The sequence below is a fragment of the Rutidosis leptorrhynchoides genome, chromosome 4 (assembly GCF_046630445.1).
Source record: "Rutidosis leptorrhynchoides isolate AG116_Rl617_1_P2 chromosome 4, CSIRO_AGI_Rlap_v1, whole genome shotgun sequence".
Taxonomy (NCBI): Eukaryota; Viridiplantae; Streptophyta; class Magnoliopsida; order Asterales; family Asteraceae; genus Rutidosis; species Rutidosis leptorrhynchoides.
Genome location: NC_092336.1, coordinates 517134890 through 517279068, shown reverse-complemented (window position 1 = coordinate 517279068; position 144179 = coordinate 517134890). Strand labels below are relative to the sequence as shown.

At 34.2% G+C, this 144179-nt stretch overlaps 7 protein-coding genes and 1 pseudogene across 7 annotated transcripts; 3 read left to right on the top strand and 5 right to left on the bottom strand.

The window, feature by feature from the left end:
* Positions 1-29178: 29178 nt before the first annotated feature.
* LOC139842509 (secreted RxLR effector protein 161-like) lies at positions 29179-29514 on the bottom strand. Its single transcript, XM_071832640.1, has one exon. The coding sequence runs from the start codon at positions 29512-29514 to the stop codon at positions 29179-29181; it is 336 nt and encodes a 111-aa protein (XP_071688741.1).
* A 2889-nt stretch (positions 29515-32403) lies between these two features.
* Positions 32404-32931, bottom strand: LOC139842507 (uncharacterized). The gene has a single exon (XM_071832639.1). The coding sequence runs from the start codon at positions 32929-32931 to the stop codon at positions 32404-32406; it is 528 nt and encodes a 175-aa protein (XP_071688740.1).
* A 34064-nt stretch (positions 32932-66995) lies between these two features.
* Positions 66996-95381, top strand: LOC139844872 (beta-galactosidase 10-like; annotated as a pseudogene).
* Positions 95382-95519: 138 nt separating this feature from the next.
* On the bottom strand, positions 95520-97758 carry LOC139844871 (beta-1,3-galactosyltransferase 7-like). Its single transcript, XM_071835093.1, has 11 exons — positions 97670-97758; positions 97493-97583; positions 97354-97400; positions 97041-97252; positions 96822-96885; positions 96645-96717; positions 96443-96563; positions 96269-96356; positions 96027-96152; positions 95775-95884; positions 95520-95677 (listed from the first exon to the last, which is right to left on the bottom strand). Exons 1-11 carry the CDS (start codon positions 97756-97758, stop codon positions 95520-95522), a joined length of 1179 nt encoding a protein of 392 aa, XP_071691194.1.
* Positions 97759-98434: 676 nt separating this feature from the next.
* Positions 98435-101085, bottom strand: LOC139844870 (pentatricopeptide repeat-containing protein At2g13420, mitochondrial-like). Its single transcript, XM_071835092.1, has 3 exons — positions 100911-101085; positions 98774-100525; positions 98435-98675 (listed from the first exon to the last, which is right to left on the bottom strand). The coding sequence occupies exon 2, from the start codon at positions 100490-100492 to the stop codon at positions 98861-98863; it is 1632 nt and encodes a 543-aa protein (XP_071691193.1). The 5' UTR covers positions 100493-100525; positions 100911-101085; the 3' UTR covers positions 98435-98675; positions 98774-98860.
* A 3075-nt stretch (positions 101086-104160) lies between these two features.
* Positions 104161-108335, top strand: LOC139844869 (ras-related protein RABD2c-like). The gene is made up of 8 exons (XM_071835091.1): positions 104161-104396; positions 106282-106354; positions 106545-106592; positions 106681-106728; positions 106890-106961; positions 107059-107214; positions 107294-107397; positions 108050-108335. The coding sequence occupies exons 1-8, from the start codon at positions 104383-104385 to the stop codon at positions 108141-108143; spliced, it is 609 nt and encodes a 202-aa protein (XP_071691192.1). The 5' UTR covers positions 104161-104382; the 3' UTR covers positions 108144-108335.
* Positions 108336-119616: 11281 nt separating this feature from the next.
* LOC139842506 (secreted RxLR effector protein 161-like) lies at positions 119617-120087 on the top strand. Its single transcript, XM_071832638.1, has one exon. It carries the CDS (start codon positions 119617-119619, stop codon positions 120085-120087), a length of 471 nt encoding a protein of 156 aa, XP_071688739.1.
* Positions 120088-121945: 1858 nt separating this feature from the next.
* LOC139904188 (phospholipase A(1) DAD1, chloroplastic) lies at positions 121946-123055 on the bottom strand. The gene has a single exon (XM_071886120.1). It carries the CDS (start codon positions 123038-123040, stop codon positions 121946-121948), a length of 1095 nt encoding a protein of 364 aa, XP_071742221.1. The 5' UTR covers positions 123041-123055.
* Between the last annotated feature and the right edge of the window lie 21124 nt (positions 123056-144179).

Sequence of the window (144179 nt, the reverse complement as noted above, 5' to 3'; positions counted from 1 at the left end):
AATTTATAGTGAAATATCCGATAGAGCAATTGAAACAAATTATTGCATATAATCAAAGAAGATCCTGATTTCCTTAATCACCAAAGAACCAAATCTTATTACGTAAGATTCTCTTTAAATCCCGGAAATCAATCATAACTACGTCATCGGTTAAGACGAATATATTTTACTCATCTCACTCTTTGACGATAGTCTCATTTATATTCTTCACATAATCGAATCGTTTTATCTACATTACTCAATGATGATAAAACTCCATTATCACCTTATATTTGTCATGAAAACCTTCTTATTGTTATCCATTACAACCTCTATCAAATTTCGGGGACGAAATTTCTTTAACGGGTAGGTACTGTAATGACCCGGAATTTTCTGACCAAATTATACTTATGAGCTTAATATTTACATAAATTAAACCATACCAACATGATAAGCAATCCAAATTGTTGAGACTTGTGTTTTTGAAAAGAGTTTTACACAACGTTTGACCGTCCAATATGACCGATGATATCACGAACAATATAACATACGATAATTATACATTTGTGTATATATATGTATTCATATATATTTAACATGATCTAAGGATGGTTTAACATCTCATTGTGTACTAATGACAATAAGTTATAAGTATATTTTGAAACTACTAACTTAAGTTTTCAAAACGATAACTATACGTAACATTCTTTGATATATATACTTATAATCTATAATGATTATACATGTATCGTATATATAATGTATTTAATCACTTTTTAAGGACTTAAATACATAAAATAATATAAGTATATTCACAAAAGATAGCTATATTTGAATTCTCGTTCCGTTTCCTCAATATTTCTATACGTATATCTAGGGTATATGTACCCGTATCATACCCAGCTTCTATACATATTTACTATTGGTATATACACATCAAATCAACATCCTAATCAACATTATTACTGCCCTAGATATGAGGTAACTAGAATTTGTCAAGTAGTATGAATTATTAGTAAGAAAACAAAATTAGGAATCCTTTTCTTTCTTTATAAACTAAAAATGTTTTTATAAATGAACACCATTTCTTCACTCCATTTTCTCATACCTACACCCTCATTCCTCTCTCAAAATACTCCTAACTTCATACTTGATCATCTCCAAGTATTTTCCCCATCATTTAGCTTCAATTACAAGCCTTAAACACCATAAGAAAACTCTTTCAAGAACATATCAAAATAACCACCCATTTGAAGAAGTTTACTTCCAACCTTTTGATCTAACTCCACCACTCTTTGATTCCAAGATTATTTCTTATCTTTTGCAGTAACTTTATCCAAGTAACTTGAGGTAGTAACCTTGTTCATAATCTTATTCAATTCATATTCATATAGCTATCTTATTTTGTGGTATAAAATTTTAACAACAAGAACATAGTTTGAATGATTTCAAACTTGTTCGCAAACTAAATAGATCCTTATAACTTGACTTTTAAAACACTTCAAGACCTGTAATATATCATAATGATATGCTAACCTAACAAGATATAACTTGATTTTACAAAGAACATCTTAAAAACTGAATCTACGTCATCGGAGTGCAACCGGGGGCTGTTTTGGGTTGGATAATTAAAAACCATCTTGAACTTTGAATTGGAAGTTCATGTTCTGAAAAAAATGATATTTCTTATGAATATGTTAACACATAAAAATTTCATGGTTTAACTCAAAGTGTAAGTATTTTTAGAAAAATGATCATTAAATGTTGTTTTTATGATGGAAAATGATCACTTTCATAAGTTTCACCAAAATTTGACCTATAACCTATGATTTTGAATACAAACTAAGGTATTTTCAGTTCATATTCTTAAAATTTGACTCAATCCAAGGAAGTGGCAAGTTTAACCAACAAAAACGGAGTTGTAATGAAGAAACTACGACTAAAACAAGATTGGGTATCCGAAGCTAGTTTAGCTACGAAAATATTTGGAGAAAAAGTAAATTAATCATATCTTTTCTAATTAATATGATATTTTATATATAATTACTTATGATTTGATTTTATATATTTCAGGACCACCCGTAAACAACACGAGAAGATTAATCATAAGACCTCATGATTGTACGCAACACGTCATTTGACAACACGGTACTTTATGTACGCAACACGTCATTTGACAACATGGTACCATGGGTCGAGATTAATTTTGATCAATACGAATACGGTGGGGTCTTTATTTATTTTATTTAAGCAACTAATTGTGGACCACTAACATCGGACTGCTAACTACGGACTAAGAAAATATTAAAAGTATTAAAAGTATATATATATGTAACGATTACTTAAAAAGAAAATATGTTGATATATTATATATATGGTTAGGTTCGTGATATCTATCGGAGACCAAGTCGAATTAAATACGTTCAAGGCAAAAGTGAGTTTCATTTGCTCCCTTTTTAATTGCTTTTGCAATATATATTTTTGGGCTGAGAATACATGCGTTGCTTTTATAAATATTTACAAAATAGACACAAGTACTTAAAAATATATTCTACGTTGAGTTGTACCACTGGCATATTTCCCTGTAGCTTGGTAACTATTATTTACATGGGTATTGTAAACGCGAATCCTGTTGATAGATCTATCGGGCCTGACAACCCGAACCGGACTGGACGACCAGTATTCAACGGTTGCACAGTACTTCGTTTTGGTGACTACACTTGGTACGGTGTAGTGAGATTTCATAATAAAGGGAATATGCAATGTTGATTAAATGTTAAGTATGGTTACCAAGTGCTCAACCACTTAGAATGCTTTACATACACTTGCGAGTGTATTATGTTTATGATTATGAAATCTTGTGGTCTATTAACATATTGAAATGATTGTTATGATAAACCTATGAACTCACCAACCTTTTGGTTGACACTTTAAAGCATGTTTATTCTCAGGTACGAATTAAGTCTTCCGCTGTGCATTTGCTCAATATAAGGACATTACTTGGAGCCGATCATCGCAATGGGACCAAATGTTGATGACTTCGTCCAGGTAGATTAGGACGGGTCCTTTCAAAAGATTTCTACAAGACCTTGGGTTTAAGCAATCACCATATGTGGTTCTTTGTGATAATGAGAGTGCGATTCATTTGGCTAGAAATTCTATGTATCATAAGCGGACAAAACATATAGATGTGCTGTATCATTGGATTAGAGAACGTCTTGAAGATGGTTCGTTTGAACTTGATAAAGTTCATACCGATGATAATGGTTCCGACATGTTCACAAAGGCTTTAGCAAGTGAGAAGCTCAAGGAATGTTGCTTGATCGCCGGGATGGCGAACTCTTCCTCATAATTGGAAAGGGGGAGATTTGTTGGGTTTTAATTGTTTCCATTTATGTGGAAGTTATCCAAGCCCAAGCCCAACAAAATTAGGCCCAATGGTTGTTTGACTTGGTCAACCATAAGAGGCATCTTAATTCAAATCAAGTGCAGCTATATTCAATTGATACGAGAGAGAGAGATCATATAGAGATCAAGAAAAAGAGTGAAAAACACATTTCCCGTCTACAGTGACACCAGGACAGAAAAGAGACGATCCCCGGAGATCCGACCGTTGAATCTTCACGATATTTGGGCTGTGTCTTCCTGACATCAGTACCAACATTTTAAACCATTGAATTCGTCTAAAAAGGCCTGTAGCTCGTGATTTTGCTGCTGGAACAGAGGGCAGTTTATTGGTAGTGTTGTTCATCTTTTGTCTTTAATTTCTTCATATACTTGTTGATTATTGTTGTTCAAGAGTATGATGATGTTGTATACCTCTAGTTGAGCTAGAGAAGGATTATTGTATTGCTCTCTTGTTGATGATAGTGGAATTTAAGTGGCTTACGAGTCACGTGGTTTTTACTCTCGATTTTGAGAGGTTTTCCACGTAAAAAGTCTCGTGTGTATTGTGTGTGCTTAATTATTTCGTATTTGCTGAATTGGGACAGAATTGGGGCTGATTTGTGGTGATTGTGGTATACCTTATTTGTTAGTTTCCTCACGGGTTCATACGGGTCGAGAAATGCTTGTCAAACGGGTTTGTTTCCGCTTTGTAGTTTGCCCGTTGTGATTATTTTCCCATCAAATTGGTATCAGAGCTTAAGGTTATTTGATTAACTTGTGTGAAATATGGAAGCTAATACAAGTAAGATGGTTAGTTTAAATGGTTCAAATTATCATGTTTGGAAAGGTAAAATGGAGGATCTTCTTTATGTGAAAGATTATTATTTACCTGTTTTTACTAAGAGTATGCCTGAGGGTAAGTCTGAAGCTCAATGGAAAATTTTTCATAGACAGGTATGTGGGTATATTCGGCAGTGGGTTGATGATAATGTAGTGAACCATATTACTGGGGAGACTGATGCTAAAGCCTTATGAAAAAAGCTTGAACAGTTATATGAATGAAAGACTGGGAATAACAAGTTGTTCTTAATTAAACAATTGATGGGTTTAAAGTATCATGATGGGACTCCTATTACAGATCACCTAAATGCATATCAGGGTATTATTAATCAGCTTGCAGGAATGGGTATCAAGTTTGAGGATGAGGTTCAAGGTCTCTGGTTACTTGGTACGTTACCGGACTCTTGGGAGATTTTTAGGACATCTTTGTCCAACTCTGCACCAAATGGTATTATCACCATGGAATTGGCTAAGGGTAGTATTTTGAATGAAGAGATGAGAAGAAAGTCACAAGGTTCCTCTTCACAGTCAGATATCTTGGTCACAGAAATGCGAGGGAGAAGTCATAGTAGAGGTCATGGTAAAAGAGGCAAGAATCGTAGTAGCTCAAGAAAAGAAAAGTTTTCTAATGTTGAGTGCTATCATTGTCGTGAAAAAGGGCACACAAAGTGGTATTGTCCACAGTTAAAAAATGAGAAGAAAAAGGCATATGACAAGAATAAACAAAAGAAAAGTGATGGTGGTGATGATGATAAGGTTGAAGTTAACGCTATCACGGATGAGTTCTTTGTTTGTATTGATTATGATATGATCAATCTTACTCATGATGACATGAGTTGGATTGTTGATAGTGGTGCTACATGTCATGTTGCAATATGTAGAGATCACTTCTCATCTTACACTCCAGGTGACTATGGATTTGCTAGGATGGGTAATTCTGGGTTATCAAAGATCGTTGGTATTGGAGATGTTTGTTTGAAATTTGACACAGGAATGGAGTTAGTTTTGCATAATGTAAAACATGTTCCGGATATGAGACTTAATGTTATTTCAACAGGCATTCTTGATGATGATGGTTATTATAACGGTTTTGATAATGGTATTTGGAAACTAACTCTTGGTTCTATGATAGTGGGAAGAGGCAAGAAAGACTCAAGAGTATACATAACGAGTCTGAAGATCATCCAGAACATTGTTAACGCAGTGGACAATGTTGATTCTACCGAGTTGTGGCATAAAAGACTTGGCCACATGAGTGAGAAAGAGATGTCTATCTTATTTAAGAAGAATGTGTTGTCGGGTGTTAGTGATATTAATTTGAGTAAGTGTTCTCACTGTTTGGCAGGGAAACAGACCAGAGTTGTGTTTAAGAGTCATTCTCCTTTTCGAATGGAGAACGTACTTGATCTAGTACATTCGGATATGTGTGGGCCTATGAAGACTAGGACACTTGGTGGATGTTCCTACTTTGTTACATTCATCGATGATCATTCCAGGAAGGTGTGGGTTTATACCTTAAACTCAAAGGATGAAGTATTTGAAAAGTTTAAGGAATTTCATGCACTAGTTGAAAGGCAAACGGGAAAGAAACTCAAGTGTATTCGGACTGATAATGGTGGAGAATACATTAGCAGATTTGATGCTTATTGTAAGGAGAATGGTATTCGGCATCAAAAGACTCCACCAAAGACACCTCAGTTGAATGGCTTAGCAGAGAGGATGAACAAAACTTTGGTTGAGAGAGTTAGATGTTTGCTTTCACATGAAGGGTTGTACGATTCCTTTTGGGGTGAGGCTTTAAATACGGCAGTTCATATTATTAATCTAACCCCTTGTGTACCTTTGCGTTTTGATGTTCCTAACAGGGTTTGGAGCGGCAAAGATGTTTCTTACTGTCATTTACGAGTCTTTGGATGTAAAGCATTTGTTCATGTTTCCAAAGATGAAAGGTCAAAGCTTGATATGAAGAATAAGCCATGTGTATTCCTAGGTTATGGTGAAGATGATTTTGGGTACAGGTTATATGATCCAGTTCAGAAGAAACTCGTACGAAGCCGAGATGTTGTGTTTACAGAAGATCAGATGTTAAAAGATGTTGATAAGACAGATTCAGTTCCTCAACCTAGTGCTGATCTTGTTGATTTGGATCCAGTTACTCCACAACATGTTGGAGATGATGTTTATATTGATGAACATGGTACTGATGATGATTATGCTCCGGAGCAGGTAGAGATTCCAGTACCAGATGTGCCCCCATTTGTCCCACTTAGGCGGTCTACCCAAGACCGTCATCCTTCTGTTAGATATTCTGCTGATGAGTATGTATTACTCACTGATGGGGGAGAGCCAGAGTGTTATGCAAAAGTTATGAAAGATGAGCATAAGAAGGAGTGGGGTGAAGCCATGCAAGATGAGATGAATTCCTTACAAGAGAATAATACTTATGACCTGGTGAAGTTACCTAAAGGTAAGAGAGCTTTGAGAAACAAATTGGTATTCAAAGTGAAGACCGATGAGCTTACTTCACAACCAAGGTACAAAGCTAGGTTAGTCGTCAAAGGATTCAGCCAGAAAAAGGGTATTGATTTTGATGAGATTTTCTCACGTTGTGAGATGGGATCTATTCGAGTGGTTCTTGGGGTAGCTGCTAGTCTTGATCTTGAGGTTGAACAGATGGATGTCAAGACTGCTTTTCTTCACAGTGATTTGGATAAGGAAATCTATATGATGCAACCTGAAGGTTTTCGGGTTAAGGGTAAAGAAGATTATGTTTGTAGACTTCAGAAAAGTCTATATGGGTTGAAGCAAGCACCTAGACAGTGGTATAAGAAGTCTGAGTCGGTTATAGGAAAGCAAGGCTACCGAAAGACAACTTCAGATCATTGTGTCTTCTTTCAGAGGTTTGGTGATGATGATTTCATCATATTGTTGTTATATGTTGATGATATGTTAATTGTTGGTAAAAATATTAAAAGAATTGCGCAGTTGAAGCGAGAATTGAGCAAGTCTTTTGCTATGAAAGACTTAGGGCCAGCAAAACAGATTCTTGGCATTCGTATTTCTAGAGATAGAGGTGCTAAGACGTTACATATATCACAAGAGCAATACATTGAAAAGGTGCTTAGTAGATTCAACATGGAGAATGCTAAAGTGGTTAGTTCCCATCTTACTAACAACTTTAAGCTAACAGATAGAGATTGCCCTACTTCAAAGGAGGATGTTGAGGAGATGGATAAAGTTCCATATGCTTCAGCAGTTGGTAGCTTGATGTATGCTATGGTGTGTACTAGGCCTGATATAGCTCATGCGGTAGGTGTTGTTAGTCGGTTTATGTCAAATCCGGGTAAGAAGCATTGGGAAGCAGTTAAATGGATTATGAGATACTTACGAGGTACTTTAAAGTTAGGTATCACATTCAGAAATGGAGAGCCGGTGCTTGTTGGTTATGCAGACTCAGATATGGCAGGAAACAAAGATAACATGAAATCCACTTCTGGATATTTGATGACTTTCGCAGGGGGAGCAGTTTCATGGCAATCAAGGTTACAAAAGTGTGTTGCATTGTCTACGACCAAGGCTGAGTATATGGCAGCAACAAAAGCGTGCAAAGAACTATTGTGGATGAAAAGATTTCTACAAGACCTTGGGTTTAAGCAATCACCATATGTGGTTCTTTGTGATAATGAGAGTGCGATTCATTTGGCTAGAAATTCTATGTATCATAAGCGGACAAAACATATAGATGTGCTGTATCATTGGATTAGAGAACGTCTTGAAGATGGTTCGTTTGAACTTGATAAAGTTCATATCGATGATAATGGTTCCGACATGTTCACAAAGGCTTTAGCAAGTGAGAAGCTCAAGGTATGTGATGTTATGCGAGGTGTATATAAAATAGCTTTATATTTTTACTAGGAAAAGCGATACAAATTACACAAGTTTAATTATTTATTTACAAATGAGATATACCTAAACCTTGCTACAACACTATAGGCAGTGTACCTAATCGTAGAGTAGTGTAGTTTTTAGTAAGTCCGGTTCGTTCCACAGGGAAAATCTTTAAACAAAGCTTAACGCTATATTAGTTTACTTTTATAAAAATACAAATATATATATATATAAGTAATATTATTATTATAAAAGGGGGGTTTTTATCGTTTAATGACCGGTTTGTCGATTTTAAAACTTTAGTCGCAGTTAAAACCAAATGTAAAATAATAAATAAATACAAGACTTAATTTAAAGCGTAAAGTAAATAACGATAATGAAATTGCGAATAATAAAAGTGCGATAAAATAAACTTGCGATAATTAAAAAGTACGATAATTAAAAGTGTAATTAAATACAATAACAATAAAAATGCGATAATTAGAAGTGCAATTAAATATAAAATAAAGGAAATTAAATATGAAATAAAAGAATTATGCTTATTCAAACTTCCGTAATCATGATGTTTGACGTGTTGATTTTAGTTTTATGCCCATGGGTTAATTGTCCTTTGTCCTGGATTATTTAATATGTCCGTCTGGTTTTTGTCCATAACAGTCCATCAGTCATAAATATAAAGTGCGAGTGTCCTCGTCAAATTATCCTTATACTCGAAGTTAAATATTCCAACTAATTGGAGACTTAAACTGTAACAAGATTTTAATGCTTTGTTTAATAATTACACCAGGATGTCGACTGAGTGTAACCCAAGGTTTTAATACTTTGTTAACAATTATGCCAAGTGTCCTTGTACATAATTTCACCCCTGTTTTAATAATTCTAGTGGCTATTAATCCATTCCCGTTTCCGGTTAAATGAACGATTATTCGTACATATAAATATCCCGCCCATCGTGTCCGATCGAGTGTAAATGGTTATTTATAGGGACGCCCAATTGTAAATCTTTATATTAAAATTAACAAACTATCATTTAGTTAAACAAATATAAAGCCCATTAATAGTCCATAGTCTAATTTCCACAAGTGTCGTTCTTTTGTCCAAACCCCAATTATGGTACAAAGCCCAATTACCCAATTTTAGTAATTAGCCCAACATCATGATTACTTCGGATTAAATAAGCATAATAATAACTTAGCTACGAGACATTAATGTAAAAAGGTTGAACATAACTTACAATGATTAAAAATAGCGTAGCGTTACACGGACAGAATTTCGACTTACACCCTTACAACCTTCGCTAACATACCCTTATTATTAGGATTAAAATTAAAATATAAATTATAAATAAATATTACGTATAGATAGATGGATGGATATATATTCGATAAAAATGATCAGAATTCGTTGGGTTTTATAGGGACTTTCGTATTTGGCTGCTCCGCGAGTCGAGGCATTTTTGGCCTCCATACTCCGCAACTCGCGGAGTTCGTAATTCCAGCTCACAAAGGTTTGGAGCCTTTCTTGCCGACGGTTTATAATATATTATATAATATATAAATAATTATAAGAATTATTTAAATATTATATTATATTTATGTGCATAGTTGACTTGTAATTTTTAGTCCGTTGCGTCGAGCGTTGAGAGTTGGCTCTGGTCCCGGTTCCGGATTTTCGAACGTCCTTGCGAATAATTTAATATCTTGTACTTTGCGTTTTGAATCTTGTACTCTTGTAATTTCGAGACGTTTCTTATCAATAATTGGAACCACTTTGATTGTATTTTGTACTTTTGAGCTTTTTGGTCGTTTGCGTCTTCAATTCATCGAATCTGTCTTTTGTCTTCACCTTTTAATATTTAAACGAATATCACTTGTAAATAGAACAATTGCAACTAAAAGCTTGTCTTTCTTGGGGAATAATGCTATGAAATATATGTTCGTTTTTAGCATTATCAAAAATTCCCACACTTGAGCGTTGCTTGTCCTCAAGCAATATAGTCTTGAAATACTAGAATCACTTCTTTATTCTTCACACTTTGTACATCAGTGATTTCTATACGGCGGTATAAACAATGGTAGTAACGATATGGTTTACAGTCCCACATGACTATAAAAATTTAGATCCATTAAGGAAATTGGATCTTTATGAAAACATTTGATCTTTTGAAAATTAAATCTAGTTTTTACCCTAGATAAGTTTTCCGGAATAACCCTTCACCGGTGTTTGCAAATTATTTTTGTGGGTTTGGTGGGTTTCAGATTTGAAAATTTTAGCTCAAAACTTATGGTTTTGTGTCACCCACTTACTAACCTTGTATTTGGAAAGCAACACGTCCAGTATACTTGCTCCATATTTTACCTTTCGGTAAACTACCGTCCGGTTGTAAAGGAAAGCGTTGAACAAGCAACTGTTAAGGCAATGTCGCCTGACATGCTTTTAATTATGGTCTATAACGTGTCGGATGCAATTACTATCCTTTGTAGGAGCAATAGTAAAGCTCATCCTTATAATTTTTCGGTCTGGCACAAGGTCCTGTCTTTGACCATGTTATGCAACCACCGTTCTTACGGTTGACACCCGATTTGGTTCAGGTGACCTAATGAATTCCAGGTGAATTCCTAGGATTTTACGTTCAATGGTAATGAACGTATTGAAAATGGGTTTTCAGAAAACATATCGGTTTATAATTTGATCAAAATATTTTCTCGTTCAAGCTCGAGTTTAGATATCATTGAATTCCATGAGTTTGTAATTCTCAATCTTTAAGGTCAATCTCAAGGATTGAGTAATATCAGGCTTAAAAGCTGATTTTTAATCTTTAAGGAGATTATCCTTTCTAGGGATCTGATTCATTAGTCTTATCAAGCTAATTTGCACGGTGCCCCCCATTGTACGAGATAAATCCTTCTCATGGTTAGGATAAATCTGACCACCTGGCGACCCTGTTTGATGCTGAGGTCCGTGGATTTCCTGCTGATTTTAGTGATGACTTTTCTAGATTTTTCGTCACCCTACAGCTGGTCTGGACGACAACTTCCTGACCTAAATCAAGAAGCGCGTTTCTTTTTCGGAAGACTTTACTTCCTTTTAATGATGGAATTGATTCATCGTGTAGATCCATATCTTCTTTTCTTTCATCGGGTAAAACAGTTTAGTTTAGTCCAAAGCAAAAGTATTTTCAGTTATTTGTTACAGAAATATGTGACATATGTTTAAAATATCTTGGTAAATTTTCCCACACTTGGCTTTTATTTTCCTTTTTATTGTCCTCTATTCCATTTTAAATGAATTTTAACATTTTGGTTTGTTTCTCAATTTATGTCCTTTCCGAGGTAACAATAATTTCGGTGTTAAAACCTAGTTTTATCATTCATAAATATGTATAAACATGATTTTGAGTTCATTTAATTGAAAATTTTGAAAAATTTTACTAGAATTGGGTAGTCAGTATATAAGACTAGGGCTGTTCTTTATTATCAGAGAGCACTAGATTCTAATACAACTACTGCTTTACTAGTATTTTTAATGGTAACCAAGTGTTTAAGATAAAAATTTTAAAAATTCGAAAGAATTTAACCCCTTTCCACACTTAAGATCTTGCAATGCCCTCATTTGCAAGAAATCAGTAACAATTTAAATTATTGAGGGTGATTTGTGTGAAAATGATTAAATTTTACCAAATTTTCCAAACATATTTGTGTTTGTGTTGAATGATAAATGGTGCACATCATTTGTTCATTCTGTCTTGTTGTTATATCACATTTATTTTGCATCTTGTCGTCAAAATTAGTTGCTTTTGCTGAACTTAATGCTAGTCTTTGAAAATGCGTTGTTTTACCCTGTTGTGTACATAAGATAAACTGCAAACATATATACATATTTTTGAAGTTTGGTATATTACCCCACATTCAAACATTATTAAAATCTAATAATAAAAGTTAGAAAATTATAAAAACTATTACAATATTAACATAAGTATTAAATGTATCAACATTATAAATTATAAAATAAATAAAACTAAGTAGACTAGGGATGATACTGATACCAGTAGGGGTTCCATGCATAACCATATGTGTTATAAAATGCTTCGGCTGGGTTATACGTAGGATACGGTGGTTGAATCTCTATAGACCAGGGAGGGAATATGGGCGATGGAGTAGGAATATAGTTTCTACCTATATGTTGGCAATAAGCTATGATTTGGTTTTGATGAACTTGCCAATCTTCAAATGCTCTATGTCTAGCATTTTCATACTCTTGTGAAGCTATAAACCTTTGCATTTCTGCCATTTCATTTCCCCCTCCTACATTACCTTGCTGTTGGTTTCTCTCAATCTATGGATGTCTACCATTATATCGTACTGTGGCGTTATTTCGCCTCTTCAAAACTTTCGCACCATGGTATACATTTAAACCTATTGTATCTCGGGGTTCTGGTTCTTCGATTAGTAATCCCCCCCGACTTATATCCACACCGAGATATTCAGCAATCAAAGTAATAAATATACCACCTCCTATTATGCTATGCGGTCTCATCCCCCTAACCATAGCTGATAAATAATAACCCACACAATAAGGTATACTTACAGCGCTTTGTGGGTCTCGAATACACATGTGGTAAAATAAATCCTGTTCATTTACCTTTTCCTTGTTCTTACCTCGTTGTGTAATCGAATTGGCTAAAAATCTATGAATTACTCTTAACTCTGCTCTATCTATATCCAAATAAGAGTAATTTCCCCCTTTGAATCGGTGATGGCTAGTCATTTGACTCCATACACCATGCGTATCAAAATTTTTGTCTATCTTTCTACCGTTCAATATCAACCCTCTACAATCGGCAGATGCTAACTCCTCAAGCGTATATATACGTAAAGCCTGAGCCATGTCTAGTAAAGACATGTGACGCATCGAACCTCCTAACAAAAATCTAATAAAAGATCGATCGGTTAAACTAGCTACCCGATCATTTAATTCTATACTACACAACAATTCTTCACAACATACTTTATATACAGGTCTACGCATGTTGAATAACCGTACCCAATCGTTAAAAGTAGAATTACCATACCTCTGTGCATGTAATTCCCTAATTGGCCCGGCCAATTCTACAGCTTCTAATGGTCCCCATTATATGACCCTAGGTACTTCAACAGCTTTAGAATGAAGAGTATGCAAACCCCTTTGGTATTTAGGATAATCTATCCAAAGTCTGTCAAATCTCAGGTTCGGGTGCAAATCTTTCAAGTGCATATTAGAAAATGTCATGACTGGATGAGGTATATCTTGTTTGTAGTAGTTATCCACCTCCTGTTGTTCCGTATTCTCAGCAGGAGCATTGCGAGCTTGCGATGAAGATTCACCCCTTTCAGTCTGCAAAACACATCAAACACAATTTTTGTGCATCCAAATATGCATTAGTGTCAGCAAAATTATCAATCAAAATAATTACAATGACATGTCCAATTTATATCAAACTTAAGCTCATTTTCATATTTTTATCAAATCTACACTTTTTCAAATAAGCATATACGAAAATGATCATCAAGTTCATAAGCATTCAACTCAAATAACATGTCAAAATAATCATCACTAGCAATTAAACAAGTTTCAAATGGCATTATCTCTCAAAAATCAAGTTCATGAATTTTTAGACTTGAAAAAGTCCACTTTAATTCTCAAAATCATGTTTAGGCTCAAAGTTTGGATCATTTAACTACCTAAACATGTTACACTACTTAATTTAGCAACAATTCATGACAAAAATCGGCCATAACCTGTTTATATCAAAAAGCCCCAAATTGCTCAAGAACACAAACCCTAGATTACTCAAAATTTGAAGTTTAAGGCTCCTAATCATGTTAAATAGCATCAATCTAGGTTATACAAGCATAATACATAAGCAATTTAAGCATAATTACACTAAAAAGCATCAAAATCGAATTGGGTATAAAATTGCTCAAGAACACTAATTTTTGGATTAAATGGTGTTTAGGTGTAGAAATTTACCGTTTTTCTTGAGTAATTCCTTGATAGCATCCTTCTCAACATGATTTTAGTAAAAGATTTGATGATTATCGGTCAAAAATTGCGAATTTGGTGTGTATTTTTCAGGTTTTTTCGGGTTATTTTCTCAGTTTTTGTGGTGTTAGGATGTTCAACTGATCAGTTTTGGCATTTTATTTTTTTCTGTATTTTGGTCCCTCCACGAGTCGCGGTGTTTGACCCTTCAAACTCCGCGAGTCGCGGAGTTTGTATTTTTTTTTTATTTTTTTTATAAAAACCTTAACTTATAAAACAATTAATTAATTAATTTTAAAATTTTGTTTCCCTTGTTATTTAGGACGAGGTCGTTTCGGATCGATGTCCTAGTCCGTCCTTCCACAAAATTTTAAAATTTGTCTTTTTGTAGCGATTGTTTTAAAAGCTAAGATTTTTGAGTTTTTTTTTTAAATGTTTTTGGCATACTTTAATTCAATAAGATTAAAAATAATGATAATAAAAGTTCTCGTCCATCCCTCGGGTAAAGCAATTTCGGTTCAATGACCTAGTCTTCAACTTACGACAAATTTTAAAAATCATATTTTTAACTTAATGAGATAAAGTAAATTTTTGTTTTTAAATTCACACCAAACTTAAAATAAAAATACATAAAATTCAAAATTAATATTAAAAATTCACACCAAACTTAATTTAAAAATTCATATTATAAAATCACACCAAACTTATATTATATTTTTCAAATATTTACAATTTTAAATATATTTTTTTACAAAGTTTACAATATTAATTTAAGATTTATATATTAATTTTTAAAAACATGGTAAAAATAAAATTAAAAATCTTTTTGGCTTTTTATCCCACTTTAATCAATCAAATATTATCAAAAATATGCGCCCCTCTTTTCGGTAAAGTAATTTCGGTTCCATGACCTAATTTAACTCATGACGAATTTTTGAAATATTTTGGGTTGATTGATTAAAGATAATTATACCTTAAGAATAAACGTTAAATTTCGCAGTGATGTAATAAATTTTTGTATGATATCAATAATTTCGGTCGCCAAACCTAATTTTATTCAATACCAATTTAATACTTTATAGCGAACAAATTAGCGTTTATTATCAAAAGGTTAAAAATAAAAATAAAAACAAAAAACTGTACAGACTTACCTGTGAGATAGTATTCTTAGTTATATGATCTATCCCATTCATAAGATAGTCGGTTTAATTGGTTTTCCATGGCTACATAGGCGTAACCTCGAGCATTCAGTGTTTTTTCTTCTAAACATATGAACAGTCCGTCTTTGCATAAAGTAACAAATTCGGTATTTGAATAGGTTTGATTATTTGAACATTTACCTCCATGTGACCATTTTCCGCATTTGTGACATCTTTCAAGGTGTCGTGCTCTTCTTTTCGCTGCGGATTTTGATTTTCCTTTACCAAATTATAACTTATTATCTTCGCATCTGGATTCTTTTCTTACTCCGTCCAATCTTTCTCTGATTACTGATACTATTTCACTCGGTAGTGTGTCATTATTACGTTTAGTGATCAAAGCGTGTAGCATTAGACCATGGTTTAGTTCACAGGCAGTCTTCATTTAGTAAAAACCTAAAAAAATAAAAATTCAGAATGGGGGGAGAAGACTAGTTCTTTAGGGTCTGCTAGGGAAAGACCATTCGGGTTCCATTTTCGAGAACTACACGAAAACAGAAAATCTAACTCTAACAGAAATACATATTATCCTTTAAAGACTTGATTCTCCCCATACTTAGTTAGCTGTGGTATCGAAATTGTGATTAGCTTCGTTGTTGATTTCCATTGGACTATCTATGTAATGTTTAACTCTGTGACCATTAACTTTAAATTCAATTCCATTTGAATTTATTAATTCTACTGTTCCGTATGGGAAAACTCTTTTGACTATGAATGGTCCAGACCATCTTGATTTCAATTTTTCAGGAAATAGCTTGAATCGTGAATTGAAAAGAAGAACTCTGGCTCCTTCTTTAAATTCTTTTAAACTTCTGATTCTTTTATCATGCCATTTCTTCGTTCTTTCTTTATAGATTAACGAATTTTCGTATGCTTCATGTCTTAATTCTTCTAATTCGTTTAGTTGACTTAATCGTAGACGTCCAGCTTCATGTAAATCAAGATTACATGTCTTCAAAGCCCAAAATGCTTTGTGTTCAATTTCTACTGGAAGATGACATGCTTTTCCATAAACAAGTCTAAAAGGTGTGGTTCCAATTGGAGTTTTGTAGGCTGTTCTAAAAGCCCAGAGTGCATCCTCCAATTTAATGGACCATTCCTTCGGATTTGATCCTACGGTTTTCTCTAGAATACGTTTTAAAGCTCGGTTGGTATTTTCAACTTGTCCACTTGTTTGTGGATGATATGCGGTGGAGATTTTATGAGTTACTCCATATCTTTTAAGAACTTTCTCAAGTTGATTATTACAGAAATGAGTTCCCCGATCACTTATTAAAGTTTTCGGTGTTCCAAACCTTGCAAAAAGACGTTTTAAAAAGTTGACTACAACTCGTGCATCATTAGTTGGGAGAGCTTGTGCTTCCGCCCATTTAGATACATAATCAATGGCTACGAGAATATAGAGGTTATTATGAGATTTTGAAAATGGACCCATAAAGTCAATACCCCAAATGTCAAATACTTCGCATACTTGAATGACATTTTGTGGCATTTCATTACGTTGACTTATTTTTCTGGCCCTTTGACATGTATCACAGGATTTGCAAAGAAGGTGTGCGTCTTTGTAAATTGTAGGCCAATAGAATCCAGTATCATAAACTTTTCTTGCTGTTAGTTGAGGCCCATAATGCCCTCTTGTTGGTCCTGTGTGACAATGGTTTAAAATTTTACTAGCTTCATCTTCGAATACACATCGGCGTATTATTCCATCGGGACAACTTTTAAACAGATGTGGATCTTCCCAGAAATAGTGTTTTATATCACTGAAGAATTTCTTTCGTTTTTGGTACGACAATCCTTTTTCAAGGAATCCGCAAACTAAGTAGTTTGCATAGTCTGCAAACCATGGGATTTCATTATAATCTATCTTCAATAGATATTCATCAGGAAAGTTGTCTTGTATGGCCGATTCATTTAGAACTTCTAATTCGGGATTTTCAAGACGAGAAAGATGATCAGCGGCGAGATTTTCTGCTCCTTTTTTATCTCGGATTTCAATATCGAACTCTTGTAAGAGTAAGATCCAACGGATTAATCTTGGTTTAGCATCTTGTTTCGAAAATAGGTATCTAAGAGCCGAATGGTCGGTATAGACCACCGTTTTAGCTAGAACGAGATATGATCGAAATTTGTCAAAAGCAAAGACAATAGCAAGGAGTTCTTTTTCAGTAGTTGTATAATTTGTTTGTGCTCCTTGTAACGTCTTACTAGCATAATATATAGGTTGAAATCGTTTTTCAATCCTTTGTCCTAAAACGGCTCCCATTGCAAAATCACTTGCATCGCACATTAGTTCAAATGGTAGATTCCAATTTGGTGTTATCATGATAGGCGCATTAGTGAGTTTCTCTTTAAGAATATTAAAAGATTTGATACATTCATCTGAAAAGATGAATGGAGCATCCTTTTCTAGAAGTTTATTCATAGGAGTGGCAATTTTAGAAAAATCTTTTATGAAACGTCGGTAAAAACCGGCATGCCCTAGAAAACTCCTAACTCCTCTAACATTGGTGGGATGTGGAAGTTTAGCAATTACATCTACTTTAGCTCTATCCACTTCAATTCCTTCCTTTGAAATTTTATGTCCAAGAACGATGTCTTCTTTAACCATAAAATGGCATTTCTCCCAATTAAGAACTAGATTTGATTGTTCGCATCTAATAAGCATTCGTTCCAGATTAACTAGACATGATTCAAATGTATCACCGAAGACTGAAAAGTCATCCATGAAAACTTCCATGCATTCTTCTATCATGTCGTGAAAAATCGCCATCATACACCTTTGAAAGGTTGCAGGGGCGTTGCAAAGTCCAAATGGCATGCGTTTGTAAGCAAAAGTACCATAAGGGCACGTGAATGTGGTTTTCTCTTGATCTTCGGGTGCTATTGGAATTTGAAAATATCCGGAAAATCCATCTAGAAAACAATAGTAACTATTTCCGGCTAATCTTTCCAACATTTGATCAATGAAAGGTAAGGGAAAGTGATCTTTTCTGGTGGCGTCATTTAATTTTCTATAATCAATACATACACGCCATGCTGTTACAGTCCTAGTAGGAATAAGCTCATTTTTTCATTTGTAATGACAGTCATGCCACCCTTCTTAGGCACGCATTGAACTGGGCTTACCCATGGACTATCAGAGATTGGATAAATTAGACCTGCGTCTAGCAGTTTAATAATCTCTTTCTTAACTACATCTTGCATATTAGGATTTAGTCTTCGTTGGCGTTGCACATACGTTTTATGACCTTCTTCCATAAGGATTTTATGTGTGCAATACGAAGGACTTATTCCTTTAATATCATGAATTTTCCATGCAATGGCTGGTTTATGAGCTTTCAACACAGAAATGAGTTGTGATTTCTCATTTTCAGTAAGAGAAGATGATATTATTACAGGTAATTCAGATTCACCATGTAAATAAGCGTATTCTAAATGGTTTGGAAGTGGCTTTAACTCTAATTTCGGAGGTTCTCCTATCGATGATTTATATCGATATCTGTCTTCTTCTTTTAGCATTTGAATTTCTTCTGTTGTTGGTTCATATCCATTAGCTATAAGTGTAGCTAACATTTCAGCTTCATCAATTGGTTCATTACCTTCTCCTAAAGAACATTCTCCTGTTCCTTGTAATTCTGGAAATTCTTCTAACAATTCTGCATGTGAATCTATAGTTTGAATATAATAACATGTATCATCTGCAGATTGCGGTTGTTGCATTGCTCTATCAACTGAAAAGGTAACACTCTCATCCTCTATACTTAGGGTCAGTTTCTTACCAAACACGTCTATCATTGCTTTAGCCGTGTTTAAGAATGGTCTTCCTAATATGAGAGGAACTTGAGAATCTTCTTCCATGTCCAGAACAACAAAATCTACTGGAAATACTAAAGTACCAACTTTAACTAGCATATTCTCCATTATCCCTCTAGGATATTTTATTGATCGATCGGCTAGTTGTATACTTATTCTAGTTGGTTTCAATTCTCCAAGGTCTAGTTTAGCGTATAGTGAATACGGCATTAAATTTATACTAGCACCTAAGTCTGCCAATGCTTCTATTGAACTAAGACTACCCAGAAAACATGGAATTGTGAAACTTCCTGGATCAGATAGTTTTTCTGGTATCTTATTCAACAGCACTGCTGAACAATTAGCATTCATAGTAACAGCCGAGAGTTCTTCCATTTTCTTTCTATTCGTGATCAGATCTTTCAAGAATTTAGCATATCTAGGCATTCCTGAAATCACATCAATGAAAGGAAGATTTACATTTATCTGTTTAAACATATCCAAGAATTTGGATTGCTCGACTTCAAGTTTCTCTTTCTTCATTTTACTCGGGTAAGGAAGTGGTGGTTGGTATGGTTTAACATAAGGTTTAGCCTTAACCGTGTTATCTTCATTAACCTTCTCAACTACCGGTTCTTTTTCCTTATCTTGATCAGGTTGTGGTTCTTGTGGAGTAGGAATAGCTTCATCAGAAGTTACAGGTATTTCAGGTGGTTTAAGTGTTGTACCACTTCTTGTGGTAATGGCTTTAGCTGTTTCATTTCGGGGGTTAGCATTTGTATCACTAGGTAGACTTCCCGGTTTTCTTTCACCTATTAACCTTGCTAGGTTACTTACTTCTTGTTCCAAGTTTTGAATAGAAGCTTATTGATTTCTAAATGCTTGAGCATTTTGTTCATTGGTTTGTTTTTGAGATGTGAAAAACTGCGTTTGAGTTTCAACTAGCTTCGTCATCATATCTTCTAAATTCGGCTTTTTATCATCGGGTTGTGGTGGTTTGTTTTGAAAATTAAGTCTTTGCTGATTGTAATTATTGTTGGACACTTGTTGATTGCTAGGACCTTGTTGGTTGTTGTATGGAACATTTCTGTTATAATTCTGGTTTTGATTGTAGATCGGTCTTGGCGGTTGATAATTATTCTGATAATTATTTCCAGGCCTTTGGTTTATGTATGAAATATTCTCTCTTTGTTCCATTGTTAATTCAATACTGAGACAATCTTTTGTCAAATGTGGTCCTCCACACTGCTCACAACTAATTCGTATTGAGTGAATATCCTTAGTCATCTTTTCCATTCGTCTCTCGACAGCATCTATCTTTGCGGAAATGGAATCTAAGTCATGGCTAGAATCGGCTCTAGCTGCTTTAGATGATCTAACGATATCTTTTTCTTGGTGCCACTCATGTGAGTGGGAAGCAGTGTTATCAATAATTTTGTAAGCATCAGTTTCGGTTTTCTTCATAATGGAACCACCAGCTGCTATATCTATGTCTTTCCTTGTGGTGATGTCGCATCCTTGGTAGAATATTTGTACTATTTGACAGGTGTCTAAACCATGTTGCGGACATCCTCTTAATAACTTTCCAAATCTTGTCCACGCCTCATATAGAGTTTCATTTGGCTTCTGTGTGAACGTAACAATTTCTCCTTGAAGTCTTACGGCTTTAGATGCCGGAAAGAATTGTTTAAGAAATTTTTCAACTAAAACGTCCCATGTATCAATCGCCCCTTCAGGTAACGATTCCAGCCAATCTTTGGCTTCTCCCTTTAAAGTCCAGGGAAATAACATGAGATATATCTGTTCATCCTCAACTTCTCTTATTTTAAATAGTGTGCAGATCCTATTAAAGGTACGAAGATGTTCATTTGGATTTTCCTTCGGTGCACCACTAAATTGGCATTGATTAGTCACCATGTGTAGAATTTGTCCTTTGATTTCATAATCTGGCGCATTAATGTCTGGATGAGTAATTGCGTGACCTTGGCCAGTGCGTTTAGCTCTCATTCGGTCTTCCATACTTAAAGGTTCCAGATTCTCCATAATTGAATTTGTTGAATCGGAATCACTAGAGAATTCTGATTTAATGGTTCGTTCCTCAACAATCTCTGTTTGAATGATTGGTGGTTCCGGAGGAAAGTTTAGTGGTTCAGGATCTATGAATCGTCCCTGAATATTCTCCGGATTCTCAATTGTGAGGTCGGGTTCAAAAAATGGATTATCGGAAATTTGAACTGGAGTACTTGGTCGACTGGATGACGATTCTAAAGAAAAATCAACGGCGGTAATATTTGCTAAATGTCTTGATCGAGTTACAGGTGGTGAACGTACAAAAGGTGGTGAACGTCTTGCTCGGTGCATTCACTGAATATCCTATTAGTTTTTAAAAGGAAAGAAAAATTATATAAGTTATCCAATTAATAGACTTTTCTGATTTTGCCCACGTTTCGAATAGCCAAAAGATGCAGCAGAGGGGCAGGATTCGTTTGGTCTCAATATAATTGAGGACTGTTTGGCTCCAATAACCTGGTCCACGTACAAATCCAACTATTACTACGAACCAGAAAATTTTGATGTCTATCAATTTAACCACTTAAAATAAATTTTCGTAATTTTAAGAAATTTAGATAAGAAGTAGAATAAAAATCTATGTCCTAAAACTAGAATAGCGAGAAATAAGAAAGAAAAAGAGTGCGTCGGAAAAAGGTCGAAAAATAAAAATAAGAAAGAAAAAAAAATGACTTATAGAACTTAAAAACACTCGACTAACCCAACCTTATTACTATCACTAACTTAAAATTATAATCGCAAATTGAGATTACTAATTGGAATGATAATTGATACATAGGTAAAAGGCGTCTAAAAATATTAAAGCTTACAAGTAAAACTATATCCCAAATGAAAATATCTTAAAAAGAGGTACTAAAACTTAAAAAGGCGTCACAAAATTCTAAGCACCTAAATCTTAGTCTAAAGAAAAAGCACTTAAGGAATTTTACGGCAAAGCCTAAAAATCTAGAAGTAAAAAAATAACTATGGCAAAAACTATATCTTAAAACTAAATACGAGCGAAAAATACAAATATTACGCTAAAATAATTAAAAAGGGACAAAATATAAAAATATACAAAAAGTTGTAAAAAGTACAATTTTTATAAAAATATTATTTTTATATTATTTATTTTATTAAACTATTAATTTTATATTTTAATTAAACTAATTTAACTAAATATATAAATTAAATAAAAAGAAACTTAAAACTAATTATAATAATAAGTAATTTAGGGTTAATAATAATAATAATTAATAATTACTCCGTAATTAATGCTGATTAGGGTTCCTGTGTGGCCCGTGTCAGACGGCTCCGCGAGTTGCGGTATTCGAAGCTGCAAAACTTCGCGAGTCGCGGGGTTCTTAAATTCAACTCTGGTACAGGATTTAATTCGACGTTTTTTTTATGTTTTTTTTCTGTTTTAAAAACTAAATAAAATACTTATATAAAAAAAACTTATATTTAAAAACTAAAATAAAAATAGAACTACTAAATAATTTTATAAATAAAAATCTTAAAACTAGATTTATATATATATATATATATATATATATATATATATATTTTTTTTTTTCGGTTTTTGATTTTATATTTTAAATAAACACAAACTATTTAAATAAAACTTATAATTTTTATAAAATAAAAATAAAGAAACTTTATAAAACTTAAATATTTAACAAAATCTTAAAAATATTTATATTTTTGTTTTTCTTTTTATATTTTCGAATAATTAAAAACGTATTTTTACAAAAGCGAATTTTAATAAAAGTAAACTAAAAATAAAAATCTTTTTTTTTTAAATTTAGCGTTACGCTTCCGGCTTTTAAGTTTGATTGTCCCCGGCAGTGGCGCCAAAAACTATACTTGATGTTATGCGAGGTGTATATAAAATAGCTTTATATTTTTACTAGGAAAAGCGATACAAATTACACAAGTTTAATTATTTATTTACAAATGGGATATACTTAAACCTTGCTACAACACTATAGGCAGTGTACCTAATCGTAGAGTAGTGTAGTTTTTAGTAAGTCCGGTTCGTTTCACAGAGAAAATCTTTAAACAAAGCTTAACGCTATATTAGTTTACTTTTATAAAAATACAAATATATATATATAAGTAATATTATTATTATAAAAGGGAGGTTTTACCGTTTAATGACCGGTTTGTCGATTTTAAAACTTTAGTCGCAGTTAAAACCAAATGTAAAATAATAAATAAATACAAGACTTGCGATTAAAATAAACTTGCGATAAAATAAACTTGCGATAATGAAATTGCGAATAATAAAAGTGCGATAAAATAAACTTGCGATAATTAAAAAGTACGATAATTAAAAATGCAATTAAATACAATAACAATAAAAATGCGATAATTAGAAGTGCAATTAAATATAAAATAAAGAAAATTAAATATGAAATAAAAGAATTATGCTTATTTAAACTTCCGTAATCATGATGTTTGACGTGTTGATTTTAGTTTTATGCCCATGGGTTAATTGTCCTTTGTCCTGGATTATTTAATATGTCCGTCTGGTTTTTGTCCATAACAGTCCATCAGTCATAAATATAAAGTGCGAGTGTCCTCGTCAAATTATCCTTATACCCGAAGTTAAATATTCCAACTAATTGGGGACTTAAACTGTAACAAGATTTTAATACTTTGTTTAATAATTACACCAGGATGTCGACTGAGTGTAACCCAAGGTTTTAATACTTTGTTAACAATTATGCCAAGTGTCATTGTACATAATTTCACCCCTGTTTTAATAATTCTAGTGGCTATTAATCCATTCCCGTGTCCGGTTAAATGAACGATTATTCGTACATATAAATATCCCGCCCATCGTGTCCGATCGAGTGTAAATGGTTATTTATAGGGACGCCCAATTGTAAATCTTTATATTAAAATTAACAAACTATTATTTAGTTAAACAAATATAAAGCCCATTAATAGCCCATAGTCTAATTTCCACAAGTGTCGTTCTTTTGTCCAAACCCCAATTATGGTACAAAGCCCAATTACCCAATTTTAGTAATTAGCCCAACATCATGATTACTTTGGATTAAATAAGCATAATAATAACTTAGCTACGAGACATTAATGTAAAAAGGTTGAACATAACTTACAATGATTAAAAATAGCGTAGCGTTACACGGACAGAATTTCGACTTACACCCTTACAACCTTCGCTAACATACCCTTATTATTAGGATTAAAATTAAAATTAAAATTAAAATATAAATTATAAATAAATATTACGTATAGATAGATGGATGGATATATATTCGATAAAAATGATCAGAATTCGTTGGGTTTTATAGGGACTTTCGTATTTGGCTGCTCCGCGAGTCGCGGCATTTTTGGCCTCCATACTCCGCAACTCGCGGAGTTCGTAATTCTAGCTCACAAAGGTTTGGAGCCTTTCTTGCCGACGGTTTATAATATATTATATAATATATAAATAATTATAAGAATTATTTAAATATTATATTATATTTATGTGCATAGTTGACTTGTAATTTTTAGTCCGTTGCGTCGAGCGTTGAGAGTTGGCTCTGGTCCCGGTTCCGGATTTTCGAACGTCCTTGCGAATAATTTAATATCTTGTACTTTGCGTTTTGAATCTTGTACTCTTGTAATTTCGAGACGTTTCTTATCAATAATTGGAACCACTTTGATTGTATTTTGTACTTTTGAGCTTTTTGGTCGTTTGCGTCTTCAATTCGTCGAATCTGTCTTTTGTCTTCACCTTTTAATATTTAAACGAATATCACTTGTAAATAGAACAATTGCAACTAAAAGCTTGTCTTTCTTGGGGAATAATGCTATGAAATATATGTTCGTTTTTAGCATTATCAGTATGTTGCTTGATCGCCGGGATGGCGAACTCTTCCTAATAATTGGAAAGGGGGAGATTTGTTGGGTTTTAATTGTTTCCATTTATGTGGAAGTTATCCAAGCCCAAGCCCAACAAAATTAGGCCCAATGGTTGTTTGACTTGGTCAACCATCAGAGGCATCTTAATTCAAATCAAGTGCAGCTGTATTCAATTGATATGAGAGAGAGAGATCAGATAGAGATCAAGAAAAAGAGTGAAAAACACATTTCCCGTCTACAGTGACAGCAGGCCAGAAAAGAGACGATCCCCGGAGATCCGACCGTTGAATCTTCACGATATTTGGGCTGTGTCTTCCTGACATCAGTGCCAACATTTTAAACCGTTGAAATCGTAAAAAAAATTCCTGTAGCTCGAGATTTTGCTGCTGGAACAGAGGGCAGTTTATTGGTAGTGTTGTTCATCTTTTGTCTTTAATTTCTTCATATACTTGTTGATTATTGTTGTTCAAGAGTATGATGATGTTGTATACCTCTAGTTGAGCTAGAGAAGGATTATTGTATTGCTCTCTTGTTGATGATAGTAGAATTTAAGTGGCTTACGAGTCCCGTGGTTTTTACTCTCGATTTTGAGAGGTTTTCCACGTAAAAAGTCTCGTGTGTATTGTGTGTGCTTAGTTATTTTGTATTTTCTGAATTAGGACAGAATTGGGGCTGATTTGTGGTGATTGTGGTATACCTTATTTGTTAGTTTCCTCACGGGTTCATACGGGTCGGGAAATGCTTGTCAAACGGGTTTGTTTCCGCTTTGTAGTTTGCCCGTTGTGATTATTTTCCCATCAGTTTGTAGGCTCGGTTGTTTAGTTTTTCTTCATAGTTGTGGTTGTTATTTAGTGTTTTGGGCGTTCTTTTTGTTGTTGTTGGTCCCTTGTTCCCCGTTTGTTTGGTATGCTTGATGGCGCAGCTTGCCTTTTGTTTGTTTCGTCTAGGTTGTTTTGTTTTTATGTGTATTATCTAAGTGTGATGTTGGTCCACAATCAACAACCTAGAACGTTTATATAAGATCAATTGAATAGAATAACAAAAAGTTATAAAGTACGGAATCAATTGAACTTCATCAATTAAATTGACACAAAGAGAATGAAACAATAGAGAATAAAATTGTTATTGAATTGACGAATTGGAATGAATTACGTATTCCCTATTTATAGATTTGAGAAACAAGCTTCTCAAATCTTATCGAATCTATTCCAAAACAAACGTGGCAAAATAAAAGGAAACTAAATAATTCATATCTTTTCAATTATCTTCTCCTAGAAATCAGAGATATTCGTTTTGATGAAATCTCTTCAATCTTATCTTCATTTATTTCACACGTATTTGATTTGATCTTAATCTATGTTCAGCACCAATAGAATCTTTATTTCTTGTTGAGCAGAGTCTGTGTTCTTCAATCTTCCAGACTCTAAATATTACAGACTTTAAATTTACAGATTCAAATAATACAGACTCAAAATACTTTTTAGCTAAAGACTTCTTTGACTCATCAGATAAAATTCCTAACATGTGAGCTATGTTGGTTGTTGTCCATGGTTGCAAAAAACGAAATTGAGAGGTAATTGAGTTTCGTAGTTCATTGAGCAAGTCTGAAAACGCAATTTGTGAGGGTTAAAGTGTGATTGCCGGTTGGTCTATATTCCCGCCCCAACTTTGTATTTCACTTTCTCAGATCAACACACGTGTCTTTCAATCCATTTATCCGTTTTTATGGTTTTACTGTATCTAGCAAGAAAACAAAAATGTTAAAACAAGATAGAAAATTACATGTAACAAATCTTTGGATTAGATAAAAGAAAACCCATTTATAAAGTCTTCAAAAATAACAGCTAGAAGAAAAGGCTCATATTTCAACCCAATTTCCGTTTCTTTATTCTGATTTATCTAATTAAATGAGGAAAGATTATTAAAAAAGATAGGACAATTACATGTAACAAATCTTTGGATTACATAAAAAAAACCCAAATATAAATTTACTAACTTTCTGCAAAATAACAAGTAGATGAAAGAGTTAGTTTTCGATTCAACTTCATTCCTAACACTGAAATTTATCTTACTGAATGAAGAAATTGTAGGGGTTTGTATGATTTTTCATAAAACTATTTATCAGCGGAAGCATGTACAACAATTTTAAACCTTTCAAAAACTCTCCACCAAGAATCCAATTGCATGTTGTTAATAAAACTAAATAATAAATAGTGAGTTTAAAGACTACAACCTTTGAAGACTTTGAACTTGAGAAGTTATGGATGCTAAGAACACCAAGAAGCCAATGTAGCCTTCCTCTATCGGTAATCCACATGAAAACAAACTTCCAATATCAACCAGATGCTAGTCCTTTATACCCTTGAAAACAAGTATAAGAAACAATCTTTCTTATTTCTTATTTTCTAAAACTATCTTGTTTTAGTAACTCTTTCAACTTGAAAGAAAACTTAGAATCTTTTGTAAGTAACTAAAAGAACATGTTTGATAATACTTGCAAAAAATGTTCTCATACAAAAAATGAACAAGTATACGTATGTTTTTCTTTTATTTTAAAGAAAACCACAACCAAGCCATCATGATTCATCATTTCACTTTTTCTTTTCTTCCACCAATTAGTGTAAGTTCATAATGACTTCCATTATAAGTCTATAATGCACATTTATTTATTAAACAAATTGAATAAAACAATGTGTATGGATAGCTTTTAATAATATCTCTTTGATAATGTATACTTGTACATTTTATATAAATTACAAGATAGAAACAAGTAACAAAGTTTACTTGCTATCCTACACATAGACATCTCTATACATATGTATGTATATTAGTTTTATACACTTGTGATATTATTTATCCAATCAAATAACAATGTCACAATATGTATAATAGGGATGAAAATATTCAAATCATATTCAAATATGTAATTGATAGTTATTTGCTAATTGTGTGTGACCCTATAGGTTCAAATGTTATTAGTAGTGTAGACATAAGTTGTACCTTGGGCATTAATAACCAACAATCTCCCACTTGCACAAGATTCAACATATGTCAACACAGACAGTGGTAAAGGTCTAGCAACATGCCACTGCCCCTAACAACACATGAAAAATGTCATTCCGAGCATCTATTGATATTTAAGTTAAAACTTCAAATCAATATATAGGTAAGGTATCAGTTATCCCTTTGTTACTGACATCACGTTGAGCATGAGACATGGATAGCAATCAATCTCATATTTAGCTCATACATTATGTTACTCGATCAAGATTGAAAATGATAAAACAAACACCATTGAATACATCAATATAGTTTGAGCGTGGCCACGCATCTTAATCAATTTAAATCATCGAGGGGCCTATAGATGTCAATCTCTCATCCAGATGAGAGGAACAAATCCCGTCTAGACTACACACGTCTCTCATGTGTCTCATATTATACTTAACAATAGCTTTTATGATTGATTGGCTAAAGAACAATGTTTGACTATGTCAAAGTATAACAATACTCACACTTAAGACCCAATATGTATCTACAGTCTAAGGATATAAAGATATTACCATTTTCAAGAATCACTTATGACATCGATCCATGAAGTGATCTTGAAAGCGGGTCATGTCCAATGTTTATTCTCTAATAAACATATGTGAATTTGGTTGCAACTCCCTTGCTCTACTTTCATCTTCATGAAAGTCAATCAACTTATTCACATTAGTCTTAAATCACAACTATTCCCATAGTTGTGATCGACTATGGACGTTTTTGAATAACGGGGTTATTCAAGGATTTAAACATACAAATAAAGAACACAACAATTATCAATGAGTATGATTATCTCCAAATACATCATATCATTTAATATAAATGTTGCATAAATGTTCCAAAATATCATAATACTAAATTACAAATCATTCCAATCATTAACATTACGAAGCCCTATGCACCGAGCATGACCCTCGTGTTTTGATTGTGCCAAAGCCTTTGTAAAAGGATCAGCAAGGTTTTGATCTGTGTGAACTTTGCGAATACAAACATCTCCGTCTCCCACTATGTGTCGTATATAGTGGAATCTCCTAAGGATATGTTTGGTGCTGTGATGCGATCTAGGTTCTTTTGCTTGAGCAATAGCACCATTGTTGTCTCAAAATATTTCTATGGGGTCTTCTATGCTTGGCATCACCCCTAAATCAGCAATGAACTTTTTCATCCATGCAGCCTTTTGTGATGCCTCCAATGCAGCAATGTATTCAGCTTCTGTAGTAGATTTTGCAACTACTTTCTGCTTAGAACTTTTCCAAGTTATAGCTCCTCCATTCAAGATAAAGACATATCCAGATTGTGATCGTGAATCATCTCTATCAGTTTGGAAGCTAGCATATGTGTAGCACTTTACAGTAAGATCTTCTTCCACACCACCATAAATCAAGAACATATCTTTAGTCCTTCTCAAGTACTTTAGGATGTTCTTGACAGCCATCCAGTGGCTTTCACCTGGATTTTATTGGTATCTACTCGTCATGCTCAAAGCATACGATACATCTGGTCTTGTGCATAACATGGCATACATAATGGATCCAATTGCAGAAGCATATGAAGTTCCATTCATTCGTCTAAGCTCATCATTTGTGCTAGGACTTTGAGACTTGCTCAATATTGTACCATGTGACATTGGCAAAAATCCGCGTTTGGAATTTTGCATCTTGAATCTTTTTAGAATCTTTACAATATATGCACTTTGGCTCAAACCGATTAGCCGCTTTGATCTATCTCTATGAATTTTTATTCCTAGAATATAAGCAGCATCGCTAAGGTCATTCATTTGAAAACACTTTCCAAGCCAAGACTTTACCTTTTGTAAAGTTGGAATGTTATTTCCAATAAGTAGTATATCATCTACATATAAGATTAAAAATACTACTATGCTCCCACTAGCCCTTTTGTAAACACATGGCTCATCTTCATTTTGGATAAAATCAAACTCTTTTATTTTCTCGTCAAAACGAAGATTCCAGCTTCTAGATGCTTGCTTTAATCCGTAAATGGCTCTTTTAAGCTTAAACACTTTATTAGGATACTTAGGATTTACAAAACCTTCTGGTTGTTCCATATAGACAACTTCACTTAAGTGTCCATTAAGGAATGCGGTTTTGACATCCATTTGCCATATCTCATAGTCATAATATGCGGCTATGGCGATGAGTATTCTAATTGATTTTAGCATGGCTACTGGAGAGAAAGTTTCGTCATAGTCAGCACCATGAGTTTGAGTGAAACCTTTCACCACTAGTCTTGCCTTAAATGTATGTACATTTCCGTCCATATCGGTTTTCTTCTTGAAAATTCATTTGCTCCCAACAGCCTTGCTATCAGGAGGTAGATCAACTAAGTCCCATACTTCGTTGTCATACATGGACTGCATCTCATCATTCATGGCTTCATGCCATTTCTTAGATTCAGGATCTAATGTAGCATCTTTGTAGTTAGTGGGCTCACTTTCATCCACCAAGACAATTTCATTATATCTTTCGGGGCTTTGACGAGGTCTACTAGATCTACGAATGTCTTGTGTTATTTCAGGTTCCTGAGCAACCAATTGTTCAGGTTCTTCAACAGTTTGTTGATAGCTAGTGACAACCTTAGGTGTGATATTTTGTGGTTCTTGAATTTCTTCAAGTTTTACATTACTCCCACTTGCTTTATTTAATAGAAACTCTTTTTCTAGAAAAGTAGCGTGTCTAGAAACAAACACTTTGTTCTCGGTAGGATTGTAGAAATAATATCCCATAGAATCCTTTGGATATCCCACAAAAATGCATTTGATAGATCTGGGATCAAGTTTGTTGAAAGTTTCTTGTCGAACATGAGCTTCGCAACCCCAAACTTTCAAATAAGATAAATTTGGAACTTTTCCATGCCATAACTCGTATGGTGTCTTATTAACCTTTTTGGTTGGTACCATATTTAATATGCGAGCAACAGATAATAAGGCATAGGTCCAGAAGGATGGAGGAAGTGAAGTATGATTCATCATAGATCGAACCATATCAAGTAGGGTTCGATTCCTCCTCTCAGAAACACCATTATGTTGTGGTGTTCCGGGTGGAGTGCATTGTGAAATAATTCCACAATTCTTTAGATGATCGTCAAACTCTTGACACAAGTACTCACCTCCTCGATCCGATCGAAGAACTTTTATCGTTTTGCCTAGCTGATTTTGAACCTCACTTTGAAACATTTTGAACGTTTCAAATGCCTCATGTTTATGTTTCAATAAGTAAACATAACCAAATCTACTGAAATCATCAGTAAATGTAATGAAGTATCTTTCACCATTTCTTGACATAGTTCTAAAAGGACCGCATACATCGGTATGTATAAGTCCCAAAAGATCCTTTGCTCTTTCTCCAGAACCGGAGAAAGGTGCCTTTTTCATCTTCCCGCTTAAACAAGATTCACATACATCAAATGACTCAGAGTTAGTTGATTTTAAAATTCCATCAGATTGGAGTTTGGTTATGCGTTTCTTGTTTATGTGATCAAGACGACAATGCCATAGATAAGTTTGATTCAAGTCATGCTTGAATCTTTTGGTGTTTATGTTATACATAGAACTATTATTGGATGAATCTTGTATGTCAACTTCATATATGCCATTGTGAGGCCGTGCCTCAAAATAAAAAACATCTTTATTGAAAACTGAAATATTACCATTAGGAAAAGCATACGAGTAACCAGATTCATACAAACGTGCAGCTGAAATAATGTTCCAAGTTAGACTAGGGACATAATAACAATTATTTAATATTAAATACAGGCCATTTGGTAATAAAAGTTCATAAGTGCCTATTCCTACGACCGCAACATGTGCTCCATTGCCAACATGCAATACCAAATCGCCTGGTTTCAGCTTCTTAATCTTTCTTAGTCCCTGCACATTATTACAAATGTGAGTTCCACAACCAGTATCAAATACCCATGAATTACTAGAGAAAGCAAATAGTTCTATCATATAGATACCTGATGTGCTAGCATTGCTAGCCTTTGTCTTCTTCAGCTCTGCAAGGTAAGTCAGGCATTTTCGCTTCCAATGACCAATTTCTCCACAATGGAAACAAGTGGCATCTTTGGCAGGTTTTTCTTTCTTCTTGACAGAATCCTTTGGGACAAACTTTTTGCCTTTGTAGTTGCCCTGACTCTTAGGTTTGCCTTTACCTTTGCCTTTGGCTTGTGGCTTCTTGATTTTTCCTTCCCGAATCATGAGGACTTCAGAGGTTTTGGATGGAATATTCTTCTCTGCAGTCTTAAGCATTAAATGCAACTCCGAGATAGATTTCTCCAAATTGTTCATATTATAGTTCAAGATGAACTAGTCATATGACTTTGATAGTGAGTTGAGGATCAAGTCTATTGCCAACTCAGGACCAATGGAAGATCCAAGCCTCTCAAGTTGATCTATGTAGCTCTTCATTTTTAGAACATAAGAGCTTACAGATGTCCCCTCTGTCATCTTGCATGCGTGTAACGCTCTGACAGTTTCAAAGCGTTGTTGCCTAGCTTGTTGCTGGAACATTTCCTTTAGCTGCTTAAGCATCTCAAAGGCATCATGATGTTCCAGGTCCTTTTGCAAGTCTGGAATCATGGTGGCTAACATGAGGCATGCTACCTCTGTGGAGTCATCCATATGCTTAGTCCAAGCATCTCGGATGCTCTTAGTGGCATTAGCAGGGGGTTCCTCGGGAACGGGTCCATCAAGTATATACGACTTCTTTTCGACTTTGAGAATAATTCTCAAATTACGATACCAGTCTAAGAAGTTCGTATCATTGAGTTTTTCCTTCTCTAAGACAGATCTTAGAGAAAGGTGATGAACGGGTGTAGTTTCATTGGGTGACATCTACAAAATTAACAAAGTTCTTTTAGTATTTTAATATTTGATCCTTTAATAATTGATTACCCTAACTTTCTTATGAAAAATTAGTTTGTTAAAGGCTAGAATCCAAGTTACATATAACCTTGAGTGGTTGGCTGATGCTCTCCACTAAGTTTAAATTAACAAGGTAGGTAACGATTACCAATTGCAAGTCTAATACAATTTCTATATCTTAATGGGATCATTAACAACAATTGTCAACTGGTATGCTTAATCTCATCTATGCCTTGGGCATCTTGTGTTTGGCTGATGCTCTCTCCACAAGAAGCACCAATTAAGTTGTCCTATTTAAAACTTATGATGTTCGGCCCAAGACTGTCATAGGAATCGCGAAACACCATCTCGGTAATCACAAGACGACCGTGGTGGTTGGCTGATGCTCTCTCCACAACGACGTACAAATGACAAGCGAGTGTCTTAAAAAGTGAAGCGACCCGTCCTAATCTATCCGGACGAAGTCCATATCGATTATAAATGATTCATAATAGTTGATTACATCACGAGGTACTTGACCTCTATATGATACATTTTACAAACATTGCATTCGTTTTTGAAAAGACAATCTTTCATTACATCAAAAGTTGACGGCAGGCATACCATTTCATAATATATCTAACTATAATTGACTTAATAATAATCTTGATGAACGCAATGACTCGAATGCAACGTCTTTTGAAATATGTCATGAATGACTCCAAGTAATATTTCTAAAATGAGCAAATGCACAGCGGAAGATTTCTTTCGTACCTGAGAATAAACATGCTTTAAAGTGTCAACCAAAAAGTTGGTGAGTTCATTAGTTTATCATAAATAATCATTTCATAAATTTTAATAGACCACAAGATTTCATATTTCCATTTCTCATAAACATACGTCCCATGCATAGAGACAAAAATATCATTCATATGGATTGAACACCTGGTAACCGACATTAACAAGATGCATATAAGAATATCCCCTATCATTCCGGGAAATCCTTCGGACATGATAAAAACGAAATCGAAGTACTAAAGAATCCGGTACTTTGGATGGGGTTCGTTAGGCCCAATAGATCTATCTTTAGGATTCGCGTCAATTAGTAGATCGGTTTACTAATTCTTAGGTTACCAAGCAAAAAGGGGCATATTCGGCTTCGATCATTCAACCATATAATGTAGTTTCGATTACTTGTGTCTATTTTGTAAAACATTTATAAAAATTGCGCATGTATTCTCAGCCCAAAAATATAAAGGGTAAAAAGACAAATGAAACTCACCTAATGTATTTTGTAGTAAAAATACATATGACAACATTGAACAAGTATAGGGTTGTCCTCGGATTCACGAACCTATATCAATTATATATATATTAAAACATGTAATTGATATCTCAAAATTTCATTTATTAATATATATTATTTATACTAATTTTGTAGGTATATAAGATTTATACTAGATTTTATTTTAAGAATACATACTTTATTTTATATCTTAAATTATATGTTGTATGTATTTATGTTGTATATGTATTTAAAGTGATTAATATAGTTATTTTCATATCTATATATATTTAGCATTATATTGAAAATATATAATTTGTTGTATGTAAGTTTTTATATATGAAATGTTAATATGATTTATATATAGAATATTAATATATATATGTAAATAATATGTTTTATGTACAAAATATTTATTTGTCTAAAAATGATAGTTTTGATATTACCGATTTACTACTAATATTAATAATAACTTTATTAAAATGATAATATTAATAATACTAATGATATTATTAACAACGATACTTTTGTTTAATAATAATACTAATTATATTAATAGTTACAAAAGTGATACTAATACTAAAATAATGATAACTTGTATTATTTTCATATTAGTAATCCTAATCATAAAGATAATAATAATAATACAACTATTAGTGATAATAATAATAATAAGTATAATATTTGTACTATTAACAATAACAATCATTAATAATAATAACATCAGTAATACCTATCATATTTATAATAATAATGATAATAATAATTACAATTGTGATGATACTACTAATATTAATGAGAGATATATTATATTTCATTATAATAGTAATATTAAAACTAATAATACTTAATATTAATACTTAGGGATCATATTAATAATCATAATACTAAATATGTTCTAATGTTAGTAAAAATAATAATAATGATAATAATACTAATAACTATATTTCTAATAATAATAACATTAATCATGATAATAACAATAATAATAATATTAGTACTAATAATAATAGAACAATAACAACAACAATAATAATAATAATAATAATAATAATAATAATAATAATAATAATAATAATAATAATAATAATAATAATAATAATAATAATAATAATAATAATAATAATAATAATAATACAAATAAAGAATGAAGCTACCTTCTCCTAGGAATTCGGCCAAAAAAATATACTGTCAATCCAGGGACTCGAACCAGCGACCTCACATTAACCCGCTAACCCCCTTGACCGTTGCTCTGCCTATTGTTTTTTTGAAATTATACATGCTTCAATTTTATTTAACTTTCATCTGTTTTATTTTTCTCTTCTTCTTCCTCTCAGTTTCAAACTCGACCCAGGATAGATTTCAGCTTTTAACGAATCAATTGCTTAAACAGATGTTTATTTACATCAAGATAACTATAACTTAACCAATATCAGTTGTTCATATGTATTGAAAAAAAATAATAAAATAAAAGATTAATACTGCTGCTTACGGCCGTCGCTGTACAAAAAAAAAATTGAAATCGATTTTGGATTTGGAGGCTGTTATAGACGAAACTTATAACATGAAATATGTTAGAAAATGTTCGTGGAAACATTATAAATCACCAATTTAATTTGAATTGAAACGAATATCACGAATTTAATTGATGAACAAAGTTTGACTTTTAAATTCAAAAATTTTGACTAGTAAATTAGGATTTGATAGAAAGAATTGGATTCTGAAATTTTACAAGTAGATTGAAAAGACAATTCCTAGCAACTCTACAATATTACATTTTGTAATTTCGTTTGAAATTGAGTTTTTGCCAAAAAGATAAAGAACAGAGAGTATATCGAGCTTGTTCTTGAGTTTTTTGGGTTCTGTTTTTATTTTCTAGATTAATGAATGAATAATTAGGTAACCTATAGTGTGCAGGTAATGAGGCTGATGATATCCGAATGATTGAAGGGACAAACACAATATATCGCGGTTGTTTCTTAGTGAAGATAGAATCATTCGTACAAAAAATAAGGAAAAATAAAGATAAAGTTGAAAGAGATTGATACAGATTCATCAACGTATCTGTATATGTCGACATATATCTGAGTTTATATAAATAAATATGATTTTTATGTATCTTAATCAGTATTTATATTTTATATTTAATTCCTATTAATAAACATTAATAATAATAATATTGTTAATATTATACAACAAATACTAATAACAATAATAAATAGAAATACTGTATTTTTCAATGATAAAGATAATTAATAATTTTAATAATAATATTGGTTCTTAATATTATAATATATGATAGTAATATTTATTTTAAGGATGAAAGTAGTAATATCATAACATATATATTTTTAACTTACATTATATATATATATATATATATATATATATATATATATATATATATATATATATATATATATATATATATATATATATATATATATATATATATATATATATATATATATATATATATATATATATATATATATATATATATATATATATATATATTATCTATGTAATATTGAATAATCATATGATCCATTATATAATAACTTCTCTTGAATATTTATTATTTATAATTTTTATTACAATATACATATAATAATAATTGTACATGGAAATCATTTACAATTATATATAAATTCATTTTAAATTACACTCAATTATTTTATATCTTATTTTTACATAATTAATTCTAGTGTTTAAATTATATTTTTAGTATTTTCATTTATCATATATATATATATATATATATATATATATATATATATATATATATATATATATATATATATATATATATATATATATATATATATATATATTAACTATCTTAACATTTACTATAAATATACCTCATTATGTAATATGTGGTTGAATATTAATTGTATTATATAGGTATATATGAAAATTTAAATGTTTATATATATAAATATATATATCAAGTATTATGTTATTTCATCTTACAATTAAATATTATAAGTGTCAACATATAATATCTATACCATTTATATATATAAATTTCAATTCAAATGATTAAATTGTATTTTATTATCTCAGATTATAATATATATACAATTATTTATATTTACCTATATTTATATATACATACTTATTTACAACAATTGTTCGTGAATCGTCGGGAATAGTCAAAGGGTAATTGCATAAATGAAAACACTTCAAGAATTTTGAGGCTCAACATTACAGACTTTGCTTATCGTGTCGAATTCATATAAAGATTAAGTTTAAATTTTGTTGGAAATTCCCGGGTCATCACAGTACCTACCCGTTAAAGAAATTTCGTCCCGAAATTTGAGTGAGGTGGTCATGGCTAACAGGAAAAATGTTTTCATGACCAATATGAGTTGATAATTAGAGATTTATCATTATTGAATAATAATGATAAAATAATTCGATTATTCTAAGAATATGAGTGAAGCTATCGCAAAAGAGTGAATTGAAGAAAATAAGATTTTTCCTTAGCTTTTGAAGTAAACAGGATTGAATTCCGGAATTCAATGAATTTAAAGAAAATCTTCGAAATCTAAAAGATTTGATTCTTCGGCTAGTAAGAAATTTAAGATCTCTATAATTAAATACGGTGATCTGCCTCGATTACTCTGTCTGATATTTCCATTATAAATTAAGCTCTTCCGTTCCATTATTCTCACCATTCCTATACTTTCTTTCTTAGTTCATACATCTAAAAGATTGTGAAAATGCTTAATCCAGTTCTAATTCATGATATTTTTCTAATTATCATTTCTGTCATCCTTCTTTTCAATCTTCCATCAGAAGAATCTGTTTACTTCTACTATTACCTTGGGGTGATACTATTCTTAATTATACCGTGTCTTTATATTGCTATCCGTATTAATATCCACGGATTGTAATCTCTGTGTTGTTATTGGGCTTTATATTTTCTCTTATATTTTACAGCTCTTTGCCTTTTTATTCTCTTCTCGTCCTCTAGTAAAGCGAGTAATGGTCCAAAATTCGTAAATATGGAGTTTCGAATGAACTCCATGTTCTAAGCAAGAAAGAACGTGATCGCACGATTTGATTTGTCAAATTACCAGAATCACTGAGAATAGAACTATCAAGAACATATCTTCTTGATATGTTCAAAAGTTAAACAGAATGAAAGAGTTATGTAACATGACACATGTTGATGTTATAATCTGTGAATCATCATGTTCCATTTAGAAACTCAGCATGACTTACTGTAATATAATCACGTTGATCAAGTGTCATTATATTATACTAACTAATGCATCAATTCCTAACATTACTTCAATAACATTCATATTTTAAGCTCGAAAGTTTACAGAATATAGAAACTAACAGTTTCTATATGATGTAACACTGATAGCACGAAGAGATTAATGATTTCAGATAAGAATAGTTATAAAAATATCTTCAGAAATATGGAAGATATTTATAATAAAAGATATGATAATATCTTAGAATATCTAAGATTAGAGGATGATGAAGAATATTGTCCGCAAAGGTTTAGAGTAAGGAGCAAGATATTAGCTAAAGACTTGAGCAGGTATTGTGTCATTTGGATTCTATGAAGGCAAGTTATGTCTTTGTGATTTATCCACGGCTTCCTTCATAGATTCGCATAATCCGTTTTTCGGTACAAAATTTTTTTATTGAGAGTTTTCCAACCATCCATTCTTTATTATCATACCTTCAACGGTTAAGGTCGTTTACAGTTTTTGTTGCTTCCTTCAACTTTTTCAATGTTCGGAGTATTGATTCGTAGACTGGGTGCTTTTCAGAATTTCATAATGGAAGATCATAATTCTAAGAGATGAATGTTATACATATAACTGTTGATGTAGACATACTGTGAGTTTTCAAAGTACTGATTGCTGATTCCCGGTAATTGGTATGGCAGTTGTCGTTACAAGATACAGATGAATATATGATAGGGTTTCAATGAATAAATAAAATGATTTTTCGGAAAGTCCAAATTCATTGAAGTTGTTGGTAAGTTTACTGCTAATGTGGTGGAATATAAACGGTTCCCTGGTAACGATGATGACAGGCAAACTTATATATCGAGGTTATAATAAGGCTAATTCGAATGGAAGTCGAAGTTGATTTGCTGAAGCTATGACAAAATTGGCTAATTTGAAAAAGAGTTGAAATGTTATTTTCGGTAATAACAATGCCAAAGGAGCTAGAACAGACACGTGTTAAACGTTTACACAGGTTCCGAGTGTTTTCAGGTGCATAACTATATGCATCAATCACTTCTTCCATAGATGAAGTGTGGTTGGTTCATCCTATCGATTGAAGTGTTTTCAAGAATTATGAAAGGTTTGAACGCAGATTGTAATCGTCAAGATACAAATGAAGTTTATAATGAAATCAAGTGGCAAACTTGAAGAAATGTTTAGTTTCTTATGTTATTATCAATATTTTAATTCATTTTAATTTGTCCAATGATATTAGTCCACAGTCGATAGTCCACAGTTAACAGTCCAATAATTCATATACAATTTAATATATAATATTCGAATTAATTAATACATATCATGACCCGTGTACATGTCTCAGACTCGATCACAACTCAAAGTATATATATTATTATAGAATCAACCTCAACCCTATATAGAGAACTCGATCATTACTGCATATAGAGTGTCTATGGTTATTCCAAATAATATATATATATGCGTCGATATGATATGTCAAAACCTTGTATTTTTGTCCCGATATTTAAAGTGCGTAAAATAAATAACAGAAATTAAATGACGATAAATTAAATGCGTAAAGTAAACAACAGAAATTAAATGACGATAAATAAAATTGCGATAATTAAATTGCGATAAATAAACTGCGATAAATAAAATGTAATCAGTTAGCTAGGAACAGTTAGCATGGATTCTTAACAAAATTCCTCATAGTTAATTTGTTTGTTTCTAACAAATTTTATTTGTCAAATGTTTTCTTCATTATGCCACTTGTTGGATTCTGATAAATCAAAATCCAAATATGAAATTGGATGAATATGGTTATTCTGTGGTGAACGGATTTGTATATCGGTGGATGTAAGTAGGATAGTAAACGACTGTTGAATCAGCTTCGAAGAATGTACATTATAACTTATTAATGTGAAATCTGAATATTCCTCGGGTATTACCTACCCGTTAAATTATTTTCACAATTAACACTTTGTACGAAAGAATTTTTAATTACAATCTTTATGAAAACATATATACATATATATTTTCTTCAGATGTAATCATGGATTCATTGAGTTAATATGATACTAAACTCATTTGGTTTACAGTTAGAACTAGAATACATAATCTCTAAAACATTTAGAGATTACTTAATCATCATGAAGAACGAAGATAATTGATGTAGAATGATACGTAGAACGATGATTATCCTCGAGGTACAGAATGAGATGTTGAGGCATGGATTGTTGATGGTACTGGTGCTGTTACTGATGGTATTGTTGGTGCCGGTGATGTTGCTGAAGCTGGTACATTTTGTACCATATTCTCCAAATTTATTTTTCGAGCTCGAAGTTTGTTGACTTCTTCTATTATTCCGAGATGATTGTCGGTTCGGACGAGAGGATGAATGAGGTTTAGATTCTGAGATAGTATATAATCGTGACGAGATACTCTGGAAATGAGAGAGAAAATGGTGTTTCGAATGGGTTTGCCGGTAAGTGCTTCAGGTTCATAGTCAAGAGTGCAGGTTGGTGGGTGAAAAGGATCAACTTCTTTTTGTATCCAATGATTAAGGAGGCTACGAACCCATTAGATGAATTGGTTGATTCATTCTGGCGACGCTGCTTACGAATCTTAGGTGAAACTCCATATCGGAATAGCTGTCGGAATAACTATCGGAATAGCTATCGAAATCTGAGGGACTCGAACTGGTTGAGGGATTCATCTCGTACGATCAGATGAAGGATTTTCGATAAGAAATAGATTATAGGATATAGATTAGTACCCTGCAATGCATAATTTACATATGCATATATAATACTAAAATCCCATAAGTTACGGAGGAATCTACGGAAGCTATCGGGCAAAGGTAACAATAACAGATACACTAAGATATGAATTTACCTATACACTATCTATGCAATAGAGGCAGTAAGACATGTCTAGACTTTAAGGATGATAAGCAAATAATTTTCGACACTAATGATAAGCAAAACTTTTGACATGCAGACACGGTCGAAGTCCAGACTCACTAATGCATCCTAACGACTTATCAGTTATACACACTAATGCAGAAGTGGTTCGCTAAGACCACCGCTCTGATACCAACTGAAGCGACCCGTCCTAATCCATCCGGACGAAGTCCATATCGATTATAAACGATTCACAATAGTTGATTACATCGCGAGGTACTTGACCTCTATATGATACATTTTACAAACATTGCATTCGTTTTTGAAAAGACAATCTTTCATTACATCGAAAGTTGACGGCAGGCATACCATTTCATAATATATCTAACTATAATTGACTTAATAATAATCTTGATGAACGCAACGACTCGAATGCAACGTCTTTTGAAATATGTCATGAATGACTCCAAGTAATATTTCTAAAATGAGCAAATGCACAGCGAAAGATTTCTTTCGTACCTGAGAATAAACATGCTTTAAAGTGTCAACCAAAAGGTTGGTGAGTTCATTAGTTTATCATAAATAATCATTTCATAAATTTTAATAGACCACAAGATTTCATATTTCCATTTCTCATAAACATACGTCCCATGCATAGAGACAAAAATATCATTCATATGGATTGAACACCTGGTAACCGACATTAACAAGATGCATATAAGAGTATCCCCTATTATTCCGGGAAATCCTTCAGACATGATAAAAACGAAATCGAAGTACTAAAGCATCCGGTACTTTGGATGGGGTTCGTTAGGCCCAATAGATCTATCTTTAGGATTCGCGTCAATTAGTAGATCGGTTTACTAATTCTTAGGTTACCAAGTAAAAAGGGGCATATTCGGCTTCGATCATTCAACCATATAATGTAGTTTCGATTACTTGTGTCTATTTCGTAAAACATTTATAAAAATTGCGCATGTATTCTCAGCCCAAAAATATAAAGGGTAAAAAGGCAAATGAAGCTCACCTAATGTATTTTGTAGTAAAAATACATATGACGACATTGAACAAGTATAGGGCTGACCTCGGATTCACGAACCTATATCAATTATATATATTAAAACATGTAATTGAAATCTCAAAATTTCATTTATTAATATATATTATTTATACAAATTTTGTAGTTATATAAGATTTATACTAGATTTTATTTTAAGAATATATACTTTATTTTATATCTTAAATTATATGTTGTATGTATTTATATTGTATATGTATTTAAAGTGATTAATATAGTTATTTTGATATCTATATATATTTAGCATTATATTGAAAATATATAATTTGTTGTATGTAAGTTTTTATATATGAAATGTTAATATGATTTATATATAGAATATTAATATATATATATATATATATATATATATATATATATATATATATATATATATATATATATATATATATATATATATATGTAAATAATATGTTTTATGTACAAAATATTTATTTGTCTAAAAAATGATAGTTTTGATATTACTGATTTACTACTAATATTAATAATAACTTTATTAAAATGATAATATTAATAATACTAATGATATTGTTAACAACGATACTTTTGTTTAATAATAATACTAATTATACTAATAGTTACAAAAGTGATACTAATACTAAAATAATGATAACTTGTATTATTTTCATATTAGTAATCCTAATCATAAAGATAATAATAATAATATAACTATTAGTGATAATAATAATAATAATAAGTATAATATTTGTACTATTACCAATAACAATCATTAATAATAATAACATCAGTAATACCTATCATATTTATAATAATGATAATAATAATTACAATTGTAATGATACTACTAATATTAATGAGAGAGATATTATTATATTTCATTATAATAGTAATATTAAAACTAATAATACTTAATATTAATACTTAGGGATCATATTAATAATCATAATACTAAATATGTTCTAATGTTAGTAAAAATAATAATAATGATAATAATACTAATAACTATATTTCTAATAATAATAACATTAATCATGATAATAACAATAATAATAATATTAGTACTAATAATAATAGAACAATAACAATAATAATAATAATAATAATAATAATAATAATAATAATAATAATAATAATAATAATAATAATAATAATAATAATAATAATAATAATAATAATAATACAAATAAAGAATGAAGCTACCTTCTCCTAGGAATTCGGCCAAAAAATATACTGTCAATCCAGGGACTCGAACCCGCGACCTCACATTAACCCACTAACCCCCTTGACCGTTGCTCTGCCTATTGTTTTTCTGAAATTATACACGCTTCAATTTTATTTAACTTTCATCTGTTTTATTTTTCTCTTCTTCTTCCTCTCAGTTTCAAACTCAACCAAGGATAGATTTCAGCTTTTAACGAATCAATTGCTTAAACAGATGTTTATTTACATCAAGATAACTATAACTTAACCAATATCAGTTGTTCATATGTATTGAAAAAAAAAAAGATTAATACTGCTGCTTACGGCCGTCGCTGTACAAAAAAAAATGAAATCGATTTTGGATTTGGAGGCTGTTATAGACGAAACTTATAACATGAAATATGTTAGAAAATGTTCGTGGAAACATTATAAATCATCAATTTAATTTGAATTGAAACGAATATCACGAATTTAATTGATGAACAAAGTTTGACTTTTAAATTCAAAAACTTTGACTAGTAAATTAGGATTTGATAGAAAGAATTGGATTCTGAAATTTTACAAGTAGATTGAAAAGACAATTCCTAGCAACTCTACAATATTACATTTTGTAATTTCGTTTGAAATTGAGTTTTTGCCAAAAAGATAAAGAACAGAGAGTATATCGAGCTTGTTCTTGACTTTTTTTGGGTTCTGTTTTTATTTTCTGATTAATGAATGAATAATTAGGTAACCTATAGCGTGCAGGTAATGAGGCTGATGATATCCGAATGATTGAAGGGACAAACACAATATATCGCGGTTGTTTCTTAGTGAAGATAGAATCGTTCGTACAAAAAATAAGGAAAAATAAAGATAAAGTTGAAAGAGATTGATACAGATTCATCAATGTATCTGTATATGTCGACATATATATCTGATTTTATATAAATAAATCTGATTTTAATGTATCTTAATCAGTATTTATATTTTATATTTAATTCCTATTAATAAACATTAATAATAATAATATTGTTAATATTATACAACAAATACTAATAACAATAATAAATATAAATACTGTATTTTTCAATGATAAAGATAATTAATAATTTTAATAATAATATTGGTTCTTAATATTATAATTCATGATAGTAATATTTATTTTAAGGATGAAAGAAGTAATATCATAACATATATATTTTTAACTTACATTATATATATATATATATATATATATATATATATATATATATATATATATATATATATATATATATATATATATATATATATATATATATATATATATATATATATATATATATATATATATATATATATTTATGTATATATATATATTATCTATGTAATATTGAATAATCATATGATCCATTATATAATAACTTCTCTTGAATATTTATTATTTATAATTTTTATTACAATATACATATAATAATAATTATACATGGAAATCATTTACAATTATATATAAATTCATTTTAAATTACACTCAATTATTTTATATCTTATTTTTACATAATTAATTCTAGTGTTTAAAATTATATTTTTAGTATTTTCATTTATCATATATATATTACATTTTAACATATATTAACTATCTTAACATTTACTATAAATATACCTCATTATGTAATATGTGGTTGAATATTAATTGTATTATATAGGTATATATGAAAATGTAAATGTTTATATATATAAAATATATATATCAAGTATTATGTTATTTCATCTTACAATTAAATATAAGTGTCAACATATAATATCTATACCATTTATATATATAAATTTCAATTCAAATGATTAAATTGTATTTTATTATCTCAGATTATAATATATATACAATTATTTATATTTACCTATATTTATATATACATACTTATTTACAACAATTGTTCGTGAATCGTCGGGAATAGTCAAAGGGTAATTGCATAAATGAAAACACTTCAAGAATTTTGAGGCTCAACGTTACAGACTTTACTTATCGTGTCGAATTCATATAAAGATTAAGTTTAAATTTGGTCGGAAATTCCCGGGTCATCACAAAAAGGATGGCATAAACTTACATTTTAAAAGGGATTTTGTGTTTTGTATTATTTCAATTTGACAAAACATTTCGTATAATAATTTCTGCATGCATTCAACAATATATTACACGTATACTTTAGATAAAATCATATTTTATATGTTGGTCTTGAGTTTTTAAAATCTCTATTTTAGTCACTCACGGCGTGTTCACTTTTAAAACTAATATCCTATATTAATATGTATATATTGGGCGCGCTAACTTAAGACCAATTTTAATTTTTTAATAAAACTCATTTTTATGTAAAACTTTATACAAGAGTTTGGTTTAAATTTATTAAATTCATAACTTATTAAATTTCATAATTTTAATGTCAATTTTGAGCTTTATGTAAAAACTCCTTTTTATTAAAACTCATTTTATATTTTTATGAAAAACCATTTTCAAAATTATATATAAATTTACCAAACTCTTATTTGAGTTTGATTTGTTAAAAAAAATATTTTTCTAGCATGCAAATATCCTACATTCAAACATGCAACATACAAACATAAACACAACAATTAATAGGTGCATAGCCAAGCCTTTTTCTAATCGGTTTTCGTGAGGCAAACGAAGGGACCGAGTCAATCTAAGGACGTAACAAATATCCATGCTTCATTGTGATGTCTTGAAACTCCCACTTGCCTAGTCAACATTTGGTATTGCAAATGGCTCCAAAATTGCTTAGAACTCCATCTTGAATTTTCTTCATGTCTTGTTACATTTTTATAGATAAAATATACAAGTCTACACTAATACTTTTACATCTCAAAATTAAACAAAACATGAAAAATAAAATTATTACAAACCATTATAAATGAAAGAATAATTTACAACCCAATCGAATTTCAACACAACCAAACATCACAAAATGGTCTAAAGGCTTTCTATGCACCATGCAACTTAATATATCAACTAGTATATATATAGCAACTTCTACAACCATACATGCATGTAAAAGGAATGGTTGTAGCAAATAAAATAACTAAGTTGCATTTTAGAAATCTACAACTTTTCATTTTTGGGAAAAAAAGTTGTTCATTTCTAATAATAAGAACAAGTTCTTATTGTATATAACATAAGTTTCTTAACACATGCAAAAGCGGCTCTTGATACCACTGTAGGGGTTTGTCTGATTTTTCATAAAACTATTTATCAGCGGAAGCATGTACAACAATTTTTAAACCTTTCAAAAACTCCCCACCAAGGATCCAATTGCATGTTGTTAATAAAACTAAATAATAAATAGTGAGTTTAAAGACTACAACCTTTGAAGACTTTGAACTTGAGAAGTTATGGATGCTAAGAACACCAAGAAGCCAATGTAGCCTTCCTCTATTGGTAATCCACACGAAAACAAACTTCCAATATCAACCGGATGCTAGTCCTTTATACCCTTGAAAACAAGTATAAGAAACAATCTTTCTTATTTCTTATTTTCTAAAACTATATTGTTTTAGTAACTCTTTCAACTTGAAAGAAAACTTAGAATCTTTTGTAAGTAACTAAAAGAACATGTTTGATAATACTTGCAAAAAATGTTCTCACACAAAAAATAAACAAGTATATTGTAATGACCCGAAAAATTTCGACTTATTTAAACCAATTCTCTATATGATTTAATATTATGTAAATATACACACACATATATATATATATATATATATATATATATATATATATATATATATATATATATATATATTATAAGATGTACAAGTAAAACACTAATTGCTACTGTAAAAACGACTTTGCTACAGTAAAACACTATTTGCTACAGTGAAACCGTATTTTGCTACAGTGCTACAGTGATAAGTGCAACAAGAAAGGACATGTGGCGAAAGATTGTTATGCCACCATTTCTGAAGTAAAGACAAAACCGACCGATGTCAAGAAATGTTTTCGATGCGGGAAGTCTGGTCACTTTATAAATCAATGCCCTGATAAGGAGAAGAACAAAGAACCCGCACGTGGAAGGGCATTTAATGTTAGTACCAGTGAAGCACGTGAGGATCCTAATCTTGTCACGGGTACGTTTACCGTTAATAATCAACTAGCTTCTATTATGTTTGATACGGGTGCTGATAGAAGTTATATGTGTAAAGACTTTAGTTCTAAACTAAAATATGCATCATTGCCTCTAGACGATAAATATACTATTGAATTAGCTAATGGTAAACTGATAAAAGCCGATAAAATTTACCATGGTTGCGAAATAAATCTCGCTGGTGAAACCTTCAAAATCGATTTGATACCCGGTTTGTTTTGACGTAATCGTTGGCATGGACTGGATGTCCAAAACAAGAGCGGAAGTTGTTTGCGCTGAGAAAGCAATCCGCATCCCTTGTAAGGATGAAATGTCATTAATGATTTATGGGGAGAAGAGCAACTCAAAGCTGAACTTTATCAGCTGTATGAAGGCCCAGAAACTTATAAGAAAAGGTTGTTATGCTATTCTGGCACACGAAAAGAAGATCGATACTGAAGAAAGAAGCATTGATGACATGCCGGTTGTAAGAGAATATCCCGGAGTATTTCCAGAAGAATTACCGGGGCTACCTCTACACAGATGTGTAGAATTCCAGATTGATCTCATACCAGGAGCTGCACCTGTAGCTCGATCTCCATATAGACTTTCACCTTCAGAAATGCAAGAATTACAAGACCAGTTGCAAGAATTATCGGACCGTGGATTTATTCGTCCCAGTTTTTCACCTTGGGGTGCTCCTATTCTGTTCGTCAAGAAGAAGGATGGATCTATGAGAATGTGCATAGATTACCGAGAATTAAACAAATTAATGATCAAGAATCGGTACCCATTATCGAGGATTGATGATTTGTTTGATCAATTGCAAGGATCAAGTGTTTATTCCAAGATTGATCTACGCTCCGGATATCATCAGCTGAGAGTGAAGGAAGAAGATGTTCCTAAAACCGCGTTCAGAACCCGTTACGGTCACTATGAGTTTCTAGTCATGCCTTTTGGATTAACTAATGCTCCAGCAGTATTCATGGATCTAATGAATCGCATCTGTAGACCGTATTTAGACAAATTTGTCATTGTTTTTATCGACGACATATTGATTTACTCGAAGAACAAGGAAGAACATGAGCAACACTTAAGACTGGTACTAGAGATACTCAAGAAAGAAGAATTGTACGCAAAATTTTCGAAGTGTGATTTCTGGTTAAAAGAAGTACAATTTTTGGGCCATGTTGTCAGTAAACATGGAATTAAAGTTGACCCTGCCAAGATCGAAGCCATTAGTAAATGGGAAACACCGAAGACTCCAACACAAATCCGCCAATTCTTAGGTCTTGCTGGTTACTACCGAAGATTCATTCAAGATTTCTCTAGCATTGCCAAACCCTTAACTGCATTAACTCAAAAAGGAAAGAAGTATGATTGGTCCACGGAACAGAAATCCTCATTCCAGTTATTAAAGAAGAAGTTAACGTCTGCACCCATTTTGTCATTACCGGAAGGAAATGATGATTTCGTGATCTATTGTGACGCCAAGGTTTAGGATGTGTATTAATGCAACGCACCAAAGTTATCGCATATGCCTCATGACAACAAAAAATTCATGAAAAGAACTATACGACACACGATTTGGAACTTGGAGCAGTAGTTTTTGCACTCAAAATATGGAGACACTATCTATATGGCACCAAGTGTACAGTGTACACTGACCATAAGAGTCTTCAGCATATTTTTGATCAAAAACAACTCAATATGAGGCAACGTCGCTGGGTAGAGTTGTTAAACGATTACGATTGTGAAATTCGTTACCACCCCGGAAAGGCTAATGTTGTAGCTGATGCCCTAATTCGAAAAGAAAGAGTAAAACCTCTTAGGGTCCGAGCTTTGAATATTACAATTTATACTGATCTCACAAAGCAAATTCAAGCATCACAGTTAGAAGCTTTAAAAGAAGAAAACGAAAAAGGTGAAATGAGCAAAGGATTAGAAAAACAACTTGAAGTAAAAGCCGATAGAACCCTGTATTTTGCTGGTAGGATATGGGTACCAAAATATGGTAACCTAAGGCAACTAGTACTGGATGAAGCATACAAAACGAGGTACTCAATTCACCCAGGAAACGGGAAAATGTACCACGATCTCAAGAAGTTTTATTGGTGGCCTAATATGAAGACAGAAATTGCTACTTATGTAAGCAAATGTTTGACGTGTGCAAAGGTCAAAGCTGAGCACCAAAAGCCGTCAGGATTACTGCAACAACCAGAAATTCCGCAGTGGAAATGGGAAAGAATAACCATGGATTTCATTACGAAATTGCCAAGGACTGCAAGTAGTCATGGTACTATTTGGGTGATAGTTGATCGTCTAACTAAACCAGCTCACTTCCTACCAATAAAGGAGACAGACAGTATGGAAAGATTAGCACGCCTATATTTAAAGGAAGTAGTTTCCAGGCATGGTGTACCTATCTCCATCATATCTGATCGCGATACTCGATTCACATCACGTTTTTGGCAGTCATTACAAAAAGCATTGAGAACTCGATTAGATATGAGCACCGCTTATCACCCACAGACAGATGGTCAAAGTGAAAGAACAATACAAATATTGAAAGACATGTTACGGGCATGCGTGATTGACTTTGGAACTAGTTGGGATCGACACTTACCGTTGGCAGAATTTTCATACAATAACAGCTATCATACGAGCATCAACGCAGCGCCATTTGAAGCACTTTACGGTAGAAAGTGCAGATCTCCTATCTGTTGGAGTGAAGTAGGAGAAAGACAACTTACTGGACCAGAAATTATTCACGAAACCACCGAAAAGATCATTCAAATACAACAGCGATTGAAAATGGCCATGATGTAGTGACCCGAACATTTCCATGTTTATATATATTAATTGAGATTGATGTTTACATGATTAAATGTTTCCAACATGTTAAGCAATCAAACTTGTTAAGACTTGATTAATTGAAATAGGTTTCATATAGACAATTGACCACCCAAGTTGACCGGTGATTCACGAACGTTAAAACTTGTAAAAAACTATATGATGACATATATATGGTTATATATATAGTTAACATGATATTATGATAAGTAAACATATCATTAATTATATTAACAATGAACTACATATGTAAAAACAAGACTACTAACTTAATGATTTTGAAACGAGACATATATGTAACGTTTATCGTTGTAACGACATTTAATGTATATATATCATATTAAGAGATATTCGTACATCATAATATCATGATAATATAATAATTTAAAATCTCTTTTGTTATTATAAACATTGGGTTAACAACATTTAACAAGATCGTTAACCTAAAGGTTTCAAAACAACACTTACATGTAACGACTAACGATGACTTAACGACTCAGTTAAAATGTATATACATGTAGTGTTTTAATATGTATTTATACACTTTTGAAAGACTTCAATACACTTATCAAAATACTTCTACTTAACAAAAATGCTTACAATTACATTCTCGTTCAGTTTCATCAACAATTCTACTCGTATGCACCCGTATTCGTACTCGTACAATACACAGCTTTTAGATGTATGTACTATTGGTATATACACTCCAATGATCAGCTCTTAGCAGCCCATGTGAGTCACCTAACACATGTGGGAACCATCATTTGGCAACTAGCATGAAATATCTCATAAGATTACAAAAATATGAGTAATCATTCATGACTTATTTACATGAAAACAAAATTACATATCCTTTATATCTAATCCATACACCAATGACCAAAAACACCTACAAACACTTTCATTCTTCAATTTTCTTCATCTAATTGAACTCTCTCAAGTTCTATCTTCAAGTTCTAAGTGTTCTTCATAAATTCCAAAAGTTCTAGTTTCACAAAATCAAGAATACTTTCAAGTTTGCTAGCTCACTTCCAATCTTGTAAGGTGATCATCCAACCTCAAGAAATCTTTGTTTCTTACAGTAGGTTATCATTCTAATACAAGGTAATAATCATATTCAAACTTTGGTTCAATTTCTATAACTATAACAATCTTATTTCAAGTGATGATCTTACTTGAACTTGTTTCCGTGTCATGATTTTGCTTCAAGAACTTTGAGCCATCCAAGGATCCATTGAAGCTAGATCCATTTTTCTCTTTTCCAGTAGGTTCATCCAAGGAACTTAAGGTAGTAATGATGTTCATAACATCATTCGATTCATACATATAAAGCTATCTTATTCAAAGGTTTAAACTTGTAATCACTAGAACATAGTTTAGTTAATTCTAAACTTGTTCGCAAACAAAAGTTAATCCTTCTAACTTGACTTTTAAAATCAACTAAACACATGTTCTATATCTATATGATATGCTAACTTAATGATTTAAAACCTGGAAACACGAAAAACACCGTAAAACCGGATTTACGCCGTCGTAGTAACACCGCGGGCTGTTTTGGGTTAGTTAATTAAAAACTATGATAAACTTTGATTTAAAAGTTGTTATTCTGAGAAAATGATTTTTATTATGAACATGAAACTATATCCAAAAATTATGGTTAAACTCAAAGTGGAAGTATGTTTTCTAAAATGGTCATCTAGACGTCGTTCTTTCGACTGAAATGACTACCTTTACAAAAACGACTTGTAACTTATTTTTCCGACTAGAAACCTATATTTTTTTTGTTTAGATTCATAAAATATAGTTCAATATGAAACCATAGCAATTTGATTCACTCAAAACGGATTTAAAATGAAGAAGTTATGGGTAAAACAAGATTGGATAATTTTTCTCATTTTAGCTACGTGAAAATTGGTAACAAATCTATTCCAACCATAACTTAATCAACTTGTATTATATATTATGTAATCTTGAGATACCATAGACACGTATACAATGTTTCGACCTATCATGTCGACACATCTATATATATTTCGGAACAACCATAGACACTCTATATGTGAATGTTGGAGTTAGCTATACAGGGTTGAGGTTGATTCCAAAATATATATAGTTTGAGTTGTGATCAATACTGAGATACGTATACACTGGGTCGTGGATTGATTCAAGATAATATTTATCGATTTATTTCTGTACATCTAACTGTGGACAACTAGTTGTAGGTTACTAACGAGGACAGCTGACTTAATAAACTTAAAACATCAAAATATATTTAAAGTGTTGTAAATATATTTTGAACATACTTTGATATATATGTATATATTGTTATAGGTTCGTGAATCAACCAGTGGCCAAGTCTTACTTCCCGACGAAGTAAAAATCTGTGAAAGTGAGTTATAGTCCCACTTTTAAAATCTAATATTTTTGGGATGAGAATACATGCAGGTTTTATAAATGATTTACAAAATAGACACAAGTACGTGAAACTACATTCTATGGTTGAATTATCGAAATCGAATATGCCCCTTTTTATTAAGTCTGGTAATCTAAGAATTAGGGAACAGACACCCTAATTGACGCGAATCCTAAAGATAGATCTATTGGGCCTAACAAACCCCATCCAAAGTACCGGATGCTTTAGTACTTCGAAATTTATATCATATCCGAAGGGTGTCCCGGAATGATGGGGATATTCTTATATATGCATCTTGTTATTGTCGGTTACCAGGTGTTCACCATATGAATGATTTTTATCTCTATGTATGGGATGTGTATTGAAATATGAAATCTTGTGGTCTATTGTTACGATTTGATATATATAGGTTAAACCTATAACTCACCAACATTTTTGTTGACATTTAAAGCATGTTTATTCTCAGGTGAATATTAAGAGCTTCCGCTGTTGCATACTAAAATAAGGACAAGATTTGGAGTCCATGTTTGTATGATATTGTGTAAAAACTGCATTCAAGAAACTGATTTCGATGTAACATATTTGTATTGTAAACCATTATGTAATGGTCGTGTGTAAACAGGATATTTTAGATTATCATTATTTGATAATCTACGTAAAGCTTTTTAAACCTTTATTTATGAAATAAAGGTTATGGTTTGTTTTAAAAATGAATGCAGTCTTTGAAAAACGTCTCATATAGAGGTCAAAACCTCGCAACGAAATCAATTAATATGGAACGTTTTTAATCAATAAGAACGGGACATTTCAGTTGGTATCCGAGCGTTGGTCTTAGAGAACCAGAAAATTTGTATTATTGTGTCTTATCGAGTTTGTTAGGATGCATTAGTGACTCTGGACTTCGACCGTGTTTTCTTTAAAAATGATTGCTTAACATTTTTGTTGGAAACTATATATTTTTAACATATGAATATTATGTGATATATTAATCTCTTAACGTTTTTGATATTATGTGATAGATGTCTACCTCTAGAACAAGTCCCATTGACTCACCTAATAATAATGAAGAGTCAAATGTAAATTGGAATGATTTGTGGACTGATTCACAAGTTCCCGAAGAGGAACCGGAAGAAGAGTCGGAACCGGAAGAAGAATCGGAACCGGAAGAAGAATCGGAACCGGATGAAGAAATAGAACCGGTGGGGGAAATAATAAAACGGTTAAGTAAAAGAAAATCCTCAACCAACCGACCAAAGTTAATTATGGTCAATGGTGTTTCCGCCAAGGAAGCAAAATATTGGGAGGATTACCAATTCTCCGATGAATCGGATTCCGACGAGAATTCCGATGATGTTATAGAAATTACCCCAACTGAATTTAAAAAGGCAAAAGAAAATAATAAGGGAAAGGGCATAAAAATAGAGAAATCTAATTCCAACCCCGATGAACTTTATATGTATCGTCAACCCCCGAAGTCCTTAAGTTGTAACAATGACCCGGGAACCTCTAAACCACCAGGTTTTTCTAAAACAATGTGGACAACGACGGCTCGTATTAGGGGAACATCATATATCCCTAGAAACTTGGCAAAACGAACCAAAACCGAAGAAGAAGAAACGAGCGAGTCGGAATAAGATAGTTGTATTCGTGTGGTGTAATATATGGAATATAGTGTTCTTATGCTTTATGATATATGTAAAAATTGCTTGTATTAATAAGTATTTTTTTTATGAATCTAACTCTTGTCTATTTTACAGTTTAAAAACACAAAATGGATAGACAACCCAATATTTTAAGAGACCTACCCGGAGACATGATTGATGAAATCTTGTCTAGAGTCGGCCAGAATTCTTCGGCACAACTATTTAAGGCGAGATCAGTTTGTAAGACATTCGAAGAACGTTCCAAGAATGTCTTGGTTTATAAGAGACTTTCATTTGAAAGATGGGGGATATCACATTGGGAAACCCATAAGTTACGATGTGTTTACTTTGACGCATATATTGCGGGGAACCCAAATGCTATTTTACGCAACGGGTTAAGAAATTATTTTGACTCAATATATCCGAATATTGGACTTCGTGATTTAGAAAAAGCGGCTAACATGCAACATAAAGAAGCATGTTATGCTTACGGATTAGTAATGTTCGCTTCTCACCAAAGTGAGAACAAGAACATCGGGCTACAACTATTAAACAAAACGTTTCCACAAGTGACGGAGTCGGTAATTGGGGTAAGAAATGAGGTTTTTAGATTATTACGGGACTGTTGGACATTACGTAACCCTCGTCCCTTTGATGACGTTACAACACGCTGTCTTATCAACGGCCATAACGGTTATGTTGCACAAGACCAAGGATGGGAAGTAGTCCTAGTAAAACCAGAATGCATGACTTGTTTCTGGACGTATGAATTACGTGTCTTTATTGCCTTTGCTGAACGACTTGTGTACTAGCTAGAATTGTCTTCACAACTATCTTGTATCAAAGTTATTGTGTGCTATATTTCATGCTTTATGTAAAATAAGCGGTATTGTAAGTTTGTAAAATATTGTATAAAAGTTTGAACGCGAAATATTATTATAATCAGTTTTTCATATAGAATTGTAGTAGTTGAATTGTATATTAGCTACTAAGTATGAACTTAACGGGTAGGTACTACCCGAATTTAAACTTATAAAACGCTAATATGAAGAAAAAGCTTTTATAAATGAGTTCATATTATGCTACGAAATACTATTAACTACTCTTAATATTCTGTATGATTAACTTGTTCCATTTAACTATTTTGAAGGAAATGGCACCGACTACTCGACACACCGTGAATATGAATGAAGAGGAATTTCGTACTTTTCTAGCTTCAAACATAGCCGTAGTACAGGCTGCGCTACATACCAACAATAACCTTGGATCTAGCAGTACAGGAAATCGTGTAGGATGCACCTACAAAGAATTCACTGCCTGCAAACCTTTGGAATTTGATGGAACCGAAGGACCGATCGGATTGAAACGGTGGACCGAGAAGGTTGAATCGGTGTTTGCCATAAGTAAGTGTACTGAAGAGGACAAAGTGAAGTACGCTACGCATACCTTCACAGGTTCTGCGTTAACATGGTGGAATACCTATCTAGAGCAAGTGGGACAAGATGATGCGTACGCACTACCGTGGTCAGCATTCAAGCACTTGATGAACGAGAAGTACCGTCCCAGAACCGAGGTCAATAAGCTCAAGACAGAACTTAGAGGGTTACGAACCCAAGGATTTGATATTACCACGTACGAAAGACGATTCACAGAATTGTGCCTATTGTGTCCGGGAGCATTCGAAGATGAGGAAGAGAAGATCGACGCGTTTGTGAAAGGATTACCGGAAAGAATCCAAGAAGATATAAGTTCACACGAGCCCGCCTCCATACAACAGGCATGTAGAATGGCTCACAAACTAGTGAACCAGATTGAAGAAAGAATTAAAGAACAGACTGCTGAAGAGGCCAATGTGAAGCAAGTCAAAAGAAAGTGGGAGGAAAACGGTGATAAGAATCACCAATACAACAACAACAACAGCAATTACAACAATAATCTCAACAATTATCCCAACAATCGCAACATCAATCGCAACTACAACAAACGGCCCAACAACAACAACAACAACAACAACAACAACAGCAACTACAACAATCATCCCAACAACAATAATAACCGCAACAACAACAACAATCAGAAGCAACTATGCCAAAGGTGTGAAAAGAATCACTCGGGGTTCTGCACCAAATTTTGCAACAAGTGTAAAAGAAATGGTCATAGCGCGGCGAAGTGTGAGGTCTACGGACCAGGGGTTAATAGAACGAAAGGAACAAATGGTGTCGGAACGAGTAATGGCGGAGCAAGTAGTGTCGGAGCAAGTTATGCCAATGTAGTTTGTTATAAATGTGGAAAACCAGGCCACATTATTAGAAATTGCCCGAACCAGGAGAACACGAATGGACAAGGCCGTGGAAGAGTTTTCAATATTAATGCGGTAGAGGCACAGGAAGACCCGGAGCTTGTTACGGGTACGTTTCTTATTGACAATAAATCTGCTTACGTTTTATTTGATTCGGGTGCGGATAGAAGCTATATGAGTAGAGATTTTTGTGCTAAATTAAGTTGTCCATTGACGCCTTTGGATAGTAAATTTTTACTCGAATTAGCAAATGGTAAATTAATTTCAGCAGATAATATATGTCGGAATCGAGAAATTAAACTGGTTAGCGAAACATTTAAGATTGATTTGATACCAGTAGAGTTAGGGAGTTTTGATGTGATAATCGGTATGGACTGGTTGAAAGAAGTGAAAGCGGAGATCGTTTGTTACAAAAATGCAATTCGCATTATACGAGAAAAAGGAAAACCCTTAATGGTGTACGGAGAAAAGGGCAACACGAAGCTACATCTTATTAGTAATTTGAAGGCACAAAAACTAATAAGAAAAGGTTGCTATGCTGTTCTAGCACACGTCGAGAAAGTACAAACTGAAGAAAAGAGCATCAATGATGTTCCCATTGCAAAAGAATTTCCCGATGTATTTCCGAAAGAATTACCGGGATTACCCCCACATCGATCCGTTGAATTTCAAATAGATCTTGTACCAGGAGCTGCACCAATAGCTCGTGCTCCTTACAGACTCGCACCCAGCGAGATGAAAGAACTGCAAAGCCAATTACAAGAACTTTTAGAGCGTGGTTTCATTCGACCAAGCACATCACCGTGGGGAGCTCCTGTTTTGTTTGTCAAGAAGAAAGATGGTACATTCAGGTTGTGTATCGACTACCGAGAGTTGAACAAACTTACCATCAAGAACCGCTACCCACTACCGAGAATCGACGACTTATTTGATCAACTACAAGGCTCGTCTGTTTATTCAAAGATTGACTTACGTTCCGGGTATCATCAAATGCGGGTGAAAGAAGATGATATTCCAAAGACTGCTTTCAGAACACGTTACGGTCATTACGAGTTTATGGTCATGTCGTTTGGTTTAACTAATGCACCAGCTGTGTTCATGGACCTTATGAACCGAGTGTGTGGACCATACCTTGACAAGTTTGTCATTGTTTTCATTGATGACATACTTATTTACTCAAAGAATGACCAAGAACACGGTGAACATTTGAGAAAGGTGTTAGAAGTATTGAGGAAGGAAGAATTGTACGCTAAGTTTTCAAAGTGTGCATTTTGGTTGGAAGAAGTTAAATTCCTCGGTCACATAGTGAACAAAGAAGGTATTAAGGTGGATCCGGCAAAGATAGAAACTGTTGAAAAGTGGGAAACCCCGAAAACTCCGAAACACATACGCCAGTTTTTAGGACTAGCTGGTTACTACAGAAGGTTCATCCAAGACTTTTCCAGAATAGCAAAACCCTTGACTGCATTAACGCATAAAGGGAAGAAATTTGAATGGAATGATGAACAAGAGAAAGCGTTTCAGTTATTGAAGAAAAAGCTAACTACGGCACCTATATTGTCATTGCCTGAAGGGAATGATGATTTTGTGATTTATTGTGACGCATCAAAGCAAGGTCTCGGTTGTGTATTAATGCAACGAACGAAGGTGATTGCTTATGCGTCTAGACAATTGAAGATTCACGAACAAAATTATACGACGCATGATTTGGAATTAGGCGCGGTTGTTTTTGCATTAAAGACTTGGAGGCACTACTTATATGGGGTCAAAAGTATTATATATACCGACCACAAAAGTCTTCAACACATATTTAATCAGAAACAACTGAATATGAGGCAGCGTAGGTGGATTGAATTATTAAATGATTACGATTTTGAGATTCGTTACCACCCGGGGAAGGCAAATGTGGTAGCCGATGCCTTGAGCAGGAAGGATAGAGAACCCATTCGAGTAAAATCTATGAATATAATGATTCATAATAACATTACTACTCAAATAAAGGAGGCGCAACAAGGAGTTTTAAAAGAGGGAAATTTAAAGGATGAAATACCCAAAGGATCGGAGAAGCATCTTAATATTCGGGAAGACGGAACCCGGTATAGGGCTGAAAGGATTTGGGTACCAAAATTTGGAGATATGAGAGAAATGGTACTTAGAGAAGCTCATAAAACCAGATACTCAATACATCCTGGAACGGGGAAGATGTACAAGGATCTCAAGAAACATTTTTGGTGGCCGGGTATGAAAGCCGATGTTGCTAAATACGTAGGAGAATGTTTGACGTGTTCTAAGGTCAAAGCTGAGCATCAGAAACCATCAGGTCTACTTCAACAACCCGAAATCCCGGAATGGAAATGGGAAAACATTACCATGGATTTCATCACTAAATTGCCAAGGACTGCAAGTGGTTTTGATACTATTTGGGTAATAGTTGATCGTCTCACCAAATCAGCACACTTCCTACCAATAAGAGAAGATGACAAGATGGAGAAGTTAGCACGACTGTATTTGAAGGAAGTCGTCTCCAGACATGGAATACCAATCTCTATTATCTCTGATAGGGATGGCAGATTTATTTCAAGATTCTGGCAGACATTACAGCAAGCATTAGGAACTCGTCTAGACATGAGTACTGCCTATCATCCACAAACTGATGGGCAGAGCGAAAGGACGATACAAACGCTTGAAGACATGCTACGAGCATGTGTTATTGATTTCGGAAACAGTTGGGATTGACATCTACCGTTAGCAGAATTTTCCTACAACAACAGCTACCATTCAAGCATTGAGATGGCGCCGTTTGAAGCACTTTATGGTAGAAAGTGCAGGTCTCCGATTTGTTGGAGTGAGGTGGGGGATAGACAGATTACGGGTCCGGAGATTATACAAGAAACTACCGAGAAGATCATCCAAATTCAACAACGGTTGAAAACCGCCCAAAGTCGACAAAAGAGCTACGCTGACATTAAAAGAAAAGATATAGAATTTGAAATTGGAGAGATGGTCATGCTTAAAGTTTCACCTTGGAAAGGCGTTGTTCGATTTGGTAAACGAGGGAAATTAAATCCAAGGTATATTGGACCATTCAAGATTATTGATCGTGTCGGACCAGTAGCTTACCGACTTGAGTTACCTCAACAACTCGCGGCTGTACATAACACTTTCCACGTCTCGAATTTGAAGAAATGTTTTGCTAAAGAAGATCTCACTATTCCGTTAGATGAAATCCAAATCAACGAAAAACTCCAATTCATCGAAGAACCCGTCGAAATAATGGATCGTGAGGTTAAAAGACTTAAGCAAAACAAGATACCAATTGTTAAGGTTCGATGGAATGCTCGTAGAGGACCCGAGTTCACCTGGGAGCGTGAAGATTAGATGAAGAAGAAATACCCGCATCTATTTCCAGAAGATTCGTCAACACCTTCAACAGCTTAAAATTTCGGGACGAAATTTATTTAACGGGTAGGTACTGTAGTGACCCGAACTTTTCCATGTTTATATATATTAATTGAGATTGATGTTTACATGATTAAATGTTTCCAACATGTTAAGCAATCAAACTTGTTAAGACTTGATTAATTGAAATAGGTTTCATATAGACAATTGACCACCCAAGTTGACCGGTGATTCACGAACGTTAAAACTTGTAAAAAACTATATGATGACATATATATGGTTATATATATAGTTAACATGATATTATGATAAGTAAACATATCATTAATTATATTAACAATGAACTACATATGTAAAAACAAGACTACTAACTTAATGATTTTGAAACGAGACATATATGTAACGTTTATCGTTGTAACGACATTTAATGTATATATATCATATTAAGAGATATTCGTACATCATAATATCATGATAATATAATAATTTAAAATCTCTTTTGTTATTATAAACATTGGGTTAACAACATTTAACAAGATCGTTAACCTAAAGGTTTCAAAACAACACTTACATGTAACGACTAACGATGACTTAACGACTCAGTTAAAATGTATATACATGTAGTGTTTTAATATGTATTTATACACTTTTGAAAGACTTCAATACACTTATCAAAATACTTCTACTTAACAAAAATGCTTACAATTACATTCTCGTTCAGTTTCATCAACAATTCTACTCGTATGCACCCGTATTCGTACTCGTACAATACACAGCTTTTAGATGTATGTACTATTGGTATATACACTCCAATGATCAGCTCTTAGCAGCCCATGTGAGTCACCTAACACATGTGGGAACCATCATTTGGCAACTAGCATGAAATATCTCATAAGATTACAAAAATATGAGTAATCATTCATGACTTATTTACATGAAAACAAAATTACATATCCTTTATATCTAATCCATACACCAACGACCAAAAACACCTACAAACACTTTCATTCTTCAATTTTCTTCATCTAATTGAACTCTCTCAAGTTCTATCTTCAAGTTCTAAGTGTTCTTCATAAATTCCAAAAGTTCTAGTTTCACAAAATCAAGAATACTTTCAAGTTTGCTAGCTCACTTCCAATCTTGTAAGGTGATCATCCAACCTCAAGAAATCTTTGTTTCTTACAGTAGGTTATCATTCTAATACAAGGTAATAATCATATTCAAACTTTGGTTCAATTTCTATAACTATAACAATCTTATTTCAAGTGATGATCTTACTTGAACTTGTTTCCGTGTCATGATTTTGCTTCAAGAACTTTGAGCCATCCAAGGATCCATTGAAGCTAGATCCATTTTTCTCTTTTCCAGTAGGTTCATCCAAGGAACTTAAGGTAGTAATGATGTTCATAACATCATTCGATTCATACATATAAAGCTATCTTATTCGAAGGTTTAAACTTGTAATCACTAGAACATAGTTTAGTTAATTCTAAACTTGTTCGCAAACAAAAGTTAATCCTTCTAACTTGACTTTTAAAATCAACTAAACACATGTTCTATATCTATATGATATGCTAACTTAATGATTTAAAACCTGGAAACACGAAAAACACCGTAAAACCGGATTTACGCCGTCGTAGTAACACCGCGGGCTGTTTTGGGTTAGTTAATTAAAAACTATGATAAACTTTGATTTAAAATTTGTTATTCTGAGAAAATGATTTTTATTATGAACATGAAACTATATCCAAAAATTATGGTTAAACTCAAAGTGGAAGTATGTTTTCTAAAATGGTCATCTAGACGTCGTTCTTTCGACTGAAATGACTACCTTTACAAAAACGACTTGTAACTTATTTTTCCGACTAGAAACCTATATTTTTTTTGTTTAGATTCATAAAATAGAGTTCAATATGAAACCATAGCAATTTGATTCACTCAAAACGGATTTAAAATGAAGAAGTTATGGGTAAAACAAGATTGGATAATTTTTCTCATTTTAGCTACGTGAAAATTGGTAACAAATCTATTCCAACCATAACTTAATCAACTTGTATTATATATTATGTAATCTTGAGATACCATAGACACGTATACAATGTTTCGACCTATCATGTCGACACATCTATATATATTTCGGAACAACCATAGACACTCTATATGTGAATGTTGGAGTTAGCTATACAGGGTTGAGGTTGATTCCAAAATATATATAGTTTGAGTTGTGATCAATACTGAGATACGTATACACTGGGTCGTGGATTGATTCAAGATAATATTTATCGATTTATTTCTGTACATCTAACTGTGGACAACTAGTTGTAGGTTACTAACGAGGACAGCTGACTTAATAAACTTAAAACATCAAAATATATTAAAAGTGTTGTAAATATATTTTGAACATACTTTGATATATATGTATATATTGTTATAGGTTCGTGAATCAACCAGTGGCCAAGTCTTACTTCCCGACGAAGTAAAAATCTGTGAAAGTGAGTTATAGTCCCACTTTTAAAATCTAATATTTTTGGGATGAGAATACATGCAGGTTTTATAAATGATTTACAAAATAGACACAAGTACGTGAAACTACATTCTATGGTTGAATTATCGAAATCGAATATGCCCCTTTTTATTAAGTCTGGTAATCTAAGAATTAGGGAACAGACACCCTAATTGACGCGAATCCTAAAGATAGATCTATTGGGCCTAACAAACCCCATCCAAAGTACCGGATGCTTTAGTACTTCGAAATTTATATCATATCCGAAGGGTGTCCCGGAATGATGGGGATATTCTTATATATGCATCTTGTTATTGTCGGTTACCAGGTGTTCACCATATGAATGATTTTTATCTCTATGTATGGGATGTGTATTGAAATATGAAATCTTGTGGTCTATTGTTACGATTTGATATATATAGGTTAAACCTATAACTCACCAACATTTTTGTTGACATTTAAAGCATGTTTATTCTCAGGTGAATATTAAGAGCTTCCGCTGTTGCATACTAAAATAAGGACAAGATTTGGAGTCCATGTTTGTATGATATTGTGTAAAAACTGCATTCAAGAAACTGATTTCGATGTAACATATTTGTATTGTAAACCATTATGTAATGGTCGTGTGTAAACAGGATATTTTAGATTATCATTATTTGATAATCTACGTAAAGCTTTTTAAACCTTTATTTATGAAATAAAGGTTATGGTTTATTTTAAAAATGAATGCAGTCTTTGAAAAACGTCTCATATAGAGGTCAAAACCTCGCAACGAAATCAATTAATATGGAACGTTTTTAATCAATAAGAACGGGACATTTCACATGAGTCGCCAAAAGAGTTATGCTGATGTAAGAAGAAAACTGCTAGAATTTCAAGTGGGCGACAAAGTCATGTTGAAAGTGTCACCCTGGAAAGGCGTTGTACGATTCGGTAAACGAGGAAAGCTAAGTCCTAGGTACGTAGGACCCTTTGAAATCACCGAAAGAATTGGAGCAGTTGCTTATCGATTAAAGCTACCACAAGAACTTAGTAGTGTTCATGACACATTTCACGAGTCAAATTTGAAGAAATGTTTAGCTGAAGAGGATGTCGTAATTCCTCTTGATGAAATACGAATTAATGATAAACTCCATTTTATCGAAGAACCTGTTGAAATCATGGACCGTGAGGTTAAACAATTAAAACAAAGCAAAATACCGATAGTTAGGGTTCGTTGGAATGCAAGACGAGGACCCGAGTTTACTTGGGAACGTGAGGATCAAATGAAGCAAAAGTATCCACATTTGTTCACTGATATCGCTCATGAAACAGGTACTACTCAAAATTTCGGGACGGAATTTTCTTTAACGGGGAGGTACTGTAATGACCCGGAAAATTTCGACTTATTTAAACCAGTTCTCTATATGATTTAATATTATGTAAATATACATATATATATATATATATATATATATATATATATATATATATATATTATAAGATGTACAAGTAAAACACTAATTGCTACTGTAAAAACGACTTTGCTACAGTAAAACACTATTTGCTACAGTAAACACTATTTGCTACAGTGAAACACTATTTGATACAGTACACACTATTTGCTACAGTGAAACCGTATTTTGCTACATGCTACAGTGAAAACGACTTTGCTACAGCGAACACTTTTTGCTACAGTAAACACTATTTACTACAGTAAACACTATTTGATGTCGACGAACTAGAAAACAAGCAGAAATGAGCTGTTCAACCTAGCCATGCGATCGCATGGCAAAAGCACTGAAAACCCATGCGATCGCATGGGGACCAAAAACACTATTTGCTACAATAAATATTATGTCGACGAACTAGCAAACAAAACGCCATGCGATCGCATGGCAAAAGCACTGAAAACCCATGCGATCGCATGGGGACCAAAATCAGGAAACATGCCTATAAAATGCCAGTTTATTCGACGAATGTTTACACACTTTATTTTCTGCACTCAATATTTATATTTATAATTATAATTATAATTTTAATTTTAAGTTTAATAATAATAAAGTATATTCGAGGGTATTTTAATTCGGATTTCAAACCGCTTTAAGCTAAGGAAATATTGGGTACTGTTCGGGGTATTGTTCTTGAATCCAAGGCCAACCATACAGTCCTCTACCATCATTACGTCTACGCAATTTGCCTACAATATTGAGTCTCAATATTGAACCGTGAGTTTATAGTCTCCTTTTTTAAATACTTTAAATATTTTTGGGCTGAGAATACATGCAATTTATTTTAAACGCAATAAGACACAAGTACATGCTAAATTCCACACTGAGTTAAACCGAAAATCCCTTAGCTTTGGTAACTAGTAGCTGCCAGTACATAGGATATGGACTGGTGGGTGCGAATAATTGTATATGGATCTATAGGGCTTGACATCCCCGTCCGAGCTAGAGCGCTAGCCTTTTAACGGACGTATGTTATTTGAGTTTAAGACATGTTGGTTTGCGTGTATTAAAACGAATGGGGTAATTATCACTATAGCGTTAAGTTTAGTTACCAGGGTGCTCTGGTACGTAGAATCTATTAATAAACTTTTGATGAAATCTTGTGGTCTATCTTTATATATGATTATGACTCGAACAATTAAACCTATAACTCACCAACATTCGTGTTGACTTTTTAGCATGTTTTATTCTCAGGTCCTTAGACTGCTTCCGCTGTGATGTGCTTGTTGCCTGCATGGAGTCTCTCATGTTTTGTACAAAGTTTATTGCATTCAAAATAAAACTGCGTTGTGTAATAAATAATTGGACTGTGATGTCAACATGTAAATTAAAGACTTATGTATTTTGGGGTTTTGCTTATACCTAAGTACTCGCCCACATGTTTATAACTTTCTATGCTTAGAAAGTCACTTATTTTAATGAATGCAATATTTTATCAAAACGTATCATATAGAGGTCAAAACCTCACTGTAGAATCAATGATTAACGTGCCGCGTCAATAGCGATTTTGACGGGTCGTTACATATACGTATGTTTTTCTTTTATTTTAAAGAAAACCACAACTAAGCCATCATGATTCATCATTTCACTTTTTCTTTTCTTCCAACAATTAGTGTAAGTTCATAATGACTTCCATTATAAGTCTATAATGCACATTTATTTATTAAACAAATTGAATAAAACAATGTGTATGGATAGCTTTTAATAATATCTCTTTGATAATGTATACTTGTACATTTTATATAAATTACAAGATAGAAACAAGTAACAAAGATTACTTGCTATCCTACACATAGACATCTCTATACATATGTATGGATATTATTTTTATACACTTGTGATATTATGTATCCAATCAAATAACAATGTCACAATATGTATAATAGGGATGAAAATATTCAAATCATATTCAAATATGTAATTGATATTTATTTGCTAATTGTGTGTGACCCTATAGGTTCAAATGTTATTAGTAGTGTAGACATAAGTTGTACCTTGGGCATTAATAACCAACAGAAATATTATCAAAAAAAAAGGTAAAAACTTATTTGTGCAAGCTAAATATTTGTAACAGATCTATGGATCCCACAAAAATCCCATATATAATAATGTCACAAGCTTGCTGCATAAACTACAAGCAGAAGAAAAGAGACTTCAATGGATTCAGTTACTTGTACTCTGTTACTGTTGTTGTGCTGTTGCTGTTTCTACATTTCGCCATTTGCAGAAGCAGCTCATAATAATAATAATAATGTGACATATGATAGAAGGTCACTTATTATTAATGGTGAAAGAAAGCTTCTTATTTCAGGGGCTATTCACTACCCTCGTAGTGTTCCTGCTGTAAGTTTACCTTCCTCTCAAAATAATCATGATTTTGTTGAAGGTTGTAAATATCAATGAAATGTTTGTTAAAATTACAAGGTGTTTTTTTGCTAAGTTAGTTGATGAAACAGTTTACATATGATAATTTATGCGTTTTACGGTTTTAGTTATGTACAAGATTCTATGTTGGCAACTTTACTCGAAGGTATCGATGAAAAATGAAAATGCAGTTTTATGCTTTCTTTATAATTTGGTGTGTTTGTTGTATACTTGTATCTAATACTTCATAAAGTTCATATTTTTATCTAAAAGTGAGAAACTTTAGACAATTCCGTGTGAATTTGATTCTATCTAAGTACTGTAATAATATACACAGCTTTGTGTTGTGATAGATGTGGCCTGGATTGGTAAAAGCTGCAAAAGAAGGAGGTGTAGACGTGATCGAAACATACGTGTTTTGGAATGAACATGAACCATCACCAGGCAATGTGAGTATCTTTACATTGAAAAAAAAAAAAACAAACTTTACTTCTTCAAGATGTTAATCTAGTCAAAGTGCTCGTTTCAAATGTCTAAATTATGATGATTAGTTGATCTTGTGTTTTCTTGATGGCCATTTAGTACTATTTTGAAGGAAGGTATGATCTAGTCAAATTTGTGAAGACAATTCAAGATGCCGGTTTGCTTCTAATTCTCAGAATTGGGCCATATATTTGTTCAGAATGGAAATTTGGGTGAGATGTTAACTTTTTACGGAGTATTAAATATTAGAATCCTGTTTTTTTGCTTAAACCATAATATTTGTTTTAGACTCCTAATGTGTTCCAAAAACTATACAGTGGTATACCTCTGTGGTTGCATTATGTTCCAGTCACCATTTTCAGAACCGACAATGAACCTTTCAAGGTATGGATTCGTTTTGTTGTCGTTTAGGTATCACGAGAAAACTGATTATTATTATTGAGTTAATATTGGTGGTGAGTGCAGTATTACATGCAAAACTTCACAACTCTGATTGTGAATATGATGAAGAAAGAAAAGCTTTTTACATTACAAGGAGGCCCCATCATCTTATCTCAGGCGAGTACTGATAAATTTCTTCTGGGATTCAGCTTCATTTCACATTCTTAATCTATATCATAAAATCTGTGTCTTAAAAAAGTTTAAATGTGAATTATTTTGTTGATTCTAGGTGGAAAATGAGTATAATGAAGGTGATTATGGCAATGGTGGAAAAGCATATGCTTACTGGGCTGCTAAAATGGTTGTTTCTCAGAATACAGGTGTACCATGGATTATGTGTCAGCAGTGGGATGTACCAGATCAAATCGTAATAACGAAATCTTGTTTTATTATGTGTAAATAATTATTTATTATTTGCAAATAATTATAATTATTGCCTAAAACAATATTATTATTTTTATAACAGATCAATACATGCAATGGATTTTATTGTGATGATTTCAAGCCAAGCGACCCAACAATGCCCAAAATCTGGACTGAGAATTGGACAGGATGGTATGCAGTATATATGCAAGTAAATTATTTTCTTTTTTATTTTTATTTTTTTTATTATCAGTCTTGTTGTTATGGTGGATGGCATAGGTGTAAGTATTATGGAGGTAGAATTCCGCATCGGCCTGTTGAAGATATTGCATTTTCTGTTGCTCGATTCTTCCAGAAAGGAGGAACCGTAAATAATTACTATATGGTATTATTGTCTTCACGAGCTCTTGATTCATTAATGCAACGTTAGTTTTGATACCTTGATTTTGATTTGATCATGGACTTTGACTCTGTGTTTTTCCTGTTGACATATAGTACCATGGCGGGACCAACTTTGGACGCACTTCTGGTGGGCCGTTTATTACCACAAGTTATGATTATGATGCACCAATTGACGAATATGGTTAGCCCATTGATTGAACCAAACCTCTTCTTTCATATGTATCATAATCATAATAAGGACATTCAGAATTCAAATTTAAGGTTTAAATAATTTCGTGTATGGGTTATAGGGTTACCGAGGTTTCCAAAATGGGGGCACCTATGATGATTTTCAGCCGTATCTTCTAGATGTTTCCATTCTAGCCGTAATCTAGATTTTTCTAGATGTTCAAAGAAGCCGGTTGAAGAAGCAAAGTTGGAAACAATTATGGCTAGCCACTTGTTTGACAACTCATATTGAAGTATTCAAATTGGAAACGATTACGGCTAGCCACACTTTTCTGCGTTCACACTTTTCCACCTCCTCAAATTTTTCCTATAAATAAAGGTGGAAACCTTCATTGTAATGCATTTCAGAAAAGTGTAATCACACCTAGTTAGTGTGTGTGAGTTAAAGTGTAATCATAACCAAGAGTGAATACACCCTAGAGAGTGGTGAGAATTCCTAGTGTGTTAGTTTGAGAGTTTTTTATTTATTTGAGTTTTGTAATACTCTGTAATCTATTCTTGTGAGTAATAGAGTTATTTTCTCTCAAATTTGTGTGTACCAACGTCCAGTCAATCCCCTCTTAATCACAACAAGTGGTATCAGAGCTTGGTTAGAGGCGTTGGTCGAGTGTTTGAGTTTTCTGAAGTTTTCAACCCCGTTTGTGTTGAAAAATTATTTGTAAGGTGATAATGTCCACGGAAGAGTCAGGATCATCTTTCGGAGCCATGATTATGCTCACTGCCACCAACTACATGATGTGGAAACCTCGGATGGAAGATCTCCTCAGCTGTAAGGATTTGTTTGACCCTATTGAATTAAAGGGTACAAATCCTGATTCCGCCAAAATAGAACGAGTGGAAGAAGTTAAACCGAAAAACTATTGGTCAGATCCGTCAATGGATTGATCATAGTGTCTTCCACCATGTTGCACAAGAGACAGACGCATATGTCCTCTGGAAAAAGTTGGAGGACATGTACCATGCCAAGACTGCTCGGAATAAAGCCCTGTTGATGAGGCGTTTAGTCAACATGAAGCTTAAAAGTGGAACTTCAGTTGCCGAGTATACCAGTGAGTTTCAGAGCTTGGTCAACCAGTTATCGTCTGTAGAGATGCCGCTTGGCGATGAAGTTCAGGCGCTACTGCTACTTAGTTCTCTTCCCGATAGTTGGGAAACGCTGGTAGTAACACTCAGCAACTCAGCCCCGAATGCCAAACTTACCATTTCAATGGTCAAGGATGCCCTATTCAGTGAAGAGACAAGGAGAAAGGACATGGGCACAGATCAGACCCATGCCTTTGTCACAGAGAATCGGGGGAGACAACAAATAAGTAGCAAAAATAAATGGAGAGGCAGAAGTAAGAGCAGGGGCAGGTCCTCTGATAGCAGAAAATCAATATATAAATGCTATCATTGTGGATTAGAGGGGCATATGAAGAAGAACTACTACAGATTGAAAGAGGAACAAGGTCAGAGCAGTTCACAATCGAAGAATAAAGGTGGAGAAACATTAGTTACTATCACTGGTGATGTAGCTTATTGTTCAACCCATGATGAGACATGCCTTCACGTCTCACGAGAAGACACGAAATGGGTGGTAGATACTGCAGCTTTCTACCACGTGACTCCATACAAGGAATACTTCATAACATACAAAGCTGGTGACTTTGGAGCTGTGAAAATGGGAAATTCCAGTTCCGCTGAGATTGTTGGAATTGGTGATGTCAAGATAAAGACAAGTTCCGGGAGCACAATCACTCTGAAGGATGTTCGCCATGTGCCAGATCTTCGGCTGAATCTACTTTCTGGAGTAGCTCTTGACAAACAGGGCTAGGATAGTCATTTCAGTAGAGGCACATGGAAATTGTCAAGAGGCGCTATGATAGTCGCTCGAGGACACATTTGTGGCACACTATACAAAACTCATGTGAAGATCTGTACAGACGGCCTTAATGTTGCAGAAAAAGAGGCGTCACAAAATTTATGGCACCAGAGACTCGGTCACATGAGTGAAAAAGGGTTGTCTACCCTAATAAAGAAAAAGCTTATCAATGTAGACAAGGACGCTGCACTAAATCCTTGCAATCATTGTCTATTTGGTAAGCAACATAGAGTCTCGTTTAATTCCTCTTCAACGAGAAGATCAGAGTTACTCAGTCTGGTGCACTCTGATGTTTGCGGTCCCTTGGAGGTTGAATCAATTGGCGGCAACCGATACTTTCTAACATTTATCGATGATGCTTCTCGAAAGGTGTGGGTATATTTCTTGCGGACGAAGGACCAAGTTTTCGATTACTTCAAACAGTTCCATGTCATGGTAGAACGTGAGACAGGAAAGAAGTTAAAGTTTCTTCGATCCGACAACGGCGGTGAATACTCTTCCAGGCAGTTCGATGCCTATTGCAGATCATATGGCATCTGACATGAGAAGACAGTTCCACGTACCCCTCAACACAATGGTATAGCAGAAAGAATGAACCGAACAATCATGGAACGTGTTCAGAGCATGCTCAGTATGGCTAAGCTGCCAAAGCCATTCTGGGGATAAGCAGTCAGAGCCGCATGTTACTTGATCAACCGATCTCCATCAGTACCACTGAATTTTGAAGTTCCGGAGAAACTTTGGTCTGGAAAGGATCCATCATACTCTCACTTAAGAGTATTTGGATGTTTGGCGTACGCACATGTATCCAAGGAGCTCAGGCAGAAGCTGGATGTAAAGACTACTCCATGCATATCCATAGGCTATGGAGATGAAGAATTTGGATACAGATTATGGGATTCAAAGGAGAAAAAGGTGATCAGAAGTAGGGACGTGGTGTTCCATGAAATCCAGACAATAGAAGATATTGAAAAGTCCACAATATCTCAGAAATCAAATGTTGTCACTCAGGTGCCAGAGGTAACAACAGAATCATTTATGAGAAATGAACATGCAGTGCAAGATGAAATACCAGAAGTAGAAGATAATGAGAAAAATGACGGTGCTGAGCAGGGGGAGCCACAACCCCATCTGCCAGATGTTCCAGGACCATCACAAGGCTAAGATGATGGTGAATCTCCTCAGTATATTTTAGAAGTTCGAAGATCTGAACAAGGTCGGATTCCATCGAGTAGATATCCGGAATCCGAGTACCTTCTACTTACTGAAGATGGAGAACCAGAGAGTTTTCATGAAGCAATATCTCATAAGGACAAAGAAAAATGGTTGCTCGCAATGCAGGATGAGATGGATTCTCTGCAGAAAAATCAGACTTATGAGATCGTAGAACTTCCACAAGGGAAGAAGGCACTGAAAAATAAATGGGTGTTCAAGCTGAAAAAGGATGGCAGTGGAAAAGTGGTGAAATACAAAGCACGACTTGTAGTTAAAGGATTCCAATAGAAGAAAGGGATTGATTTTGACGAGATATTTTCACCAGTAGTCAAGATGACTTCAATTAGAGTCATACTTGGTTTGGTCGCAAGTATGAACTTAGAACTTGAACAGATGGATGTAAAGACGGCTTTTCTTCATGGAGATTTACATGAAGAAATTTACATGGAGCAGCCAGAAGGTTTTGAGGTTTCAGGAGATAATCTCGTATGCAAGCTGAAGAAAAGTTTGTACGGTTTAAAGCAGGCACCTAGGCAGTGGTACAAGAAGTTTGACTCGTGCATGGTGAGTCAAGGGTACAAGAAAACTGCAGCGGATGAGTGTGTCTATATTCAGAAGTTTTCTGAAAGAAATTTCGTTGCTCTTCTACTATATGTAGACGATATTTTGATCGTAGGGAAAGATGCAACGAAGATCAACCAGCTGAAGAAGGAACTCTCTATGTCTTTTGACATGAAAGACTTAGGACAGGCTCAACAAATTTTGGGAATGCAGATTACCCGAGATAGGAAGAATAGAAGGTTATGGCTATCTAGGAGAAGTATATTGAACGAGTCCTTTCACAATTCAATATGAACAATGCCAAACCTGTTAGCATTCCATTAGCCAACCATTTCAAGTTAAGCAAGAGTTCCTGTCCCTCATCCAAGGAAGAGATCGGGAAGATGTCATCAGTACCATATTCTTCAGCGGTTGGAAGTTTGATGTATGCAATGGTGTGTACGAGACCCGATATTGCTCACGCAGTGGGAACAGTGAGTCGTTTTCTGTCTAACCCCGGGAAAGAGCATTGGAATGCGGTAAAATGGATTCTCATATATCTTAAAGGTACAACGAAGATATGTCTTTGTTACGGGGGAGCTGATCCAATCTTGGAAGGCTATACAGATGCAGATATGGCTGGAGATCCTGATAGTAGATTTTCAGGATTCATTTACACTTTTGCAGGGGGAGCTGTTTCATGGCAATCAAGACTACAGAAGTGCGTTGCATTATCCACAACTGAAGCAGAGTATATTGCTGCCGCAGAAGCTGGAAAAGAAATGTTGTGGTTAAAGCGTTATCTACAAGAATTTGGAATCAATCAAAAGGAGTACAAGGTACATTGTGACAGTCAGAGTGCTCTAGATTTGAGCAAGAACTCCATGTACCATTCCCGTACAAAACATATTGATATTCGCTATCATTGGATACGCGAGGTAATTGATCGACAACTGCTGAGACTAGTGAAGATCCATACAAAGGAGAATCCTGCGAATATGTTGACAAAGGTGGTGACTCGAGAGAATTTAGAGTTATGCAGAGACATAATCGGAATGTTTTCTATGGATACGTCTGGAGGGGGATAATTGATGATTTCCAGCCGTATCTTCTAGATGTTTCCATTCTAGCCGTAATCTAGATTTTTCTAGATGTTCAAAGAAGCCGGTTGAAGAAGCAAAGTTGGAAACAATTACGGCTAGCCACTTGTTTGACAACTCATATTGAAGTATTCAAATTGGAAACGATTACGGCTAGCCACCCTTTTCTGCGTTCACACCATCTAACGTTCACACTTTTCCACCTCCTCAAATTTTTCCTATAAATAGAGGTGGAAACCTTCATTGTAATGCATTTCAGAAAAGTGTAATCACACCTAGTTAGTGTGTGTGAGTTAAAGTGTAATCATAACCAAGAGTGAATACACCCTAGAGAGTGGTGAGAATTCCTAGTGTGTTAGTTTGAGAGTTTTTTGTTTATTTGAGTTTTATAATACTCTGTAATCTATTCTTGTGAGTAATAGAGTTATTTTCTCTCAAATTTGTGTGTACCTACGTCCGGTCAATCCCATCTTAATCACAACAACCTAAAGGAACTTCATCGAGCTATAAAGATGTGCGAACACGCATTGTTAAACTATGAACCAACCTTCATTCATCTTGGTTCTCAACAAGAGGTAGGTTTTCACAGGCTGATGTTTATGAAGAATTGAAGATCAATGTTAGTTTCTTCATGCGCTTTCATTTTTGTATGTGATCGAGTATTTTTTTACTTTTAATTTGTTACTCAGGCTGATGTTTATGAAAATGAATCGGGAGATTGTGCTGCCTTTATTGCCAACATAGATGATAAAAATGAGAAGACGGTACAGTTTCGAAATGCTTCATATACACTGCCACCATGGTCAGTAAGCATTCTTCCTGACTGCAAAAATGTCGTCTTCAACACCGCCAAGGTAAATTCTTTTTGAATTCAGAAAACAAATAAAAGTGGTTTTTTTAATCTTAAAACCAAAATTAACATTAAGCACCTTTTTATAAACAGGTTGGATCTCAAACTTCTACCATTGAAATGATACCAGATCAGTTGCAACCTTCAACAAATTGGGAAATTTTTGTTGAGAAAACAGGGATTTGGGGAGAGCCTGATTTTACTCGCAACGGCTTTGTTGATCACATTAATACCACAAAAGATACCACTGACTACCTTTGGCATATTATCAGGTTCATGTTTATAGAGAACTCTTCGTATATATATTAGTCAATAAATGTCAAAACTGAGGGAGGTTACATTTTTTTCTTGCAGAGTATATGTCGGCGGGAATGTAGAGCTTTTAAACGATGGAAACAAACTAACGCTCACTATCCAATCAAACAGCCATGCCCTTCATGTCTTTGTGAATGGTGTACTTCATGGTTGTATGCTCAAGATGCCTTATTCAAAAGTTAAGTTTCCTTTGCAAAAATTATAGTTTGACCTTTAGTTTGACCTTTCGTATATCAGATAACGCAGCTGGAGACAGTAGTGTTTCACAGTTCAACTTTGAGAGTCAGGTTTCTTTGAAGGTGTTAGATTATGGAGACATTTATACAAAACGAGAAAAAAAAAACTGTTTCTACACTTGCACGGATTTTGCAGATTTCGGGAAGCGTGAAGCAGTCAAATGCGGCGCATCTTGACATGGATGCGGCGCATTCATCGAGCAAAATAGTCCGAGAGTTATTGATGCGGAGCATTGAGCTGATATGGCGCATCAGGGGCCAGATACGGTGCATCACCATCTCGATGCGGCGCATCGAGTGCTGGTACATGAATCTGGAACGTGGAAATTGAAGGGATGCGGCGCATCACCTCTCAGATGCGGCGCATCGCCTCTTTGTCAGCAATTTGGCAAGTTGCAACCTTTACATCAGAGCATGCTTTGGCCTCCTTTCACTTTAGGTGCAAAGTTAATCACTTTACACCTAAAATTAGGGCTGTGATCATGCCATTACAAGGTGGAAAGCATGGCTAGATGGTAAACAAGATGATTACTTGTCATGATGAAGATTCCTAGCTAGTTGTCATGGTGTTCTTGTTTCTCCTATATATAGAACTCATTATATCATATTGTAACACACCAAATACAGATTCTCAGTAATAAACACTCTCTAGTTGGTCTGTGGACTAAAGCAATCACACCGATTGCATATAACCACGTTATATCTTGTGTCGTTCTTACATTTTCGCATTTATTATCTTTCGTTCATTAAGTGGGTTTGAGTGATCTTGATAGAATCACTACTCGGCTAATAGTCTTGTAGAATTAATAGCGTTGTTTGGATCCTAATATCCTAACAGAAGGCAGGAGGGGAGTATGAAATTGCTATTTTGAGCATGACTGTTGGCCACCAAGTAAGTTAGTTTATTTTATCTTATTATTTTTTATAAGATGTAAAAAAAATTCGATTGTGATCCTGGGTCTCGTTAAATAGAATGCAGGAGCTAATTACGAATGGGTTGGCGCTGGTTTAACCAGTGTGAAACTTGTAGGTTAATCAAAATGGACCCTTGGACTTATCTAACAACAAATGGACCTACAAGGTAAACTCAAAGATTAATCAAAATATGAGGTTTTAGGAGATAAAAAAAACTCGAACAACCAATACCAAATTTTAAAATAGAAACATTGTTCTCCCTGAAATTTGACATTTTTTTTCTTTCTGGTTTTTGCAGATCGAGTTAGAAGGAGAACATCTTGGTCTGCACAACGGTGGTGCTTCAAACTGGACATCGGTTTCCGAACCACCTAAAAATCATCCGTTGACATGGTACAAGGTATGCAATCCATTAAAACTATACGAAAAATGCTTACATTCAGTTGATTCAGCCTATTTCCAACCATTTTCTAAAAACTATTTTGTTTACATATTATAGAAGATGATTATGACTATGACTAATATTTAACTCTTGTAGGCTATTGTGGATGCCCCACCGGGCGAGGAGCCCGTTGCACTCGACATGAGCCACATGGGAAAGGGCCTAGCATGGCTAAACGGGGAGCAGATCGGAAGATATTGGACGACCCGTATGACTCCAACCGATAAGTGTGACAAAGAATGCGATTGTAGAGGCAAATTCAACCTTGATAGATGCCATACAGGATGTGGACAACCGACACAAAGATGGTACCATGTTCCAAGATCTTGGTTCAAACCATCAGGTAATGTTTTAGTGATATTTGAAGAGACAGGAGGAGACCCTGTTGGAGTATGATACAAATTCAAAGCGAGCGGAAGCATTTTTAAAACTTTACAAAATCATACTCTTCCACGGATCATTGTACAAAACTTTAGCAAACAAAACAAAATTAACGAAATTAAACAAGAGAAGATTAGAATACAACCTTTGTAGCCTTTTGAAGATCGAATCTGAAAAATCCAAAGAAGAGTTCCTCTAAACGGTAGACACCCAAAGTTCCAACCTTGTTTTAATCTATACCTTCTACTTAACGGATCTTTTCTTTTTCCTTATTTCCACCAAAACCAAACCCAATTATAGATCTCAAGTATTTTGGTTACTTGAAAAAGAGAAAGAGAAATATCATTTTGTATGTGTGTTTTTGTATCTCAAGTTTCTATATCTTTTCAATATCAAGATTTGGTATTATATAGAATTAAAATTGATACAATAATACATATAATACAAATATAAAGATTTTGAAAGATTTGCAAAATCAAATCTTTATATAAAATAAGATTTACAACTCAAATCAAATCTTATTTATATCAAATCAAATCTTATATATTATATAAAATATGATTATAGTACAAATCTTTATATAAAATAAGATTTATAAATCAAATCAAATCTTATTTATATCAAATCAAATCTTATATATTATATAAAATATGATTTGCAAAATCTAATCAAATCTCTACATATTTAGATTTGTAAGTATATGTACACACATAAAAAAAACTTACTTAATTTATTAAGCCATTAACTAATGATTAATAAATTAATTTACGATTAGAAGGTATATCAAACAATTTACGATTGGCCTTTGTGTGTGACCGAATAGGATAAATGGACTTTTATTATTTAATGTCATGGGCATATCTTCGGAATATATGTACCACGGTCAAACCACGGTCGAACCATAGCCAACCCGAGAACATATTTCCAACAGACTCCCACTTGCACTGACATTAATAATATTGGCTAGTCTTAAAGACACACCATGTGTAACAACTAGTCTGCTACGTTACACTCCTATATTTTTATTTATATCAATCATCCTTTTGTTCTAGATATCTTTATGAACGTGTGACATGGTTAAGTGTCAATCATCATCGTTCAAGATTATATTTCCCGATAGAGATTTGTGGTGATCAAATAGACTGCTATTGCATCAATTCAGTCGTAGCATGGCCATGCATTTAATGCAACACAAATCAACAAGGGGCCCAGAGATATCGCTTCAACTTGCTATGAGAAGAAGGAACAAATTGCTTCAACTGTATAGACATCCACCACATCCCATATTGTACCTGATCTGACCCCTTATGACTGGCATTTACGCACAGCGTTAAATACAGGTCAAAGTAGAATATAGTTTGTGTCAGGATTCCTCATACATATCCACTCTAGGATAAATGATATTACCATCTTAGAGCTTACTTGTGACTTAAAACCATGAAGTAGCATCTAAGTGTGGTCATTCCAGAACCTTGAATCAACTATCAAGTTCCTCATGAATGTAGTTTCATATAAGCCTATATTACTACACTTCATAGCAGCCTTAATTCAATTCTCTCTTCCTTAGAGAATGACCGACTGTGGAAGTTTATGAAATAGTATTCATTGGAAGTTAAAACATGCAAAATGAAACATGGCAATATACAATGAAATGATCGCATCATGCGTATAATATAATCTCAATATATTAATCATCAGATCAATTGCAACATATATTATTGCCCAATGTTTAAAGTTTCAAACTTAACAATCAAACTTTATCATCAATGACACGAATGCCAATAGACTTGCTATGAGCATCATGCTTAGTCTGTGGCAAAGGCTTGGTGAAAGGATCAGCCAAGTTCTTAGTCGTGTCTACTCTACTTAATAATATGTCATTTTCTGCTACAAGTTGACGGATGTAATGGTACTTTCTGAGTATATGCCGTGTGTGCTTTTGTGACCTCGGTTCTTGAGCCAAGACAACCGCACTCACATTGTCGCAGAAAATCTCAACAGGATCATGGATTGTAGGAACCACTCCTAGATCCCTAATGAATTTCTTTATCCACATGGCCTCTTTAGCAGCTTCATTTACCGCTATATACTTGGCTTCTGTCGTAGAATCAGCAATAGTACTTTGCTTGCCACTTCTCCATGTGACGGCTCCACCGTTCAACATGAATACAAATCCTGATTGTGAAGAGCAATCATCTCTATCTGATTGGAAACTAGCGTCTGAGTATCCTTTGACGCTCAGCTCGTCATTCCCACCATAGACCAAGAACATCTCTTTGGTCCTCCTAAGATACTTTAGAATGTTCTTGACTGCTATCCAATGAGCTTCACCAGGATTGGCCTGATAACGACTAGTCATGCTTAGTGCATACGACACGTCAGGCCTAGTGCATATCATCGCATACATGATCGATCCTATAGCTGAAGCATATGGAGTACTACTCATGGTAGCTGAATCCAAGTTAGAATTAGGACATTGAGACTTGCTCAATATCATTCCAGGGTTCATAGGAACGCACCCTTTCTTAGAGTTATGCATACCGAATTTCTTCAGTATCTTATCTATATATGCACTTTGGTGTAGCCCAATTAATCTCCTTGACCTATCTCGATAGATCTTTATTCCCAAAATATATGATGCATCTCCTATGTCTTTCATGGAGAAACATTTCCCTAGCCAAGCTTTGACATCTTTCAGTGTCGGGATATCGTTTCCCATGAGTAACATGTCATCGACATATAGTACAAGGAAGACTACAACACTCTCACTAGACCTAACATAGACACATGGCTCATCTTCGCCTCTAATAAAACCAAATTCTTTGATCTTCTCATTAAAGCAAAGATTCCAGGTACGAGAAGCTTGTTTAAGTCCATAAATGGACCTTTGAAGCTTGCACACACTATTAGGATACTTAGGATGTACATAACCCTCAGGTTGTGTCATAAACACATCCTCTGTTAGTTTACCATTAAGGAAAGCTGTTTTTACATCCATTTGCCATATCTCATAGTCATAAAATGCAGCTATGGCAATAAGTATTCTAATGGATTTCAACATAGCTACTGGTGAAAAAGTTTCATCATAGTCTACACCATATTGTTGCGTGTAACCCTTAGCCACCAGTCTGGCTTTGAATGTGTGTACATTTCCATCCATATCGGTCTTCTTCTTGAAGACCCACTTACAACCAATAGTTTTAATACCTGGTATATGATCAATCAAGATCTAGACTTGATTATCATGCATGGATTGGATCTCGTTGTCCATAGCCTCCTTCCATTTGGCAGACTCGAGGCCTGTCATCGCTTCCTGATAGGTAATAGGTTCATCAGAATCTATATTTTCGTCATCACCCTCAAATATGTGTAAACTATATTTCTTTAGTGTTCGATACACTCTATCATATCTACGTATGGGTGGTGGCTATAGGTCAGTTTCTCTTTTAATTGCAGGCTCGTCGACCTCTTGAGGAGAATCGGTTCTAATATCGGTTTCCATGTCGGTTGATTCTTGAATTTCTTCAAGGTCAATTTTGCTCCCACTGGTTCCTTTCGATATGAGATCCTTTTCAAGGAATACTCCCCTTCGAGACACAAAGACTTTGTTCTCAGTAGGGTTGTAAAACAAATATCCAAAAGAATCAGTCAGGTAACCAACAAATAAACACTTTTCAGATCTGGGTTCAAGTTTATCTTGAGCTTCACGACGAACGTAAGCCTCACAACCCCAGATTCTTAGATATGAGAGAGACACAGTTTTACCATGCCATATCTCATAAGGTGTTTTGGAAACTTTCTTGGTTAGGATGAGGTTAAGGATCCTTGCGGCAGTTTGTAGGGCGTAACCCCAAAAACTGATTGGAAGCATTGTGCGGCTCATCATGGATGGAACCATATCAAGTAATGTTCGATTCCTCCTTTCAGCCACACCATTATGTTGTGGTGTTCTAGGAGGAGCTAATTGTGAGATTATCCCACAACCCCGTAGATGATCACGAAATTCATCATTAAGATATTCACCACCTCTATCAGATCGGAGAATCTTAATTCTTTTGTTCAGTTGATTTTCTACTTCGTTTTGGTATGCCTTGAACACTTCAAAAGTTTCAGACTTTTGTTTAATTAAATAAACATAGCCATATCTACTGAAGTCATCAGTAAATGTAACGAAGTATCGTTCCTTGTGTCTAGTAGGCGATCTGAACGGACCGCACACATCAGTGTGTACCAACCCCAACAGATCATTTGCCCGTTCACAGCTTCCTGTGAAAGGTGCCTTTGTCATTTTTCCTGATAAGCAAGATTCGCATTCATCATACGATATTATATCAAATGATTCTAGAATTCCATATGACTGGAGTTTGGCTATGCGTTTCTTGTTTATGTGGCCTAAACGACAACGCCATAGATACGTTTTATCCAAAACATCTTTGGATGAATCAACATTGTAGATTGAACTATCATTTAGCTTTGTTGTGGTTTCTAAGATGCCTTTACAAGGACTAGCCTTGAAATAAAACATCCCATTTTTGTGAACAAGTATTGATCCATTATCAAAACTAAAATTAAAACCATCATTAAATAAAGCATCAAAAGATATAATGTTTCTTGCCATTTCGGCACTGTAGCAAACATTAGATAAAACAATACATAAACCAGAATTAAAAGAAAGCTTGTATTCTCCAATCATGTCAACAGAGGCAACATTCTTATTCCCCATGATTAGATTAAGCTCCCCGGTCTTCAGCTTCCTACTTCTTGTGAGTCCCTGCACATTTGTACAAATGTGAGTACCACATCCCGTGTCCAATACCCAGGAATTAGAAATAGTAGTATTGTTTAGTTCAATCATGAACAAACCTGAAGGTACGGCGACTCCCTTAGCCCGTAGTTCATTAAGTTCCTTCAAGTACTTAGTACAATTGCGCCTCCAATGTCCTTTATCCCCACAATTAAAGCATATTGCTTCTTCAGGAGACTTGGTTTGCGGGATCTTTGAAGTAGAAGAGTTAGCAATGCCCTTAGGTTTAGGTTTGAAGTTGGACGTGCCAACCTTACCCTTGCCCTTGTTCTTGCCCTTTGCTTTGTTTTTCTTCTTCTTAATCCCACCTTCACGAATGGCTAGAACGGTAGTTGCGGGTTTAGCTTTGGCCATGTTAGCCTCAGCGGTTTTTAACATGCCATGGAGCTCCATGATTGTTTTCTCCATATTGTTCATATTATAGTTCATAATGAATCCTTCATATGCACTAGTCAGCGAGTTCAGGATAAAATCCGTTGCAAGCTCCTGACTTATGGAAAAACCAAGGCGCTCCAACCGGTCTATGTACCCTTTCATTTGTAGTACATGGACACTAACACTACTTCCCGTTGCCATTTTGCAAGATACGAGAGCTTTCACGGTGTCAAACCTTTCTTGCTTGGCTTGTTGTTGGAACATGTCCTTGAGTTGGTTAAGCATGTCATATGACCCTAAGCTCTCCATGCCCTTTTGGAGCTCTGGAGACATGGTCGCCAACATCAAGCATGCTACCTCATTAGACTCGGAATGCCGTTTTTCAAACTCGTCCCTAGCCGCTTGAGTAGCTCTCGATCCGGGTTCTGCCGGTAAGGGTTCCTCAATAGCCCTGATCTTTCCTTCCATCCTAAGAGCAATTCTTAGGTTGCGAAGCCAGTCCATGTAGTTCAAACCCGTAAGCTTGTCCTTTTCGAGGAGCCCTTTAAGGCAGAAATTAGTGATTGATGACGGAGTAGGATTTGTGTTTGTTGCAGACATCTGTCATATTTTTATTTTTAAAGTAAGTTGTATTAGTTAGTTTAATATGTTTAAACCTTGTTAAGATAATTACCCAAGTGTGTTTAATATTCAAACAATTATAATTAACAAGGCTAAGATCCATATTTCACTTATGTTAACGACGGGTTCGCCGCGGATCGCCAACCATAAGCTATTTAGGTAGGTAACTATATTACCAATTTCATCCATTATGAAATTCTTAGGTTCTGCGGGATTTAGTGATAATCAATTATTTCACTTGGCATGTTTAATCCCTTCTACGCTAATCCTTCCTCGTTTTGGATTTGCCGCAAACCACGATTTCAGATTGTAAACCGTCCGTGATAGATACACGTGAAATCCGGCCCAAGACTCTCGGTGAAAGGATCCGAAACTAATCATCCGGACGTTGTCCATATTGATTACAAACGAATTACAATAGTTGATAACATTGCGAGGTACTTGCCCTCTATATGATACATCTTACAAACGTTGCATTTATTATTAAAAGGCAATCTATAGTTACATCCATAATTGACATATTCGCCTGACATTTCATAATATTCAAATGACCTAAACCGCCATTTACTTAATAATAGTCTCTATGAACTTCAATGACTCGAATGCAACGCCTTATGATATAAGTCCTTAATGGCCTCAAGTAGTATCCTTAGTACGAGATAATGCACAGCGGAAGACTTAATTCATACCTGAGAATAACATGCTTTAAAATGTCAACATAAAGTTGGTGAGATATAGGTTTAATGTCGACAGCGATATAAATATAGACCACAAGATTTCATATATAAACATTTTAATAAAAATATTCTAAGTGGTTGAGCACTTGGTAACCATACTTAACAATTAATCACGTCGCATATTCCCTTTAATATGAAATCTTACTACACTGTACCAAGTGTAGACACGAAACGAAGTACTGTGCAACCGTTGAATACTGGTCGTCCAGTCCGGTTGGGGTTGTCAGGCCCGATAGATCTATCAACAGGATTCGCGTTTACAATACCGCTGTAAATATTAGTTACCAAGCTACAGGGAAGTATGCCAGTGGTACAACTCAACGTAGAATATATTTTTCAGTTACTTGTGTCCATAACGTAAAACATAAAATACATGTATTCTCATCCCGAAATATTTAGAGTTTAAAAGTGGGACTATATACTCACTTTCGTCTTGAAGATATATATAATTTGACTTGGTCTCCGGTTGATATCACGAACCTATCCATATATAATATATCAATACCTTTTCTTTTTAAACAAACATCACATATATATACTTGTTATACTTTTAATACTTTGAATAATTCCTTAGTCCGTAGTTAGCAGCTCGTTGTTAGTAATTCAATTTTAATGGTTCATTTTTAGATGTTTAATATACCCGCAATGAAATAAATAAAACCCCCAACGAAATAAATAAAACCCCATCGTATATGTATTGGTCGAGATTAATCTTGACCCACGGTACCGGTGTTGTCAAATGACGTGTTGCGTACATAAAGTACCGGTGTTGTCAAATGACGTGTTGCGTACAAACATGGGATCTTATGATTAATCTTCTCGTGTTGTTTACGGGTGATCCTGAACCATATAAAATTGAATTATAAGTACATATATATAAAATATCATGTTATCTTAGAAATATGTGATTTATTTAATTTTTCCCAATTAATCCCGAAGTTAAACAAGTCTAGGATAACCAATTTTGTTTCGGTCATAGTTTCTTCGTTACAAATCCGTTTTCGTTGATTCAACTTGCCATCTCCTTGGATCAAGTCCCTCTTTAAGACTATGAACTGAAAATACCTTGGTTTGTATTCAAAATCACACGGCATAGGTGAAACTTTAGTGAAACTTATGAAGTTAAACATTTTTGTTACAAAAAAATAACACTTAATGACCATTTTTCTAAAAATACTTATACTTTGAATTAAATCATGAAATTTTTATGTGTTATCATATTCATAGTAAAAATTATTTTTCCAGAAAATAAACCTCCAATTCAAAGTTTAAAATGGTTTTTAATTATCCAACCCAAAACAGTCCCCGGTTGCACTCCGACGTCGTAAAAACAGTTTTTAAGATATTCTTTGAAAAACCAAGTTATACCTTGTTAAGTTAGCATATATTTAAGTTATATTACAGGTCTTGAAGTATTTTAAAAGTTAAGTTAGAAGGATCTATTTAGTTTGCAAACAAGTTTGAAAACTTTCAAACTATGTTCTTGTTGTTAAAATTGTATACCACAAAATATGATAGCTATATATATATATGAATCGAATAAGGTTATGAACATAGATACTACCTCAAGTTCCTTGGACAAGGTTGCTGTAAAAGAGGAGTAAAAAGCTAGAACCAAAAGGGTGATGGAATTGGATGAAAGATTGGAAGTAAGTTTGTGTTCTTGGAAGGATTTCTTGAAGTATTTTTGTATGGTTTTCTTATGGTGTTTAAGTAAGGTTTTTGAAGCTAAATGATGGGGAAAATGCTTGGAGATGATCAAGTATGAAGTTAAGAGTATTTTGAGAGAGAAATGGAAGTGTAAGTATGAGAAAATGGGGTGAAGAAATGGTGTGCATGCATAAAAACGTTTTTAGGTTATAAAGGAAAAAAAAAATACCTAACTTTGTTTTCTTGCTAAATAATTCATGCTACTTGACAAATGGTTGGTTCCACATATTTCTTAATCATTTAAGGCTGCTAAGGAGCAGATTTTTATTGGTATATACCAATAGTAAATACATCTAGAAGCTGCGTATGATACGGGTACATATACCCTAGGTATACGTATAGAAATCTTTGAGAAAACGGAACGAGGATTCAAATATAGCTATCTTTTGTAAATATACTTATATTGTTTTATGTATTTAAGTCTTTAAAAGTGATTAAATACATTACTTATACGATATATGTATAAACATTATAGGTCATAAGTATTTAAGTCAAATAACGTTACGTATGGTTATCGTTTTGAAAACTTAAGTTAGTAGTTTCAAAATATACTTATAACTTATTGTTATTAATACAAAATGAGATATTATAACATTCTTAGATCATGTTAAATATGTATATATACATATATATACACAAACGTATAATTATCATATATTGTATAGTTCGTGATATCATCGGTCAAACTAGACGGTCAAACGTTGTGTAAAACTCTTTTCGAAAACATAAGTCTCAACAATTTGGATTGCTTATCATGTTGGTAAGGTTTAATTTATGTAAATATTAATCTTATGAGTATAGAACGATCGAAAAAGTGCGGGTCAACTTTAGGGTTTTTGCTTATCGTGTCGGAACCATATAGAGATTAGAGTTTAAATTTGGTCGGAAATTTCCGGGTCGTTACAGTACCCACCCGTTAAAGAAATTTCGTCCTCGAAATTTGGTAGAGGTTGTCATAAATAACAATAGGAATGTTTTCATGACGAATATGAGGTAATAATTAAATTTTATCATTATTGAAAGATTTAGATAAAACGATTCGGTTATGTGAGACGCACGAGCGAAGCTATCACAAAAGAGTGAAATGAGTAAATATAGAATTGTTGTAACCGATGACGTGATTATGATCGATTTCCGGGATTTAAGGGTTTTAAAGAAAATCTTATGTAATAAGATTTAGTTTTGCGGCGATCAGGATCTTCTTTGATTTAACGCGGCAATCTGTTTTGATTTCTTTGTCGAATATTTCACTATAAATTTACCTCCTTCCCTTTCTTTCTTCCCACATCTTCTATTCTTTCTCTTTAGTTCCTACTTTAAGACATTCGCTAATATGCTCCATCCCATTCTAATCCTTGTTATATTTCTAACTTTCATATCTTTCATTCTTCTTTTTCATCTATCACCAGAAGAATCTATTCTCTTTTATCCTTTCCTTGGAATTATAATGTTTTTAATTCTCCCGTGCCTTTACGTTGCAATACGTATTGATATGCACGGTTTGTAGTTTCGGGGTTGTTGTTAGGTTTTATACCTTCCCTTATATTTCGATGTTCATACTCCCGTCCCTTAAAATCATTGTCATCCACAGTTAATGCTCTCTCTTATTTGCTGTGGTTTATGTTCCTATTTCTATTCTGAGGTTTTGTCCCTTCGTTTCTTCTTCCCGTCCTCGAGCCAAGCGAACAATGGTCCGAAATTCGTAGGTAGGAAATTTGGAATGAACCTAGCTATTGGTTTTAGAATGAAATTGTAATGACACGATCTTGATTCGTTAAATTACTCGAATATTCCGGAAAAATAGAACTATCAAGGTGATACGTTCTAATATGTTTGGAGACTTGATAGAATGTAAGAGCCGTGTAACATGGCACATGATGACGGTACTGTGAATCATCACATTCCATTAGAAACTTAACATGACTTACTGTAATATAATAAAGTTGATCAAGTTTCATTATATTATACTAATTCATGCATCAGTTCCCAACACTACTTCAAATCATTTATATTTTAATCTCGGAGGTTTCAGAATTTAGAAATTAACACAGTTTCTTTTATATTGTAACGCAGATGTTACGGAGAGATAAATGATCGCAGATAGGAATAGTTGTAAAAATATCTCCAGAAATATGAAAAATATGTATAACGAATGATATGAAGATATCTTATAATATCTAAGATAAGATGATGATGAAAAATATCATCCGGGCAAGGTTTTGAATAAAGAGTAGGGTTCTTACTGACGGTTTCAGGAGGTACGGAATCGTTTGTATTCTTTGAGAGCAGGTTCAGTCCCTGTGATTTATCCACAGCCTCTTTCATACTTTGCTTCATCCGTTTTCTAGTTCCAAATTTTTTTTTTTTCAGCTTTACCACCTTACTATTCTTTGTCATCAAACTTTTGACCGTTAAAGTCGTTTACAGTTTTTGCTGCTTCGTTAGCATTTCAAGAACTATTTCATAGTCCCGGGTGTTTTTCAGAAACTTCACGTTCAGATTATGAAATTCTTAGGGATAGACATTATATATATGATGGAAGAAGTTCCGCGAGATTTTCAAAATAATGATTGTTGATTTCGCCAAAAGGATAACGATCTGATGGTGCACCTGTTGATGTTGTCGAGGGATATAAAAGGTTTTCCGGTAATGACGGCGAAAGGACAAGGTATAAATATCATGATTATAATAGAAATAATCTCACTGAAAAGTCGAAGTGGAGCTGTGACAAAATTAGCTTCTTGAAAAGGAATTGTAGGGTTGTTCTTGCTAATAAATGGCAAAGGATTCAATACGTTATGTGTTAAATTATGAATTTGGGTTCGAGAGTTCTTCAGGTGTATAACTGTATGTATAAATCTTCATTCCGTAGGCGAGGTGCGGCGGGTTCAACTTCTCGGTCGAGGTGTTTTTAGGAATCATGAAAGGATTTGAATGCGAATTGTAATCGTCAAGTTACGAATGAGGTTTAAGATAAAATCAAGTGGCAAGCTTGAAGAATTGTTTAGCTTCATATGTTACAATCAACATTTTAATTCATTTTAATTGTCCAGAGTTAGCCGGAACAGTTAGCTTGGAATCCTTAATAGATTTTTAATTAGTTAAATCGTGTGTTTCTAACAATTTTTTTTTTATTTTGTCCAATGTTTTCTTCTTTATGCCACTTGTTGGATTCTGGTAGGTCAAAATCCGAATATGAAATTTGATTGAAAATGGTTATTCTGGGGTGAGCGGATACGAATATCGGTGGTTGTAAGTAAGATAATAGATAACCGTTGAATCAGATTCAAGAATGTACAATATAACTTATTAATGTGAATTCTAAATATTCCTCGGGTACTACCCACCCGTTAAAATATTTTCATCATTAATAGTTTGTACGATGGAATTTTTAATTACTATCTTTATGAAAATATACTTGCATATATATTTTCTTCAGAGATAATCATAGATTTAATGAGTCAATAAGATATTAAACTCATTTGATTTATCGTTAATTCTAGATTACATAATCTCTAAGACTTTAGAAATTACATAATCGTCATACGATACGTAAAGCGAAGATAATCGATGTAGAACGATATATAGAACGAAGATCATACTCGAAGTACAGATATTGAGTCGTGTGATGTTGATATTCGAGATACAGATTGTGATGTTGAGATTTAAGGCGCGGTTGTGTTTGGGGTGATAAAGGTACTGTCGGCGTTGACGATGGTAGTACGGATTATGCTGCTGGTGCTGCTGTTGGTGTTTGTAACCTTCGCACCATATTCTCCAAAACCACTACCCGAGCACGGAGTTCGTTGACTTCTTCTATTATACCGGGATGATTGACGGTTGGAACGAGCGAATGAACAAGATTTGAAATATGGGATAGTATGTAATCATGACGAGATACTCTAGAAATGAGCGAGAAAATGGTGTTTCGAATAGGTTCGCCGGTAAGTGCTTCAGGTTCATCGTTAAGAGGACAATTTGGTGGATGGAATGGATCACCTTCTTCTTGCCTCCAGAAATTTAGTATATTACGAACCCATCCCCAATTCATCCAGAATAGATGATGGGAAATTGGTTGATCCATTCCGGTAACGCTGTTCTCGGAGCTCGAATGGAAATCCATATCGGCGAAGCTATCGAAGTCGGAGGAATTTGAGCTGGATGAAGAATCCATCTTGTATGGTCGGAGAAATGAATTTTTGGTTTGGAATAGATTATAGGAGTTGGGTTTGGTACTCTTCAATACATAATTTACATATGTATATATAATATCAAAATCCCATGAATTACGGAGAATCTTTGAAATACGTCAGGCAATGTCTATAGTAACAGATACGCTAGGATATGAATTTTGTCTATACATTATCGATGCACTAAATGCAGTAAGACGTGTCTAGACTTAAGAATGATAAGCAGGCAGTTCCCTAAGGATGATAAGCAGATGATTTCCGACTAGGATTGATAAGCAAAACTTTTGACAGGCAGACACGGTCAAAGTCCAGACTCACTTAATGTATCCTAACAACTACTAGTTAGACACACTAATGCAAGGCCTGGTTCGCTAAGACCAACGCTCTGATACCAACTGAAAGGATCCGAAACTAATCATCCGGACGTTGTCCATATTGATTACAAACGAATTACAATAGTTGATAACATTGCGAGGTACTTGCCCTCTATATGATACATCTTACAAACGTTGCATTTATTCTTAAAAGGCAATCTATAGTTACATCCATAATTGACATATTCGCCTGACATTTCATAATATTCAAATGACCTAAACCGCCATTTACTTAATAATAGTCTCTATGAACTTCAATGACTCGAATGCAACACCTTATGATATAAGTCCTTAATGGCCTCAAGTAGTATCCTTAGTACGAGATAATGCACAGCGGAAGACTTAATTCATACCTGAGAATAACATGCTTTAAAATGTCAACATAAAGTTGGTGAGATATAGGTTTAATGTCGACAGCGATATAAATATAGACCACAAGATTTCATATATAAACATTTTAATAAAAATATTCTAAGTGGTTGAGCACTTGGTAACCATACTTAACAATTAATCACGTCGCATATTCCCTTTAATATGAAATCTTACTACACTGTACCAAGTGTAGACACGAAACGAAGTACTGTGCAACCGTTGAATACTGGTCGTCCAGTCCGGTTGGGGTTGTCAGGCCCGATAGATCTATCAACAGGATTCGCGTTTACAATACCGCTGTAAATATTAGTTACCAAGCTACAGGGAAGTATGCCAGTGGTACAACTCAACGTAGAATATATTTTTCAGTTACTTGTGTCCATAACGTAAAACATAAAATACATGTATTCTCATCCCGAAATATTTAGAGTTTAAAAGTGGGACTATATACTCACTTTCGTCTTGAAGATATATATAATTTGACTTGGTCTCCGGTTGATATCACGAACCTATCCATATATAATATATCAATACCTTTTCTTTTTAAACAAACGTCACATATATATACTTGTTATACTTTTAATACTTTGAATAATTCCTTAGTCCGTAGTTAGCAGCTCGTTGTTAGTAATTCAATTTTAATGGTTCATTTTTAGATGTTTAATATACCCGCAATGAAATAAATAAAACCCCCAACGAAATAAATAAAACCCCATCGTATATGTATTGGTCGAGATTAATCTTGACCCACGGTACCGGTGTTGTCAAATGACGTGTTGCGTACATAAAGTACCGGTGTTGTCAAATGACGTGTTGCGTACAAACATGGGATCTTATGATTAATCTTCTCGTGTTGTTTACGGGTGATCCTGAACCATATAAAATTGAATTATAAGTACATATATATAAAATATCATGTTATCTTAGAAATATGTGATTTATTTAATTTTTCCCAATTAATCCCGAAGTTAAACAAGTCTAGGATAACCAATTTTGTTTCGGTCATAGTTTCTTCGTTACAAATCCGTTTTCGTTGATTCAACTTGCCATCTCCTTGGATCGAGTCCCTCTTTAAGACTATGAACTGAAAATACCTTGGTTTGTATTCAAAATCACACGGCATAGGTGAAACTTTAGTGAAACTTATGAAGTTAAACATTTTTGTTACAAAAAAATAACACTTAATGACCATTTTTCTAAAAATACTTATACTTTGAATTAAATCATGAAATTTTTATGTGTTATCATATTCATAGTAAAAATTATTTTTCCAGAAAATAAACCTCCAATTCAAAGTTTAAAATGGTTTTTAATTATCCAACCCAAAACAGTCCCCGGTTGCACTCCGACGTCGTAAAAACAGTTTTTAAGATATTCTTTGAAAAACCAAGTTATACCTTGTTAAGTTAGCATATATTTAAGTTATATTACAGGTCTTGAAGTATTTTAAAAGTTAAGTTAGAAGGATCTATTTAGTTTGCAAACAAGTTTGAAAACTTTCAAACTATGTTCTTGTTGTTAAAATTGTATACCACAAAATATGATAGCTATATATATATATGAATCGAATAAGGTTATGAACATAGATACTACCTCAAGTTCCTTGGACAAGGTTGCTGTAAAAGAGGAGTAAAAAGCTAGAACCAAAAGGGTGATGGAATTGGATGAAAGATTGGAAGTAAGTTTGTGTTCTTGGAAGGATTTCTTGAAGTGTTTTTGTATGGTTTTCTTATGGTGTTTAAGTAAGGTTTTTGAAGCTAAATGATGGGGAAAATGCTTGGAGATGATCAAGTATGAAGTTAAGAGTATTTTGAGAGAGAAATGGAAGTGTAAGTATGAGAAAATGGGGTGAAGAAATGGTGTGCATGCATAAAAACGTTTTTAGGTTATAAAGGAAAAAAAAAAATACCTAACTTTGTTTTCTTGCTAAATAATTCATGCTACTTGACAAATGGTTGGTTCCACATGTTTCTTAATCATTTAAGGCTGCTAAGGAGCAGATTTTTATTGGTATATACCAATAGTAAATACATCTAGAAGCTGCGTATGATACGGGTACATATACCCTAGGTATACGTATAGAAATCTTTGAGAAAACGGAACGAGGATTCAAATATAGCTATCTTTTGTAAATATACTTATATTGTTTTATGTATTTAAGTCTTTAAAAGTGATTAAATACATTACTTATACGATATATGTATAAACATTATAGGTCATAAGTATTTAAGTCAAATAACGTTACGTATGGTTATCGTTTTGAAAACTTAAGTTAGTAGTTTCAAAATATACTTATAACTTATTGTTATTAATACAAAATGAGATATTAAAACATTCTTAGATCATGTTAAATATGTATATATACATATATATACACAAACGTATAATTATCATATATTGTATAGTTCGTGATATCATCGGTCAAACTAGACGGTCAAACGTTGTGTAAAACTCTTTTCGAAAACATAAGTCTCAACAATTTGGATTGCTTATCATGTTGGTAAGGTTTAATTTATGTAAATATTAATCTTATGAGTATGGAACGATCGAAAAAGTGCGGGTCAACTTTAGGGTTTTTGCTTATCGTGTCGGAACCATATAGAGATTAGAGTTTAAATTTGGTCGGAAATTTCCGGGTCGTTACACTCGGGTATCGCGAAATTCACCTCACCCTTCCCAACACCCAATTAAAGTCCGGCCCAAGACTCTCGGGTATCGCGAACTCTAACAGGTAGAAGGTTCGGATGTGTGTACTACTCATGGATAGCGTAAAGTTTACATTTAAAACGGGTTTTTGTTTTCTTTTAGCAAAAGTAGTTTACACCATTTTAAAACATTTGCTAATTATGTATTGCGTGTTGCGTTTGTTAAACTAATTTTAACCAAACCGTTTTATATGATTATTGTCCCTTTTGTTTTTTTTTTTTAAACATTTTCTAGCTAGCATGGCATAGACAAATAATAAAACAATAATAATCATGACACGCAATTATCGGTAGTATGCCTCGAGTCCTATGCGTTTTTTCGGTGAGCCAACACACGGAAAAACATGGTCAACTAGGGACATAACCTTGTGTGAGAATTGGCTCCCACTAAAACCGCCATCTCCATTATATGCTCGGATGGGCCGCCTTGTGAATATCGTCTTCTTGATTTCAATCTTGGTTGCATTATCTTACAAAATAACTATTCTATTTTCTATACTATTACAAATACAATATAAATAGAAAGACGACATGCAAGTCGTTTAATAAATTATTATATTCATCCCGAATAAATAATAAATTAAATCATACAACCAAACATCCACACAAGGGTCTTATTGAGGCAAATACTACCGATTTCATACAACAATCACATACATAACAAATGGAGTGCCAACCGTCCATTTTCATATAACATGTTTCGATAAGGATTGATTTAAACAACACTTAATGGCACTTATAATATTCAATCCTTGTTTACATAACATATGTATGTAAACCCACTTCATATTTTGTAAGTATGGTTTTCATGCCAAAACCATCCAAATAAACATATTAAGTGAATCAAAACATGTTGGAGATTTATTCACCTTACCAAAGCATAAAGTCTAAAATTAATAATTTTAATTTTCTCATTTCATGTAAAACATGAAAAGAATTCATGTACTTTATTTTCCTAAACATTGAATCTTTAATAGTCAACATGCAAGTTACCATTAAAATTTTCGGATTTTGGCAGATTCATACATGTAACTTTAAATGGTCATATCTTACTCATTTCTAATCCGTTTTCGATGATTTTTTTTTTCAAATTTAAGTTCTTTCAGTTAGCTTTCAAATACAATTGGTCTCATACAATAATATTGAGTTTAAAGCCCCGAAACAGTCCATCAAATACGGACTGTCCAGGCTGAAAAAAATTTCTTAAATGAAAAAAATGAATTTAACCCATTTTACATTTTGCCAAAATCCAAGATTCAAATTAGTATTTAGGAAACATAAAACATAAATTATGATACTTGTTTTGCATGTTTGTTATGCATGATCATCTCCAAGAATCATGCACAACGCATCCATCAAAACTAAATATCATAAGAAAAGTTTGTTAAAACTTGTACAAGATGGCTCGGATACCACTGTTGGAGTATGATACAAATTCAAAGCGAGCGGAAGCATTTTTAAAACTTTACAAAATCATACTCTTCCACGGATCATTGTACAAAACTTTAGCAAACAAAACAAAATTAACGAAATTAAACAAGAGAAGATTAGAATACAACCTTTGTAGCCTTTTGAAGATCGAATCTGAAAAACCCAAAGAAGAGTTCCTCTAAACGGTAGACACCCAAAGTTCCAACCTTGTTTCAATCTCTACCTTCTACTTAACGGATCTTTTCTTTTTCCTTATTTCCACCAAAACCGAACCCAATTATAGATCTCAAGTATTTTGGTTACTTGAAAAAGAGAAAGAGAAATATCATTTTGTATGTGTGTTTTTGTATCTCAAGTTTCTATATCTTTTCAATATCAAGATTTGGTATTATATAGAATTAAAATTGATACAATAATACATATAATACAAATATAAAGATTTTAAAAGATTTGCAAAATCAAATCTTTATATAAAATAAGATTTACAACTCAAATCAAATCTTATTTATATCAAATCAAATCTTATATATTATATAAAATATGATTATAGTACAAATCTTTATATAAAATAAGATTTATAAATCAAATCAAATCTTATTTATATCAAATCAAATCTTATATATTATATAAAATATGATTTGCAAAATCTAATCAAATCTCTACATATTTAGATTTGTAAGTATATGTACACACATAAAAAAAACTTACTTAATTTATTAAGCCATTAACTAATGATTAATAAATTAATTTCCGATTAGAAGGTATATCAAACAATTTACGATTGGCCTTTGTATGTGACCGAATAGGATAAATGGACTTTTATTATTTAATGTCATGGACATATCTTCGGAATATATGTACCACGGTCAAACCACGGTCGAACCATAGCCAACCCGAGAACATATTTCCAACAGACCCGACTCAGATTAAATTCTCAAGACGAAAAGTATCCGCTGTTTGTGCTCATGTGTCTGAAGATCAGCCCTCCTTCGTGACCAACGACTTGCACGAACACAAACCAAGTTTGGAGCTAAAATGCCCAATCAACACACACATTTCATCTTTTAAGTTTGCTAGCTTTGGGACTCCTAACGGAACTTGCCAATCGTATGCCATCGGAGATTGTCATGATCCCGATTCCACACCTGTTGTTGAAAAGGTAATTACTCTTCCAATCCCTAATAAAGGCTAATGATAAATCCAACACTAAAATTTATAGATTCAGCATCTTTATGCTTTAATAGATTGTACAGTACAACTCATCATTCAAAAAGATGGTGTATCTATCAATTTTAATGTTGGATTTATCAACACCTATACCTAAAAGGTCAAGAACCTCCCGTGAAACAATTCTACCAGCATTTTCATGAAAAATCTACCAACTTTTCAATCTTATGTATGAACGAGCTGTGTTATCGTCTTACATGATTTCACTATTTCGTTGTTTATGCAGCGGTGCTTGCATAAGAACGAGTGCATAATTGAGTTAACTAAAGAGAATTTCAATACAGAACTTTGCCCTGGCATGACGAGAAAACTTATTGTAGAAGCAATGTGTAGCTGAATCTTACGATTTAAGTTAAAAACATATACTTGTAGTAATATTGTCACTTGAGCAATAAAAAAAAATGGATTTTGACTTTCGGGTGTCAACTAGTTTTGCTTGGTTCTTGGACAAATGATATCGAGGGACCCTTTCTGCAAGAACACCGACATACACCAATGACTGCAGTAGTCTCCATGGTGGTTGTTTAAAGAACACATCTACTTTTATGTTTTCAACTCATCAAATTTTCAAAGTTGGTCGGTTCCAAAGGGCAGCACGATTTTCCCCACATTTCTTGTGAACTTGTTTAATTCTTTCTACTGATTTGCAAATACCACTGCAACTCCAATCGAACGAAGCAATGCACACATTCCCTGTTTCTGCTTTCCATTCACAATCTACAAAAAGTTTAAACTTTGCAAGTCAAATTGTGACTTTGACACATAAAAGTCAAACGTTGACTATTTTCGTATAGAACATAGCAGAAGTACTAACCAGGAGGGGTCCCGCAACACATGTTCCGATCATCAATATGATCAACGTCAAGACCAATAAACCAAGCACCAAGTGACACATCTTCGTTTGCATACTTATGCAGGATTCGCCTGCATTACTCAAATTCATTTGACATTAACATCGGATATGGCCTAATATTTCTATATTTAATTTATCAATAACACCAAAACCAAGATTAGGTGTAAGGGAGATTTTTAACATCTATGCAGCGAATAGTTTCGATTTACTTACTGATTGGTGGAGATGTACGCAGCGAGATCGTTCGAAATAGCATAAATTTGTCCGGTTGCATGCCAAAAATATTTGTTTCCTTCCTCTCCAAATTTCCAGTATTCAGGCTCATGGTACTTGACATTCCTACATGGCAGAAAAAGTCATAATCTTTCATAAATATTCACCGAATTTTGTACTAAATCTTAAGCTTATTTAATTAATACTAAGGAGTAAGGAGTTTGTTGTTTTAAAGAAGTTACTTTTGAGAAAGAACAGGCCCAGATTTCATGCATCCTATGTAGACCCTGGGCTTTAATTGATGTCTGTCAAGTGTTGAAGCTAACATGCCTGCAAAATTACGATAATAGCCACACAGAAGATAATTTTAGCTTGAAATATTTTTCAAGAAAAATGAACATTAAGGGTTGATATACCCAAATTGACATGAACATCATCATCCACTTTAACATAGAACTTTGCATCCCAATTAGCATATGCAGTAGCAAAGAATGTTCTTGTTTTGGCAGTTAACTCGTGATAACCTTCAACATGTTTCTACAGTAATGCTAACATCAGATAGTGCCATGTTTGAGCTCAAGGGGTAAAGGAATCGAGTAAATGAATATTTGATCTTACGAGCCTCAAAAAGTCCTTATGTTGTGATTCCTCAGAGTCAACGGCTCGGTCTAAGATGCTTTTAGATGTCACACTGCAAAAAAAAAATGTAAGACTACTGTTGTCAGATTCTGTTATTACCAGCGATCTATTGCCACGACACTACATTTATTAAAAGGAAATGCATGATCAAATCACCTATGACCAATTATGAAACGGACAACAATACCCTTTTCCTTCTCAAGTTTAATCAAATTTTCACCTAGTTAAGGACAAAAAAGGACAAGAAAATGGCAAAATTATTAGTCTCAGAATATAAAATTTGGTCAGCAGTTACATAAACAGTAATGTGCACTTCGAGGTGGACGGAAATAAGATCAAGATTCATCCCGGGCATATGTACCACCTAAAAGTTACCTCTAGGCATCCATGTTTCTCTAACGGAATCACGCCTTCTTCTGCTACTAAAAGCAGTGTTAATCCCGATAACAGCAAATGCTTTCTTCCTTTTCGTGCCCTTCTCAGAAACCGTCTTGTTTGCTTGCAAATTTCCGTAGTTAACTTTCTCAGGTAAGCTTTGGACGCTAGAGACCTCCATACGCAGCTTCGAAATTGAGTTTTCAAGTGATCTATACACCAACAATAATGATCAACTAGATTTACTACTATTAGATCATTTTACGTGTAATCGTGTTTGATTATGCAATTTTTACAAGAACGAAATATTCACCGAATTGCTTCATCAGATTTATGAATTGTTCCCACTATATCATTATCCTGAATCAAAATCCATTTTTAACACATCACATTATTGAAAAATAATGATCTATTTCATAATGTAGGTGTTTTGATAAAGACAACAGCTTAACCTTATTTGTCGTGCAATCATCAGAAACAATCTTGATTTCTTGTTCTCTCCTATGCATAATCTTTCCTTCTATATCGACCGGAGCCCACACCCTACAAAAATGATCAAAACCAAGACTATATCAGATCGAAGTAATATTGGGTTTGGATTCATTCATGTTCAAACATGGTAACGATACCTGTTGGTGAAGAACATGCCAAAAGCAAAACTGAAAATGCTGAATATGAGTATCCATTTCGGTGACACTTCCCGACCACTATTTTTCATTTTCTTCTTTTGCACGTAAAGTGGAACAAAACATAGATTCATAAAACATCAAAATGTTTGTGGGTTATTCGATCTGAACCGTTACCTTCCTAACTGAAATTTACAGAACATGAATTAGTCTTTAGAAACACAAATCTTGACTATTTTGGTATGTAAGGTATATACTTGCAATGCTGTAAACGAAATAGACAACATTTTTATTATTATTTTGGGATGTAAGTTAAGATTTTAGTGATTGTTGTTTAGGTAATCATTACTCAAAATGAGCATCTTTAACGGTGATCCACAAGTTTATTTTCGCTATGAAAAATGAAAATTTTACATTAGAGTTAATAATTCAGTCCTTTAGATTTCAACTTTTTAATAATTTAATCGTTCAAGTTTTTTTTTTCCCACGATCTTTCACGTTTGTATTGAGTTATTAACTGAACTTTTGAAAGTCAGATGATTAAACGAATGTTTATAAAGGCAAAATCATTGTAAAAGATAATCTAAAGAAATAGAACTATCAAAATTCTAAAACATAAAGAATAAACATCCCCTTATATGGTTAAAACTATAGACTTTGAAACACTGAATCACGAGGAAAAACTTAAAAGGGTTAAAACGTTAAAAAAAAAAAAAAAAAAAAAAAAAAAAAAAAAAAAAAAAGTAGAACCTTAAAGATTAACCCATTATAAACCCTTTACATTAATCCACAGTAAAACAATTGTATTACTCGTATTAAACGCCAAGCCAAGCAAGAAAAACTTTTACTTTTCACAACAACACATGTATTCCATATAGATATGCATGCAAAAAAAACACTGATGGTATACAAATTTCTCCCCAAAAACATATTTAGAATATTGAATTGAGTTCATGTCATTTGTCCCTGTGAAAGTAATGACTACAAAGCTGCATTTTTCCAACTGCATCTGGAATAAAACAAGAAAACTGTTTAACCTCAAGTCAAGATTGATAAAGACAACATTTTAAAGATTTGTGAAAAATGGAAAGTGGCACTAATTGTCACCTGAAAGGACTTTGAATACAGATGATAACAGCCATCATGTACCACCAAGGTTCATAGAGAAACCGGTAACGTTTTGGAAATATAATTTCACCTTTTATAAGGTTTGATATGATACTTCTCAAATTCAGAAGAAAATGATATTGATTCATCTTCAAGTTTCTTCTTCAATCTCCTCCATGTTCTCAACATATCAGACTGTATCAACCCTCTATATAGCGTCTCAAACGTCACTTTTTGTGGCAAAATCCCTTTTTCAATCATTTCAACAAAATACTCGCACGCTTCTCTCCACTTTCGTTTTTCACAAAGCTCATGTACCAACAACGTGTACGAATCCAAATCCGGTCCCACCCCGCTACCCTTCATATCGTCCCAAATCTCTTTAACAAGATCAAACCGGTTTAACCTCATAAACATCCCCACAAGAATGTTATAAGTGTGCGTGTCTGGTATCGAAAGGCGACCATTTTTTATTTTTCTATACAACCTCAACGCACCATCAACATCTTTCCTACCCCTAAATTCCTTGAAAAAACAGTTATACGTTGTAGCAGACGGGGTAACACCGTTGTGCACCATTTCATCAAGCAACTTTTCACCATCTTCAAGACGTCCAGAAGAACATAAACATTTCACAACAGATGTATACGAAGCTAATGATGGATTAATGCCTTTATCTTTCATAATTTGTAACTTCTCAAGGGTGAGATCTGGCTTATGTGCCCGACTATAAACATGTAACACAATTGAATAACTAGTTACATCCGGATCTATACCTCGTTGACGCATCTCATTAAGCAAATTTTCCGCCGCTTGGATTGTTCTCTCAAATCGTGTATCAGGGTGTAAACTAGACCTTCGACATATCCCGTTCAATAGAACGTTGTAAGTAACCACATTAGGCTCGATTCCATTATCTACCATTTCCTTAAAGAACTTCTCAGCCATCTTAGACTTGTTTATTTTGCACCACCCGTAGATTAAAATCGTGTAAATCTTCGCATCAGGCTGGAACCTCCAGTTCTTCCATTTATTAAACATCTCCGTAGCAACTTTTGGGTAGCCGTATTTACAAAGTGTATCGAAAAGAAAATAAAAGTCATCAATAGGTTGTTGATCAGAATCATTTACCACAAAACAACCCATATCATCAAACGCACGGATAGCTTGTCTAGTCAAACCAGCAGATATAAGCCGACGAATCAGCACATAAAAAGTGGTGGAAGTTGGGTTGACGCCATTTTGGTCCATTTCAACGATTAATTGCCAAGCTGCGTCAAACTGTCTGACTTTACCCAAAATGTCAATCATGAGGTTGTATGCAGGGGAGTCATGCGAGTAGTGAGCTTGATCTTTAGCCCATGAGAAGAAAGCTAACGCAATTTTGGAGATGTTTTTTAAGCGAATTAGTGTTTGGTGGACGAGAAATGAAGATATGTTGATGCCGTTAAGTTGCAAAGACGATTCCATGGCGTGGAACGGGTTATGGTGCTGGATTAGCATTTGAGAGATCAAATCAGCGTCGTTTGATGATTCGTGTGAAGGAAGTGAAGGTTTTGTTACAGTTTCTGTTTCTGCTGTTACATCTTTAGGTTCAAAAGTCGAGAACGAAGAAGCTAAACGGAACTGCGTTAAACTGAATTTGATGCTAGACTGACTGAAGCGCAGCGCCATTAACCGAATGTCACTAGAAACTATCATACCCCTCATAAGTAGCATACGTCAGCAAAACCAATCCAAAACAATCCTAACCTAAAAATAATAAATTATTTCAAATAAAACTAAGTCAATGGATTATACGTTTCTTCATATAATTAATCAACTATACTGTGCTAATGAGCATAATAACAAATAACGAAGTAATTTAGATTCCTTTAAAGCCTCGTTTGGCTCACGGAATCCAATGGGATTCCCGCGGAATTGGAATTGAATTTAGACATGACGTGTGTCTAAATTCAATTCCAATAATGGGATTCCGTGAGCCAAACGGCCTTAGTATCTAGCTCTTTTATCTATTTATTTGAAAATGTACGCAAATCATGAGATGCAGCATAAAAAATACTCTTGATTACTAATGGCAAAACAATTAGGTAACAAATAGGAATTAAATTGAACAATAAATTTTGTAATAACCAACCGTGTACAACCGAAAATGAAGATCCGAAAGTGAGGGTTAGGGCTTTGGATTGTTGTTCATGAAGTCATCGTAGTTTGATATGTGAATTTAGCGAAAGAGAAGATATGCAAAATAGTGGTTAACTGTATCATTTGCTAATTTATCATTCTTAAGTTCCATTTCATTTTGTATTGTTTGCTTTGTTATTTGTATGTGTAATTTAAGGTTCTGGAAGACGATCGTGCAACTAGGGTTTTGTTTAGGGAGAAGGGTATATTAGTCATTTCAATGTTTTGAAGGATTTAATGTTAAATTATACCATTTACCTTTTGATTCTTTTACTTATATTTAATACTAGTTTAAAACTCGCAAAATTTTAATTATGATTTTATTCAAATGTGTTGTTTTTAGATTTACTTTTGTTTTGAATTGACTATTTGCAACGATGACAATATATATTACGTGCCACAATTAAGAATAATCATTGTCAAGTAGAGAAATATACAAAGTGTGGTAGTGAACATATAGCAACAAATTATTAATTATTAACCCTATATACTAAAAGAGATTCACTAAAAGAGATCCAAAAATATGTCGTTTAAACCTCTCTACACTCATCAAACGACACCCAACACAAATATTACCAAACTCCCCCTAAACAATGTTACAAACTCCCCCTAAACAATGTTACCAATCCTATATACTAAAAGAGGTCCAAAAATATGTCGTTTAAACCTCTCTACACTCATCATACGACACCCAACAAAAATATTACCAAACTCCCCCTAAACAATGTTAAGCATGTTAACTTTTCGGGGATGAAATCTGTAAAATTATTATTTAAATATAAAAACTTAAACAAAATCCTCCCAAAATCCTATATACTAAAAGAGATTCAAAAATATGTCGTTTAAACCTCTCTACACTCATCAAACGACACCCAACACAAATATTACCAAACTCCCCCTAAACAATGTTACCAATCCTATAAACTAAAAGAGGTCCAAAAATATGTCGTTTAAACCTCTCTACACTCAGACACCCAACAAAAATATTACCAAACTCCCCCTAAACAATGTTAAGCATGTCAACTTTTCGGGGATGAAATCTGTAAAATTATTATTTAAATATAAAAACTTAAACAAAATCCTCCCAAACTTATTCACGGGCCACATCTTCCCGCTCACTTCGAATTAAATTTTTTCAAAATCACCATTCAACTCGAAATAATTTTATGAACACAACGTAACTAGCTATGCGCGAAACGGATTGTTTTTAAAAAATGCTAAATATTTCGGGATATTTTTTTATACATTTACATACATGTATAATAAACAACTCAAACTAACCACATCATATCGATGGTCCCGTTCACTATTTTTTATGCACTTTTTCGACGCTAAAAACGTGGAGTCCATTACGCACACTATCAGTGGCGGAGCTTGAAAGTTGCGGTTTGAGGGGCAAAGATTTTTCTAATGTATTATATGTTTTTTAGCATGAAAAAACGCTAACTTTGGTGGACAAAGTTGCATATTTTATACACATTTTAGGTGACAATATCGATCCTAATTGTACATCATCTAAGTTAACTACTTAAATTTTGGTTTTAAACTTGATTTCAAGGTAAAAATTCCCAAGAGATATAAAAGAATGAAGTATATTGTTGATGAAAACAAAATATGCGCGCTTCCACCATTTTCGTCATATCTTCTTCATACGGACTCCGATTTAGTTGATTCAAAAGCCTAAACGTCCGTAACTCAAAGGGCTACAAAATACCATTAATTAATGAAACTTTTGGAGGGGCGAGGGCCTCCTCCTGCCTCTATAAAGCTCCGCCCCTGCACATTATGTACTAACCACGTGTTTCCAACCATACCCGTAGCAACGCATTTTTTATTCTGTAAATACATAACGCTATGTTAAATATGAATGTGCAACCCGAAAAGCCCCGCCGCATCGCACGGGCCGGAATTTTCCTAGTTCAAATTATAAATGAACACATAAACAGTCATCAGAATGCTCAACTTAGCTAAACAGTCATCAGAATGCTCAACTCGCTAAGTTGTTTTTTTAGACTCCCAAAGATGACTAAATGCTATCGATCTTTTAGGTTGTAATGAACTCCAAAAAGGTATCAAATCCAATAGCCCATATCAAATGAGATTTATATTTATTGCTCTATTAAGACTTTACTTTAATATATAAGAGATTTTTTGTAAAAGATATAAAAATTAACCTTTATTTTTTACACTATCAATACAAATAGTAAAATATAAATTTAATTTAATTTACCTATATATATATAGTAGGCCAAGTGATATTTTCAAATTCAATTTTGATAAATCCACAATTACTTCATACTATATTTTCAATAATAACCACTAAACTATTGGTTGAGTGGCAAAAAGTCTCACTTGGTTCTGGGCCGTATCTTTGAAAAATAGGCGAAGGTTCAAATCCTGGGAGAGGAGTTTTCTCCAAGGTTGTGCATCTGGTATCCTTCTTTGCGCGAGTCAAACAGTTAACCTAAAACATTCCTAATGGGTGCGTGGGTAGCAAATGAGAGGATTCTATATTAAAATTGCCGTTCTAAGGAAAAAAAACTCTTAAGAAAATTATAACATAAAAACTGTGCAATACATCATTTAAGAATATTTTAATATTTTGAGTGAATCTATCAATTTAGTGAATGAATATATCATCACCCATATATACTAAGGGAAAAGGGCATGAACGGTTCCAACATAATTTTTATTTTTAGTTTTATTTTTATCTTTTTGCACGTCTCTTTGTTATTTTTTTTCTTTCCTTTTTTCTTAAATGTATGTTAAAGGTATTCAAACGAAATTAATTCAATTTTATTTCAATTCCATCAATATATTTATATTTTTCTCACTTGTCGGCTATTGAACTGCCGTCATGTGTACAACACGCCGATCATCCTCCATGTGACGGTGGCTAGCACGCCGCATCTAAGTACCCACCAACATGTCGTGTTATAGACGTGTTGGAGACGTGGTGCTTTAAAGTTTGAACTGAACATACGCGTTAATTATGGTCTAAACCAAGCATACCTTTAGTATGTTTTAACGATAATTTTAAGAGTTACTGTCAAAGTACAACATCTTTTGTACAATTTCATTAACCAAAGTAAATTAAATATATATTATCGGTACCTATAATTTTTTTATTTTTATTTTTAATTTATTTAATGGCAACTCGACGGCCATCGACTACTCGACGGCTATCTTATGGTTAAGACCGTTATCTTAAACTTTAAGAAAAAGCTTCGTGAATGGTGGTAACTGCGATCTATATTCACGTGTGGAAGTACATATAAATTATCCCCTTTGCCAATTGTCTCTCTTTGTTTACGTGTCCCCTAATTCTTTCTTTTTATCATCGCTGCAACCCGATTTCGCCTCCGAACGTTGATCCACAAGATTCGGTGCTCCGTTTCTATTTTATTTTCACAAAACCCACAGCCATGACTCCTGAGTAGTAAGTTCCTCTTTATTATCCCCTATCGATTGGATCTTATTTCTGCTATCAATTCCGAAATCGCATACCTAATTTTTTAATTACTGTATTCGTATATTTAGATCTTGATTTAATTGATTCGACGTTTGAGTTTACGGTTATCATTTTTGTAATTGTTAGGTTAGGGTTTTAAATTAAAAAAATATGAACTTTCACGTTTGATTACTATTTGATCGGGGCTAGTGTAGATTACGTAAGATTAATAAACAGTTAATATAAGTATATGTTCCAAGTTCCCCTTTAGCATCATATACTAAGGTTTACTGTAAGAAATTGTTAACTTTAGTGGTTAAGAGCTGATAGATGATTAGAAGAGGATATACAATTGTGTTATGAGGTCAGGTTAACTGCTACCTGAGTAGTATTTATAAATTAATTATGTGAAGTATATTTGCAGTTTTTTTAATTTTTTAATTTTTTTTTTGGCAAAAATATTAATATATATATATATATATATATATATATATATATATATATATATATATATATATATATATATATATAAGATCTGAGGTTCCGGTGGAGCAACATTAAACAGATCATAACGATCTCTAGAACAACAATGTTCGTTCTAAACAATATGAACGACACATTAGTACAATATGAATTACAAAGCAGAAAAGTCAAACAAGCGAAACCCTCCAAACCTAAGCCTAAAACATAAACACATAACCCGACCCGTATCCAACCCCGCATCAACACTCCTCAAAAACCGCGAGTCCAAACCAAACACCGGGCAACCCAAGAACACCTAACCCGAGGCCTATTTACCTAAGTCAACAACGCCGACAACTACATCAAGCCCGCAAAAGACCCGACAACGAGAAAAATGGAATGAAAGATCCGAACCAGCCGCAACAGAACAGTACCAAATGTAGAATCAAACCTTAAAAGGAGCCAGTCATCTTCGCCAAGTTTTCAAAGGACATATACAAACCCCCGGATTCAAACAGTCATAGATTCAAGCTGTCGGCTACGGGCAGTTAGCTTCCGCGATCAGCAACCAGCAGCAACCGACGACCGCCAGCAACAACCAACCACCGCAAGCAACAACCACTATCCTCTATTTTCCGCCACCCTCAGCCACCAAGGACCGATAGCTACTGCTAGAAACCACCAAAGGCCGCCAGCAGCTGCCACCTGCCCTCAGTAGCCGCCGGCAGCGGTCAGACAGCCGAAAACCGCCAGATTTCAACATACAACACTCGCACAAACCAAAACTCGCCAAATCGAACACAAAATTGAGAATTTATTGCGTTTGGTATATTACTTGTTGAATAAACCGGTGTTGGTAAGTCAGCTGAATGTAGCAATGTTTCCGAAAAGTCTGATACTTTGTTGACATTTTAGACTACTGGATTTTCAGATTAAGTATGGCATGGCCTTTAAGGCTGTTATGTGTATGTGAAAGTTAGAAACAGTTATTTACATGAGGAGCTAGATGATTAACTATATGTATGTGTATATATGTACTGTATATAAGGTCCTGGCATAACTTGAAACAAATTGTTTACTTGACGTGTGAGTTTGATTAGAACTAAGGGTTATTTTCAAATATGCAACGAGCCTAAGACAGATCTAGTCTTACCTTTATGTAAAGGATATTCAATAATCAATATTTAACGCTCTACGTTAACTGACCAATTGGATTATCTTCGGAATATGTTATTTTCTTGTTATTGCCAAATGTTAACATTCTATCAGATATTGCTGTTGTTTACATGTTTAGTTTTGTTTTTGAACGATTATTTTGTGATGGATAAGTTGTGTTCCCTATGTTGCTACCTTACTATGTTTGTATTACTACTTGTATGTAATGTAATTACCAAGATTAATATTTTTGCAGTGACTACCTATTCAAGCTTTTGCTTATCGGAGATTCTGGAGTAGGAAAGTCATGTTTGCTCCTGAGGTTTGCTGTGAGTGCCTTGGATCTTACACAGAATACTCTCTTTCCGTGTGTGTGTGGGTGTGTGTGGGTGTGTGTGTGTGTGTGTGTGTGTACTGACATTTGTATTATGTTTTGTTTTGTGATATTATGTTTTCCATGCATATATATTTTGTTTGCTATAAAGTGATATTTTTTCTTTCCCTTTGTTATTGTTATAGGATGATTCTTACTTGGACAGTTACATAAGCACCATTGGAGTCGATTTTGTAAGTAACTATCTCAAGAAGTTGATTGCTAAGTTAAATACGCATCTTGAATTTTGGCTTGACATTTTTCGCATCTTTTTCTTGATAGAAAATTCGAACTGTGGAACAGGAAGGCAAGACTGTTAAATTGCAAATAGTAAGTTAATACTATGATTATGCACCATAATTTTCTGGTTTTGTCATATTGGATTTGATTAGTAGGCACATGGATTGAGTCTTTGTGCTTACCTAATCTGTGTGCTATTTTTCGTATTAACTGATTAACTTTTTTCCTTTCTCTGCTTTACTAATGCACAGTGGGACACTGCGGGTCAAGAACGCTTTAGGACAATCACAAGCAGTTATTACCGAGGGGCTCATGGCATTATAGTAAGTGTTATTTTTTTCATGTCGGATATCTTTAATGCCTTGCACTGCAGTTATCATGTAATAGAGGAATTAACATATTATTTTTGTATATACTCAGGTGGTTTATGATGTGACAGACCAAGAGAGCTTTAATAACGTTAAACAGTGGCTGAAAGAAATTGACACTTATGCTAGTGAGAATGTTAACAAGATACTTGTTGGAAACAAATGTGATCTTGTTGCAAATAAAGTTGTCTCAACTGAAACAGCTAAGGTAAAAAAATCATCATCATATATCTTAAATGGAACTATTGTTATTAAGGATGAACTATAATTTATAAAAATATTTACAGGCATTTGCTGATGAAATCGGAATTCCTTTCTTGGAAACAAGTGCAAAAGATTCTACCAATGTAGAACAGGCTTTCATGGCCATGACTGCTTCCATTAAAGAGAGGCAAGTGCCCCAACTTTTCTATTTATGTTCTGAGACCGAATACTAATTCATTGATTTCTTAAATAAAATATACATTTAATTTAATAACTAGCTATGAAGGCCTGAAAATTTGATGTTGTTACTTTAATTTGTACATGAAGTATCACCTCAAGATTATCATTAGATTTATGACATATGATTATAAGGTTATTACTGTTCAGATGTATTTTTTTTTTAAAAGGAAAACTCACACCCATTACACGAATATTTACAATAATCCACGAAATATGTCCAAAGCAGGACTTGAACCCCCAACCTCTTGGTTGAAAGGGCTACCACGATACCGCCAGGCCAATGGCCCTTTGGTACTGTTCAGATGTATTAGATTTGAAAATGTGTGGGTCAAGTGACTTGGGTAACATGTTAAAATGCACTTGGCCTGTTAAATCAAATATACATTTTAGTTTTTATGATTGATCTGAGGTTATATGCTTTTTGAATCCATTTGGTTGCTTTGGTCCGTTTACCCATGTACCGATCTTAGATAAATGGTTTATTTTTACAGATTAAACCCGTTAAAGGTCAAGTTTAAAAATATAAACATAAACATTGGTCAATGTATCAATGATGTATATCTACTAAGCAATTTCATGTCTTGGTTGTATAAATTCAGGATGGCAAGTCAACCGGCGTTGAATGCCTCAAAGCCTCCTACAGTCAACATTCATGGACAACCCGTCTCACAGAATAGTGGATGCTGTTCTTAGTAAACAAACTATTAGTACTCTATCTTGTATTTGAATGGGTCAAATACAATGTACAAGTATCCTCTTGTTAGGGTTGAATTCTTTCTTTCTTACTTTGTTAAACTGTTTGGTATTGTATAAAGTCAAAAATCATTAGTTAGTTGTTAAAAGGTCCACTTCCTTGTTTGTTATGTCAAAAATCATTAGTTGGTATTTATTTGTTGTCTTCATTCAGTATCTTTATGAATCATGGATTGAGGTTTGTGCCATTGATTTCTGCCTACAATGTATGTGTACCCTTGATGGAAATTAGATAACATGATAGGCATAAATGAAAGTAAAAAGAACTAATGTTGTTATTCATATATACCTGTCTGTTTCTCATAAATGTTTCTATACCTAGAGTGGGGAAGTGAGTGGGATCTTCAAGTTTAGGAGCTTCAAGTGCATAGCTTGATGAACCACCTCAGTTAGAACGAACACCTCCTCTAGCACCACACTCACGACCACCTGGGGTGAAGTGTTGTACACCTTCAGTCAGTTTAAGAAATTCTTTGGTGCTAACTGACTAACAGCAGAAACAAAACTCATTTAACATATACATATCATGTAGTAATATATAGCAACATTCAGAATTGTATTTACCAAAATCATAGTTAGATTGGGTATATCAACAAGCGACTTAAAATAGTACAATTTACCTTTTTAGTTTGATCTTCTCTTTAGCAATTGTCCCCACAATATAGTACGCTACAGTGGCGAGATTCCACAATAAAAGTTGAATGGGGTCTAAAAAAAATTTCTACGCTAATTATATTCGAAGGACACTAAATACCTTAAAAAAAGTCATAAATTTCAAAAATATATGTGCATCTATAGTTAAATTTAGTATTGTCTTAAACAAGTTGAATAGTACATAGTATAAAATTTTTCACATGAATAGGGTCATATGACCCCACCCCTTAAGCCTTAAATTCGCCCCTAGTAGTGTATCAAAAACCTGGAGTTGATGGAACAATTTTGGTATTGATTGTGTTCAACGAAAGGTATGTCAGAATTTAACGTAAAATATATTGGTGGTATAGAGTTATGCTTGGTCTTCAAAAATGAGAAGCCGTTGAAAATATCAATTTTATATCCAATAACAATGGCTAACGAGAATTATAAGATGGGATGAAAACTGATGGCCATCAGGTAGACTGATGTGTGCGAGGTGTAGTACGAAATAGATTATAGTTTACTACAAAATACTATTAAATACGATACAATTTTACACAAGCTATTTATTTATTTATTGAATGGATATACCTAAATCTTGCTACAACACTTATAGGCAGTGTACCTAATCGTAGAGTAGTGTAGTTTTAGTAAGTCCGGTTCGTTCCACAGGGATACAGTCGAGTTTAACGCTATATTTATTTTAAACTATATTTGTATATATATATATATATATATATATATATATATATATATATATATATATATATATATATATATATATATATATATATATAGTATTATTATTATAAAAGGGGAGTTTTACCATTTAATGACCGGTTTGTCGATTTTAAGTCCTAATGCAAAATATTAAAAATAACTTAATTTAAAGCGTAAAGTAAATGACGATAAATAAAATGACGATAAATAAAAGTGCGATGAGATATAAAATAAAGGAATTATGCTTATTTAAACTTCCGTAATCATGATGTTTGACGTGTTGATTTTAATTTATTACCATGGGTTAATTGTCCTTTGTCCTGGATTATTCGATATCTCCATCCGGTTTTGTCCATAATAGTCCATCGGTCATAATTATAAAGTGCGAGAGTCTTCGCCAAATTAACCTTATACCCGAAATCAAATATTCTAACTAATTGGGGACTTAAACTGTAACAAGGTCTTAATACTTTGTTTAATGAATACACCAGGTTATCGACTGCGTGTAATCCAAGGTTTTAATACTTTGTTAACAATTACACCAATTACTCTTGAATGTAATCCACCCTGTTTTAATGAGTCCAGTGACTATTAATCCATCCCCGTGTCCGGTCAAATGAATAATTATTAGTATTTATAGATATCCCGCCCACCGTACCCAGTCAAGCGTATGTGGTTAAATATAAATACGTCAAATTATAAATCTCTATATTAAATCAACGGGATATCATTTAATTAATATAAAGCCAATTAATAGCCCATAGTCCAATTTTCACAAGTGTCGGTCTTTTGTCCAAACCCCAATTATGGTCCAAAGCCCAATAACCCAATCTTAATATTTAGTCCAACATCACGATTACTTCGGCTTAAATAAGCATAATAATAACTTAGCTACGAGACATTAATGTAAAAAGGTTGAACATAACTTACAATGAGTATTAATAGCGTAGCGTTACACGGATAGAGTTTCGACTTACAAAACCTTAAAACATTCGACACTATAACCTTATTATTATTATTAACTTAATATTAAAATTATAATTAAAATATAAATATATATATTGAGAGAGATCAGAGAAGTAGTTGATGAAGGTGTGTAAAATTCGTCGACCAAACGTTACAATTTATAGGACCTGACCACTCTTTTCTTCCCATGCGATCGCATGGGATTAACTCCTCCAGGCCATGCGATCGCATGGCCAGCTGGATCAGCAGCCATCAACTTGTTTTCTAGCTTGCCGACACTTTATTTAAATATATATATATATATATATATATATATATATATATATATATATATATATATATATATATATATATATATATATATATATATATATTATTATATTTTTGTGCATAGTAGACTTGTAATTTTAGCTCCGTTGACTTGCTCGTTGATGCTCGGTTTACGTCTCGGTTCCGAATTTTCGAACGTCCTTTCGTACGCTTAGATATTTTGTACTTTGTGTTCCGCGACTTGTACTCTTGTAATTTTTAGACGTTTCTCATCAATAATTTGAACCACTTAGATTGTACTTTGTACTTCTGAGCTTTTTGGTCGTTTGCGTCTTCAAATCGTCGAATCTGTCTTTTGTCTTCACCTTTTATTATTTAAACGAATATCACTTGTAAATAGAACAATTGCAACTAAAAGCTTGTCTTTCTTGAAGGATAATGCTATGAAATATATGTTCGTTTTTAGCATTATCATAGACTCACGTGGTTAAGTATAACAGGGGGTTCAAATCACATGTTGGTTGAAAAAAACTTTTATGACCATTGCTAGATGGTGGGGTCCGATTTACGATTACCATAACTGCAGTCTTTCAGGTAATCAAAATCAAAAATCAAATCGAAATTTTTAAAATCAAAATCAAAAATCAAACCAAAACCAAACTGAAAACTGAATTTGAAATCGGTTTGGTTTCCATTAAAACCGTATTCAACTTTCAAAATCATTTTTTTACTTTTTCCCTACGAAATGAACAAACATTATCGTATTAACATCGTAATATATCCTACTAAACTAATATATATATATATATATATATATATATATATATATATATATATATATATATATATATATATATATATATACTAGTGAAATGACCCGTGGAACCACGAGTTTATTTAAACGAAACAGTTTAATGATATATTTTAGGTATTAAGTGAATGTAAATGCTAAAGTTATTTAGTTTAATGACCCGTGGAACCACAGAGTCCGACTAAGAAACTCGTAAGCTGAACATTTCATCAAACACCTAATGCATATTAAACAATCCACATCCAATCATAAGAGATAATATCGGTTGCCATTATATTTTAAAAGTGTAAATTAAAATATAAATTTAGAATTAGTTTCCTTCTGCCTAGGTTTTATACCTTTTCGTACTCAATTCAAAATAATTAATAAAAATAATTCAAAATTATTTATTTTAAAAATTAAAATAATTATTAATAAGATTTAATTTTAATTCAAAATTATTTAGATTAATGACATTACCCACCATGCTTAGATTTTTTTCTTTTTCTTTTTGATTTTTTCTTAACAAAGGAATTAGCCTAATAATGACATCATCAATATAGGATTTTAATATTAAATATATATATATATATATATATATATATATATATATATATATATATATATATATATATATATATATATATATATATAATCGAATGTATATATACGAATTTACAAAATACAATAAGCTTATAAAATATCATAATACAATACATATTATATCAAGAAAATAAACAAAATCAATAACCAAGAGAAAGTCGATTTGAATTAATTACATGTATAAGAATTTGGAGAGAAAGAAATTAGAAAAATTATGAATTAATACTTAAATATGAATTCAAATCGGAGTAAACATACTTTAACTTGAAAAGGTAAATTCTATACTCAACTCCTATATCTAACACGTAAATATATACAATAATATTAATAACTTAATATATTTATTTAATATCGTCCAATTTGAATTCGGTTTTCGGTTAACCAAATTTAGAAATTTCAAAACCAAACCGAACCGAACCGAAAACCGAATTTGATTTCGGTTTTCGGTTTCGCTTGATCCGAAAACCATTTTTCAAATTCGGTTTGATTTTTTTTGGTTTAGTTTCGATTTGGTGTTTAGTTTAAAAGGTTCCATTCAAACCGATGAACACCCCTACCGTGAACTAAGTTGCATATGTAACTTTCTAATAACGTTACCTAGCAAAATTTTGTGATTCATCGGTTTTTTAGGATAAACCGGGAGCTTCATAGGAATTGTAAACAGTCAATCGGCATATAAACATGACTGTTATTGTACTGAAAAGGTCCTCCAGAACATAAATGCATAAGAAACTTTTGGTTACACATTGTACAATATGTTGCTATAATCCTACCTGGAACGTAGTGTAGATTCTGCAGTTTTGTTGAAAGTTAATTGATTGAATGTTTTGTTTAAAAATGATGAAAGTGCATGAGTAAAATTTATGTATTGCCAAATGGAAGTTGTTGTAATCTCGTCCAAATAAGGTACAAAACCTTATCTTAAAAATTCAAGACATTTCAAAAAATCTTTTCTAAAATCTTATCCTGATAAAGTACACGTCAGTTGCAAGGTCGACCTTGAGAGCTATGCGACTCGTACACGAAGTGCTCAGGACCCATAAAACACATTAAGTCGCAAGTCGCAATGAGACAATGCGATTGAGCGAAACCTTTTTTCTCGGTCATGTGTCTAAGTCTCAGATCCGGACTTGAAATTCCTCAGGAAAACAAGGAAAACACACGAGTCGCAAAGTTTCAACTGGGGCTTGCGACTTGCAAGAGCATTTTGGCAGTTTCTTTTTTTAGGGCTAATCTTTATAAGATGTTTTGATCAATAGCATTTTACTGTACTTTTTTCTTTTTTGACAGAAATCAAGAATATATAAAAACTGAAAGAGCTTAAACTCTCAAAAAATTACAACCATCTGAGCCATTGCCTAACAATTAAATGAGATGACCGAATTACTGAAACTGTTAGAATACTGCAAATGAAGACTCCAAGTCAAATTACCATATTTGATAATTTGACCTTTGGGATCAGAAAGTAAACTTTCATCCTTTCCCTTTCAAGATACAAGTTCAACTAGCAGCCAAAAGTAACGGTTACTAATCTGTCCACAATTCCACATTTGTAAAAGGAGGCTCCAAAAGATTTATTGGAACCATTCCTTATTTGGAATTAGCCGTTATAGCTTTGTATGTATAAAACACTTAGCAAGAATGTAATCAAAAACTAATTCAATTGTATCAAATAAAATCATTATTCAATACAAGATCAGATTATCAATTGTCATTATCAAATTATCAATTTAACATGGTATCAGAGCAAGTGTAGATCCAAGGATCATTACATCTCTTGCTTAAATCATTTACCAGAAAATTTCAAGCTGCAATGTCCATAACCAACGGTAGCTCAAAAATACAGGAAAAAAGTTTCGTAAATATAGCTGCCATGTCACATAATGACAGTAGCAAGTTAAGAAACACTTACTGATGTGTTTTAGAGGGTATATGAAACGGTTATTATTTTTACACTAAATACTATGGAAAATAACCTAAATTTAATACTAAAAAACAATAGGCAAGTATACCTATCGTATAGTAATATAGCTAGGATAAATTCGGGGATATCGTTTCAAGGACTACGTTAGGTTGTCAACAAGACTTTACGGTTAATTATATAGCTATTTTAGTAAGTTAGTAATTTATAGGGTTTTTATCGTTTAACGATCGATTTGTCAATTGGATTTTCTGATATGAGACTAGCAATTTTTAACAATATTGAGGCACTAAATTTATTCTAAATGGTGAAAAAGTAAATAAAAGTTACGGCGTAAGGAAAAATAAATAACGGTAAATATAGCAGAAATTTGACTAAACGAGGTAAAAATATATATAAATGGATTATGCTTATCTAAACCTTTTAATACGTCATGTTTGATATTTATCTTTTTAAATAATGGGTTAATTTCTTTTATACTAGAAATATTCAATTAGTCCACCTGGAGTTCTCCAGCGCGGACATGTAGTCAAAATTACCCAACGCAAGTGTCCTTGTCGTCGGGATCCTAACGACTATAATTGAATATTTCTATTAAATAATGATTTACACTGTGACGCGGTTTTCACTTTTGTCAACAATTATACCAATTTTCCCTGTGTATAATCCACCCCTGTGTCAACTAGTTTGTTTTAAATTAATTTGTTCCCGTGTCCGGATAAAAGCACAATTATTAGTATATATAAATAACCCGTTTACTGTGTCCGGTCAAACGTATATGGCTATTTATATATACAGCTAATTGTAAATATATATATCAAATTAACGAATTTTCATTCTGTTAAACAAATATATAATCCATTAATAGTCAATAGTCCAATTTTACAAGAATCGTTCTTTTGTGTAAACATTAGATAAAAGTATAAATTAATTAACCCAAACCATATATTTTTAGTCAAACATCACGATTAATTGGCATAGATAAGCATAATATAAATTTAGCTACGAGACATGGGACAAGGATAAAAGATACAACTTACAAACATCTTCAGTTTCATTATCTTCAAACGGTTGGAACTTGAAATAAAAATACGTGTAATATATTTATTACAACATACTCGAACTAATACCCATGCAAATTAAATTAGAAAATAGGAGCAATAGAAAAATTGATACATGTGTACTTGTGAACTCGGAGTAATAATCTATTTTTTTTTCTTTCCATTTTGAACTTCTATTCCGTACTATTTATATAGCCAACTCTTGTGTGTGTTTAGTACGTATTTAGTGTGTGTTTTGTGTGTTTTTATTGGTGTGTTTTTTATGTGTATGTGTAGTGTGTGTGATATCCATCATACTCTGTAAAATCTTTATTTATTTGATAATATACTTCTTCATCAGTTCAATTATTTGTAAAATCTTTATTTATTTGATAATATACTTCTTCATCAGTTCAATTATTATTATTATTATTATTATTATTATTATTATTATTATTGTTATTATTATTATTATTGTTATTATTATTATCTTGCGAACGTGCAGAATCGTTACAACTTGTCTGGTGCTAGCTTTGATCTTTTGTACTTCGTATTTGTTGACTTATACATCTTCGTCTTTAACTGATTTCTTGACATAATTTTCTCCTCGAAGCTCCGTTTACATTCTTGAATTATTTATACAATTACAACTTGAAAATGAAACAATTAAAATTAAAAAGTTATTATTTTGGACCGATATTGCGACTAGAAATGTATACGTTTTTAGCAATATCACTTACCTGAATGTCTTGTGCCAACCATCTGAACAAAAACCACGTCCTTTAATCAATATCGAACAACCATCATCAGGTTATAGGCAACCGGTTGCAAACCACCATCAAACACAAGAAGAACCAAGGTGTGTATATTGTGGTGTGTTTAAACACACAATAATTCAGCGTTTCAAGCTCATAGGATATCCCAAATGGTGGAACAAAGAAAAACATGGCAGAAAAGTGAAGATGAAAGCACAGGAAGCCGGCGGCCACCATAAGGTTACCGGCAACAGCACCTTGCAATCATCAAATAGAGGTACTTTGATTTCTAACCTTTTTGATCAATCATACAAATCTGCCAAATGGGTGAGGGTAAAACCCTCTAACCCTAAAGCCATGTTCACCCCAAAATCGACCAAGCTGACAAAGGAAAAACCCAAATCGGTCAAAGAAAACCATATAGGTTTTCTTGCCTTCAAAATATTGAAGAAGAAGAAGAGGGATTAAACCCCCATATTCGACCTCAATCGACCAAATCAAAAAGGGGTAATTCCAATCAATTAAGAGCACCTCAAATTACAGGAGAAAGGGAGAAATTAAAACCCCTTTTTCGATCTACATCAGATGGGAATAACGAAATTTCATCTTCTATTGATAAAGAAAAAATAAGGTTTGGGGATAATGAAACTTTATCTAATAAAGAAAAAGTCAGATGTGGGGATAATAAAAATAAAGGATTTGTGGGGATAATAAAAAGTGGGGGAATGAACCCACGTTATGTCTCTGACCATGAGGAATCTGGGAAAATGAAAAACAAGGGAACGGGTATGGAATGGGTAAATAGAAAACATGGATCACTACACAAGTTTTTTGGGCCGATACAAGGAAAAGATGGGCACCACAATTAAATGATAAGGAAAGTCAAAAATAAAAGTGTTTTGTTAAAAGGGCTCAATATTTTAATTCAAATGGTTTTGTTAAGGCCCAAACTATTATTTCTCAAAATCAGGCCCAAAGGTCTAACGTTTTTGATAAAAAGGTCCAAAACTCAAATTTGTTTGAAAATAAACATTTAATTAATGACTCTTTTACCGGAAAAGCTAATACGATTTTGAATAATGAAAAAAGTAAAGAATGGATCTTTGATTGTGGCGCTACCCACACCATGAGTTTTGAAAAGAACGACTTTTATGCTCAATCAAAACCTCGGGTTACTAAAATTAAAACGGCCAACGGTGGTGTTGTACAAGTCGAAGGGGGTGGAAAAATTGAAATTACTCCGACTATGAACTTATCTAATTGTTTATATATTCCAACCTTGTCACATAAACTTTTATCCGTTAGTCACGTTACAAAAGAATTTAATTGTTCCGTTTTACTACACCCCACTTTCTGTGTATCCTTCAAGATATCCGAACTGTGGTGATTATTGGGCGTGACACCGAATGGGGCGGGTTGTACTATGTGAACGAAGTAACCCAACAAGGTACCGTGATGCTTGCTCATGGGACACCTACGAGGAAAGCTTGGTTATGGCATAGGAGGATGGGTCACCCATCGGCCGGATACTTACATACTTTATTTCCAAGTCCTTTTCCATCGAACGTTACTTTAAATTGTGAAACTTGTATTTTGGCTAAAAGCCACCGAAGTACTTTTAAACCTAGTAATACAAAAAAAGATGTTTCTTTTGCCTTAATCCATTCGGATGTTTGGGGTCCTGCACCGGTCATTGGGGGGAAGAACTTTCGGTATTTTGTTCTATTTATTGATGACCATTCACGCATGACCTGGATTTATTTTTTAACCCATAAATCAGAAGTTTTTGAAATTTTTTTCCCACTTTTATAAAATGATACAAACCCAATTTAACAAAAACATCTAAATCTTGAGGTCAGATAATGGAGGTGAGTTTGTGAATACTTCAATGAAACAATTTTGTGAAAATAAAGGGATTATTCATCAAACATCTTGTGCTCATACTCCCGAACAAAACGGAGTATCCGAACGAAAAAATCGACTACTTCTAGAGATGACAAGAGCTTTATTAATTGAATCCAAGGTCCTGAAAAGTTTTTGGCCTGAAGCCCTTGCTTCCGCTACCTATCTTATCAACCGTTTACCTACTAAGGTTTTGGGCACAAAAACCCCTAAAGATACGCTTTCCCAATTCCATACCCTTCCGACTTCATTTAGCATTGAACCTCGAATATTTGGGTGCTCGGTCTTTGTCCATATTTCAAAACATGAGCGTACCAAACTAGATCCATGTGCTGAAAAATGTGTCATGGTTGGCTATGGAATAAACCAAAAAGGATATCGGTGTTACAGTCCCAAAAGACGTCACGTTTTTACCACAATGAACTGTGACTTTGCCGAAACCGAATATTATTATGATACCCAACTTACGAGTGAGGGGGAGAAAAAGGATGATGACACTCTAAGTTGGATACAGTGGACACCTAAAACTGATAATATCCAAATTCCAACACCAAATCCAAATTCCGAAAATCCAAATCCCGACATTATCCAAAGTCCAAATCCCGAAACACCAAATCCCGAAACACCAAATCCCGAAACACCAACACAAGATTCTGAACCTCCCAAAACCTCCTCAAACAATGAACATCTAATTCAAGAGGAACAAAATGATTCAACTTCCGCTACCACAAATCCCTCACCTAACACTAACCCAAACCAAAATGAAACCGCGGAGAAATATGTCTTGACACAAAGAACCACTAGAGGTATTCCACTTGAACGATACTCTCCAGAATGGGAAAACCCAAGATCAATGTATCCTATGGCTAACATTGCACAGGGAAACCTTTCAAATGAAGCACGAAAATTTAATTCCGCATTATACTCGGAGGAAATTCCAACTTCTGTTGATCAAGCATTGAAAAGTGAAAAACGAAAAAAAGCTATGGAAGAAGAAATAGAAGCACTAAAGAAAAGTAACACATGGGAAAAATGTGTTATCCCTCAAGGAAAAAAGGTTGTAGGTTGTCAGTGGGTGTTTACGATCAAACGCAAACCAGACAGAATCGTTGAAAGATATAAAGCTCGTCTTGTTGCTAAGGGTCATACTCAAACTTATGGGATAGATTATTCCGAAACTTTTTCCCCTGTTGCAAAAATTAACACCATCAGAGTTCTCTTCTCTATTGCCGCTAATGAAGATTGACCACTTCACCAATTTGATGTAAAGAATGCTTTTCTCCATGGCGAATTAAAAGAAGAAGTGTATATGGAAGCTCCTCCAGGATTTGCAGGGAACTTCAATTTGAGGGAAGTTTGTCGACTTAAAAAATCTTTATATGAGTTAAAACAATCCCCGCGGGCTTGGTTTGGGAAATTTATTTTATTTATGAAACAAAATAATTTCAAACAAAGTAACTCTGATCACACTCTTTTTCTTAAACAAAAAGAAAATCTAATTACATGTTTAATTATCTATGTTGACGATATGATAATAACAGGAAATGATAAAAAAGAAATCTCCAACTTGAAATTAAACTTATTTAAAGAGTTTGAAATGAAAGATTTGGAAAATCTAAAATACTTCTTGGGGATTAAAGTATTGAGATCCCGACAGAGAATTTTTGTTTGTCAAAAGAAATATATTCTTGATTTTCTTGCAGAAATAGGCATGATTGATTGCAAACCGGCTGATACTCCCATGATTCCAAATCAAAAGCTATATATGGAAGATGATGCAGACCTTGCTGATAAAGGGTAATATCAAAGAATGGTGGGAAAACTCATTTACCTCACTCATACTCGACCAGATATAGCACATGCTGTAGGAGTCGTAAGTCAATTCATGCAACAACCACAAGTTTACCATATGGAAGCTGTGATTAGAATAATCAGATACTTAAAGAAGACATCAGATCATGGAGTGGTTTTCAAAGGAAATGGACATTTAAAAACTCAAATATATACCGATGCAAGCTGGGCTGGAGAAAAAGGGGATCGAAAATCTACATCCGGATTCTTCACACTTGTCGGAGGTAATCTGGTGGCACGGAGAAGTAAGAAACAAAAAGTTGTATCTCTTTCAAGTGCCGAGTCAGAATTTAGGGGAATAGCAAAAGGGGTTGTTGAAGCGCTATGGATCAAGAAATTGTTGACAGAAATTGTTTTCCCTCCAAAAGAAGCCATTCAAATCTTATGCGACAACGAAGCCGCCATTGCCATTTCGGAAAATCCGGTTTAACAGGACAGAACTAAGCATGTTGAAATCGACAGACATTTTATCAGAGAAAAGTTAGATGCCGAGATCATTTCTCTTCCATCAATTAGATCAAAAGATCAGCTAGCCGACACCCTCACCAAATCCGTTAACGGAAGACTCTTCAACGATGTTCTCGACAAGTTGAACATTGAAAACCCCACTATTCAACTTGAGGGGGAGTGTTAGAATACTGCAAATGAAGACTCCAAGTCAAATTACCATATTTGGTAATTTGACCTTTGGGATCAGAAAGTAAACTTTCATCCTTTCCCTTTCAAGATACAAGTTCAACTAGCAGCCAAAAGTAACGGTTACTAATCTGTCCACAATTCCACATTTGTAAAAGGAGGCTCCAAAAGATTTATTGGAACCATTCTTTATTTGGAATTAGCTGTTATAGCTTTGCATGTATCACTTAGCAAGAATGTAATCAAAAACTAATTCAATTGTATCAAAGAAAATCAATATTCAATACAAGATCAGATTATCAATTATCATTATCAAATTATCAATTTAATAGAAACTATCGTAGGAACTATGTACTTTTTTTATTTTATTTCATACTATGCTCATGCATGCCAAAGCAGCCAAACTCGATATCGGTAATTAATTAAGAGAAAAATCTAACAAGTTAATTATTTGATCAACTAATCAATTAGCAAAGATTATGCGGTGGACGGTGGTATTACTGGTGCTAATTATTCTAGTAAACATGAAACATATAAATTCATAAGTCAAAGATTATTAATTGTTGACAAAATATGAATGGAATAGAATATTTAAAAGGAGCTTGACCAAAAGCATTAGAATGGCCGGTGGTATTGGTTATGTCATTTTCCATCAATAATACAAGACAAATTTCATCTTTTAAAGATTTAATCTGTTACTACAAATTCTACAAAAAAGAAAAAAAAAACTTTATACAATTTATTTGTCGATCAATTAATTAGGCAAAATAACCAAGCTCGAAGAGAAAGAACGTGTTCCAATGCTGAATGAAGTCCACGTATACCTTTAGATGTGTAATTAATTATAAACTCATACTTTTTGATTATTCAATAGTGCTTTTCATACTTATTACATTTGCAATTATCTATAGTCCATAATTTATAATTAGTTACAATAAATACATAATTATGTTTTAATTATCTATACTTTTTAATTAGTTACATTTACCGTCTCATCTTAAGTATTCACTGTTCTTTTCATAGTTTTTCTTTGTCAACTTTGACTGTAAATATTTTTATTTGTGCTATGTAATATCTGATGAAAATTATATGAATGGATTGAGTTTTAAATGTCTTTATTCATTCATATAATTTTCATCAAATATTATATAACATAAATAAAAATATTTACGATCAAAGTTGACAAATGAAAACTTTGAAAAGTTAACTATGACATTTAAGATGGATGGAGAGAGTAACGTTTAAGTGGTATGATCATGTTTATGTTTGACAACAAACTAGCTAGAGTCGGACACGATGATAGCTATAAATTGTAGTTGAAATTGAAGCTTGTAGCTAGCTAAAAACTGCGTTTGAAGATTCTTTTTCAAAAAGTACATGAAAAAAGTCTATATTTCAAGTTATATACTAAGGCATTGTAACACCAACAATTTACCCTTATTTGGTGTTACTAAACGGGAATTATTCAATGATAGGATTTCAGGATTATTAAAACTATAATTCTCAATACCTTGATCACTATGAATTTAATAATTATCATAGTACACTTCTAATTAACATAGGAACTTGATGTGGTATGAGTAGACATTTTCATATACAACTAACTATTATAAGCATTATATAAATTAAATAAGGGTTTGAATAAAGTAAATTTACTTTATGGAAGGGATAGTGGTAGCTTTGTTGAGCATTTTTCTCGCACCAGCCCTAAATGGACATGTCGAACTCACAAAGCCATTCACAAGGTCAAGATAAGTCTTTAGATCATGACATGTTGCGATGTTAATACTGTTCAATTGTAATGAGTCTCGACTACTTAACCGTAACTCATGCCCTATGTTAGCATAAACCCAACGGCTATCGTTAACGTTCGTTTGTATCCATTCAGTTATATGTGTCACACGTGCATTATGCTCGTGTACAACGTCATTACTTTCCTCAACGAAAAAACCAGGTACTTTTGTGATTAGATCGTCTGAGTTGACTATTCGCAGAATTTTTGTTCCTTGTTTTTCTAATTGGTGGCGAAAACTTCGGTTGCCAACCCTAGGTCCGCCAAATGAGATAACAGAGAGATGAGGTGAGTGTTTGATTATTGTTTTTATATCGTAAGCGGCTAATATAGCTAAAGAAGCTCCAAGAGAATGCCCGGTGAAGGTCAGGCTTACTGGCTCTTCACCGTACAATTTTAATAATCTTAAAATTTCTTGTTGTAATAATTGTTGTAAACTCGGGCATTTTGTTGTGCCCGAAGTATACAAGCTTAAAACCCCGGCTTCAACCATGGATTCATGTATTTTTTCATTATCGTTATCAACATTGCAATGAGTGAGAGTGGCTCGTAGATTCTCGAGCCACTCCAAACAAGTGGCGGTACCACGAAGAGCGATGACTATGTCCCGTCTCCCAAGCCTAGAGATTTCATTTTTGTCCTCACAAACCGCCACGTACCCTATCCAGCTGGACTGCACTTGTACCCATCGTGGCAATTTCTCTATCCAACGTGGCAATGGAATTGATGACGTGGCGAATAAATTTTTTGTCACTCGATATCTATCCACCCCGGACCGTTCTAAAATTGTACTCTTCGTGTAACGACATGAAGCATAAGTAGAGGAAGAAGGATCAAAATCAAACGATTGGTAAGCTGCCTCAACAAAGCTACCATAGCGAATGATCTCGCCACGTAGACCTTCATCAAGTGGGTCCAACAAGCCTTCCCAGTTTTTTGAGCCATGGTACTCCATCCATCTTTCGTTTAGTTGACTTTGAGGTCGAGTTTGACGATTTTGGTCGAAGTCAACGAGCAATCTTTCCCATTTATCGGAAGCTCGAGTATTTTTGGTTGTTGGGTTAGTAATTGTATTATCGGAAGTGGCGCAATACCAACGGTATAACGGTTCTTGTGGTGTTATCTTAATGGTTAGTTTGAAAGGAAATGGTGGTTTGAAAGTAAGTTTCATTTTTATAATGTGGAAATTTAGAGTGTGAAACTTGAGTGTTAAAGCTCGCTAGGTTTTAGAAGGGAAATGAGTAGATTATATATATTGGTCGAGAATTTGTGATAAGTACACGTGTAGCTGTATCGTTACAACAACAATTTAGGGTTTTGAAAATGACGTTAGAGTTGTGCTTTTACAGTTAGGACCTGGTGTTGTTTATTTTCTAAATCATAAAAGGTTATTCTAGAACTTTTGTAACAACGTTATTTTATTTTTTGTTTATACTTTTTTTTTTTTTTAAAGGTTGAAAAACTAATAATGCGGACCGGTTTTCTAATCAGTTTAATTCAGTTCAAAAGGTCATTGGCTTGACGGTATCATGATTGCCCTTTAACTCAAAAGGTTGACGTTGTTGTGAACATATTTTATAAATTATTGTAAATATCTGTGTAAATGGCGTGTAAGTTTGCCTTTATAAAATCATATTCATTCATTAGTTACGACTATAGAGTGTCGAGATTTAACCTGATACTTATGATTATATCTTTTATCCTAAGCTTGGAAATGTATTAAAGTTGTGTACAACTGCATGAATTATTGAAAGATAAAAAAAGTCTACAAATTTAAGGTGAAGGACGAGATCACACATGCCAAAACTAGATTCTACTCGCTTGATCACTATATTAGTCGACAAGTAACTGCCTTAACATCTACGTGACAGAGATAGTCACATAGACTTGTATTGCAAATGACCTTTTTTATACGAATTTAAACAGTATTGGAAGTTCTTTTTATGAAAAAGTAAAGCATGTCAGTACATAAATTATTATTTTTTTTTTTTGCGGAAAACAATAATTAAATTATAAAATGATTAATAATTTTATCAAATAGATGAAAATTCTCATTCAAGTATACATAAACTATTAAAGAGGCTCGAATTAAACGGATATTTATCAAGTAAGAGTTGGTATATAGTAGTTATAAGTTTGATTAACTGCTAGTAGTAATGGGATACGGTCCGTCTTAAAATAGTATTCAACAAGAATAATGCGCGTTTGATTATTTGTAATGGGTGATGTTTACGTAAAAGCCATGATATTTGCTCTCAATATAATTAATACTACGAGTAACTGACTAAGACCTAATAATAATATGAAATCAAAATGGAAGGTGGAGAAAATGCCAAGTAGTTAAAAACTAAGGCATGTTAAATCCGAATAAAAACAGTCAATTCCAAGATATATGAGAACGCCGTTTTTCGTTGTGAAACAAAGAAACCAACAAAAGGCAGTATCAATCATCATCATCATTCATCATTTATAATTATACTTATACTTATAAGTTATTATACTTATACTTACTTATAATTATAATTATAATAAATTATATATATTCAATAAATACTCTCCGTATTGTTTGGAATATAATAATAATTATAAAAAATGTTATACATTTATTATACTTTTATAAGTATTTTCTAACAAAGTCCCTTTATGGTTCGATGAACGCGAATAAGAAACTTTTATGATCAAGTAACAACCGTCAATAACAAATTTGTAAGTAGCCATTATAAAAAATTATTTAATCCAAGTTAACGGCAATCTTAAAAACTATCGTTGAAATTTTTATTTATTACGTAGCCTTCTCAATTTATTGTCCTGATAAAAATAGTTTAATAAGTACAATTGTTACAGTTTAGTTTTGATAAATAGATACCTACCTTAACTACACACACGCACGCATATGAAGGGGGGAAGTAACTAATCGGGAGGAAGCGGGGGGAAGCAGAATATTTTTTTTTCGTTATTTTTGGAATTTTTTTCAGGCATCAAGATCATACGAAAATATGAACATTTAAAAAAGACACTTCGTGATGAATGTTATTATTTAGGCGAGAAAACGATCGACAAAAATAACATTCAAGATAATATTGATCGTGAAAAATGTTAACGTTTTTTTCTTCTTCATGTTTTGTGAAGTCTAATTTAGCCCGATTTAGAGTTTAGGTTTTAGGGTTTAAGGTTTGGTGTTTTGGGTTTAGTCCCTAAACTCAAAACCCAAAACCCTAAACCTCAAACTCTAAATTTCTAAACCCTATAAACCCTAATATCTAAACCATAATATCTAAAACCTCAACATACGCTCGAAAAACACGATAATTGTTATATATTACTTTTTCGAGCGTTTTTCCGCCAAAATAAAAACATTTATCACAAAGTGTCTTTATTAAATTTTCATATTTTCATCCAATCTATAATGTTCGTGAACAAAGTTTTTTCAAAAAACGAATTTTTTTTTTGCTTCCCCCGCTTCTCCCCGATTGGTTACTTTCCCCTTGATCCCACTGAATATATATATATATATATATATATATATATATATATATATATATATATATATATATATATATATATATATATATATATATATATATATATATATATATATATATATATGGTAGAGATTATGTGAGAACTAATTATTGATAAGAACCATAAGCTCTAAATTCGAACAATTTGGAGATAAGAGCCAACAATGTAGGTTGTGATCGAAAATTGTAATTGTGTGCACGAAAATTGTAAATTCGAACCATAAGCACTATAAATACAACCCTATGTAACCTGTAATTGTGTGCACGAAAATTGTGACGACCCGACAAAATCGCCATTGACGACGTCGTCAACTTAGGTCCCGTTACGTGATCATAGTCCCTAAATGAGACGCGTTTGACCAAAATTATGTCACATTCATTTGAAACGTGTATGACTTGCAAAGTTTTGAGTTACCAAACGGTTCGACAACAAGTTTAAGTTTACAAAAGTAATAAAGTATAATTTAAATAACTTGCGACATAATAAGTTGAAAATCACAGTTGCTATCAATAGCGTATGCATGTATGCTTGACCCCAAGCAAGTAATCAAAGTGTGCGGAAGCATGTATCAAGTAGCCAAGTATGAACCTGAGAAACATATAGAAAACTGTCAACGAAAAACGTTGGTAAAATCATAGGTGTATTAGTAAACGTTGTTTTTGAACCACAAGATTTTGTATAAGTTGATTATCTAAATCATTTGCATTCCAAAGATGTTGTTGTTGTGGAGCACCCAATTATCAAGACTTAACTGTATACGAACCCCGTTATCATAGTGTTAGAACCTACACTATACCCGAAAATATATTTCACCCATTAACGGTAGCGAACCGCCTGAGCGAGGGCTCGTCAAGCCCATGTGATCACATAACATAAGTTCACGTTTACACTCTGCAAGTGTAACTAATGATAATTGAATTGAGGCTTTTTGTTCTAACCCCACGTGGAATGTTTGTTTTCATACTTGTGTTCAAAGCATAAAAGTATAAACCGTATATGTTTCTCATCCCATGATTTAAAAGTATAAAAGTTGTTGAAAAGATGGGACTATGATCTCACCTTGAGTGCACGAGTATAAAGGTACTTCATAAAGTAAACGTGTGCATGAAAGTTGTTTAGTCTTGACCTAAACAAGTAAGTTGAATCAATACCGGGTAAGACACAAGGTCAGTCGAAATGTGTTCAATTAGTCCTATGGCTCGTTACGACTCGAATATATAGCATGTGAGTCACGTTGTCAAGTTTCATGCAAGAATTAAGTATAAAAGCATGTTAGAACGATTGCATAAGTATTTGGTTAAGTTGGGCTAAAAGTCAAACTTGGTCAAAGTCAAAGTCAAAGTCAAATTCAAAGTCAACGGGGTCGGGTCGGGTATCCGACAATTTTTCCATGATGAGAAATCATATATAAGCATGTTGGCCAAGTTTCATGTTAATCGGAGTTGCGGTTAAGCGGGGGTGAAAACGTGAAATCACAAAGCAACTTTGGACAGCCAGCATTCAGCTAATTTTTCCTTAGCTCCGCGATCGCGATGTTGTGTGTGTGTTGGGCTCCGCGATCACGAAGGCCCCCTTTCCAGGAGCTGAACTTGCTGAATTTGTTAAATGCACGAACCAACTTCAAACAAACACAACTTATGAACCGTAAACATTCAAAACACGTATCTTATATCGTTTGGAAAGGTAATTTAACGAGGAATACAACTAAACACATTTCATCAACAAAAACATCATTTACAATAACCGAATTCTCATCGAATGATCATTTAATGTTCATTATTAACGTTCCAAGTTCATAATTGCAATTTGATGATTCGGAAATTGAATGTACACATGTGATATGCCGTTTCGTAGGTAATTACGCATACAATACAACTAAACACTTACCACTAACATCTCATCGCATTCAAGGCATCAAAAGTTTATATTAAATCTATCAAACCCTAAGCAAGAATCACAAAATCAATAATCATGTTAATGTGAGATTTTCATGTCATCCAACATACCAAATCGAAGCATATGAAGTAACTAACTCTTTAAACACATAAACATTAACATCTAAACACATTTCATCATCCAAAATCAAAGATTTGACAAACCCATTTCAAGTGTTCATGCTAGTTATTCAAAACAAACAAATCGAGGTAAACCATTTATATACACAACAACCTAGTGAGCCATAGATACTAATTAACACCATTTCAAGTCTATAAAACGAATTTAGAGAAATCTAGAGTTTTTAGAAACCTTACCCCAAGTAGTGAAATTAGTATCAAAATGTAGAGGAAGATGCAAGGATTCCAAAAGTACAATTTGTTTGAGTTGAGGCTTGCTAGATCTTGAGTAGATGATGAATCTTTGTTGAAGATGAAAAGGATATAAAAGTGGAAGTAATACTTGAAAGTAATTGGAAAAGGAAAGCAATGAAAGTGAGTGGGGAAGTGGGAGGGTGGTGATCCTAGTTGACTAGTTGACTACTTTGCACACTTGACAACGTTAGTCCCTCGAGTTTAAAAACGGGTGCGTGAATTAACCAAACGAATTATTTTAAATACGCAAGAGTAACCGGGAGATGTTATAATTAAACAACAGAAATATTAAAACACTAATCAACGGAAGATACAAATATAGATGACGAAAGATATTATATTAAATAAAAAAAGACGGGCGTTAAAATGAATTAACGGAAAAAGTCGGGTTGTTACACTACCCACACCTTAAAAGAAATTTCATCCCGAAATTTAGTTGGAAGTAGTAGTAGTTTCTTCCTCGAGACCTTGCGTTGCCAATTCTACGAATAAGTGAGGGTACTTCGTTTATATTTTATCTTGCCTTTCCCACGTAAACTCGGGTCCTCCTTTTGGTATTCCCACAAACTTTGACAATAGAAATTTTACTTGTTTTAAGGTTTGGTTTCACGGTCCATAGTTCCAACCGGTTCTCCTATAAAGTGGTGTTTGTCATCGATAGTAAGATCATCGAAAAGAATAACAAGTTCTTGTTCCGCAAGACACTTCTTTAGGTTTGATACATGGAATGTAGGATAAACGGAAACTCAATTGAGTCGGAGGATCGAAACGGTAAGCAACAGGTACAATACACTCCAAAATTTAAAAGGATCAAAATGTCGCGGATATAGCTTTCTACGTCTCCCAAAACGGATTACACCTTTCCAAGGTGCGACTTTTAATATCACACGGTCACCTATTTGGAATTTGAGAGGTTTACGTCTAGCATCGGCATAGTTCATTCGACGACTACGGGTCGTTTTGGGTCTTTCTTGAATATGAATAAATTTTCTCGGTCGTTCATGAAAAAATCTCTGGCCCGGTGAATTGATTAGCATTTACTTGGTTCGACAAAAGGAGAACGACATTTCCGGTCATAAAATTTCAAAAGGTGTGACGTTAAGACTCGAATGAATACTATCGTTGTAAGAGATATCGGCTAAGGATAAAAATACAAGTTCGTATTATGTTTTCCCAAGGGTTTAAATAGTACGTTCGCCTTGTCCGTCGATTTGTGGGTGATACGCGGTACTCATGAATAATGTTCTTCCCAAAGTTTCTTGTAAAGCATTCCAAAGTCTAGAAGTGATACGAGTATCTCGATCCGAAATAAATGACAATGACACACCGTGTCGAGATAGAATCCCTATAAGGTATAGCTGTACAAGTTTTTCCCATCTTGTCGGTTTATGAAAAACGTTTGTTAGGACTATTCACCCTCGTGGCGAATACTAGTATAAAGTGAAGAGTTTCTCTCTTCATTGAGAATTTAGATAAAAGATTTCCTTATACGGAAGTATGAGCGTAATGTTAGGAGGAGTTTTTCATTTTGGTATAGTCACATCGCGCATCTTATGGTCAAATGTTGAGACTTGGTGGAAACGGGATAGTACACGTAGTTATATGTTTCGGAGTTGAGTAGTAGTTGGCCATATATCAGAAGCATAAGTGATATCGCATATTTTATACGCATTTTCCCTAGCGATATCGGGTACATTTTGGTCCTTTTGGATACGATTTGGAATTATTTCGGTGAAAGTTGTGAAAAGTTTGAGTTCCAAGACTAAGGAGGTTAATTTTGAAGTTATTTGATGGTTTTGGGTGATTTTCGATGTAAACGAGTGAAAGGGTTTGGTCCGATTCGAGTTTTGGTGTTTGTATTAAGTTTTTCAGCTCATTTCAGCAAAAGTGATATGGAGCGCCGCTCCAAAACATGGCGCGCCGCGCCATTCCACATAAAATACAGATCGAGCATTTTTAAAAGGCAGATTTCAGCTCACCAGTTATTTGGCGCGCCACGCGAGAAAATGGCGCGCCGCGCGAGGAAAGGGCGCGCCGCGCAGGGTCTTAACCGGGTTCAGAATTTCACCTATTTAAAGCCCGAAAATTACCCTAATTTATCATTATCGTATCCAGACGAATTCCAGCAGCTTTTTGACGAACTTAGGTGATTTTTGGGGATTTCCAAGGTCATTCTAAGGTATCAATCATTCCAGAAACAAGTCTCGATTCGTTTATCTTTCAGGATTCAATCATTGATTAGGTTAATCTCTTGTCATAAACAATGAATTTCTCTATTACTTTATTTGTGATTTCTATTGTTGCCATGATTATTGGCTAAGTTCTTTAATGGTTGTCTAGATTTAATAACCTATGTATTGGATGCTACTTATCAGTTGTTTGATTAATTTATGATGATTTGACGTTTGGATTAAAGAACCATTCTTATTGAAGCTAGACTCTTCGATTCAATTGGTTGTGTACTTGTTTGATAGGACGAGAGTTCATTAATTTAGTGCATTAATTTACAATTGGTTTGTCTTAATTGATTGTTTGCTTACTCGGAGACGAGAGTAAATTGAATTCAAAAGGCTAGACAAAATAGGGGTGAATTATGCGCAACGAGAGTTGGTGTGATTGTGATTTGAGTCTTCATCTCAGTTGAACTGTTTAGTCACAATTAGGAGGTCTTAGGATACGGGGAATTCTGTGTCGTGTAATCTTAATTGAAGTGTTTGCACTGGGGAATTCCAGGTGAACCGACTAGATAATTCACATAAGTTAGATAATAACTGGGGCTTAATTTAAATGCATCCAATACTAGGTGAAAAAGGTCTAGACAAGCATTCGTTTTTTTAATTGTTTACAACTATCTTATTTTATTCGTTTGTTTGCTTTAAAGCTTAAAACTGAAAACACCAAAAATATTGTTCAATCTTGTTATCAATTAAAGCTATCTTTGATTTTGGCTAATCGTTAAATAGCCAACCAAACAAATTATCTCGTAATTCAATTTTCTAGATTTAACTTAGTTTAATTCATTAGTTACAATCTTAATTTTCACGTCTAAACTGTCCTTGGAACGATCTTGGATTTACCAACTTTATACTATTGCACGATCGGGTACACTGCCCGTTAGTGTGTAATAAATATTTAAGCCGGTTTTTCCCATTATAAATAATAGACGCGATTTCACACATCAAGTTTTTGGCGCCGCTGCCGGGGACAGTTGTGTCGAAGATTAAGATTGCTATCTAATTGTTCTTAGTTTAGTTTAGTTATAGATTATTATTTCTTTTCGTTATTCTCAAGTTGAATTGGTGCGTTTAATCAGTTGTTAGTGGTGATTTCGCAGGTAACAGGTAGTGCATGCCACATACGCGTTCTTCTAATTCTCCGATTTTTCAACCATTTGAAGAACCCGAAAGAGAGTTATTCAGAGCGTTAAGTCACGAACAACAGTCTACAGTGGATTCATCTTTTTCTTCAAGTGCTAATATAATTAATTTGGGAAGTAGTTCTGAAACTGTGGTGCCCGATACACCACCTGAAATTCGAGAAGAAGAAGAATCTTACATTTCCTTAGATCTTTTCGAGACTGAAGATATGGCTGACCAAGAACAACCACCTCGTCCTCAGACTATGGCACAAAAGTTGAAGGCCACACGAGGGGGCCAAGGCAATTCAATTACTCAACCGAACATCACTCAGCCTTTTCAAATTACAGGGCCGATCCTGAATTTGATTTCTTCTGATTGCCGATTTTATGGCAAGGATACTGAGGATGCTAACGAGCATCTTCGTAATTTTAATGATGTTTGCAATTTATTTAAGCTACATGAGGTTGCCGATACTTCAATCAAGACAAGGCTTTTCCCTTGGACTCTTAAGGGAGAAGCTAAGAGATGGTTAGATAAGCAACCAGAGGGCACGATTACCTCTTGGGAGACTTTGGAGGATAAGTTTTTGTCGAAGTTTTTCCCTGCGTCTCGAGCTGCTAGACTTCAAGCAGAAATTTCACAATTTAGACAAAAGAGCAGTGAGACATTATTTGATGCTTGGGACCGTTTTGCTACTTTGCTACGCTCGTGTCCGCAACACGGGTTGAATGATTTACAAAAGATTCAGATTTTCTACAAAGGTTGTGACATTCCAACTCGTCAGAGTATTGATCAAGCAGCAGGTGGTACGTTAATGGATAAGACCGAAGAAGAGGCGTTAGAGATAATTGAAAAGCAAGCTGCTTACTCTCATGAATGGCATCAAGATCATGAGTCATCCCATTCAGCTTCAGTTAAGAGAACCGAGACCACTGGTGCGTATGATGATTTTGGGTCTATCAGTGCTAAGTTGGATTCTTTTGGTAGAAATTTAGAGAAGATGAATAAGGATATTCATGGTATGAAGGTTGGTTGTGAGTATTGTGGGGGTTTAAATTTAGCTAAAGATTGTGATGCGGGGTTAATGATAGGTCAAAAGGAAGAGATAGCGTACATCAGTCAGCAAAATAATAATCAGTTTCAAGGGCGCGCTCAGTTTAACTGCAATTTTAATAATCCCTACAATCCTCAAGGTCGTCAGGGAGGTAGTAACAGTAATTATCAGAATTCGCCAGGTGGAGGATTTCAGCAACAAGCTCCTGGGTATTTTCAAAAGCCCCAAGCCGAAGAGAAAAAGTCGAATCTTGAAGCTATGATCGAAAAGCTTGTGATATCTCAAACTCAGCTTGTTACTACTGTTACTCAGAATAATGAGAAGAATGATCAGATGTTCCGGAATCAACAAGCCGCGATTCATAATTTGGAACAACAGATTGGTCAACTTGCTAATCAGAGAAATGAGAGAAAACCGGGGGAGTTACCAAGTAACACGGATGCTAACCCGAAAAATGGGCACGTTAATGCTATCACCACCCGAATTGGTATAGCATATGATCCATCAAAGAAGCCTGCTGAGTATGATTTGCGAGTTCCATTGGTTAAAGATAGTGTGCCGGTAGTTGATAGTGAACCGGAGGGGGATAAGGAGCCGGAACAGGTGATTGAGGAAGTTGAAAATATACCGGTAAAGGTTGCTGCTAAACCGGTAGCTAAGGAGTATCAACCACCGCTCCCATACCCGAGAAAATAGAGGTTAGAAAAGTTAGAGGCGGAAAAATCAAAGTTCATGGAGTTGATCAAGAAAGTGAATGTCAACTTACCTTTCATTGATGTTATTGCGGGGATGCCCAAGTATGCTCGGTTCATGAAGGATTTGCTTACCAACCGAAAGAAGATGGAAAGTGTTTCATCCGTGACGTTAAATGCAGCATGTACAGCGGTGGTGACAAACCAACTTCCCGAGAAGTTGGAAGATCCAGGTTGTTTTACTATTCCTTGTTTATTGGGGGATCTTGCTTGTATGCGGGAATTGGCGGATTTGGGTGCTAGTTTTAATTTAATGCCCTACTCTATTTACCTTAAACTAGCACCTGGGGAACTTAGACCCACTCGTATAGCTATACAACTAGCGGACCGCTCTATTAAATACCCTCGTGGGATTATAGAGAACATGCTAGTTAAGACCGGGACATTAGTTTTCCCCGCCGACTTTGTAGTTCTAGACATGGAAGTGGATGAAAGGATTCCACTTATTTTGGGAAGGCCATTTTTGAATACCGCGAGATGTCTAATTGATGTTTATGGCCAACAGTTGACCCTTAGAATAGGTGACCAAAAGGTGTCCTTTGCTATTGATAAGGCATTAAAATACCCCGGTTACCTAGATGACACTTGTTATTTTTTGCAAACCGTGGACACACATGTTGAGTTTTTGCAGGAGTTTCCAGAATTGCAGGGAACAGGGGAATGTGAAATAGCAAGTGATGAAGGGGATGTGTTAGATGAGGTGGATTTGATGACCACCCTAATGACTGAAGGTTATGAGCCAACCGAAGAAGAGCATGAGAAGTTGGAGAAAGCAAATGCATACAGGAGCAAAACTTCAATTGAAGAGGCTCCTGAATTAGAGTTGAAACCACTCCCGGATAATTTAGAGTATGCTTTTCTTGGGGAGGAGTCTAAACTCCCGGTGATTATTGCTTCCGATCTTTCTGTAAGTCAAAAGTCTAAACTTGTCTCCATGTTAAAAGCCCACAAACCGGCTATTGCATGGAAAATTCAGGATATTAAGGGTATTAGTCCCTCTTATTATACACACAAAATCCTAATGGAAGTTAACTTCAAACCGTGTGTGCAACGACAAAGGTGACTAAACCCACATATGCAGGAAGTGGTTAAAAAGGAGATTGTTAAACTCCTTGATGCAGGTCTTATTTATCCTATCTCTGACAGTCCTTGGGTGAGTCCGGTTTAATGTGTGCCCAAAAAGGGTGGCATGACCGTGATCACAAAAGAAAAGAATGAATTAATTTCTACCAGGACTGTCACGGGATGGCGGGTGTGCATTGACTATCGAAAATTAAATGATGCCACCCGAAAGGACCATTTTCCCCTACCCTTCATCGATCAAATGTTGGAGAGGTTGGCGGGAAAAAGTTTCTATTATTTTCTTGATGGTTTTTCGGGATATTTCCAAATCCCTATTGCACCCGAAGACCAAGAGAAAACCATGTTCACGTGCCCGTATGGCACATTCTCTTATCGGCGTATGCCGTTCGGTTTATGTAACGCCCCTGCTACCTTTCAAAGGTGTATGGTGGCGATTTTCCATGATATGATCAAAGACTGCATGGAGGTGTTTATGGACGACTTTTCAGTCTACGGAGACACCTTCGAGTCATGTCTTCTTAATCTTGAGCGTATGTTGATTCGGTGCGAAAAAGCCAGTCTTGTGCTCAACTGGGAGAAATGCCACTTTATGGTTCGTGAGGGCATCGTTCTCGGGCACAAGATTTCTAAAGTTGGAATTGAGGTAGATAAGGCGAAAATCAATGTTATCGCCGGGCTTAAATCCCCTACCGATGTTAAAGGTGTTCGAAGTTTTCTTGGGCACGCCGGGTTTTACCGGCGGTTTATCAAGGATTTTTCCAAAATTGCCACGCCCTTAAATAAACTTCTTGAAAAGGACGCTCCGTTTGTTTTCTCGGAGGAGTGTCACAAAGCTTTCAATCTTCTTAAAGCAAAGCTCACTAATTCACCTATCCTTATTAGTCCGGATTGGTCTATGCCATTCGAACTTATGTGTGATGCTAGTGACTTTGCAATCGGATCCGTCTTGGGGCAACGTGTTGGTAAACATTTCCAGGCCATTTACTATGCTAGTAAGACATTGCAAGGAGCGCAACTAAATTATACCACCACCGAAAAGGAACTCCTAGCAATTGTTTTCTCTTTTGACAAATTTCGTGCGTATCTCATACTAGCAAAGACGGTTGTGTATATGGACCACTCGGCCCTTATGCATTTGCTCTCTAAACCCGATGCTAAACCGAGATTGATACGTTGGGTATTGCTTTTGCAAGAATTCGATGTAGAAATCCGGGATAAAAAGGGTGCCGAGAATTTAGGGCCAATCACCTTTCACGTCTTGAGAACCCCTCCCGTGAGGTTCTCGATGAGACTTCTATTCATGATGATTTTCCCGATAAATATCTCATGAAGGTGGAGGAGTGTGAAGACCCTTGGTTCGTTGATTTTGCAAATTATCTAGTTGGTGGATTCTTAGAGAAGGGTTGGTCACATCATAAACGTAAGAAGTTCTTTAGTGACCTTAAGTATTATTTTTGGGAGGACCCTTATCTCTTTAGGCGGTGTTCCGATGTAATGATCCGCCGGTGTGTTTCCGGAGAAGAATACGAACGCATTCTTGTCCAATGTCATCATGGTCCGACAGGTGGGCATTATGGTCCCTAAGTTACGGGGCGAAAAGTCTTTGAGGCCGGGTTTTATTGGCCTACTATCTTCAAGGATGCCCACCGGATTTGTCAATCGTGCGATGCTTGTCAACGGGCGGGCCAAATCACCCAACGAGACGAGATGCCTCAAAATGTCATTCAAGTTTGTGAGTTTTTTGATATTTGGGGGATTGATTTCATGGGCCCGTTCCCGAAGTCGAATAATAAGCTCTACATTCTTGTTGCTATCGATTATGTTTCAAAATGGGTTGAAGCACAAGCTTTGCCCACCAATGATGCACGGGTCGTAGTTTCATTCCTAAAGCAACTCTTTTCTCGGTTTGGTTCCCCGAAAGCTTTAATTAGTGATCGGGGAACTCACTTTTGTAATGCCCAACTCGAAAAGGTGTTGAAACGGTATGGGGTAACCCATAAAGTTTCGACATCCTACCATCCTCAAACAAATGGGCAAGTCGAAAACACCAACCGAGCTTTAAAGAGGATTCTTGAGAAAACTATTGGTTCTAATCCTAAGGAGTGGTCGTTTAAGCTAGATGATGCCTTATGGGCATTTAGAACGGCGTACAAAACGCCAACCGGAACCACTCCTTTTCGGTTACTTTATGGCAAAGTATGTCATCTCCCGGTGGAGATGGAACACAAAGCTTATTGGGCTCTAAAAACGAGCAATCTTGATCTTAAGGAGGCGGGTCGCCTTCGGTTGAGTCAATTGAATGAGTTAGAAGAGCTAAGGCTCGATGCGTATGAGAACTCATTGATTAGTAAGGAAAGAACGAAGAAGTGGCACGATAGTCACTTGAAGGATCCTAAAGAATTTAAGGAAGGGGATCGTGTGCTTCTTTTCAATTCGAGGTTTCGTTTGTTTCCCGGGAAGTTAAAATCTAAATGGTCGGGACCTTTTGTTGTTCGAAAGGTTTATTCTCATGGGGCGGTTGATTTGGTAAATTTGAAAGGGGAAGAGTTCAAGGTTAACGGTCATCGGTTAAAACACTATGTCGATAGACCGCAAGAGGTGGACGATGAGATTAAACTCATCTTTACCTCTAACGACGCGTAATAATCATGGTTAAAATCATTGTTGTAGAGTTTGTATTTTTTTTGTGTTTGTTTGACAATATGTGCAATATAATCATGCTTGGATTCTTGTTGGGGTTAGTTTGGTGATTTTAGGTTGAGAAAATGGGATTTAAAGGTTTAAAAATACAAAATTCTGGTGTACCAGCACATGGAGCGCCGCTCCATATCATGGCGCGCCGCGCCACTTTGAGACACCTGATGTACCAGATATTGAAAAAAGCTCGACATGATTTTTCAGTTAATCGGAGCGCCGCTCGACCCTTTGGAGCGCCGCGCGGATACCCTGCGCGCCGCGCCAATTCCTGTCGGCCAGCTGTTTTTTTCTTTTAATTAAAATCAAACCTGAATTTTTACATCCACACAATTAGAAACGCGTTGGTAGCTGTATTTACCCCAATTCCTTTTATTCTTTTCATTCATAACATCTCTTTAACACTTACAAACACTTTGATTTTCAAAACCCTAAATCTCAAAACTTTGATTTCTTGTTTCAATTAACTTCAATCTTTCAAGAATGGCTCCCACCAAGGTCCGAATTTGTTTCTTTCTAACTAATTTCATCTTATTATGTGTAATTGTTTGTTTAATTTTTGAGCATCATGATGAATTAGTGTGGGGTTGCTTTAATTTGGGTTATGTGATTCAATTAGTCATGGGTTTTGTTAGATTATCTTTGTATGTTTTGATTTCATGATTAATGATATTGCTCAATAACATCATATATATCTATCGCAATATCACTAAAAACGCTCTAGAATCGAAGATGATGAAGGTGTTCTACAAGCTATAGGCCAAGATGTACAAATTTGTATCGGAAGAATGATTTACAAAGAATTTTGATGATTTATGACATTGGTTGATCCCGATACGAGTTAGGGTCAAGATAGCACTCTAAAATGAAGTAATATTGAAAAGAAAACGAAACAGTCAAAATCAGCACAACAGGACGCCGTCCTGGAAGGTGGGACGCCGTCCTGTCTTTCAAATCGGGACGCCGTCTCGGAAATTGGGACGCCGTCTAGCCCTTTATACCGGGACGCCGTCCTGCCCTTTGGGACGACGTCCCGTAGTAGGTGTAGCCGACTTTTTGGCTTTTTACCTACTCTCTCCACTTTAAAACTTCAGTTTTTTTTAGAGACTGTATCATCAGAATACGAACCAGAGAGTTTAGAGGCGATTTTCAGGAGCAAATTGGAGAACTCCAACCTCTTTGAAGAGGCTCAACATCAAGGCATCATCCATCAGAACCTTCTTCATCCAAGAACTCTTGTTCTTGTAGGTTATTTACTTGTTCTCAGCAATGATTTCAGTTAATAATTTAATTGTATTGTTGTCTGTTACCATGATTGTTGGCTAGTTTCTATAATGTTTGTCTAGATTAATAACCAAGGTATTGGATGTAATCTTATTGATTGAATGTATTATGCGTGATAGATTGAAGCTTGAATTAAGAACCATGCTTATTGTTGTTAAAATCATTTGTATCTAGTTAATTGATATGTTGTTGATAAAGAGAACTCTTGTTGATGTATCATATTGATTTACAATCAACTTGTCTTAGATTGATTGTTTGCTAAACCGGACCAAGGGGGTAAACTAGATTAAAACGGTTAAACAAAATAGGAATGAATTGTGTAGAGCGAACGCAAAGACAATTGTTATTCAAGTCTTTGATCTTGTTGATCAACTAGTCACAAACGAAAAGGTCTAAGTAATAGGGAACCCTCGCTTAGTAATTCTAGTTTGAGTACTTGCTAAAGAGAACTCTTGGCGAGTCGATTTAGGTGATTAGCATGCTTATAGTTATTTGATTACAAATACAAGAACCATAGTGAAAAGGGAACCCTTGATCTTGTTATTGTATTTGCGTGTTTATCCGAGAGAACTCTTAGTGAACCTATTAGATAACTACACACATAATTATTCAATCAGGACTTAATATCTAAAAATACATCCAATACCGAGGGTAAAATATCTAGATAAACATTTCATCTCTTTGATTTAATTTAAAACTATCTTACTTGCTTTATTTGCACTTATTATCATTTCATAAACTTAAAAGACAAAAATATTGTTTTTACATTTAACCTTCTTTGATTTGGCTAAATCGTTAAATAGCCACCAAAACATAAAACTTGTACTTTTAACTTTCATTCACTTAGTTAATCATAATATAGTTTCTAATTCTAGTTTGACTGATATAACTGTCCTTGGAACGATACACGGAACTAAACCAGTTACTATACTACTACACGATCGGGTACACTGCCCGTTAGTGTGTAGCAATCTCTAAAACCGGTATTTTCCATACGATAATTCATATACCACTTTTCACACATCAAGTTTTTGGCGCCGCTGCCGGGGACAGTTTTGTGTCAAAATAGAATTATTAACTGATTTGTGATTAAGTAGTTTCTTAATTATTTTAAATTTTTAATAATCTTTGATTGTTAAACTTATAGAATCGGTATGTTTAATAATTTTTGTTAGTTGTGTGATTGACAGTTTATAGGTCGCATATGCCACATACCCGAAGTTCAGAATCTCCATTACTTACACCGTTTACAGAACCTGATAGAAAGCTTGGTAGGATTTCAAAAGAAGTACTTGAAATTTTTGAATCTTCATCAAAGCAAGAAACCTTTGATTCAGAATCAAGTACGACCAAGCCTCGATATTCAGACTTTGGTAAACCCGTTCAACCCCCAAATTTTGAAATGGAAGGAGAAAGACCGTTGGTACCACGACAATCAATGGCAGCAAAGATGAAAGCAACCTGGACCGGACAAGGTAGTGCTATTACTCCACCTACTGGTGAGGTAACTTTTGAAATAAAAGGACCTATTCTTCAAATGATTAATAACAGGTGTCAATTTGGTGGTGGTCCGAATGAAGATGCAAACGAACATATTCGTCTCTTTCAAGAGATATGTCTTCTATTTAAACTTAAACCAGAAACTGACCAGGCCATATTATTAAGACTTTTCCCTTGGACACTCCAAGGGGAAGCACGAAGTTGGTTAGATTCATTGGCCGAGGCTACGATAGAAACGTGGGATGGTATGTTGGAAAAATTTCTTAAGAAATATTTTCCAGCATCCAAGTCCGCGAGACTCCAACACGAAATTACCCAATTCTGTCAAAAGCCGATGGAAACCCTGTACGAAGCATGGAATCGATTTTCCAAAATGCTAAGAGGTTGTCCAAACCATGGTTTGGATACCTTTCAAAAGGTCCAAATCTTTTACAAAGGTTGTGATGTAGCAACCCGAATTTCAATTGACCAAGCGGCCGGTGGTTCTCTTATGGACAAAACCGAGCAAGAGGCCTATGAGATAATCGAGAAACTAGCCGATTATTCTCATGAGTGGCATTAAGAACACCCAATTACTCGAAATGCTCAAGTCCAAAGCGCCGGTGCTTATGATGACTTAAGCTCCCTAGGTGTAAAAATAGATGGTGTTGTCCGAAACATGGACAAAATCACCAAGGAAATCCATAGTATGAAAGTAGGTTGTGAATTCTGTGGAGGTCTCCACTTAGGAAAAGATTGTGATGCCGGGTTAACCATGGCTCAAAAAGAAGAATTGGCTTTCATAAGCCAAAGAAATAATAACCAGTTTCAGGGAAGAGCCCAATTTAACTGGAACTTTAACAACCCCTACAACCCTCAAGGTCAAACTTCCAATTTTCAACAAGGGTCAAGTAGTGGGTTCCAACAACAAACTCCGGGTTTTTACCAAAAACCCCAACAGGAAGAGAAAAAGTCAAATTTAGAGAGTATGTTGGAAAAGTTAATTACATCACAAACTCAGCTTGTCACAAATATAAACCAAACCAACGAGAAAAACGAACATCAATTTAGAAACCAACAAGCATCAATTCAAAATTTAGAAAAACAAATGAGTGGTTTAGCCAATTTACTGAGCGAGAGGAAACCAGGTAGTTTACCGGGCGATACCAGTAAAAACCCACGAAATGAGCACGCAAATGTTATCACCACACGGAGTGGTCTAGCATACGATGCTCCAAAAATGCCCGAAAATTCTGATTTCAGGGTTCCATTGAACCAAAATGATGAACCGGTTAAGGAGCCGGAAAAAGTGGTTGAAAAGGAAGAACGGGAAAAACCCGTAGTGAAACCATATCAACCACCGCTCCCATACCCAAGAAAACAACAACAAGAGAGGCTAGAGGCCGAAAGGTCAAAATTCCTAGATATGTTTAAACAAATTAACATAAACATGCCTTTCATTGATGTAATCTCAGGTATGCCCAAGTATGCTAAGTTTTTAAAAGACTTACTTACTAATCGGAAGAAAATGGAGGAACTTTCATCCGTCACCATGAATGCTAATTGTTCAGCAATTTTGATGAACAAAATACCGAAAAAGCTAGCTGATCCTGGAAGTTTTACCATACCATGTCTCCTGGGAGATTTGAAATGCATTAAAGCATTAGCGGATTTAGGGGCTAGCATAAATTTAATGCCTTATTCATTATATGTTAAGCTAAACCCCGGGGAACTGAAACCAACTCGAATGGCAATCCAACTAGCAGACCGCTCTGTTAAATTCCCTCGTGGAATTTTAGAGAATATGTTAGTAAAAGTAGGTACCCTAGTATTTCCGGCTGATTTTGTAATTCTAGACATGGAGGAGGACACACGTGTGCCTCTTATATTAGGTCGACCTTTCCTCAATACCGCTAGAGCTATGATAGATGTTCATGGGCAGAAATTGACCCTTAGTATTGAGGATATGAAGGTTACCTTTTCCGTTGACCATGCCTTGCAATACCCCGAGTCTACTGATGATCAATGTTATTATTTGCAAACCGTAGACACGTATTCGGAGTTATTGCAGGAATTTCCAGAATTGAAAGGTACAGGAGAATGCATTTTTGTGGAAGGTGATGATGAAACAATGGTGGAAGAAGTGGAGATGTTGACCACTTTGATGGCTAACGGGTATGAGCGAAATGATGAAGAGTACAGAAAGTTGGATTTAGGGAATGAATACCGATGTAAAACATCGATTGAAGAACCTCCCATTTTGGAACTAAAGCCACTTCCAAATCACTTGGAATATGCTTACCTACAAGAAGGTTCTACTCTCCCGGTGATCATTTCATCCGAACTCTCTGTAAGTGAGAAATCTAAGCTTGTTTCCATGTTAAAAGCCCATAAAACGGCTCTAGCATGGAAAATTCATGACATCAAGGGTATAAGTCCCTCTTATTGTACACATAAGATATTAATGGAAGATAACTATAAGCCGTGTGTACAAAGACAAAGGCGACTCAACCCCAATATGCAAGAAGTTGTTAAGAAGGAGATTGTAAAACTCCTAGATGCGGGTCTTATTTATCCAATTTCGGATAGTCCTTGGGTGAGTCCGGTCCAATGCGTGCCCAAAAAGGGTGGCATGACCGTTGTCACAAATGAAAACGACCAATTAATTTCTACCAGGACTATCACGGGTTGGAGGGTATGCATTGACTACAGGAAATTAAATGATGCTACCCGAAAAGACCATTTTCCCCTTCCTTACATTGATCAAATGTTGGAAAGATTAGCGGGAAAGAATTTTTATTGTTTTCTTGACGGTTTCTCGGGATATTTCCAAATCCCTATAGCACCCGAGGACCAAGAGAAAACGACCTTTACATGTCCTTATGGTACTTTCTCCTATCGGCGTATGCCTTTTGGCTTATGCAATGCTCCTGCTACCTTCCAAAGGTGCATGGTAGCTATTTTTCATGACATGATTGAAGACTTTATGGAAGTATTCATAGATGACTTCTCAGTCTTCGGTGATTCTTTTAACTCATGTCTTAAAAATCTTGAGTGTATGTTGATTAGGTGTGAAGAATCAAATCTTGTACTAAACTGGGAAAAATGCCATTTTATGGTAAAAGAGGGAATTGTATTGGGTCATAAAATTTCTTGTGCAGGTCTTGAGGTGGATCGGGCTAAAGTGGAAGTAATAGCCAAATTACCACCACCAACGAATGTGAAAGGTGTTAGAAGTTTTCTGGGGCACGCCGGTTTTTACCGGCGGTTCATTAAAGATTTTTCCAAAATTGCAACCCCCATGAACAAACTTCTTGAGAAGGACGCTCCATTTGTCTTTACGGACGAGTGTCTTACCGCCTTTAATCTTCTTAAAGCAAAGCTCACGCAGTCACCAATTCTCATATCGCCGAATTGGTCAATACCATTCGAACTTATGTGTGACGCCAGTGACTTTGCTATTGGTGCCGTCTTGGGGAAAAGAATAGAAAAACATTTCAAGCCCATTTACTATGCTAGTAAGACACTGCAAGGAGCCCAACTTAATTACACTACCACCGAGAAGGAACTCCTTGCAATCGTCTTTTCGTTTGACAAATTCCGATCCTATTTAGTGCTAGCAAAGACGGTTGTCTACACAGACCACTCGGCATTAAAGTACTTGCTTTCTAAGCAAGATGCTAAACCCCGTTTAATACGTTGGGTCTTGCTTTTGCAAGAATTCGACATCGATATAAAAGATAAAAAGGGTGCCGAAAACCTAGCTGCCGATCACCTTTCTCGACTTGAGAACCCGAATCTTGGGGTTCTACATGAGACCGTTATCCAAGATAATTTTCCTGATGAAAATCTCATGAGAGTTGAGAAAATTAATGATCCATGGTTTGTAGACATTGCCAACTATCTTGCGGGTGGATTCCTAGAAACCGGTATGTCACACCAGAAAAGAAAGAAATTCTTTAGTGACTTAAAATACTATTTTTGGGAACACCCATATCTCTTTAAACAGTGTCCCGATGGGATAATCCGTCGGTGTGTTTCAGGAAAGGAATGCACCGAAATTCTACTTGACTGTCACCTTGGTCCAACAGGTGGGCACTTTGGTCCCCAAATCACGGGGAAGAAAGTTTACGAGGCCGGTTTCTATTGGCCTACCATATTCAAAGATGCCTACGCTGTCTGTAAAGCTTGTGACGCGTGCCAACGGGCCGGTCAAATAACTAAACGGGATGAAATGCCTCAACAAAGCATCCAAGTATGCGAGGTGTTCGATGTTTGGGGAATTGACTTTATGGGCCCCTTTCCAAAATCTCTTTCTTACCTCTACATACTTGTCGCCATAGATTATGTTTCTAAATGGGCGGAGGCAAAACCTCTACCAACAAATGATGGCCGAGTAGTGGTAAACTTTTTGATGGAACTTTTCTCTAGGTTCGGCACACCAAAAGCTCTTATAAGTGACTGGGGCACCCACTTTTGCAATAAGCAATTGGAAAAGGTGTTGAAAAGATATGGAGTAATCCATAAAATTTCGACATCTTATCATCTCCAAACGAGT

Bases quoted from the DNA above. Each gene is read 5' to 3' on its own strand.
- LOC139844870 (XM_071835092.1), bottom strand. From the start codon at position 100,492: ATGCTACTTATGAGGGGTATGATAGTTTCTAGTGACATTCGGTTAATG.
- LOC139844869 (XM_071835091.1), top strand. The intron at 106,593-106,680 runs GTAAGTAACTAT...TTTTCTTGATAG, and splicing joins GCACCATTGGAGTCGATTTT to AAAATTCGAACTGTGGAACA. The intron at 107,215-107,293 runs GTAAAAAAATCA...AAATATTTACAG, and splicing joins TCTCAACTGAAACAGCTAAG to GCATTTGCTGATGAAATCGG.
- LOC139844871 (XM_071835093.1), bottom strand. From the start codon at position 97,758: ATGAAAAATAGTGGTCGGGAAGTGTCACCGAAATGGATACTCATATTC. The intron at 97,401-97,492 runs GTTAAGCTGTTG...ATTTTGATTCAG, and splicing joins ATGATTGCACGACAAATAAG to GATAATGATATAGTGGGAAC. The intron at 96,886-97,040 runs GTAACTTTTAGG...GTCCTTAACTAG, and splicing joins AGAAACATGGATGCCTAGAG to GTGAAAATTTGATTAAACTT.
- LOC139842506 (XM_071832638.1), top strand. From the start codon at position 119,617: ATGGTGGGAAAACTCATTTACCTCACTCATACTCGACCAGATATAGCA.
- LOC139842507 (XM_071832639.1), bottom strand. From the start codon at position 32,931: ATGTCACCCAATGAAACTACACCCGTTCATCACCTTTCTCTAAGATCT.
- LOC139842509 (XM_071832640.1), bottom strand. From the start codon at position 29,514: ATGGCTGTCAAGAACATCCTAAAGTACTTGAGAAGGACTAAAGATATG.
- LOC139904188 (XM_071886120.1), bottom strand. From the start codon at position 123,040: ATGGAGTACCATGGCTCAAAAAACTGGGAAGGCTTGTTGGACCCACTT.